Source organism: Amphiprion ocellaris, chromosome 20 (genome assembly GCF_022539595.1).
Source record: "Amphiprion ocellaris isolate individual 3 ecotype Okinawa chromosome 20, ASM2253959v1, whole genome shotgun sequence".
In the NCBI taxonomy this organism is placed as follows: domain Eukaryota; kingdom Metazoa; phylum Chordata; class Actinopteri; family Pomacentridae; genus Amphiprion; species Amphiprion ocellaris.
This window is the reverse complement of record NC_072785.1, coordinates 5,250,178-5,371,174: the sequence shown is the minus strand read 5'-3', so window position 1 is coordinate 5,371,174 and position 120,997 is coordinate 5,250,178. Positions and strand designations below refer to the sequence as shown.

The 120,997-nt window shown below is 40.1% G+C and overlaps 4 protein-coding genes, 18 non-coding genes and 2 pseudogenes across 26 annotated transcripts in view; 3 read left to right on the top strand and 21 right to left on the bottom strand.

Moving 5' to 3' along the window:
• Positions 1-12,447: 12,447 nt before the first annotated feature.
• On the top strand, positions 12,448-16,821 carry LOC111586301 (plasma membrane calcium-transporting ATPase 4-like). The gene is made up of 3 exons (XM_035941878.2): positions 12,448-12,657; positions 14,307-14,413; positions 15,879-16,821. The coding sequence occupies exons 1-3, from the start codon at positions 12,468-12,470 to the stop codon at positions 16,254-16,256; spliced, it is 675 nt and encodes a 224-aa protein (XP_035797771.2). The 5' UTR covers positions 12,448-12,467; the 3' UTR covers positions 16,257-16,821.
• Positions 16,822-22,983: 6,162 nt separating this feature from the next.
• On the top strand, positions 22,984-28,172 carry LOC111586300 (nucleic acid dioxygenase ALKBH1-like; annotated as a pseudogene).
• A 1,227-nt stretch (positions 28,173-29,399) lies between these two features.
• Positions 29,400-29,539, bottom strand: LOC111586320 (U4 spliceosomal RNA). Its single transcript, XR_002747972.1, has one exon. It is a non-coding gene; the product is annotated as a U4 spliceosomal RNA (small nuclear RNA).
• Positions 29,540-30,686: 1,147 nt separating this feature from the next.
• LOC111586308 (U4 spliceosomal RNA) lies at positions 30,687-30,827 on the bottom strand. The gene has a single exon (XR_002747961.2). It is a non-coding gene; the product is annotated as a U4 spliceosomal RNA (small nuclear RNA).
• A 1,147-nt stretch (positions 30,828-31,974) lies between these two features.
• On the bottom strand, positions 31,975-32,115 carry LOC129347827 (U4 spliceosomal RNA). Its single transcript, XR_008600102.1, has one exon. It is a non-coding gene; the product is annotated as a U4 spliceosomal RNA (small nuclear RNA).
• Positions 32,116-33,012: 897 nt separating this feature from the next.
• LOC111586306 (U4 spliceosomal RNA) lies at positions 33,013-33,153 on the bottom strand. Its single transcript, XR_002747959.1, has one exon. It is a non-coding gene; the product is annotated as a U4 spliceosomal RNA (small nuclear RNA).
• A 767-nt stretch (positions 33,154-33,920) lies between these two features.
• Positions 33,921-34,057, bottom strand: LOC111586318 (U4 spliceosomal RNA). Its single transcript, XR_002747971.1, has one exon. It is a non-coding gene; the product is annotated as a U4 spliceosomal RNA (small nuclear RNA).
• Positions 34,058-34,954: 897 nt separating this feature from the next.
• Positions 34,955-35,095, bottom strand: LOC111586313 (U4 spliceosomal RNA). Its single transcript, XR_002747966.1, has one exon. It is a non-coding gene; the product is annotated as a U4 spliceosomal RNA (small nuclear RNA).
• Positions 35,096-35,859: 764 nt separating this feature from the next.
• LOC111586311 (U4 spliceosomal RNA) lies at positions 35,860-36,000 on the bottom strand. Its single transcript, XR_002747964.2, has one exon. It is a non-coding gene; the product is annotated as a U4 spliceosomal RNA (small nuclear RNA).
• An 897-nt stretch (positions 36,001-36,897) lies between these two features.
• Positions 36,898-37,038, bottom strand: LOC129347825 (U4 spliceosomal RNA). Its single transcript, XR_008600100.1, has one exon. It is a non-coding gene; the product is annotated as a U4 spliceosomal RNA (small nuclear RNA).
• Positions 37,039-37,802: 764 nt separating this feature from the next.
• On the bottom strand, positions 37,803-37,943 carry LOC111586305 (U4 spliceosomal RNA). The gene has a single exon (XR_002747958.2). It is a non-coding gene; the product is annotated as a U4 spliceosomal RNA (small nuclear RNA).
• Positions 37,944-38,841: 898 nt separating this feature from the next.
• On the bottom strand, positions 38,842-38,982 carry LOC111586328 (U4 spliceosomal RNA). The gene has a single exon (XR_002747977.1). It is a non-coding gene; the product is annotated as a U4 spliceosomal RNA (small nuclear RNA).
• An 895-nt stretch (positions 38,983-39,877) lies between these two features.
• On the bottom strand, positions 39,878-40,018 carry LOC111586321 (U4 spliceosomal RNA). The gene has a single exon (XR_002747973.2). It is a non-coding gene; the product is annotated as a U4 spliceosomal RNA (small nuclear RNA).
• Positions 40,019-40,785: 767 nt separating this feature from the next.
• Positions 40,786-40,926, bottom strand: LOC111586307 (U4 spliceosomal RNA). The gene has a single exon (XR_002747960.1). It is a non-coding gene; the product is annotated as a U4 spliceosomal RNA (small nuclear RNA).
• A 6,459-nt stretch (positions 40,927-47,385) lies between these two features.
• LOC111586324 (U4 spliceosomal RNA) lies at positions 47,386-47,568 on the bottom strand (annotated as a pseudogene).
• Positions 47,569-48,383: 815 nt separating this feature from the next.
• LOC111586310 (U4 spliceosomal RNA) lies at positions 48,384-48,524 on the bottom strand. Its single transcript, XR_002747963.1, has one exon. It is a non-coding gene; the product is annotated as a U4 spliceosomal RNA (small nuclear RNA).
• A 495-nt stretch (positions 48,525-49,019) lies between these two features.
• Positions 49,020-49,160, bottom strand: LOC111586327 (U4 spliceosomal RNA). Its single transcript, XR_002747976.2, has one exon. It is a non-coding gene; the product is annotated as a U4 spliceosomal RNA (small nuclear RNA).
• Positions 49,161-50,070: 910 nt separating this feature from the next.
• On the bottom strand, positions 50,071-50,211 carry LOC111586326 (U4 spliceosomal RNA). The gene has a single exon (XR_002747975.2). It is a non-coding gene; the product is annotated as a U4 spliceosomal RNA (small nuclear RNA).
• Positions 50,212-51,484: 1,273 nt separating this feature from the next.
• On the bottom strand, positions 51,485-51,625 carry LOC111586317 (U4 spliceosomal RNA). Its single transcript, XR_002747970.1, has one exon. It is a non-coding gene; the product is annotated as a U4 spliceosomal RNA (small nuclear RNA).
• A 911-nt stretch (positions 51,626-52,536) lies between these two features.
• Positions 52,537-52,677, bottom strand: LOC129347826 (U4 spliceosomal RNA). Its single transcript, XR_008600101.1, has one exon. It is a non-coding gene; the product is annotated as a U4 spliceosomal RNA (small nuclear RNA).
• An 891-nt stretch (positions 52,678-53,568) lies between these two features.
• Positions 53,569-53,709, bottom strand: LOC111586309 (U4 spliceosomal RNA). The gene has a single exon (XR_002747962.1). It is a non-coding gene; the product is annotated as a U4 spliceosomal RNA (small nuclear RNA).
• Positions 53,710-54,483: 774 nt separating this feature from the next.
• ldah (lipid droplet associated hydrolase) lies at positions 54,484-67,162 on the bottom strand. Its single transcript, XM_023296007.3, has 7 exons — positions 67,066-67,162; positions 65,193-65,339; positions 64,696-64,830; positions 63,200-63,369; positions 62,764-63,004; positions 59,388-59,470; positions 54,484-57,650 (listed from the first exon to the last, which is right to left on the bottom strand). The coding sequence occupies exons 2-7, from the start codon at positions 65,329-65,331 to the stop codon at positions 57,462-57,464; spliced, it is 957 nt and encodes a 318-aa protein (XP_023151775.1). The 5' UTR covers positions 65,332-65,339; positions 67,066-67,162; the 3' UTR covers positions 54,484-57,461.
• A 2,550-nt stretch (positions 67,163-69,712) lies between these two features.
• Positions 69,713-96,328, bottom strand: apoba (apolipoprotein Ba). The gene is made up of 29 exons (XM_055006226.1): positions 96,217-96,328; positions 95,040-95,081; positions 93,828-93,940; positions 93,577-93,722; positions 92,583-92,730; positions 92,267-92,419; positions 90,532-90,656; positions 90,368-90,444; positions 89,792-90,248; positions 89,524-89,668; positions 89,262-89,408; positions 88,937-89,148; positions 86,527-86,734; positions 86,263-86,433; positions 85,894-86,097; positions 84,651-84,815; positions 84,331-84,536; positions 84,054-84,236; positions 83,747-83,877; positions 82,634-82,844; positions 82,229-82,401; positions 81,960-82,135; positions 80,417-80,538; positions 79,951-80,324; positions 72,108-79,670; positions 71,889-72,000; positions 71,551-71,583; positions 71,240-71,426; positions 69,713-71,104 (listed from the first exon to the last, which is right to left on the bottom strand). The coding sequence occupies exons 1-29, from the start codon at positions 96,269-96,271 to the stop codon at positions 69,935-69,937; spliced, it is 13,209 nt and encodes a 4,402-aa protein (XP_054862201.1). The 5' UTR covers positions 96,272-96,328; the 3' UTR covers positions 69,713-69,934.
• Positions 96,329-102,547: 6,219 nt separating this feature from the next.
• The window catches only part of dglucy (D-glutamate cyclase), an 18,961-nt gene continuing 511 nt past the window's right edge, over positions 102,548-120,997 (top strand). The window contains exons 1-14 of one of the 5 annotated variants that reach the window (XM_023282045.3): positions 102,548-102,701; positions 105,837-105,919; positions 109,988-110,141; positions 112,628-112,714; positions 114,407-114,539; positions 115,124-115,274; positions 115,407-115,529; positions 115,738-115,977; positions 116,599-116,716; positions 117,183-117,325; positions 117,492-117,591; positions 117,826-117,974; positions 119,031-119,150; positions 119,651-119,811. In XM_023282045.3, coding sequence (XP_023137813.2) covers positions 105,844-105,919; positions 109,988-110,141; positions 112,628-112,714; positions 114,407-114,539; positions 115,124-115,274; positions 115,407-115,529; positions 115,738-115,977; positions 116,599-116,716; positions 117,183-117,325; positions 117,492-117,591; positions 117,826-117,974; positions 119,031-119,150; positions 119,651-119,811 — 1,755 coding nt within the window. In that variant the 5' untranslated portion in view covers positions 102,548-102,701; positions 105,837-105,843. Of the gene's footprint in view, positions 102,702-105,836; positions 105,920-107,243; positions 107,457-109,987; positions 110,142-111,052; positions 111,300-112,627; positions 112,715-114,406; positions 114,540-115,123; positions 115,275-115,406; positions 115,530-115,737; positions 115,978-116,598; positions 116,717-117,182; positions 117,326-117,491; positions 117,592-117,825; positions 117,975-119,030; positions 119,151-119,650; positions 119,812-120,997 lie in introns of those variants that run through there. The other 4 variants (XM_023282046.3, XM_023282043.3, XM_055006125.1 and 1 more) reach the window with 4 other exon arrangements.

Sequence of the window (120,997 nt, the reverse complement as noted above, 5' to 3'; positions counted from 1 at the left end):
GGTGTCTGAGGCCCCCTCCTCTGTTCAAAGATGGCCGTTCTAGTTTGACATGAATGGCTTCTTTTACCCCTCTCTCAAACCATCTGTCCTCTCTGGCTAGAATGCGCACCTTGTGGTCATCAAAGGAGTGCCCCTTCTCCTTGAGGTGGAGGTGGACTGCTGAGTCCTGGCCTGTGGTCGTGGCCCTCCTGTGTTGTGCCATGCGCTTGTGTAATGGCTGCTTAGTCTCTCCAATGTACAGGTCAGAGCATTCCTCATTGCACTGCACTGCGTACACCACATTGCTCTGTTTCTCCCTTGGAATTTTGTCCTTGGGATGGACCAGCTTTTGCCTCAGAGTGTTGCTGGGCTTGAAGTGTACTGGGATCTGGTGGGTGTTAAAGATCCTCCTGAGTTTCTCTGAAATTCCTGCCACATAGGGGATGACAATGTTGTTTCTCTTTTTGTGGTCCTTATGAGACCCTAAAACGAGACCCCACCAACACCTACAAACTCAAAGTGGTTAACTGCCTGCAAAAACTGGAGAAAGGTCAGATCATCGACCGGGTCCTGTACTACAAACTCTATCCAGGCGATGCTATCCCTTGCATATATGGGTTGCCAAAAATTCACAAAGAGGGCGCCCCTCTGAGACCAATTGTAAGCAGCATCAACTCTGTGACATACAACATTGCTAAGTATCTTGCCACCATCCTTTCCCCATTGGTGGGGGACACCCCCCACCACATAAGGAACTCGATGGACTTTACAAACAAGGTCAGAAAAATCAGCTTAGACCCTGAGGAAACTATGGTTTCATATGACGTGACTTCGCTTTTTACTTGCATTCCCACTGGAGATGCAATACAGACAGTAAAGAGAAAACTGCTACTTGACAACTCTCTGTCTGAGAGGACCAACCTCTCCCCCGAACAAGTGTGTGACCTCCTTAACCTTTGCCTCAGCACCACTTGTTTCCAGTACAACAACAGTTTCTACAGGCAAAAACACGGCTGTGCCATGGGATCCCCTGTATCCCCCATTGTAGCTAACCTGTACATGGAAGAAATGGAGATTGTGGCACTGAGAACATACAGTGGCCACTCCCCGAGGCACTGGTTCAGATATGTGGATGACACATGGGTCACCATCAGGAAGGGTGAGGTCGAACCTTTCACAGAACACCTCAACTCGGTGGATAAAAACATCAAGTTCACAAGAGAGGATGTCCAAGACAACTGTCTGGCATTTCTAGATTGCGTGGTACGCATTGAAACCAATGGGGAACTCAACATTGGGGTCTACAGAAAACCCACTCACACAGACCAGTACCTCCTGTTTGATTCACACCACCCACTAGAACACAAGTTGGGGGTGATCCGTACCTTAAAGCACAGAGCACAGAACATCCCATCAGAAGCGGATGGAAAAAGAAGGGAACACAAACATATTCACTCTGCTCTTCAAACTTGTGGCTATCCAAACTGGGCTTTTATCAAAACAGCAAAAAAGCGCAGGGAGGATAAGAAAGACGAGGACCACAAAAAGAGAAACAACATTGTCATCCCCTATGTGGCAGGAATTTCAGAGAAACTCAGGAGGATCTTTAACACCCACCAGATCCCAGTACACTTCAAGCCCAGCAACACTCTGAGGCAAAAGCTGGTCCATCCCAAGGACAAAATTCCAAGGGAGAAACAGAGCAATGTGGTGTACGCAGTGCAGTGCAATGAGGAATGCTCTGACCTGTACATTGGAGAGACTAAGCAGCCATTACACAAGCGCATGGCACAACACAGGAGGGCCACGACCACAGGCCAGGACTCAGCAGTCCACCTCCACCTCAAGGAGAAGGGGCACTCCTTTGATGACCACAAGGTGCGCATTCTAGCCAGAGAGGACAGATGGTTTGAGAGAGGGGTAAAAGAAGCCATTCATGTCAAACTAGAACGGCCATCTTTGAACAGAGGAGGGGGCCTCAGACACCACTTATCTCCCACTTACAACGCAGTTCTTAGAGCCCTCCCAAGGAGGTGCAGCCATCTGTCCCACCTGCAGTCAGGTGACCCCCAACCACCCTCCTAGAGGGAGGGGTAACGACCGCCCATCAAAGGCTAACGACTCCTAACGAGTCTGTTGGTTTCGGGTCTTTGTCCACTTGTTTTTGCCACCACCCTCCTGGTGGATAAATATCTGGTACTCCCCACCAGGCTTTCAGAACTGAAGAAGCCTCTTGGATGAGAGGTGAAACGTTTTCGACTCACACGAGGTTAGTCCAGTTGCCATAATTTATGCTTGCTTGAGACGAACATAAAAATACATTGACTGTTTTAAAGCTGACTTGTAAAGCTGTAAAACCTATCTATATAGCAAATAATAAAGTTTAATATTGTACCTCGCTTTCCAACTCCATGTCGGGACCAACTCTGTGAATGTCCCAGTAATATAATTTGTATGCTCCTATTTTGGAGAGGAGGACATGGACTTCTTTTCCTGCCCAAGCGTCCTTAACATCTATCAAAATAAGAAAAGAAGAAAATTATAAAGAAAATTAAATGAGGGGAAAGAAGCAAGTGATATATATTTTGCTATCTTTGCTACCTACCCACCCACACACACACACACACACACCCAAAGACATGAAGAAAGACATAGCGACAGGGAGGAAACAGAGACAGAGAGAGGACATGCGCACAGAAAATCTTACATTTCTCTGCAAGAGTTTGAGTATATGTTGGTGTTTCTGCTGCTGGCTGTAATGGTGGTATGGAATTTGGGTGGACTATGGTTGCTGGGACAGCTGCTGGGGCTGTAGCTGCTGGGGCTGTAGTGGCTGGGGTTGTAGCTGCTGGGGCTGTAGTTGCTGGGGCTGTAGTGGCTGGGGTTGTAGCTGCTGGGGCTGTAGTTGCTGGGGCTGTAGTTGCTGGGGCTGTAGCTGCTGGGGCTGTAGTTGCTGGGGCTGTAGCTGCTGGGGCTGTAGTTGCCGGGGCTGTAGCTGCTGGGGCTGTTGGTTTTAATGGGGATGATGATGCCTGTTGTACCACTGATGCCGTTTTTTTTGTCACACTCCGGTGTGGCACTCTGGCTGTGTCCTCAACGGTCAACTTTAGTTGGTCCATGTTGACTTTGCAGAAAACTGTCCCTTTGTCATCTTGGAGATCGACACTTTTGTCGGTTATCGCCACAATAGTATAAGGGCCCAAAAAGTTGTTTTCCAATTTGCCCCCCTTTCTCTGTTGGCTCCTGATATTCTGTCTCCAAACTCTGTCCCCAACTTTGAAGTTTGATGGTTTGGCTTTTGACTTGACTTTTCCCTTTGTTTTTTCATGTCCCTTGTTGAGATTGTCTCTGACCAGCTCCAAGAGGTCCTGTTGCTGCCGAATGTCCTGTGACAAATCCTCCTGTCCCACTATGTCCTCCACAGAGTTGTCAACCTTTGAAGAACAAGAGATTGTTTGATGTTTGAATCAAAATCTTTTTAGGGTTATATAGCCTACCACAGATCACCACTAAATTTCCTCTGTATGTGCAATGTTTGTAGATTAATATAATAATCCTTGGACAATTGTCATCTAGATATATAAATCTTGGAAGCTGATAGGAAGACAGCGTACCATAATGCATTCACATCAGTCTGATCTGACAGTGTGTACAGAGTGTGAGAGAGAGAAAGACAGGTTAACAAATGGACAAATACAGATTGATTATGTACTTAGACTGACATAGAGACAGATAGGTAGATATATAAACCATAAACCAACCATATAGTGTTCTGGGACTTGTGAAGGGTAACGAGCCTCTCTACCAAACATCAAGAAGTATGGGGAGTATTTGGTGGTCATCTGTTTCTTGGTTCTCAGACCAAACATCACTGCATCCAGATAATCATCCCATGTATCTGGATGCTCACCGACCACTTTGCTCAGGGCTCTGAGAAAATAGGTGATTTTAAAGCACTGATATTCATCACCGTAACAAAAACATGAAACTGACTTTGACTTTGTAATAATATTTCTCCATGTGGCTTGGAAAGCCACACCCTAAAACATGTATACAGACATAATTTAAGTAACAGAGTTTAAAATGTTACAGTTTAATTTAACAGACACTCAAAGTGACATGGATCTGGAATTTACACAACACAAGCAAGGATCATATCAGAAGAGAACAACACAATGTGCCATAAAGCTTTGAGTGTAAGTTACACAGCATGCTATTGTCAACAGAAAATGCACAGAGGCAAATTTAGAGTTATCAATTTATGACTATAACGAAGAACTCACCTCTGGATTGTGCCATTCATTTTTTCTACCAACCCATTTGTTTGAGGGTGATAGGGAGAGCAGAGGCTTCTCTTGATGTGACGGATTTCACACACTTTAGAGTTGATCTACAAGCATAAGTTTTTGTTGACATTTTTGATATGACATTAATAACAACATCCTGTCAAAAAATCAGTTCATACATACGGCTATGCTACAGAAACAGAATGAATCAGCAACAAAATGAGGGGTTACCTGAATCAAAAAATAATAGTTAAAATTATTGGTGACTAATATTTAAGAAAGACAAATTCTGCCAAGCATTTAAATACTTACAGCATTGACAAATTCTTTCCCCTGGTCTGTTAAAATTCTTTTGGGCGATTCAAACTGATGGACAAACTTGATGATGCATTGTGCCACTTCCTTGGCTGTCTTTGATTTCAGGGGGTAAGCCTGTGGCCATTTTGTGAAATAATCGATCATCACACAGATGTATTGATGTCCATTGTTTGTCTCAGTCAGTTTGCCTATTAGATCCATCCCCACCAATTCAAATGGCTGGTAAACCTTTCGTAGCAAAAGATTGTCAAGTTATAGTTTTATTCAACAAATTGCAATAATGTATACTGCTTTTATGTTGATATAGAATAACATTCAACACTAACTACTTGTGATACAAAAAATGCACTCTGTCTTTTTTCTACTGAGAAAAATATTTCTATAGTTTCTATGGATTTAAATATATTTGTGCCTTCTTTGGCTGAACTCACCTTGATAGGAATGAATTCTGTGGGCTTTTTAATAGAGTCACTGCTTGCCTGGCACACTGTACACTGGGAAACCTTATGATGACATATTATGCATGAGTAGCGCTTTTTAAATAAGCACATGTACACTTAATACCATGATGATTTTTTTTTTTATTATCATGGAATTTGAGCAAAATAAAAAAAGAATTTAGGAGAAACCGTTTTTCCATGAACCTATTCCATAGTAATTACATGTGGTTTCAATTTAGGGGTGACTTACCCACTTGCTGATATCCACTGACATCCCTGGCCAATAAAACCTTTTTGAGATAGCATCTCTTGTTTTTGTCTGGCCACAGTGTGCCTCAGTGGGACTTGCATGAAAATCGACAAAGATTTCATTGGCCTCATTAGCTCCACAGACCACTTTGGTTTTCAGGGCTTTTGCAGTACCCTTGTGTCGCCAATAATAAAGCTCCCGTCCTAAATAATGAGAAGAAAAGCAGCAGTATTTCAGAAATTGATACTCTTAAGTGCATGATACATACTGGATGGTATGCGTTATTATATGATACGGTTTAAGATAATGCTTGAAAAAACGCCTTAATGTTAGTCTTACTGCGGAGATTACATAGGTTTTATCTTGCAAAACAAACCATTAGATTTAAATATTATTTGTAAAATATTATGAGACATAGTCACTTCTCAATAAATCATGACATACTAAAACTGCGTCAGATATGATTTTAGACCATTTTATTTTTTACATGTTTATTCTGTCACATTAGCGAAATGGTTATAACGTCATTGGCCTTACCTTCAATCTCATACAGATGAGCCTTTCGTCGAAGTAATAATTTCTCCGTCTTCGTGAAGTTTGGGGGATACTCTTTTTTAACTTTATATTGAACAATGTCTTTGTAATCCGTAGGATTCATTGCTAACTTTTTTTACTTGTCAAAGTCAAGGTTGATAATGCCGATGATGCTGATCCTCGACCTGCTCCAAAATGGTGAAGGCTAACCTTGTGTAATTTGCATAATTGATTGAAGGAATCACGTGTACTACACATGTATGCACCTGAGAAACTTTTCATTACAGTGGAGGGATACATTTTCTGGCAGGCGCAGTGCATGAGGCTGAAATAATTTGTACCCCCCCTATAACTTTAGCTGTGATTAATGAAATTAGTCCTAATTCACAAGTTTTGTTGTGCATGACCACAAATGTCTGCAGAATAAATCACGTGATGTTAGTACATCACCTGAAGAATATAGAGGGGGGTACATTTTCTGGCAGGTCCAGCGAATGAGGCTGAAATAATTTGTACCCCCTTATAACTTTAGCTGTGATTAATGAAATTAGTCCTAATTCACAAGTTTTGTTGTGCATGACCACAAATGTCTGCAGAATAAATCACGTGATGTTAGTACATCACCTGAAGAATATAGACGGGGGTACATTTTCTGGCAGGTCCAGCGAATGAGGCTGAAATAATTTGTACCCCCTTATAACTTTAGCTGTGATTAATGAAATTAGTCCTAATTCACAGGTGTTGCTAAGCCTGTGGAAAGTGAGTTACAGCAACAACTATTGCTGGCAGTGCTGCAGCAAATGCAGTGTGTTAAAATGCTCACAGTGGTGTTGATTTTACTGTATCAGAAGTTGGACAGATTGATCTAAAGAGTGAATTATAGCGCGTTTGAATCTAGTACCCACCCAAAGACTATTGAGCCTACGTTTAGTCAGTAGGGTGATCGCTTACACTTTATTACAAAAAGGAGAAGGAAAAGACATTATTAGGCAGCGCTATCAATATTATTAATTAGGCAACACGCGATGTATAGCAAAAGCATTTATTTAGGTTGAACTGTCATGTGCTAAATTACCAAACATGTTTGACAATCAAAGCGTGATCGTAACAATCCACATTTAGTTTTATTCATAAACTACGCTGATATCTAAACACAGAATTATAGCTCCACACTTCCGAATGCATGCGCGCTCCCGCGGCAGGGGATACACTTTCTGACGGGGGTAACTACTTTGGCACGACACCGGCACTCAGTAAGTCGCTGCCAGTAATATATCCTATGTGTTATTTTATTCATTATACAGTTTTGATGAGTGTGTGATGAGTGTCTGATTTAAATAGTCTCTCAAACTTATTGTATGGCAACTTCTGTCAGATGTACGATACACTTAACTTTGATAAACTTTCATTTTTGTGAACTAGCTACTAGCTAACTACTTGGCATATAGGCTAACACTTATTAGCTCACTGTGTACCGACAGAGACACAGTTAATACTTTGTGTGGTCAGTATTGCTCTTTCTGTTTTTAAAGTTTGTTGATATGATAACAATTTCTAATTTTGTCCAAACTTTTTTAGATAACATGACTTTCAAACTGCCTGGCAACGTTTGAGGTTCAGATAGTTAAACAACAACTTAGACCAACCTACTAATCGGTAAACGGTCGGTTTAGTTGATTCAGTTCCGACAGGACCATTATAGTACGTGCCTTTCTCTGGTCTGCAGTCAACGCCGTCAGCCGTTGAGTACCGACAACTTAACGTTTGTTTTTTTTTTAACGCTAGTACCTGTCTGCATCTGTTGCTAAAGTTGGCATTTCGATGAGATGGGATGTTTTTCCATGTTGTGGAGGTATGCCGAACAGGAGAGTCGCTGTCAGAGATTGCGCAAAGCCTCTTAATATGTGCAAACTTATTAAAATATGTTGAATTTGAGGTGGTTATGAAGGAGGTGGAGAAACAATGACTTCACTGTTTGCTGCATCAAAATGAGAAAATGGCCAGTTGTGATATTTGTTCTTTGCTGTCATTTTCTACCAAATCTTGCACATTTGTGTATTTAGAATTTGAATTTCAGGGAGGATGCAGATAATTAGCTATGCACTGATGTGATGTACACTTAAAGAAAATATTAACGCAACAGTTTGTCTTAATCCTATTGCGTTATGTTCAACCAACAAACTACACTGCCATAGGAGAATCAGCTTTTCCTCTACAACTGAAGGCTCTTTATTTATTGATTGGTGCTTTTTAAGTTGAGAAAATAAGTTGCAGGTTAAATTTTCTATAGTAGATTTTAAGCTTTTTTGTGTTTTTGTTCGATTTTTGCATTGGAACTTTGCATATACCGGACTGCTACAAACATCTGTCTTTGGGCCAACAACAATGTACCTATATGTGGATGTGTTTGTTGGTGCTTTCCATGAAGTTGGGCTGGAACTTGGTTGTTGAAAAGGTCATGTGGACTTCACTCAAAGACATCACAGCACAATTCATCGTATGAACGAGCTTTAAATATCAGAAGAGTCCAAATTTTAACCCGGTAGTTGTAGTTTGATGCTCTGCTGCTGAGATGGAATGACTATCAACAGAGAGCAGTTAATCTGTTTTCATTCAGGTAATTAGACATAGTGTTCACACACACACACACACACACACACACACACACACACACACACACACACACACACACACACACACACACACTCTAGAATAGACAGGGGGGCATTCGTTAGGTCAACTACACTGTCCACTAATGCAGCCACTCAGGAATCCCAGATGCTGTCTGCATTAAACCGTAAAGTTTGTGTTTGTTCACACAGCTATGAAGGTTGGTGCAAACTGAGCTTTTTTCTGCTTTACATGTCACTTGTTTGTGTCACTGCACAGATTCAGTTCTGTTTCCACAAGTTTATCACTCGCTGCAGCATCTCTGTGTGACTGTCAGGTAAAGCTGATAGTGTGTCAAATACGCTCCTAGGACAAAACTGCTGTGAAAGCACTGTCGTGGTTTCTCTTAGACATCGAGGATGTGCAGATGTTGAAGAAAACGTCCGTTGACACTGACTTGCTTAATAATAAGTTTATTATGAAGACGAACAGCATCGATCAGACAGAGAGACTGCCTGGGAGGATTCAGAGCCAATATGAACCTCCCCGAATGATAACCGAAGGTCTCTTTTATATGCTTTGGACAAGTATGAGGTCACAACATCCATTCCATTATCTATACACCGCTTAATCCTCACTAGGGTCGCGGGGGGGGCTGGAGCCTATCCCAGCTGACTCAGGTGAAGGCAGGGGACACCCTAGACAGGTCGCCAGTCTGTCACAGGGCTACATACAGAGACAAACAATCACTCTCACATTCACACCTACGGGCAATTTAGAATGATCAATTAACCTCAGCATATTTTTGGACTGTGAGAGGAAGCCGGAGTACCCGGAGAAAACCCACGCATGCACAGGGAGAACATGCAAACTCCATGCAGAAAGATCCCGGGAAAGCCGGGACGCGAACCAGGGATCTTCTTGCTGCAAGGCGAAAGTGCTAACCACTACACCACTGTGCAGCCCAGGTCACAACATATGTTTCTTATTTAGAAGACATCTGGTCATAGAACAAGACCCTACTGATCAACCCCCTATCATTAAGACACCCAAAGAGCCATTTGGGCCCCTGAGATCAATTATCATTACCTGGACATAACGACTCCCAATCTAATCACAGCAATGACTTCCTTCAGCAGAAGAACACATTCTATTCTGACAAGCAACATATATTTCAGATCAAAGCAACACCTCAGATCTCAAGTCAGACACTACAGTACAAAATGGCAGATGACCCTCCAGGGACTTCGGTTCCACAAGGCAACCATGATGGGGTGACCATGATGGAACTGAGGAACCTAATGGAGCTACGAGGTGAGGAAGCTGTGAACCAGATAAGACACACTTATGGAGATGTGCAGGAAATCTGTCGCTGCCTCAAAACAGGCAGTGGTGGCGCAACGGTTAAGTCTCTGGACTACTGATCAGAAGGTCAGAGGTTCAAACCCCGATGTGGCCACTGTCGGGCCCTTGAGCAAGGCCCTTAACCCTTCCTGCTCCAGGGGTGCTGTACCGTGGCTAACCCTGCGCTCTGAATCCCCCAATTGGGGAGATACGTGAAAATCAGAATTTCCCCTCGTGGGATTGATAAGTTATAATAATAATAATAATAATAATAATAATAATAATAATAATAAAAACATCATCTATACAAGGTAAGACCTGCCCATTTAACCAAACACATATTGCATTTTGTTATATACTTTGTCTTATGTATATAGATAATCATAAGACTAAAAGCTTGAAAGCATTTAGTTCATCGGACTCTTAGTGTGAAAACATTGTGCAGCATTTGTAATTAAACAGAGGACCCTCCTCAGTCAACAGAAATTTGGCTGTAGAAAAAAATGGTACTGAACAAAAAACAGATTGCAGATTGTTTGCAGTTTTAAACAGAGCTCAGCTGTGTTTTCAGTGCTATCAGTACTCTAATTCCTACTTCATGGGTTATGACTGATGGTTTTACACGACACACTTCAGCTTTATTATTATTATTATTATTATTATTATTATTATTATTATTATTATTATTATTATTATTATTATTATTATTATTATTATTATTGTTGTTGTTATTATTCAATTTATTTTAAAAGTGACCATATACAGTATTAAACATAAATGTCGCCATTTGATGTATTGCACCAGAGTTAACTTGAAGCTAATTTCCGTCTGCAGTCCCTTGGCAGATCATGGCTTATGAATCCTGCTGTTGTGAGAATGACAGGAAGAGATCAAAAGCAAAGACGCAGCAGAAACAGTTTGTGTCAAGTTCAACATTATTATGTCAAATGCAACCTATGACAGCTTAACAGCTGATATTGTTATTATTTATGTTTTATTCTTGCTGAGTCACGATAAAAATCACGTCTAGAAATCACTCACTTGGTCATTCAATCAGATCATCTCCGATGTTGATTGGCCAAGCAGACAAAGCAGAAACGTGTCAGTCAGTTCCTCATATGTGATTAAATGCTACAGCACCTGTTCACAATGCTCTAATGTGGATCAGACTGACTGCTCAACCTCCAGTACTCTCAATATCATCGACCAGCTACTCATCCAAACTACTTCACACTCAACACTGACTGCTGTGGGCTACTGAAACTAAAACTCTGTGAGAGGGAGAATTAACACTAACCGTCTCTCTACATGGCTCTGACTATACTGCAGTTTAGTGCTGCACCTGAGAATTATTTTTGATCTTAATTTAACTATTGTTTTTCTTCACTAGTCAATTATTGTAATGACTAATTGATCAATTACTTCAGAGTTATTTTTTTGTTGTTTGATTGATAAAAATCCATTTACATAAGATGAATAGAAGAAATGTTTTAGTCCTCTCATTATTACATCTAATTTCCCTGTCAGTGGTTTGTTATGATATTAACAGCCAGTTTGTCAGATTCCTGATCAGAAAACAACTTAGCCTGTAATTCACTGTATGTCGTATGTCATGTGTTTTTCTGGTCTTCAGATACTTGACTTAAAACTTAAAATGGCTCACTTGATCACTTCAGGAATGCGTAGATAAGATAATCATTAACAAATGTATTTTTTCATCATAATGGGACAAAAATAACTGAAATGATTAACAGCTATACGTTAACAGTAGTTTAAACTTAAACACATACACATAAAAATCAAAGAATCTCTCCTGGATTTATTAGTAGGATGGACCAGTGTGAATTTAGTGGTTGCTAGACTTTAAATGCAGCCAAATGAGGCTCCCTCCGTCACCTCTCTATCAACAAGTATGAGAACCTACAACACCAGCTTCTTCTGTGTAAAAATGCAACAGGCTCTTTCTAGTGTCAGTGTTTTGTTTGTCTGTTCTGGGCTACTGTAGAAAATTGTCCGACTCACCAGATATAGACTGTTGCTCTAAACCTGATTTTAAGGTGGTCGTGAGTGTTTTTAGTCACGTCACTAATGATGATTAGCACGAAGATCTCAGTGGAACTTGTTGTTTAGGCTGTGTGCAGCTCTGCAAGAAGGTCAACAGGGAGAGTGCCAGAGATCATCGTGCTCCATTATCAATATATGGTCAGCTCTTTATGTTTCAGGAGGGAACACGTTTGTTTATGCAACCAAAACTTATCAGGGAGAAAGAAACTAGTATCACCAAGCTGTCATTTTAGTTACATTCAAGCAGCTGACAAATGATGACAATACAAAAATGCCAAACATACAAAAACGACAGCTCTTCAAATGTCCACTTGAGGCTGCAGCTGGAAAGACAGCGACCTTTGATAAAACTGGCCTTGTAGCACATTGTCTAGCTTACAACGATGGGAAAGAGGCATTGTTTATGATTTTACAACGTATATCTCATGAGTTATTGATGTCGGAAGTCCGAATCTGTGAATATCTTGCCAGATTTACCTAACTGTTTAGCAGGTTGAAAATGGTTCAATATCAAAAGAATAATTTGCTCATATCACGTCGACACGTGTTTGATTTGTAAAAGTGTAGAAGCAAAAAAGAATAAAACTAAACTGCTGATGTCTACTCCTCGTCCTGCAGGACTCTCCCTTAAAGGCGGTACAGATGCTGTGGATAAACTTCATCATGGACCCTCTGGCCGCTCTGGCTCTTGCCACCGACCAGCCGACGGAGTCTCTGCTCAAACAAAAATCTTGCGGACGCAACAAAACCCTCATCTCCAGGACCATGATGAAGAACATTCTGGGCCACGCCGTGTACCAGCTTGTCGCTATTTTTATCCTGGTCTTTGCTGGTGAGCTCAGGGGAATCCTCCATCCAAGTTTAGAGACATCTGTGTAATTATAGAAGATCTTAGATTCACTTTGTGGTTCTTTTCTTTCATTACTTCTCAGGTGAGAAATTGTTTAATATTGACTGTGGCCGCAATGCTCCCCTGGACTCCCCGGCATCAGTGCATTACACTATTGTGTTTAATGCATTCATTATGATGCAACTTTTTAATGAAATAAATGCCAGGAAGATACATGGAGAGAGGAGCATATTTGAGAACATGCATAAGAACCTCATGTTCTGCAGCATTGTTCTGGGAACCTTCACCCTGCAGGTAATTAATGATGCTGCCATGTCTGTCTAGACAGACAGAGATATTTTATTTAAGGTCTGTTTACACGTTACATTTCTGAAAAATAAGGAAACTTATGTGCAAAGTATCGTGCAAATTAGGTTGGTAGAAAAATTAAAGTGAGAAATTGTGCTGGTATTTAGACTACAAAAAAAGTATTAAAAAGTCTAAGTAGAGTGTAAAATAGAAATAATGATAAGCGTAACAAAGGAAGCAGGAGAGGAGAAGAACCCAAACAAAAATATTGTTAAACAGACTGTCCTTACCAACCACTATGGTAGCTGATGATGTGCTGTCTACACAGGGCTGATGGTCAGCCTGAAGTCAGGCACCGGATGAAATGACTTTTCACAAATGTTGTCCACATTTTGGTTAAAAATTGTTAGGTTTCCATTTCTGAATTTTGTGGATGTTGTTGGTTTGTACCGGTAACACCCATGGGAGTATTCTGGAGCCACGGGCCCAGTTACAAAACTATATTATGTATTATAATGCGCCTCTGAGCATACATAACTTACAGCTACCCTATTTTACACGGTTTGAAGATGCATGTGAACAGCACTCAGGCTGCAGCTTCAGGACAACGTGTGTTATTGTTGTTGTTAAGATTCAGCAGAGCAGCAGCCTTCAAATACCTTTCTAAAAACTCTGAAGCAAAAGCCCATCCATGAGACATTAAAAATGAAACAAAGAGACAGTTATACATTTGTCTAGTACTTAAAAAAAGGGTGATAAATATTTCAAACCCAGTTTCCATGTGATTCATTTTGATGGTGCAAACTGAACAAAGAATCGCAAAGTGTTTCTTTGAGCCAAAACCAGCAACATCTCTTTAATTTTTAATGAAATCCTTGACCTGCCTGTGGCACCAGTTAGCACTGCAGTTGCACATCTAAGAACAGCTCACAAATACATCAACTATTTCTGAAAACACATCACTGCAGCTTTGAGCAAACGGGGAAATACTGCCTTTGTTGAGGACTACTTTCAGATGCAGATTAACACATACTTGGAGCTGGAGGGAGTGTATGTTGCAGCAGGAAAGTGTGTCTGAGATTGAGCAAAAAATAAATTGTAGTGTATGTGTTCATGGTAATGAAGTAACAGGTCGCTCAGTTTAACACTGTGGCTCATGTATTCAGTTATTTTCAGACAACAGTAAAGCTCTTTCTCAGAGGAACAAGTTGTGTCCAGCTATGGAAAAGCAGATGGTCCGTTTTAGCAGGATCATTGTTAGTTTTGTTGGCAACAAAACAGTATCAAATATCACCAGTCTAATCCTTTCAGACTGTACACTCAGAGTTTCTTTTCGTCCACAGATTATCATTGTCCAGTTTGGAGGGAAGCTGTTCTCCTGCAAGCCTCTCAGCATGGAGCAGTGGGCGTGGTGTTTTTCATCGGTGCAGGGGAGCTGCTGTGGGGACAGGTGAGACCAAAACCACATTTGGTTCTGCTCTGAACAAACAGCCAAACATGAAATAGCAGCATGACTTCTGAGAACAAAATAGTGTGTACTGAGGAGAGGATAAAGAGGTGGATACAAAGACTGAGAACAGTGACAGAAAGACGCTGACAGAGAGAGACTGATCTGAGCTCTGTGGTTTATTTTAGAGGTAAAGCGCCTGTAGTTTCTAACAGACTGAAGGAGGAGGTGACAGAGATATAAAAAGCTGATATGCAGCTGTGCAGGGTGTGTCTCGCTCCTCTATTTAAAGGAGGAGTCAGGGACACTGATCCAAGACACATTTTGTCAATTTCTGTGAATATCTTCTCACAGTGTGCAAACTGCTTGTTCTGTGTGCACTAAAAAAATCTGTACAAGAAACAAAGCGGGTCAGACTGATCTGCACACCATGAATCAGTGCAGCCCAACAATTCTTCAGAATCACAGACTCCACCTTTAATTTATCAATGAAAAAGCAATTATACAAGTACATTAGATGAGTATGTTATTTATATTATAAATATGTGAACATAAAAAGGGAATAAAGCTAATTGCAGTGTGCAGGATTTCTCTCCTTTGAATCCTTTTTCTTTTCTACAATAATTCCAAATTGCCTCCGCTGTACTTCAGTAAACACTGCCTGCAGTTCAGCTGCAAATCTCCCCAAATTTTTGTCATGCAACTGTTGATACCAGCTGAGTTAGAGTCATGACAAAGAGTTGTTTTTTTGGGAATCTCGTCAGAGCAAATGATTTATTATTAGCAAAATTTAAAATGTGAATTGTAAAATAAAGTATTTTCGATAAAATATCACATTGTGAAGTTTAGATTTGGTTAATATTTCTGATGGAACAGCACCAGGATAGCAAAAGGTTGAAAACCTCATGAGTCTTTCTTTTTTTTTTCTTTTTACAGTTTTTAGATGTGATAAATGTGTACTATTTTTGTTTTCTTTCTAAATATAATATGCCTTTTAAACCTGCCTTCAGATATTTGCATGCAGAAGGTCAATACAGTTAAAGAACTCATGCCAGATCCTGTAAAACTAAAATCTGAGTTCCTGATCACAAACTGATTCTTTGTCACTGACTAAGCTGTGACCAACAGGAAAAAATTCTAAGAGTTCCGGTGATTCCACAGAAAGGAGACATCAAGAGAGACTTAGAGGAAAATCAAACCTACTGGACTGATAAAATAAATGCAGCATTGTCTCAGAAACAGTGAATAGAAGAGCAAGTTGTTAAAGATATATTCAGCATGGTGAAACATCTTTCTACAGCTGATGTGCAGAACAGAGAGGAAAAGTCTGTAGAAGCTGTGAGAATGTAAATAATTAAATATCTATAATATGCAGAGCCTCATTATTTTCAGTTTTGTTTAAACTGGAAAATGTACATACTGATTCTTTTTTCAGTTTCTGTTAAACTTGTTTTTCTGTGAACCTCAGGTGATCTCAACCACGCCATCGCCCCACCTGGGGTTCCTGAAAGTGCCCAGTCAGACTGAAAGAGAGAGCGAGGTGCACAGGGAGGAACTGACAGAGGGCGCTGATGGGACGGGGCTGGAGGGAGACCAGGTCCTCTGGCTCAGGGGCCCAAACCGCCGAGGTGACCGGTGGGACAGGCCAGCAACGCCTCCATCTACAGCTGGGGAACGCTTCGCTGGCACCTTCGGGCTACGGGCAGGGAGAGTAGCCGGAGCTGGGCGTGTGTCCGTCCGCCGTAGCGCTGAGGCGGGCCGCTCAGCGGGAGGGGAGGCGGAGGTCCTTGTGCCGACAGCAGTGCCAGGTCTGGTGGTGGGGAGCTCCGTGGGCTCTGGATGGTGATGCCCGTTATGGCAGGTAGCAGACTCAGCTCCGGTACGACGATCCAGGGTCGTGCCAGGGCAGTGGAGGCTCCCAGAACGTCTCCGCACAGCCTCCTCTAGGAGCCTCCGGCGTGAAACAGAGGTCGAGGCCCGGGATGACAGCTGCTGATCCGGGACTGCAACCGGCGGGGACGCCGATTCGGCGGTGTGTACAGCCGTCTCGGTGTCCAGCAGCGGAGGGGGAGCCGCCGGGCCATTGGAGCAGGAAGTCGCTGACACGCCGTTGGCCGCTGGTGCGGAGAAAACTGCTGGCTTTTCTTCAGTCTGTGACAGGGCCATGAAGCGGTTCGAGAGGGAGAGTGGGGGCGAGACGGCTTTGACTGGGGTCTTCTGCCTGCCCCGGATCACTACCTCTGTCCACGATCGCTGGCGGTTGGGTGTAGAGCAGGACGAGGGTCGTGGACAAGCGGGATCCCAGGGTGCCGTGTCCTGGAAGGCCGCAGAGAGAGAGAGGCAATCCTCATGGACTGCTCATGGGCCACCTCCATAGTCCTGGCCAGCAGAGCGTCTTTGTCCCTCAGCTCAGCGGAGAGACGGCGAACATCTTCCAGCAGGTCAGCTATCTTTTCATTCGCCATTCTAAGTTTTGGGTCTTCCCCAGGGTACACAGAGGTAGCCATGTCGCACTGAGCTGTCGCACGGAAGTGACACGGAAGTGACGTAACAGTCACTCCTAAGTCCAAAATACTCAGCAGCAGCCTCTGCTTTGTCAAACCAAGAGTTGTAGTATGACCAGCAGGAGACAATTGATGGCTGCAGTAAATTTGGTGACACTACAGTGAATAAAAGTTAAGTAACAATTAGGGCTGGGGCTTTAACGCGTTAATTCCGATTAATTGCTGCGAAAATAACGCGTTAAAAATAACGCGATTTTTTTGCACCCTCCTCAGTTCCCTCATTTCTGGCACACCGGTAACTCTGATGAACACTCCAGCCCAGTAGGTGGCGGTAATGAACCTAAAGTCTGTCTGTAGCCATGAAGAAGAAGCACAGGAAGTACTGAGTGAAGTCAGGCACTGGTGAACAGTGAAGGAAGACCAGATTGAGCTTGTTGGGCAGAAATTTTCCTTTTAAAAATCTTCCCGATGGCAGCTTGGATAAAAGCCTGGTTGTGTGCAAATTGTACAACAAAGAGTTTTCTGATCACTGCGTCACTTCAAGCCGACGGTATCACCTCAATGTAAAACATGTTGCCGTTAGCACCAGAGCTAACGTTAGCTACGAGTCATGCTAACGGCTAACGGGGTAGCCATCCAATAATAGACCACTTTTCTAGACAGTGCTTGAGTTTACAGAAAGTCTTAAAATGTTGAATAAAATCGCTATAATTGCACTTAGATTTGCAGTAATCTGTGAACGTAGCAGACAGATGAAAAATGCAGATAAATAGAAATGTGTAGAGCCGAAGAATGGGAGTCGGAGGCGGCGTGTTTAACACAGAAGCCCAGGCTTTATTCTCCATAAAACCGGCAAAACAACAACAAACCCATTAACATGTAACACTCTCGTGTAACCCCCTAAACTGTCCCCCATGACGCACAAAGGTTCCCCCCTGCCCTGACCCACTGTCATTGGGTGAATTATGAACTAAATCACCACACGAGCCCCCCCAGAATTCACCCATACACAAAGTCACTGTGGCGAGAGGGTACGATGGGTCGGCCTCTGCGACTCCTTGGAACTGGAGGGGGGGAGTAGGACTGTGCGGAGTCCATCCCAGCAGGAGGTGGGCTGCGGGTGGGGGAAGCCGGAGGGCATCCAGACGTGACAGACACTCTGGGTGGGCGACCTCGACGTGGGGGCCGGGCCAACTAGGGCGGGAGGCTCAAATCCAAGTACGCAGGTTTGACACGAGCCACTGAAACCTGTTCTGGCCTTCCACCAATGTCCACCACAAGATGTTTGGACCCATGTTCCAAGAGACGAAAGGGCCCGTCGTACGGGGACTTAAGGGGGCCACGATGAGCATCATGGCGAATGAACACGTGACTCGCAGAGTGCAGCTCGACCGGCACCCTGGATACGGGTGTGCCGTGTTGAGAAGTGGGCACCGGAGCAAAGGCCCTGGCACAATCCCGTAGTGAGGCACGTTGAGCAGATGCAGACCAGGGAGCCGTTGTGTGAGGCAGGAAGTCCCCGGGGACCCGCAGCGGCTGACCGTACACAAGCTCGGCGGAGGAGGACTGAAGGTCTTCCTTGGGCGCTGTCCTGAGGCCAAGCATGACCCAAGGAAGCTTGTCAGTCCAATTAGCATCAGCCAGGGAGGCCTGAAGTGCAGCTTTCATGGAACGATGGAACCTCTCACAAAGGCCGTTGGCTTGGGGATGGTACGCGGTGGTACGGTGGAGCTTCATCCCTAAACTGTCAGCCATAGCATTCCAGAGTTCAGAAGTGAACTGGGAACCTCGGTCAGAAGAAAGGTCGGCAGGGGTTCCAAAACGGGCAACCCAAGTTCCAATAAAAGCCCGGGCAATGTCCGCAGCAGACGTGGATGTTAGCGGGACCGCCTCTGGCCAGCGGGTGGTCCTGTCCACCATGGTGAGGATGTAGGTGAACCCCTGCGACGGTGGAAGAGGACCGACCAAATCAATGTTGACATGATCAAACCGTCTTTCGGGAACTGAGAACCGTTCCAAGGGAGCCTTCGTGTGTCGGTGCACTTTAGCCCGCTGGCAGGCCACGCATGTGTCCGACCAGGCCTTCACGTCCGTCTTCAGCCCTTGCCAAACGAACTTAGCAGCCACCAGGCGGACCGACGGCTTTCTGCCTGGGTGTGAGAGGTTGTGTACTGCCTCGAACACCGATCGTCTCCAGTTGACAGGAACAACCGGTCGTGGTTGGCCAGTAGAAACATCGCACAGGAGCACCGCGCCCGCATCTCCAAAAGGCAGGTCCTTGAGGTGCAACCCCGTGTTAGAGTCTTTTAGGGCTAGGATGCTGGGATCTGAAGTTTGGTCCTTCGCCATTTGATTGTAGTCGAGGCCCAGCTGAACAGTGCCGACCGAGGCCCTGGAGAGGCAGTCGGCGACAAAGTTGGACTTGCCGGCCAGGTGCTGGATATCCGTGGTGAACTCCGAAATGTACGAAAGCTGCCGTTGTTGGCGAGCAGACCATGGCTCTGTTACTTTGGACATGGCGAATGTCAAAGGCTTGTGGTCCACAAACGCTGTAAACTCCCTGCCCTCAAGCAAGAATCGGAAATGTCAAACAGCGAGCCAGAGCGCTAAAAGCTCCCTGTCAAAGGTGCTGTACTTGCGTTCTCTAGGGGTCAGTTGTCGGCTAAAAAATGCCAGCGGCTGCCAAGCGTCCTCCACCCATTGCTCGTGGACGGCGCCGACTGCATGGTCCGAAGCATCAGTGGTGATGGCGATGGGGGCGGTGGGTGACGGGTGAGCCAAAAGCGTTGCCCGGGCCAGAGCGTCCTTGACCTCCGTGAAAGCCCTATCACTCTCCTCAGACCAAGTGATGGCCTGATTAGGGGATTTACCCTTAAGTGCTTCGTACAAAGGCCGCATGATGTGGGCTGCGCGCGGAATGAAGCGATGGTAAAAGGTCACCATGCCGAGGAACTCTCTGAGAGACCGCACGGACTGTGGGTGTGGAAAGGCGGTCACGGCCTCAACCTTAGACATAAGGGGGTTACACCGTCCTTGGTGACCCTGTGTCCAAGAAAGTCAATGTCTGAACGGCCGAAAACACACTTAGCTGGGTTGATAATTAACTCGTGTTCGCTGAGTCTCGTGAAGAGTGCTCGTAAGTGGGCCAGATGTTCATCTGCGGAGGCGCTTGCTACAAGAATGTCATCCAAGTAGACGAAAATGAAAGGCATGTCCCGGAGGACAGAGTCCATCAGCCGCTGGAATGACTGGGCAGCGTTCTTCAGTCCGAATGGCATGCGCAGGTATTCGAACAGTCCAAAGGGGGTGATGACCGCTGTCTTGGGGACGTCCTCGGGACGCACTGGTACTTGGTGGTAACCTCGCACTAGGTCCACTTTTGAAAAGATCTGCTTACCAGACAAATGTGCTGAAAAGTCCTGGATGTGGGGGACTGGGTAGCGGTCCGGTCTTGTTTTATCGTTGAGGTGACGGTAGTCTCCACACGGCCGCCAACCACCGTTGGGTTTGGGGACGATGTGCAAGGGTGCAGCCCATGGGCTGTCGGAGCGACGAATGATGCCGAGCTGCTCCATGTGTGCGAACTCAGCTTTGGCTGCAGCGAGTTTGACTGGGTTCAGCCGCCGAGCCCTGGCGTATGTTGGGGGGCCCTCAGTTACAATATGGTGCTCTACTCCATGCTTAACTGCCGGTGCTGAAAAGGTAGGCGACATTAAACTAGGAAATCTGGCAAGAAGGGAGAGGTAAATGTCTCCCTCGGACAACAAAGCTGAAAATCCATCATACGCGGCTTCACCGCGGGAGCATGGGAGGGAGGAAAAAGTTAATTCATCGACCAACCGATTGTTCTTAACATCCACGAGGAGACTGTGAGCGCAGAGAAAATCCGCCCCCAGGAGAGGAAATGTAACGTCTGCAGCTACGAATTTCCAATCGAATCGCTGTCCCCCGAAACAAAGTTCAACATGGCGAATGCCGTATGAACGGATGGGCGTGCCATTGGCGGATGCTAACTGTGGTCCGTGTCCTCCCGCAGAGATCTCCTTTCTTGAAGCGGGGATGACGCTCCTCTGGGCGCCGGTGTCGCAGAGAAACTTACGGCCTGAGAGAGAGTCTGCTCGGGTCGCTGACGTTCAGGGCCACTACTGAGCGCCAGCCCCGTCGTTTCCCTCAGGCTTGAAGTTGCAGGGGGGGCGGCACTTTTTGGCCTTGTCCCCGAACCAAAAATGGTAGATGCATAGTCCAGATTTACCGCGTCGGTCAGGTGCCGTAGCGTCCCTCTCAGCCCGCGCTGATTTGATAGGGGCTGAGGGGGTGTAAGCAGGGGCCAGCATGTCCGGGTAAGGCTGTAGGGTGGCCAGGAAAAAACGATCCGCTTCTGCAGCCAGTGCTCGTGGTTCAGTAATGCTGGTGTTGGCCAATGCAGTCTGGACCCGGGGCGGCATGTGGCGCAGGAACATTTCAATGAAGAGGAAATTAGGCTGTTCCTCTCCAAGCAAATTCAGCATTTTCTCCATTAGTTGCGAGGGCTTGCTGTCCCCCAGACCTTGTATAGCAAAAAGCTGGCGGGCTCTCTCTTTGAGGGACAGTTCAAAAGTCTTAAGCAGGTGGGCTTTAAACGCCAGGTATTTGTTCTGGGCCGGTGGATTTGAGATGAAACCCACCAACCTTGAAGTTGTGGAGCTTCCCAGCGCCGCCACTACATGGTAGTATTTCTTCTCATCCTCAACTATTCCACGACAGGCGAAGTGTGCCTCCACGTGAGCGAACCATGCTCTAGCATCACACTCCCAGAACTCCGGCAGTCTCACAAAAACATCGTTATTTGCCATGTTCGCTACGGCCTCGGAAACTTTCTCTAGACCTGAGACGTCGGGGTCACCAGTGTAGAGCCGAAGAATGGGAGTCGGAGGCGGCGTGTTTAACACAGAAGCCCAGGCTTTATTCTCCATAAAACCGGCAAAACAACAACAAACCCATTAACATGTAACACTCTCGTGTAACCCCCTAAACTGTCCCCCATGACGCACAAAGGTTCCCCCCTGCCCTGACCCACTGTCATTGGGTGAATTATGAACTAAATCACCACAAATGAAACATTTTTGTGGTTTAAGTTTTTACTCCGTCGAGGCTCTGCCTCCTTGGAGGAGGAATAACCTAAACAACAAAAATATCTCTTTTAATAACTTAATTACAAAATTTTTGTTTATAAAAAAATTACATTAATAAAAATTGATATTCCTATAAAAAGAACCATCAAAATTACACCGTTTATCAGACCCAGAAAAGATGAAAACAGAATGAATCTCTGGATATTCAACTTTCTGACGCTCCTTCAACTGCTTATGCTGATTTTATGTGCCATACAGTGGAAAAAACAACTAAATTCAGGCTTTAAGTCATCAAAATCACTTTTTTCTACATCTCCCATTTTCAACACGTATATGTCTATTCATTGATTCAACTGTCAACCACAATTTTATTTGAATTGAAAAACTTCACTTATTGTGTCAAATATTGCTATTTGACAAAACTGCAATTAATTGTGATTAATTAATTACAAAGCCTGTAATTAATTAGATTACCTTTTTTAATCGCGTCCCACCACTAGTAATAATATTTGTGTAGTGTCTCTCTTCGCTATTGCAGCAGTTTTGCTATTTGCAGACGGACTCTGTTCACTCGTTGCACAGCCGGCGGCGCATAGACGACGCATCAGTGTTATTTCTGCAGCTGGAAAGACAGCGACTTTTGATAAAACTGGCCTTGTAGCACATTGTCTAGCTTACAACGATGGGAAAGAGGCATTGTTTATGATTTTACAACGTATATCTCATGAGTTATTGATGTCGGAAGTCCGAATCTGTGAATATCTTGCCAGATTTACCTGTTTAGCAGGTTGAAAATGGTTCAATATCAAAAGAATAATTTGCTCATATCACGTCGACACATGTTTGATTTGTGAAAGTGTAGAAGCAAAAAAGAATAAAACTAAACTGCTGATGTCTGCTCCTCGTCCTGCAGGACTCTCCCTTAAAGGCGGTACAGATGCTGTGGATAAACTTCATCATGGACCCTCTGGCCGCTCTGGCTCTTGCCACCGACCAGCCGACGGAGTCTCTGCTCAAACAAAAATCTTGCAGATGCAACAAAACCCTCATCTCCAGGACCATGATGAAGAACATTCTGGGCCACGCCGTGTACCAGCTTGTCGCTATTTTTATCCTGGTCTTTGCTGGTGAGCTCAGGGGAATCCTCTATCCAAGTTTAGAGACATCTGTGTAATTATAGAAGATCTTAGATTCACTTTGTGGTTCTTTTCTTTCATTACTTCTCAGGTGAGAAATTGTTTAATATTGACTGTGGCCGCAATGCTCCCCTGGACTCCCCACCATCAGTGCATTACACTATTGTGTTTAATGCTTTCATTATCATGCCTATCTATGATACCTACTTTTATTGCATTATTTATTGAGTGAGGCATGACCTCCTAGAAGAACTGAAGGTTCTTCTTTTCTGACACTAAACCTTCCTCGTCTCCTTTGTCTTGCTCTTATCTGTGTAAAAAAAAAGACAAATTTTTGCTGCATGAGTCTTGTAATCAGAATTTGCTCAGAGTGCAGTAACATGCTGCCCGTGGGACAAAAGCGGTCCTCCAGAGGGTCCAATCAGGCCCTCAAAGTGTAAAAATTCCAGAGAAGACATTAACTACAGATTGTAAATTAGTAAAACTATAAGTTTAAAATAATTTCTAGACCATGACAAGTTGTTTTGATCATAAAGTAAAATACTAGATTGTTCATTGTTCTTCTGTCGTTTGGTGTCTAATTTTGTAATATTTTGTCTTGTTTTTGTTATTTTTTGTCTTTTTTTGGTCAGATTTTTGTCATTTGTCTCATGTTTTTGTCGTTTGGTTTCTCATTTTTGTCGTTCTGTGTTTCCTCTTTATCTCGCTTGTGTTTTATGTCTTTTTTTTAGCGTTTTGCTCCTTTTTTGTCATTTTTTGTCTTGTTTATGTCCATTTTTTTGTCACTTTGTAACTTTTTTCTAAGTTTTTGTTTTGTTCCATGTTGTTTGTCCTATTTTTTGTCGTTTTGTGTCTGATTTTTGTAATATTTTATCTTGTGTTTGTAGTTTTTTTGTATTTGTTTTGTCTGACTTTTGTTGTTTTGATCATAAATTAAAATTCCAGATAGAAATATTCAGTGACTGAAGTCATCTTGTCAGCCAATATTTTAGTTAATCCACAGGCATTTATGGTTGCACATAGAAATGTAATGTTTCATCCATCAGAAATCATCCAATGACTGAGCAGCCTTGGTGGAGTACTGCTCTGTGAGTGCTTTTCTTGTTTTTTATTGTGTTAGTCCTGGCCAGGATTACATCAAACATGTTGAACAGCATCAAACCTGAATAAATGTTTCCCTGATCCCTGCAGTTCCTAGATTACAGCTGCAGCTCTGCTTCCACTGGTTTTTAGTTGTTCACAGATCTTCATGTGTTCTTTCCCATCTTTCTGAATTCTCCCAACCACATTTTTTAATTCATTTGTCGATTCCTCTCCAAACGGAGCTGTGATGCAGATAGACACCAAAACTGAGAAAGTTGTGGTGTTTAGAGTCGATCACAAGTGTCATCACTTATGTTGTACACTGTAAAATCTGCATTTTTTCATTAATGACTTGTTTATTACGAGCAAGGGACTGACTACTTAGACAAGCGGTGCGTGTTCCAGCCACTCAGTAGAACTAATGATTGATTTTTGTGTGTCCATGTGGAAGATCGTTCCTGCTGATTTAGACTCTGCAGCCGTGAGCGACGTCGAGGCTGCCAGGGCTGGATTATGACCTGTCAGAGACTGGAGAGCCTTCAGCCTGCAGGGCTACCCAGGTAAACATGTCACTGATGGAGAGACTAATACATATTGTCAGTCCAAAATCTGAATCAGTGTTTACTTCAAGAAAGAACTGGACATGGAGTAAAATACAGATGGACGAAAATGAAATAAAGTGTGTCAGAAAGATGTTGTTCCACCAGGATCCTCAGAAACTCTACTAGATGGATAAACACCATCCACCATGACTTCCTTTAATTTGTCACTAAACTCTAAGTCCCAGCATCTGTATTTATTATGGTCTGTCATTGTACATAGTGAGGCTACATAAACAACAATGCATTTGAACTTTTTCTCTTTCTGTTTCTATGTCTTGGTGCTGTTGTGGATTCATCTTTCAGGGTTCATCTTCATCTCTAACCCATTCCTGTCGGGGTCCCAATCCTACTGGGTGAGACAATGTCTGAAGATCTACCCTCAGAAAACAAACATCTGCAATCTGGACATGCACATGTCTCCTTCAGACACCAAGGACTTCTGGGGAAAGAGTGTACATGCTCTCAGGTAAAACTTTATTTCTTTAGAACAAGAAAACTCCAAAACCTCAGCATCTTACAGCGTTTTACTAAACATGAACAGTTTGATTGTTTAGTGTTCAAAAAAGAGCCACAAATTCTTATGTAGTAGCTAATTCCATTACTAACCAGTGGATGGTGCTGCATTAAAAGGGAAGTCCATCTATCAGGTTGCCTTAGTTTCACGTTAGATTTAGTTTCTATGTCTGAGATAGTTTGTTATACAAACAAAAACTGAAGAAATCAGAAACAACACTACATGTTATTTTGTATCACCGTGTCCCATCTATTGAAGCAAAAACAGTCTGCAGGTGTCATCTCTGCACTTTTAAACTTTATTTTTATTTTTATTTTTTCTGTTAAAAAATTTTGCCACCCTTGTATATATTGTAAATAAAGCTGCTGTAACAATGTAAATTTCCCCTGGAGTGGGGAGAAATAAAGAACTTTATCTTTATCTTATCTTATCTTATCTTAAAAATGCAGTGTTCTTTACTGCATCACTTTAGACTGGATAACAGTGTGCTGCTACCCACTACTTGTCTCTATAAGTGTGTATGTTTGCATTTGATCCCCTCCAAAGTTCTCCCACTGGAAAGAAAGAACCAAAGACTCTCCTGGAGAGGCTGCGTTGGGTCACTCTGGGATATCACTACAACTGGGATACGAAGGTAAGAAACATGGTTTATCAACGTATTCACATCTTTTATCACAAAAGTCAAATCATCTCTTCCTTCTCAAATGATTTCAGAATTCTGATAGGATGCAAAATCCTCTCTGGTCTGAGAGAAAAGAGGGAAATAGACTGTAATAGAAAAAACAGACACTAAGTTCTACAGTTTATTACAATCTTTAAAGGTCATTCTTATCCTGTGCAGCACTGCTGCCTGCTGTAAGTTTAGTCTTTGATTCTTCATACACTGTTTGTGTATCAACACTCCAGTAGTTAAAGCTACTAATAAAAGGGTTTCTGACTAATTGTTTCATGTTGAAAGTTTTGCTCAAACATTTAACTGTTGCTGGACCTCTAGTTGTCTGTGAACGAACTGGTAAAAACATCTTGAAAGAGAATTGTGTTAGTTTCATTTCCACAGCCTGATAAAACACAGAATGTGGTCTCCTTGTTTAGCTGCTGTACTGGCCCCTATGTTACCTTTCATTGCTCCGCTCACAGACTTACTCTGCCAACAGCTACACTCCTTTCCCAGCTGACCTCCACTTGCTGTCCCTCCAAGTAACGTTTGCCTGTGGCTTCCCAGGGTTCAACTCAGAGGCTGGAATTCTAAACTACTACCGACCGGATTCTTCTCTGGGGATCCATGTGGATGAATCTGAGCTGGATCACACTCGACCTCTGCTGTCCTTCAGGTGAGAGGAGAGAATAGTCTTAAAGCAAAGCTGGCTTTAGGAAGACATTTTTCTCCACATCTTAGCTTTTAGAATTTGTTTAAATATGTCATCAAGTCAGACTGTTGTTAAATGGAAAATAAAAGCATCCATTGCCTGGTTAACTAGAGAACACTGTAATCCCCTCACTGGGTACTTTGTCGTCTTTTCTGCTAGTTTTGGACAGTCGGCCATCTTCCTCCTGGGAGGCACCTGCAGACAGGATCCCCCTACTGCCATGTACATGCACAGTGGGGACATGATGCTGATGTCGGGACAAAGCCGCCTTCTTTACCACGCCGTCCCACGCATCCTCCCAGCCCCTCAGGGTCACACTACTTTAGAGATGGAAGGCTGCAGCCTGACCTCGTCCCTACAGGGGGATGCTGTGGTGGAGCTGGTGTCTGAGGAGGACTGGGCGCTATGCTCCAGGTACATCCACAACTCCAGGGTGAATGTGACTGTCAGACAGGTGCTGGGGCCTGGGCAGAACTTTCCAGAAACACCCTCTCCTCTCCATAGGACTGATACGGGCCAGACAGATGGACCTCATGACGGAGCAGCAGACCGAGATCATGGAAAGAGGAAAAGAAGCAGCAGTGACTCTGTTGATCCTGTAGAGACATGAAACAAGCTGGTGTGGCTCTTACCTGGAGATGTGATGCTGCAGCGGACATTTAGCAGAGTCTTTCATAGCAGAGATGTTCTAGTGTGTAAGTTCTGCTAAGACCATAAACCCTAAATGTGTCAAATGTCTTTGAGGAAAGCAGTGAAACCAAATCCTTAGCCCTCAGGATGGCAGTGTTGAAGCTGATGTAGAATATTATGTGGACATCCCAAAATTACCAAAACCAATATGTTTCTTAAATGACTGACTCAAATTTGAGGGGAAAAAAGAAAAGATGGAAGAAATGTTTTGTTTAAGAATTCAGCCTTAAATGTGATTTTGGCTTCAATAGCTGTAGAAAGATGAGGGTGTTTGACTGAAGTACAGATCAGTGTATTTACGTCTAGAAGCTGCAGTGACTCTTAACTGTTGTTGTGAACTCTTGAACTTTGAAGCAGAAATGAAAACGTCTTTTAGCTTAAAATGGACACAATGACTGTGTTTATTCAGGTTTTGGACAGTGGTTCTAAACGTACAGACACTGAAATGTTGACTGATGAGTGTGACTTCAAAATAAAAAGAGAATGTTTTTATTGCAAGAAATAAAGACGAAATGAAGGTTAAATAATATATAGAATACCAGAAATGATTTAGTGCCTCACTTCATCTCTCACCTGATATTTTGTTGAACTTTTATTTGTTTCATGTATTTTTGTCTCGTAGGCCACAAGTCACATTAACAAAATACAAACTTGAAAGTGCTCAAGAAGCCAGAGCTTCACTACAAAACAAGATTAATCTGTCAGCACCATGGTAACTGATGCAGAACTAACCTGGTCCGGTGGAGGTTTTGTTCACAGTAACGGATTTAAATCTGCTATAAAAAGAAGAAAATAGTTTTCTGCTAATTATTTATGAGCGATACTAAATAAAATGTTTTATCTGTAAACCTGTTGAACTGTGTGTTACTGAAATCACTGAATGAAGCTGGGCAGTTCTAGTATCGCACACTGTATGCATCACGTTTCCATGGAAACCCAACGTGTATTTAGTTAGTGATGCAGAAATCACATAAATGTATTTGTATGTTTGGTCCTGATTTCCTGTCAGGTTTGTTTACACTGCTGGTAGTGCAGCTGAGAGAACACAGATTAGAAAATGGATTATTCTGTTGAGGAAAATAAATATGTTAACACATAATTATTAGGTGTACATCACCATCCCTGTCATTAACCACTATTATAACAACACTGACTGAAGTAAGAGACAATTTTGTACTAAAGAAGAGTCAAGTAATGTGTTAAATGTCCTCTTTTATCTTAACGCACACAGTCTGAAGCAGAAAATCTGAACTGACTAAGTGTTGATAACCACCTTTAGGATTCCTGTTAACTCTGACTGGGCCTTCAGGCTTTGTTGAGCCGATTTACACAAAGAAAGATATGTGAAACAGGCCTCGGTTGGTATGAAAGAGGGGTGAAGGAGGTCATCTCTGTCAAAATGGAACAACCTTCAGTCCACAGTGAGAGGATCACAACACGTTACCGACCATGCTCACATAACAGCCAGGAGTGATGCAAAGTTAATTTAATCATATGGTCTCACTAAGACTGAGGTCTATTTTCACTCAAGACGAGACGATAAGAAACGTTTAGAATCAGACATTTGCACCAAAACATAACAACAACACACATAAGGCCAGACAGTGAGGACAACTACATTAGTCATGAAAAGATCTGAAACCACCAAGAAGAGCAAACAGATCCAGCACAGATGTGATGCCTTCTAAACTGTCCTTTGTTGTAAAGTGACTAGTAAATTAAATTGAATTGTGGTAATGAATCTGGTTCTTTTAGATAATTTCTTTCAATCATGCTAGATTTTAATCATAGAGTGGCTTGCCAAATTGTTCATACCTCTTGAACTTTTCCACATGTTGTCATGTCACAGGAACAAACTTGTAAAATTATATTTATTTGAGATTTTATGTGACAGACCAACAGAAATGATGCAATAATTGTCAAGTGGAAGGAACAGACACTATCAGAACATTGCTCAGTTACTTTAATACAAAGAGTGAAGCCTTCTCAGAAACTTACAAAAATTACCATAGCTGACTATGTTTCAAGTCATCAAGGCGGGGTATTGGGTGAAGTTTTCAACCAGCAATAATCACGTCTCAGTAAGACTTCACAGACTATGACCTTGCCTCTGCAAAAGGATGCTGAAAAAACACACAAGCTTGGTGTGTACTACAGCCAACACTCTCAACACACATGGTGCACTGATCAGCCTTTGTTGGATGTGCAGTATTTACATGACAATGACTTGGTGATGGTTCATGGAATTGGTCTGTTGACTCCAACTCCGCCTTTTCAGTGCAATGGTCAGTCACACTGGATGAAGAAATCCTAGATTATTTCCAAAAAATATTTTCTGACAGTATATTTTCTAATTTACAATGGGTTGACTCATTTCATCGATGCTTTCCCAGTGTGGCCTGGAGTGTTGATTATATCGAAGACGTTCCTCAGTCAGTCAGAAAGCTCTTTACACTACATGAAATAAATACCAACCAAAACAACGGCAATAAACTCTTATTTTATTGGCAATGAGGAATGTAAAACTCTTGAAGCATGTCAGCAATCTACAGACTACCAGAAAATTATTCCATTTGCTTTAATACAAAGTCTTTCTGTCTTTTGTTTTACAACACTTCTAGTCCTGGAATGCAATAGTTATGTTTATAAAATCCAAGATTCCACTGTGTCAATGCTGAGTTGATTGTACTTAAAATTCCACCAAAGTAAAGAGCAGATGGGGGCTGCACAGTGGCGTAGTGGTTAGCACTTTCGCCTTGCAGCAAGAAGGTCCCTGGTTCGCGTCCCGGCTTTCCCGGGATCTTTCTGCATGGAGTTTGCATGTTCTCCCTGTGCATGCGTGGGTTTTCTCCGGGTACTCCGGCTTCCTCCCACAGTCCAAAAATATGCTGAAGTTAATTGATTATTCTAAATTGCCCGTAGGTGTGAATGTGTGAGTGCTTGTTTGTCTTTGTATGTGGCCCTGCGACAGACTGGCGACCTGTCTAGGGTGTCCCCTGCCTTCGCCCGAGTCAGCTGGGATAGGCTCCAGCACCCCCCGCGACCCTAGTGAGGATTAAGCGGTGTATAGATAATGGATGGATGGATAAAGAGCAGATTTTTTAAAAATATATTAAACCAAAACTGATACAAAACAAAGGCACTCAGGTCTGACAGTATAATTTATAAAAAACAAATGGAAAAACGTCATCTGAGTTCACGACAACCCACACAAAGTAGCATTACACCAGGAACAACTGACTTAATTCATGTTAATACAGAGAGTAAAGTCTCCTCAGAGACTTACAAAAATTGCCATAGCTGATGATGTTTCAAGTCATCAAGGCGGGGTATTGGGTGAAGTTTTCAACCAGCAATAATCACGTCTCAGTAAGACTTCACAGACTATGAAATTGCCTCTGCGAAAGGATGCTGACAAAACACACAAGCTTGGTGTGTACTAGAGCCAACACTCTCAACACACATGGTGCGTTGATCAACCTTTGTTGGATGTACAGTATTTACATGACAATGACTTGGTGATGGTTCATGTAATTGGTCTGTTGACTTCAAATCTGCTTTTTCAGTGCAATGGTCAGTCACACTGGATGAAGAAATCCTAGATTATTTCCAAAAAATATTTTCTGACAGTATATTTTCTAATTTACAATGGGTTGACTCATTTCATCGATGCTTTCCCAGTGTGGCCTGGAGTGTTGATTATATCGAAGATGTTCCTCAGTCAGTCAGAAAGCTCTTTACACTACATGAAATAAATACCAACCAAAACAACGGCAATAAACTCTTATTTTATTGGCAATGAGGAATGTAAAACTCTTGAAGCATGTCAGCAATCTACAGACTACCAGAACATTATTCCATTTGCTTTAATACAAAGTCTTTCTGTCTTTTGTTTTACAACACTTCTAGTCCTGGAATGCAATAGTTATGTTTATAAAATCCAAGATTCCACTGTGTCAATGCTGAGTTGATTGTACTTAAAATTCCACCAAAGTAAAGAGCAGATGGGGGCTGCACAGTGGCGTAGTGGTTAGCACTTTCGCCTTGCAGTAAGAAGGTCCCTGGTTCGCGTCCCGGCTTTCCCGGGATCTTTCTGCATGGAGTTTGCATGTTCTCCCTGTGCATGCGTGGGTTTTCTCCGGGTACTCCGGCTTCCTCCCACAGTCCAAAAATATGCTGAAGTTAATTGATTATTCTAAATTGCCCGTAGGTGTGAATGTGTGAGTGCTTGTTTGTCTTTGTATGTGGCCCTGCGACAGACTGGCGACCTGTCTAGGGTGTCCCCTGCCTTCGCCCGAGTCAGCTGGGATAGGCTCCAGCACCCCCCGTGACCCTAGTGAGGATTAAGCGGTGTATAGATAATGGATGGATGGATAAAGAGCAGATTTTTTAAAAATATATTAAACCAAAACTGATACAAAACAAAGGCACTCAGGTCTGACAGTATAATTTATAAAAAACAAATGGAAAAACGTCATCTGAGTTCACGACAACCCACACAAAGTAGCATTACACCAGGAACAACTGACTTAATTCATGTTAATACAGAGAGTAAAGTCTCCTCAGAGACTTACAAAAATTGCCATAGCTGATGATGTTTCAAGTCATCAAGGCGGGGTATTGGGTGAAGTTTTCAACCAGCAATAATCACGTCTCAGTAAGACTTCACAGACTATGAAATTGCCTCTGCGAAAGGATGCTGACAAAACACACAAGCTTGGTGTGTACTAGAGCCAACACTCTCAACACACATGGTGCTTTGATCAACCGTTGTTGGATGTACAGTATTTACATGACAATGACTTGGTGATGGTTCATGTAATTGGTCTGTTGATTTCAACTCCACCTTTTCAGTGCAATGGTCAGTCACACTGGATGAAGAAATCCTAGATTATTTCCAAAAATTATGTTCTGACAATATATTTTCTACTTTACAATGGTTAGGTTCATTTCATGGAGGTTATCACTGTGTGGACCGGAGTGTTGATAATATAAAAAAGCCATTGCTGACTATATTTCCAGGCATTAAGGTCGGGTACTGGGTGAAGTTTTCAGCCAACAAAACTTCACAGTTTATGAATTTGTCTCTGTGAAATCATGCTGATAAAACACACAATTTTAGAGAGGACTTGATCAAACACTCACCACACAAGTGATGTATTGATGAAACCTTGTTGGATGTCCTGTACTTTCAGGCCAGTGACTTGGTGATGGTTCATGTAACTGATCTGCTGCTTTGAACCACATACTTTCAATTTGATGGTATGCGCAACTGGATGAAGAAGTCCTTGATTATTTCAGTCATCTCTTCTCCAACCCTTCTAGTCCTGAAATACAATGGTTATGTTTATAAAATCCAAGATTCTATTGTGTCAATGCTGAGTTGATTGTATTTAAAATTCCACCAAAGTGAAGAGCAGATTTTATAAAAAGATATTAAACCAAAACTGACACAAAACCAAGGCACTCAGGTCTGACAGTATAATTTATTTTAAAAAAAAATGGAAAAACATCATCTGAGTTCATGACAATCCACAAGAAGTAGCATTACACCAGGAACAACTGACTTAATTCATATAAATACAGAGAGTACAGTCTCCTCAGAGACTTACAAAAATTGCCATAGCTGACTATGTTTCAAGTCATCAAGGCGGGGTATTGGGTGAAGTTTTCAACCAGCAATAATCACGTCTCAGTAAGACTTCACAGACTATGAAATTGCCTCTGCGAAAGGATGCTGACAAAACACACAAGCTTGGTGTGTACTACAGCCAACACTCTCAACACACATGGTGCGTTGATCAACCTTTGTTGGATGTACAGTATTTACATGACAATGACTTGGTGATGGTTCATGTAATTGGTCTGTTGATTTCAGCTCCACCTTTTCAGTGCAATGGTCAGTCACACTGGATGAAGAAATCCTAGATTATTTCCAAAAATTATGTTCTGACAGTATATTTTCTAATTTACAATGGGTTGACTCATTTCATCGATGCTTTCCCAGTGTGGCCTGGAGTGTTGATTATATCGAAGATGTTCCTCAGTCAGTCAGAAAGCTCTTTACACTACATGAAATAAATACCAACCAAAACAACGGCAATAAACTCTTATTTTATTGGCAATGAGGAATGTAAAACTCTTGAAGCATGTCAGCAATCTACAGACTACCAGAACATTATTCCATTTGCTTTAATACAAAGTCTTTCTGTCTTTTGTTTTAAAACACTTCTAGTCCTGGAATGCAATAGTTATGTTTATAAAATCCAAGATTCCACTGTGTCAATGCTGAGTTGATTGTACTTAAAATTCCACCAAAGTAAAGAGCAGATTTTTTAAAAATATATTAAACCAAAACTGATACAAAACAAAGGCACTCAGGTCTGATAGTATAATTTATAAAAAACAAATGGAAAAATGTCATCTGAGTTCACGACAACCCACACAAAGTAGCATTACACCAGGAACAACTGACTTAATTCATGTTAATACAGAGAGTAAAGTCTCCTCAGAGACTTACAAAAATTGCCATAGCTATGTTTCAAGTCATCAAGGCGGGGTATTGGGTGAAGTTTTCAACCAGCAATAATCACGTCTCAGTAAGACTTCACAGACTATGAAATTGCCTCTGCGAAAGGATGCTGACAAAACACACAAGCTTGGTGTGTACTACAGCCAACACTCTCAAACACATGGTGCGTTGATCAACCTTTGTTGGATGTACAGTATTTACATGACAATGACTTGGTGATGGTTCATGTAATTGGTCTGTTGATTTCAACTCCACCTTTTCAGTGCAATGGTCAGTCACACTGGATGAAGAAATCCTAGATTATTTCCAAAAATTATTGTCTGACAATATATTTTCTACTTTACAATGGTTGGGTTCATTTCATGGAGGTTATCACTGTGTGGACCGGAGTGTTGATTATATTAAAAAAAGCCATTGCTGACTATCTTTCCAGGCATTAAGGTAGGGTACTGGGTGAAGTTTTCAGCCAACAAAACTTCACAGTTTATGAATTTGTGTCTGTGAAATGATGGTGATCAAACACACAATTTTAGAGAGGACTTGATCAAACACTCACCACACAAGTGATGTAATGATGAAACCTTGTTGGATGTCCTGTACTTTCAGGCCAGTGACTTGGTGATGGTTCATATCACTGATCTGTTGCTTTGAACCACATATTTTCAATTTGATGGTATGCCCAACTGGATGAAGAAGTCCTTGATTATTTCAGTCATCTCTTCTCCAACCCTTCTAGTCCTGAAATGCAATGGTTATGTTTATAAAATCCAAGATTCCATTGTGTCAATACTGAGTTGATTGTCTATAAAATTCCACCACAGTGAAGAGCAGATTTTCTAAAAAGATATTAAACCAAAACTGATACAAAATAAAGGCACTCAGGTCTGACAGTATAACTTATTAAAAAAAAAAAGGAAAAACATCATATGAGTTTTCAACAATCCACAAGAAGTAGCATTACACCAGGAACAACTGACTTAATTCATATAAATACAGACAGTAAAGTCTCCTCAGAGACTTACAAAAATTGCCATAGCTGACTATGTTTCAAGTCATCAAGGCGGGGTATTGGGTGAAGTTTTCAACCAGCAATAATCACGTCTCAGTAAGACTTCACAGACTATGAACTTGCCTCTGCAAAAGGATGCTGAAAAAACACACAAGCTTGGTGTGTACTAGAGCCAACACTCTCAACACACATGGTGCACTGATCAGCCTTTGTTGGATGTACAGTATTTACATGACAATGACTTGGTGATGGTTCATGTAATTGGTCTGTTGACTCCAACTCCGCCTTTTCAGTGCAATGGTCAGTCACCACTGGATGAAGAAATCCTAGATTATTTCCAAAAATTATTGTCTGACAGTTCATATTCTAGTTTACAATGGGTTGAATCATTTCATTGATGCTTTCCCAGTGTGGCCAAGAGTGTTGCTTATATCGAAGACGTTCCTCAGTCAGTAAGCAAGCTCTTTAAACTACATGAAATAAATACCAACCAAAACGACAATAAACTCTTATTTTATTGGCAATAAGAAATTTAAAACTCCCGAAGCACATCACCAATCTACAAACGACCAAAACATTACAAAATTGGCATTAATACAAAGTCTTTCTGTCTTTTGTTTTACAACACTTCTAGTTCTGGAATGCAATAGTTATGTTTATAAAATCCAAGATTCAACTGTGTCAATGCTGAGTTGATTGTACTTAAAATTCCACCGAAGTAAAGAGCAGATTTTATAAAAAGATCTTAAACCAAAACTGACACAAAACAAAGGCACTCAGGTCTGACAGTATAATTTATTTTAAAAAAAGGAAAAACCTTGTGTGAGTTCACGACAACCCACAAGAAGTAGCATTACGCCAGGAACAACTGACTTAATTCATATTAATACAGAGAGTAAAGTCTCCTCAGAGACTTACAAAAATTGCCATAGCTGACTATGTTTCAAGTCATCAAGGCGGGGTATTGGGTGAAGTTTTCAACCAGCAATAATCACGTCTCAGTAAGACTTCACAGACTATGAAATTGCCTCTGCGAAAGGATGCTGACAAAACACACAAGCTTGGTGTGTACTAGAGCCAACACTCTCAACACACATGGTGTGTTGATCAACCTTTGTTGGATGTGCAGTATTTACATGACAATGACTTGGTGATGGTTCATGTAATTGGTCTGTTGACTCCAACTCCGCCTTTTCAGTGCAATGGTCAGTCACACTGGATGAAGAATTCCTAGATTATTTCCAAAAATTATGTTCTGACAATATATTTTCTACTTTACAATGGTTGGGTTCATTTCATGGAGGTTATCACTGTGTGGACCGGCATGTTGATTATATTAAAAAAAGCCATTGCTGACTATCTTTCCAGGCATTAAGGTAGGGTACTGGGTGAAGTTTTCAGCCAACAAAACTTGACAGTTTATGAATTTGTGTCTGTGAAATGATGGTGATCAAACACACAGTTTTAGAGAGGACTTGATCAAACACTCACCACACAAGTGATGTAATGATGAAACCTTGTTGGATGTCCTGTACTTTCAGGTCAGTGACTTGGTGATGGTTCATATCACTGATCTGTTGCTTTGAACCACATATTTTCAATTTGATGGTATGCCCAACTGGATGAAGAAGTCCTTGATTATTTCAGTCATCTCTTCTCCAACCCTTCTAGTCCTGAAATGCAATGGTTATGTTTATAAAATCCAAGATTCCATTGTGTCAATGCTGAGTTGATTGTATTTAAAATTCCACCAAAGTGAAGAGCAGATTTTATAAAAAGATATTAAACCAAAACTGACACAAAACCAAGGCACTCAGGTCTGACAGTATAACTTATTTAAAAAAAAAGGAAAAACATCATATGAGTTTTCAACAATCCACAAGAAGTAGCATTACACCAGGAACAACTGACTTAATTCATATAAATACAGACAGTAAAGTCTCCTCAGAGACTTACAAAAATTGCCATAGCTGACTATGTTTCAAGTCATCAAGGCGGGGTATTGGGTGAAGTTTTCAACCAGCAATAATCACGTCTCAGTAAGACTTCACAGACTATGAACTTGCCTCTGCAAAAGGATGCTGAAAAAACACACAAGCTTGGTGTGTACGAGAGCCAACACTCTCAACACACATGGTGCACTGATCAGCCTTTGTTGGATGTGCAGTATTTACATGACAATGACTTGGTGATGGTTCATGTAATTGGTCTGTTGACTCCAACTCCACCTTTTCAGTGCAATGGTCAGTCACCACTGGATGAAGAAATCCTAGATTATTTCCAAAAATTATTGTCTGACAGTTCATATTCTAGTTTACAATGGGTTGAATCATTTCATTGATGCTTTCCCAGTGTGGCCAAGAGTGTTGCTTATATCGAAGACGTTCCTCAGTCAGTAAGCAAGCTCTTTAAACTACATGAAATAAATACCAACCAAAACGACAATAAACTCTTATTTTATTGGCAATAAGAAATTTAAAACTCCCGAAGCACATCAGCAATCTACAAACGACCAAAACATTACAAAATTGGCGTTAATACAAAGTCTTTCTGTCTTTTGTTTTACAACACTTCTAGTTCTGGAATGCAATAGTTATGTTTATAAAATCCAAGATTCCACTGTGTCAATGCTGAGTTGATTGTACTTAAAATTCCACCGAAGTAAAGAGCAGATTTTATAAAAAGATCTTAAACCAAAACTGACACAAAACAAAGGCACTCAGGTCTGACAGTATAATTTATTTTAAAAAAAGGAAAAACCTTGTGTGAGTTCACGACAACCCACAAGAAGTAGCATTACGCCAGGAACAACTGACTTAATTCATATTAATACAGAGAGTAAAGTCTCCTCAGAGACTTACAAAAATTGCCATAGCTGACTATGTTTCAAGTCATCAAGGCGGGGTATTGGGTGAAGTTTTCAACCAGCAATAATCACGTCTCAGTAAGACTTCACAGACTATGAAATTGCCTCTGCGAAAGCATGCTGACAAAACACACAAGCTTGGTGTGGACTAGAGCCAACACTCTCAACACACATGGTGTGTTGATCAACCTTTGTTGGATGTGCAGTATTGACATGACAATGACTTGGTGATGGTTCATGTAATTGGTCTGTTGACTCCAACTCCGCCTTTTCAGTGCAATGGTCAGTCACACTGGATGAAGAATTCCTAGATTATTTCCAAAAATTATGTTCTGACAATATATTTTCTACTTTACAATGGTTGGGTTCATTTCATGGAGGTTATCACTGTGTGGACCGGCATGTTGATTATATCAAAAAAAGCCATTGCTGACTATCTTTCCAGGCATTAAGGTAGGGTACTGGGTGAAGTTTTCAGCCAACAAAACTTCACAGTTTATGAATTTGTGTCTGTGAAATGATGGTGATCAAACACACAGTTTTAGAGAGGACTTGATCAAACACTCACCACACAAGTGATGTAATGATGAAACCTTGTTGGATGTCCTGTACTTTCAGGTCAGTGACTTGGTGATGGTTCATATCACTGATCTGTTGCTTTGAACCACATATTTTCAATTTGATGGTATGCCCAACTGGATGAAGAAGTCCTTGATTATTTCAGTCATCTCTTCTCCAACCCTTCTAGTCCTGAAATGCAATGGTTATGTTTATAAAATCCAAGATTCCATTGTGTCAATGCTGAGTTGATTGTATTTAAAATTCCACCAAAGTGAAGAGCAGATTTTATAAAAAGATATTAAACTAAAACTGACACAAAACCAAGGCACTCAGGTCTGACAGTATAATTTATTTTAAAAAAAATGGAAAAACATCATCTGAGTTCATGACAATCCACAAGAAGTAGCATTACACCAGGAACAACTGACTTAATTCATATAAATACAGAGAGTAAAGTCTCCTCAGAGACTTACAAAAATTGCCATAGCTGACTATGTTTCAAGTCATCAAGGCGGGGTATTGGGTGAAGTTTTCAACCAGCAATAATCACGTCTCAGTAAGACTTCACAGACTATGAAATTGCCTCTGCGAAAGGATGCTGACAAAACACACAAGCTTGGTGTGTACTAGAGCCAACACTCTCAACACACATGGTGCGTTGATCAACCTTTGTTGGATGTACAGTATTTACATGACAATGACTTGGTGATGGTTCATGTAATTGGTCTGTTGATTTCAACTCCACCTTTTCAGTGCAATGGTCAGTCACACTGGATGAAGAAATCCTAGATTATTTCCAAAAATTATGTTCTGACAATATATTTTCTACTTTACAATGGTTAGGTTCATTTCATGGAGGTTATCACTGTGTGGACCGGAGTGTTGATAATATAAAAAAGCCATTGCTGACTATCTTTCCAGGCATTAAGGTAGGGTACTGGGTGAAGTTTTCAGCCAACAAAACTTCACAGTTTATGAATTTGTCTCTGTGAAATCATGCTGATAAAACACACAATTTTAGAGAGGACTTGATCAAACACTCACCACACAAGTGATGTATTGATGAAACCTTGTTGGATGTCCTGTACTTTCAGGCCAGTGACTTGGTGATGGTTCATGTAACTGATCTGCTGCTTTGAACCACATACTTTCAATTTGATGGTATGCGCAACTGGATGAAGAAGTCCTTGATTATTTCAGTCATCTCTTCTCCAACCCTTCTAGTCCTGAAATACAATGGTTATGTTTATAAAATCCAAGATTCTATTGTGTCAATGCTGAGTTGATTGTATTTAAAATTCCACCAAAGTGAAGAGCAGATTTTATAAAAAGATATTAAACCAAAACTGACACAAAACCAAGGCACTCAGGTCTGACAGTATAATTTATTTAAAAAAAATGGAAAAACATCATCTGAGTTCATGACAATCCACAAGAAGTAGCATTACACCAGGAACAACTGACTTAATTCATATAAATACAGAGAGTAAAGTCTCCTCAGAGACTTACAAAAATTGCCATAGCTGACTATGTTTCAAGTCATCAAGGCGGGGTATTGGGTGAAGTTTTCAACCAGCAATAATCACGTCTCAGTAAGACTTCACAGACTATGAAATTGCCTCTGCGAAAGGATGCTGACAAAACACACAAGCTTGGTGTGTACTACAGCCAACACTCTCAACACACATGGTGCGTTGATCAACCTTTGTTGGATGTACAGTATTTACATGACAATGACTTGGTGATGGTTCATGTAATTGGTCTGTTGACTTCAAATCTGCTTTTTCAGTGCAATGGTCAGTCACACTGGATGAAGAAATCCTAGATTATTTCCAAAAAATATTTTCTGACAGTATATTTTCTAATTTACAATGGGTTGACTCATTTCATCGATGCTTTCCCAGTGTGGCCTGGAGTGTTGATTATATCGAAGATGTTCCTCAGTCAGTCAGAAAGCTCTTTACACTACATGAAATAAATACCAACCAAAACAACGGCAATAAACTCTTATTTTATTGGCAATGAGGAATGTAAAACTCTTGAAGCATGTCAGCAATCTACAGACTACCAGAACATTATTCCATTTGCTTTAATACAAAGTCTTTCTGTCTTTTGTTTTAAAACACTTCTAGTCCTGGAATGCAATAGTTATGTTTATAAAATCCAAGATTCCACTGTGTCAATGCTGAGTTGATTGTACTTAAAATTCCACCAAAGTAAAGAGCAGATTTTTTAAAAATATATTAAACCAAAACTGATACAAAACAAAGGCACTCAGGTCTGATAGTATAATTTATAAAAAACAAATGGAAAAATGTCATCTGAGTTCACGACAACCCACACAAAGTAGCATTACACCAGGAACAACTGACTTAATTCATGTTAATACAGAGAGTAAAGTCTCCTCAGAGACTTACAAAAATTGCCATAGCTGACTATGTTTCAAGTCATCAAGGCGGGGTATTGGGTGAAGTTTTCAACCAGCAATAATCACGTCTCAGTAAGACTTCACAGACTATGAAATTGCCTCTGCGAAAGGATGCTGACAAAACACACAAGCTTGGTGTGTACTAGAGCCAACACTCTCAACACACATGGTGCACTGATCAACCTTTGTTGGATGTAAAGTATTTACATGACAATGACTTGGTGATGGTTCATGTAATTGGTCTGTTGACTTCAACTCCGCCTTTTCAGTGCTATGGTCAGTCACACTGGATGAAGAATTCCTCGATTATTTCCAAAAATTATGTTATGACAATGTATTTTCTACTTTACAATGGTTGGGTTCATTTCATGGATGCTATCACTGTGTGGACCGGCATGTTGATTATATTTAAAAAAAGCCATAGCTGACTATCTTTCCAGGCATTAAAGTAGGGTACTGGGTGAAATTTTCAACCATCAAAACTTCACAGTTTATGAATTTGTCTCTGTGAAATCATGCTGATAAAACACAATTTTAGAGAGGACTTGATCAAACACTCACCACACAAGTGATGTATTGATGAAACCTTGTTGGATGTCCTGTACTTTCAGGCCAATGACTTGGTGATGGTTCATGTAACTGATCTGCTGCTTTGAACCACATACTTTCAATTTGATGGTATGCCCAACTGGATGAAGAAGTCCTTGATTATTTCAGTCATCTCTTCTCCAACCCTTCTAGTCCTGAAATACAATGGTTATGTTTATAAAATCCAAGATTCTATTGTGTCAATACTGAGTTGATTGTCTATAAAATTCCACCACAGTGAAGAGCAGATTTTATAAAAAGATATTAAACCAAAACTGATACAAAATAAAGGCACTCAGGTCTGACAGTATAATTTATTTAAAAAAAAAAGGAAAAACATCATCTGAGTTCACGACAACCCACAAGAAGTAGCATTACACCAGGAACAACTGACTTAATTCATATTAATACAGACAGTAAAGTCTCCTCAGAGACTTACAAAAATTGCCATAGCTGACTATGTTTCAAGTCATCAAGGCGGGGTATTGGGTGAAGTTTTCTTTTTTTTTGTAATTCTTTATTTTTCTTAAGTGGAGCAGAACATAGAGTACATTATACATACAGTATTTCAATTAGTATCCACTTTTTTTGTTTTGTAAACTAAGATAATAAAATAAAATAGAATATAAAAGAAAAGAGAAAAAAAAAACACAAAGTGCAAAAGCTTAGAACAGATTGAGAGAGATAGAACATTGTGCACAATGAAATTTCAGAAGTAAGAAAACATAACATGAATCACTAAGCTTAATAGTCCAAATAGATCATGCGATCTCAACAAAGTCTGCTTGAATTAATTTTACATGTCTGACCCAGTTTCTCCATAATTTTACAAATAGTTTCTTTTTAAGTCTGATTGAAAATGTTATTGACTCCATGATATATACCTCTTTTACTATATTTGTCCACTCTGATATAGTGGGGGGCTCAGGAAGCAGCCACCGCCTTGTAATGGCTTTTTTAGCTCCTGCTGTCAAAATTAGAAAAAGGTATTTATTTATTGAGCTGTGTAATTTGTTATAGTTTCCCATAAATACTGTGGAAAACTGAAAAGGAAAATTATTTACCCTGAATATGCTGATTAATTCTTTGTGTAAGTCAAGCCAGAAGGACTGTAACTTTGGGCATTCCCAAAAAATATGCCAATGTCCAGCCTCCTGGGCCCCACACCGTCTCCAACAGCAAGCTGAACCTGTACCAAAGTGAGCTGAATGCTTTGGAGTTATAAAAAAGCGCATGAGGCATTTCCAGTTAAATTCTCGCCATTTTTGCGAATTCGAACATTTCCACTGTGATTTACAAATGTCCAACCAGTCTTCATTTGTAATTTGAAAGTGACCTTCGTTCTCCCATTTCTCTTTAATATAATCTGTTGAGTGTGGCTGCTTTGACAAAATCTACCGATGTAAAATCTACCGATCATCCCTTTGATTAGAGTATTTTTATAAGCCTTCAAAAAAATATTCAATACTGGATCGTGTAAATCTGTTTTGGGGACAATATTATGTAAAAAGTAATTTCGCAACTGAAGATATCTAAAAAAGTCAGAATTACAGAGCTGATATTGGTTTTTCAAGCTTTCAAAGTCCTTCATTTGTCCGTTCTGCGTAAGTGAAAAAAAGGTTGTCACACCCTTTGGAATCCAAAGTTTAAAAGAGTTGTCAATTAGGTTTGGTTTGAACCCAGGGTCAAAGGCACACCATTGTATTATCTGCAGTTTGTCATCTAGATTATATTCTCTTTTTATTTTGCCCCATATTTTTAATTGGCTAATTATCCATGGGTTTTGAATTGTGTTGATATATTTATCTAAATTTGTGTAGGCCAAGACAGCCGACATTGGGGGTTCTTTGATTATGGAGAGCTCTATTTCTTTCCATCTAGCATGATAATTTGGTGAACACACATAAACAAGGGGCTTTATTTGGGCAGCATAGAAATATCCTTTTAAGTATGGTAGACCCATGCCCCCCTCTTCTTTTGGGAGTTGTAGTGTTTTATATTTGACCCTGGGTCTTCTGCCTTGCCAGATAAATCTGGAAATAATTTTATCGATTTTTGAAAACTCTTTTTGAGAGATTTCCACAGGAAGTGCTTGGAATAGAAATAAGTACCTTGGGAGAAGGTTCATTTTCACACAGTCAATTCTGTGGCTCAGGCTGAGAAAAGAGACAGAATTCCACCTTCCAATGTCATTTTTAATTCTTGTTAATAAGGGGCCATAGTTTAATTTTGCTGATAGAGAAAGGTCCTTTGGTAAGTGGATACCTAGATACTTCAGGGATTGTTGATTCCATTTAAAGGGAAATTTCTCCACCAATTGTTTTGGTGGGGAATAGTTGAATGTCAAGAGCTGAGTCTTTTGTATGTTTAGTTTGTAACCGGAGTATCATGCCAAAATTATGTAAAATATTCATTAGTTCTGGAAGTGTGTTAGTGGGTTCTGATACATAGACTAAAACATCATCAGCATATAAAGCAGCTTTATGTTCAACTCCGTTTATTTAGATACCCTTAATGCTTTCTGCCTGTCTTAACCATTGTGCAAGTGGTTCTATATATATTGAAAACAGGAGAGGGGAAAGAGGGCAGCCCTGCCTCGAACCTCTTTGCGGTGTAATGGGATCTGACAAATGTCCATTAATTTTAATTTTAGCAGTTGGTTGTGTATATAGTGTACGGATGACTTGAACAAAATTACTATGCACCTCCAGGCGACTCAAAACCTTAAATAAAAAGGCCCAACTCACTGAATCAAAAGCTTTTTCAGCGTCTAGACTCACCAGAAGAGCCTCTAATTTATTTTGTTGAATGTGTTTGAGAATATGTAAGGAGCGCCTAATGTTACCATGAGTTTGCCTCTGCAGAACAAAACCAGTTTGATCGGCATGTATGAGAAATGGGAGTAAATTCTCTAATCTTTTTGCAAGGATGGCTGTAAATAATTTATAATCGACATTTAACACAGAAATAGGTCTATAAGACCCGCATTCTAACTTATCCTTTCCCTCTTTTGGGATAATTGAGATGACTGCTTCTTTCCATGAGGGTGGCATCAATGAATTTTTAAGAACAGAGTTGAAAGTTTTTAAAAGAATTGGTACTAATTCTTTTTGGAATATTTTGTACCAGTCTGAAGGAAATCCATCTGGACCAGGTGTCTTGTTGGCTTTAAGCCTGGAGATGGCGCTGTTAACTTCCTTCTCTGTTATCTCAGCAGTCAACCTGTTATTGTCCTCTATTGATAATTTAGGTAAATTAAGGGAACCAAGAAAGGTCTCTATTTTTAAATCATTTTCTAAAGGTGGTTGTGTATATAAACTTTTATAATATTTTACAAATGCTCCTTGTAATTCCTCTTTATTATAAAGAACATTGCCTGAATCTGGGTCTTTAATTTTATAAATTGTATTATCTGCCCTTTCTTTTTGCAATCGTCTAGCCAAGATTTTTGCTGCTTTGTGTCCGGCCTCATAATATTTTTGCTTTACAAAGACCATTTTCTTTTCGACATCTTGTGTATACATCAAATTTATTTCATTCCGTACTTTCTTAATCTCATTCAATAAATCACGGGACTGTTTATTTTTATGTTGGAGTTCTAAATCTTTTAGTTTCCTGTTCAGGTCTAAACGTCTTAATTGTTTTTTTTTCTTATCAAACGCACACCACGATATTATTTTCCCCCGAACTACTGCTTTCAAAGTATCCCAAACGAAAGAGGAATCCACCTCTCCTGTGTCATTAATTTCCAGAAACTGTATAATGTCATTTCTCACCTGAGCCACAAAACAAGGGTTGTTTAAAGCACTTGTGTTGAGTTTCCATAGAGTGTTATGCCGAGTGTCCTCAATACGTAAAGTGCAAATCACAGGAGCATGGTCAGACAGATCAATAGAACCAATATCACAACTGGTAATCCTGTGGCGATCTCTCTTGAACACAAAAAAATAGTCTATTCGTGAGTATGTGTCGTGTGGGTGTGAGTAGAAGGTATAATCTCGACTTGAAGGGTAAAAATCTCTCCAGAGGTCTAATATACCCAATTCTGTTATTAGATGATTCACCTTCTTATGTATAGCCGTTTTAGTTACATTTTTTGATGTGTCTAGGTCTGGATTAAGATGAATGTTCCAGTCACCCCCACAAATAACTAATCCTGGCGCTCCGACCATTAAGTCAAACACCTTTCTGTAAAAGAAAAAGTCACTCCCGGGTGGCGCGTAAACATTACAAATGGTTATTATTTGATTATTAATCTTTCCCGAGACTAGAATGTATTTTCCTTCCTTATCAGACTGCTCTGAAATATATTCAAATGGTATTTTGTGTGATATTAATACTACAGCACCTCTTCTGCAGCCATTTTTATATGAGGAGTAATACGCTCTAGTATAACCCATTCTTTTAAGCTTCTCATGTTCTGATACAGAGAGGTGCGTCTCCTGTAACAATACAATTTGAGCATCTTCGCGCTTTAACTTTCACAATATTTTACTTCTTTTGACTGGATTAGAGATGCCCTTCACATTAAAAGAGGTTATCTTAATGTCCTGTGTGTTCATGTCTTGATACAAAGTAGAATGTGCACAAAAAAAAATCTCTCCCATAGAACGAGTAATGAACAAAACATTGAAATCAAATAAAAATGAAAAACCGAAATGTCATTCCAAGGTTGAGGCTCAAAAAGGGGAGCCCTGTATGGCCTTAAGATATTTAGGTCCAAATAGGGAAAAAACTCACCTCTAAGAGGGAGGGTCCTAAAAAATGTCATCTCACTAGCTAAATTCCGCCTGAAAGGCTTAACTTTACATAGTCTCGACTTTTTACAATTTGAAGAAATGAAAACGAGAATATTCACATGAGTACCGAAATATACCTTATAACAAATATGCTCATGTTATTAATCCTGACATATTCTTAATGTAAGATCTCACCGGAAAACCAGAGTCCTCAATGTTCAGTGTCTCTTCTAAAAGCCTGCAGCTTTTCTCTGAAACGGGCGCGCTGGCTATCTTGTTGGGGAATCCCTGCCTCTTCGGACCGCTCAGCTCTCTCTCTGCGATGACCTCTCGCCGTGCGCCATGCGGACAGCAGCTGGGTCTCCTCTCGATGTGGCATGGCCGCTGATTTCACCACGGTGACCGGTAGCCCCCGCGCTGCCATATCCCTCGTCGCTTCTGTAGCATTCTGGTACAGGCGTGCGCCATCTTGGTAGAAAACCCTCATTTTCGCCGGGTATGGGGTCTGAAACTTGATACGATTTTCCCGGAGGATTTTCTTGGCTTCTTTGTACTCGTTACGCTTCTTAAGTACTTCGACAGGGAAGTCGTGGTCTACAAAGAAGCGTGTACCGTCACAAAACACCTCTTTCTTCTGCCACGCTCTGCGGAGAACCTCCTCTTTCATGCGATAACTCCCAAATTTCAGCACGATGGATCTGGGCTTAGCCTGGGCGTCTGATTTAGCCGTTAGAGCGCGATGCGCTCTTTCAATTCCAAGTGTCTGGTCGCCAGAAAAGTCGAGCTCATTTTTCAACAGATTGTCCAAAAATTTCACCATATCTGGGCCCTCTTTATTCTCCAAAATGCCATAAATCCGGAGGTTGTCGCGACGGGCGCGGCCTTCCTGGTCAACAAGCTTCGCCTCCAAGTTAGCTTGGCTTTCCATTAGCCTCGTGATTAGCGTGGATGCGGCCTGTAGCACCGTTTCTGTCTCACCGATCCGGCCTTCTGCTTGTTCAATTCTATCGTTGACTCCTTTTAGTTCACGTTTTATGTCAGCATATTGGTCGTTGTTGTCTTTCCTGAACGCTCGGAGTTCTTTCATGATGTTTAGCAGGGTAGGTTCAGCTGTATCACCACTCGTTGCTAACGTTAACTCAGGGGAGCAACTTCGGCTACCAGTGTCCATTTCGTCCTCCATCATGGTTCAGGTTTTCTTAGATAAGCTTCTCGTGATAACCCCACTTTCCATCTTCACAAAATAATCACCAGTCTTTGCCAAAAAGTGTTGTTGGGGGTTATTTATCTAAAAATCCGTCGAGCTCAAATTCCTCACGCAGCCATGCTCTAGCTAGCGGAACCGGAAGTCTGGGTGAAGTTTTCAACCAGCAATAATCACGTCTCAGTAAGACTTCACAGACTATGAAATTGCCTCTGCGAAAGCATGCTGACAAAACACACAAGCTTGGTGTGTACTAGAGCCAACACTCTCAACACACATGGTGAGTTGATCAACCTTTGTTGGATGTACAGTATTTGCATGACAATGACATGGTGATGGTTCATGTAATTGGTCTGTTGACTTCAACTCCGCCTTTTCAGTGCTATGGTCAGTCACACTGGATGAAGAATTCCTAGATTATTTCCAAAAATTATGTTATGAAAATATATTTTCTACTTTACAATGGTTGGGTTAATTTCATGGATGCTATCGCTGTGTGGACCGGCATGTTGATTATATTAAAAAAAAGCCATTGCTGACTATCTTTCCAGACATTAAAGTAGGGTACTGGGTGAAATTTTCAACCATCAAAACTTCACAGTTTATGAATTTGTCTCTGTGAAATCATGCTGATAAAACACAATTTTAGAGAGGACTTGATCAAACACTCACCACACAAGTGATATATTGATGAAACCTTGTTGGATGGTATGCCCAACTGGATGAAGAAGTCCTTGATTATTTCAGTCATCTCTTCTCCAACCCTTCTAGTCCTGGAATGCAATGGTTATGTTTATAAAATCCAAGATTCCATTGTGTCAATACTGAGTTGATTGTCTATAAAATTCCACCACAGTGAAGAGCAGATTTTCTAAAAAGATATTAAACCAAAACTGATACAAAATAAAGGCACTCAGGTCTGACAGTATAATTTATTTTTAAAAAATGGAAAAACGTCATCTGAGTTCACAACAATCCATAAGAAGTATCACTACACCAGCAACAACTGACTTAATTCATATTAATACAGAGAGTACAGTCTCCTCAGAGACTTACAAAAATTGCCATAGCTGACTATGTTTCAAGTCATCAAGGCGGGGCATTGGGTGAAGTTTTCAACCAGCAATAATCACGTCTCAGTAAGACTTCACAGACTATGAAAGTGCCCCTGCGAAAGGATGCTGGAAAAACACACAAGCTTGGTGTGGACTAGAGCCAACACTCTCAACACACATGGTGCGTTGATCAACCTTTGGTGGATGTACAGAATTTACATGACAATGACTTGGTGATGGTTCATGTAATTGGTCTGTTGACTTCAACTCCGCCTTTTCAGTGCTATGGTCAGTCATACTGGATGAAGAAGTCCTTGATTATTTCAGTCATCTCTTCTCCAACCCTTCTAGTCCTGAAATACAATGGTTATGTTTATAAAATCCAAGATTCTATTGTGTCAATACTGAGTTGATTGTCTATAAAATTCCACCACAGTGAAGAGCAGATTTTATAAAAAGATATTAAACCAAAACTGATACAAAATAAAGGCACTCAGGTCTGACAGTATAATTTATTTAAAAAAAAAAGGAAAAACATCATCTGAGTTCACGACAACCCACAAGAAGTATCATTACACCAGCCACAACTGACTTAATTCATATTAATACAGAGAGTACAGTCTCCTCAGAGACTTACAAAAATTGCCATAGCTGACTATGTTTCAAGTCATCAAGGCGGGGCATTGGGTGAAGTTTTCAACCAGCAATAATCACGTCTCAGTAAGACTTCACAGACTATGAAATTGCCTCTGCGAAAGGATGCTGACAAAACACACAAGCTTGGTGTGCACTACAGCCAACACTCTCAACACACATGGTGCGTTGATCAACCTTTGGTGGATGTGCAGTATTTACATGACAATGACTTGGTGATGGTTCATGTAATTGGTCTGTTGACTTCAACTCTGCTTTTTCAGTGCAATGGTCAGTCCACTGGCTGAAGAATTCCTAGATTATTTCCAAAAATTATTGTCTGACAATATATTTTCTACGTTACAATGGTTGGGTTCATTTCATGGAGGTTATCACTGTGTGGACCGGAGTGTTGATTATATAAAAAAAGCCATTGCTGACTATCTTTCCAGGCATTAAGGTAGGGTACTGGGTGAAGTTTTCAGCCAACAAAACTTCACAGTTTATGAATTTGTCTCTGTGAAATCATGCTGATAAAACACACAATTTTAGAGAGGACTTGATCAAACACTCATGATCAAACACTCACCACACAAGTGATATATTGATGAAACCTTGTTGGATGTCCTGTACTTTCAGGCCAGTGAGTTGGTGATGGTTCATGTAACTGATCTGCTGCTTTGAACCACATACTTTCAATTTGATGGTATGCCCAACTGGATGAAGAAGTCCTTAATTATTTCAGTCATCTCTTCTCCAACCCTTCTAGTCCTGAAATACAATGGTTATGTTTATAAAATCCAAGATTCTATTGTGTCAATGCTGAGTTGATTGTATTTAAAATTCCACCAAAGTGAAGAGCAGATTTTATAAAAAGATATTAAACCAAAACTGACACAAAACAAAGGCACTCAGGTCTGACAGTATAATTTATAAAAAAAAAAATGGAAAAACATCATCTGAGTTCATGACAATCCACAAGAAGTAGCATTACACCAGCCACAACTGACTTAATTCATATTAATACAGAGAATACAGTCTCCTCAGAGACTTACAAAAATTGCCATAGCTGACTATGTTTCAAGTCATCAAGGCGGGGTATTGGGTGAAGTTTCCAACCAGCAATAATCACGTCTCAGTAAGACTTCACAGACTATGAAATTGCCTCTGCGAAAGGATGCTGACAAAACACACAAGCTTGGTGTGTACTACAGCCAACACTCTCAACACACATGGTGCGTTGATCAACCTTTGTTGGATGTACAGTATTTACATGACAATGACTTGGTGATGGTTCATGTAATTGGTCTGTTGACTTCAACTCCGCCTTTTCAGTGCTATGGTCAGTCACACTGGATGAAGAAATCCTAGATTATTTCCAAAAATTATGTTCTGACAAGGGGCTGCACAGTGGCGTAGTGGTTAGCACTTTCGCCTTGCAGCAAGAAGGTCCCTGGTTCGCGTCCCGGCTTTCCCGGGATCTTTCTGCATGGAGTTTGCATGTTCTCCCCGTGCATGCGTGGGTTCTCTCCGGGTACTCCGGCTTCCTCCCACAGTCCAAAAATATGCTGAGGTTAATTGATTATTCTAAATTGCCCGTAGGTGTGAATGTGAGAGTGCTTGTTTGTCTTTGTGTGTGGCCCTGCAACAGACTGGCGACCTGTCTAGGGTGTCCCCTGCCTTCGCCCGAGTCAGCTGGGATAGGCTCCAGCCCCCCCCGCGACCCTAGTGAGGATTAAGCGGTGTATAGATAATGGATGGATGTTCTGACAATATATTTTCTACTTTACAATGGTTGGGTTCATTTCATGGATGCTATCACTGTGTGGACCGGCATGTTGGTTATATTTAAAAAAAGCCATTGCTGACTATCTTTCCAGGCATTAAAGTAGGGTACTGGGTGAAATTTTCAACCATCAAAACTTCACAGTTTATGAATTTGTCTCTGTGAAATCATGCTGATAAAACACAATTTTAGAGAGGACTTGATCAAACACTCACCACACAAGTGATGTATTGATGAAACCTTGTTGGATGTCCTGTACTTTCAGGCCAATGACTTGGTGATGGTTCATGTAACTGATCTGCTGCTTTGAACCACATACTTTCAATTTGATGGTATGCCCAACTGGATGAAGAAGTCCTTGATTATTTCAGTCATCTCTTCTCCAACCCTTCTAGCCCTGAAATACAATGGTTATGTTTATAAAATCCAAGATTCTATTGTGTCAATGCTGAGTTGATTGTATATAAAATTCCACCACAGTGAAGAGCAGATTTTCTAAAAAGATATTAAACCAAAAGTGATACAAAACAAAGGAACTCAGGTCTGAAGTATAATATTTTTTTCTTTTAAAAATGGAAAAACGTCATCTGACTTCACGACAATGCACAAGAAGTAGCATTACGCCAGGCACAACTGACTTAATTCATATTAATACAGAGAGTAAAGTCTCCTCAGAAACTAACAAAAATTGCCATAGCTGACTATGTTTCAAGTCATCAAGGCGGGGTATTGGGTGAAGTTTTCAACCAGCAATAATCACGTCTCAGTAAGACTTCACAGACTATGAAATTGCCTCTGCGAAAGGATGCTGACAAAACACACAAGCTTGGTGTGTACTAGAGCCAACACTCTCAACACACATGGTGTGTTGATCAACCTTTGTTGGATGTGCAGTATTTACATGACAATGACTTGGTGATGGTTCATGTAATTGGTCTGTTGACTCCAACTCCGCCTTTTCAGTGCAATGGTCAGTCACACTGGATGAAGAATTCCTAGATTATTTCCAAAAATTATTGTCTGACAATATATTTTCTACTTTACAATGGTTGGGTTCATTTCATGGAGGTTATCACTGTGTGGACCGGAGTGTTGATAATATAAAAAAAGCCATTGCTGACTATCTTTCCAGGCATTAAGGTAGGGTACTGGGTGAAGTTTTCAGCCAACAAAACTTCACAGTTTATGAATTTGTCTCTGTGAAATCATGCTGATGAAACACACAATTTTAGAGAGGACTTGATCAAACACTCATGATCAAACACTCACCACACAAGTGATGTATTGATGAAACCTTGTTGGATGTCCCGTACTTTCAGGCCAATGACTTGGTGATGGTTCATGTAACTGATCTGCTGCTTTGAACCACATACTTTCAATTTGATGGTATGCCCAACTGGATGAAGAAGTCCTTGATTATTTCAGTCATCTCTTCTCCAACCCTTCTAGTCCTGAAATACAATGGTTATGTTTATAAAATCCAAGATTCTATTGTGTCAATGCTGAGTTGATTGTATTTAAAATTCCACCAAAGTGAAGAGCAGATTTTATAAAAAGATATTAAACCAAAACTGACACAAAACAAAGGCACTCAGGTCTGACAGTATAATTTATTTAAAAAAAAATGGAAAAACATCATCTGAGTTCATGACAATCCACAAGAAGTAGCATTACACGAGCCACAACTGACTTAATTCATATTAATACAGAGAGTACAGTCTCCTCAGAGACTTACAAAAATTGCCATAGCTGACTATGTTTCAAGTCATCAAGGCAGGGTATTGGGTGAAGTTTTCAACCAGCAATAATCACGTCTCAGTAAGACTTCACAGACTATGAAATTGCCTCTGCGAAAGAATGCTGACAAAACACACAAGCTTGGTGTGTACTACAGCCAACACTCTCAACACACATGGTGCGTTGATCAACCTTTGTTGGATGTACAGTATTTACATGACAATGACTTGGTGATGGTTCATGTAATTGGTCTGTTGACTTCAACTCCGCCATTTCAGTGCTGTGGTCAGTCACACTGGATGAAGAAATCCTAGATTATTTCCAAAAATTATGTTCTGACAATATATTTTCTACTTTACAATGGTTGGGTTTATTTCATGGATGCTATCACTGTGTGGACCGGCATGTTGATTATATTAAAAAAAAGCCATTGCTGACTATCTTTCCAGGCATTAAAGTAGGGTACTGGGTGAAATTTTCAACCATCAAAACTTCACAGTTTATGAATTTCTCTCTGTGAAATCATGCTGATAAAACACAATTTTAGAGAGGACTTGATCAAACACTCACCACACAAGTGATGTATTGATGAAACCTTGTTGGATGTCCTGTACTTTCAGGCCAATGACTTGGTGATGGTTCATGTAACTGATCTGCTGCTTTGAACCACATACTTTCAATTTGATGGTATGCCCAACTGGATGAAGAAGTCCTTGATTATTTCAGTCATCTCTTCTCCAACCCTTCTAGTCCTGAAATACAATGGTTATGTTTATAAAATCCAAGATTCCACTGTGTCAATGCTGAGTTGATTGTACTTACAATTCCACCGAAGAGCAGATTTTATAAAAAGATATTAAACCAAAACTGATACAAAACCAAGGCACTCAGGTCTGACAGTATAATTTATTTAAAAAAAATGGAAAAACATCATCTGAGTTCACGACAATCCACAAGAAGTAGCATTACACCAGGCACAACTGACTTAATTCATATAAATACAGACACTAAAGTCTCCTCAGAGACTTACAAAAATTGCCATAGCTGACTATGTTTCAAGTCATCAAGGCGGGGTATTGGGTGAAGTTTTCAACCAGCAATAACCACGTCTCAGTAAGACTTCACAGACTATGAAATTGCCTCTGCGAAAGGATGCTGACAAAACACACAAGCTTGGTGTGTACTAGAGCCAACACTCTCAACACACATGGTGTGTTGATCAACCTTTGTTGGATGTGCAGTATTGACATGACAATGACTTGGTGATGGTTCATGTAATTGGTCTGTTGACTCCAACTCCGCCTTTTCAGTGCAATGGTCAGTCACACTGGATGAAGAATTCCTAGATTATTTCCAAAAATTATGTTCTGACAATATATTTTCTACTTTACAATGGTTGGGTTCATTTCATGGAGGTTATCACTGTGTGGACCGGCATGTTGATTATATTAAAAAAAGCCATTGCTGACTATCTTTCCAGGCATTAAGGTAGGGTACTGGGTGAAGTTTTCAGCCAACAAAACTTCACAGTTCATGATTTTGTGTCTGTGAAATGATGCTGATAAAACACACAATTTTAGAGAGGACTTGATCAAACACTCACCACACAATTGATGTATTGATGAAACCTTGTTGGATGTCCTGTACTTTCAGGCCAGTGACTTGGTGATGGTTCATATCACTGATCTGTTGCTTTGAACCACATATTTTCAATTTGATGGTATGCCCAACTGGATGAAGAAGTCCTTGATTATTTCAGTCATCTCTTCTCCAACCCTTCTAGTCCTGAAATGCAATGGTTATATTTATAAAATCCAAGATTCCATTGTGTCAATGCTGAGTTGATTGTATCTAAAATTCCACCAAAGTGAAGAGCAGATTGTACAAAATATATTAAATCAAAAATGAAACAAACAAAGGCACTCAAGTCTGGCAGTATAATTTATTTAAAAAAAAAATACTGGAAAAAACCTTTCATTCATTCAGAAAGACAATGACATATTTGAGGTGTCATCAGGCATCAAGGCCCGTCTGAAGAATCCCATAGATCCATTAAAGGCCTGCTTGCACCGCATGGTCTGTTCTGAATTGAACAACGAGGGGGTGGACCTGTTGCTCCTGGGGCTGGGTCACCATGCTCAGCTACCACAGGAGAATCTTTGCTCATGGCTTTCTCACATGTTGACACCTCTGACAATGTGTTCAGAGAGATAATGGAGAAGAGACAGGATGGTGGAGGTGGATTTGTGTTTCAGAATCCTCTCTTTGTGTTCCAAAACACAAACAAAAGAAACAGAGGCAAAGGATTTGTCCAAGCAGCCATTTGTTGGGAGAGAAGCAGCAGGTGGAGGGAGTGGAGGGAAAAACAGCCCACTGCAGCTGCAAACCTCTTCATTTGAACTTTAAAGATCTGGGTTGGGACGACTGGATCATGTGTAGCTTCCCCCTGCACTCCCCTCAGTAAACTTGTTTAAGAATGGTAAGAACCTTTTGTGCTTTTATTAAAGGGAGTTGAAAGAGTTGTTCACTCAATAGTCACCTGTTTGGAACAGTGAATTGGAACTGGTCACGTCTTCATATCAAAAATCTGCACATTTGGGATTAAATTGTGTCAGAACACTTTCCGTGTTTGAAGACATTCAAAACCAACAAGGTTCTACATGAAAACACTGTTATCTACTATGTATTATTATCTATCTTCTGTCCTTCATCTGGAAAAAGACATGACATCAGACCCTTTCAGTTAAAGTCTGCCGAAATATTAAGACAAATTAGCACCACGTTCAGTCATCACCAATCAGCAGATCATCATCAAAGGTTTGTTCCTTCACCATTGGCTGTTGTGCAACATGGTGGAGCAACGCATTGTGGGATTTTTAGCACAAAGTCAAGTGCTAGCATGGACATTACTTTCATTTGATGATCTAATGCTTGACAGCACCACATGAGCTGTGGTTATTAAAATATAAGACTAATACTGGTTGGGCACTCGTATAGCTCAACGCGTTGAGCGGGTGACCCATGTACAGGGGCTAGTCCCCGACGCAGCTGGCCCGGGTTCGATTCCCGCTCGCGGCCCTTTGCTGCATGTCTTCCCCTGACTCTTCTCCCATTTCCTGTCCCTCTCTCTCACTGCACCTATCCAATAAAGCCGATAAAAGGCCAAAAAAATAACTTTAAAAAAAAAATGGAATGAAAATGGTTTAAAACTGCTTCACTGTCGTCTTTATGAAACAAATGAGCTTCACTTCCTGGTTCTCAGTGGTCTATGTACTTTATGAAGTTACTCTCTCCAGCTGTGCTGTGACTATATGTATCATTCTGTGGGAAAGAAAGCACATCCCATGGAAATGTCCAGATTTGGTTTCAGGACAGGCACCAATGAGAAGAACCTACTTAAGAAGAGCCAATGGGATCTGACATGAAGGCTGCTGTTCTCCCTGCTAGTGGAATGTGTGGTATCATCATGAGCTCCGACACCTTTAGAACAAAGTCCAGGAATGTCCTTCAGCCTGGCAAGAGATTTAACAAGATCTCTGCATCCCTAGAAATACATCATTCTACTAAGACGAAACTCATCTCCAAGCAGTGTAAAGTTCAGTGACTGCTGATTTGTCTGGGACTGGTTGCTGTAGCAGAGTCAGCCAAAGAGCAGAGAGTCTGATGGAAAAACAAGTCCCCAAGAACCACAACACTTCATCACATGATCTACAGGTAGCTGCCGGTGTCACCGTTCTGCTTCTAGAATCACTAAGAGATTTCATAAATTCGATGTGGATAGCTGGTATGTCAAGAAAAAGCCTTTGCTATTCATAAAGAACAGTAGAGCATTCTGCCAGTGGACAGACAAAGAGCAGACCTTTTGGAAAAACAACCTCTGGACACATTAATCAAATATACAGATGTTTGGCCTCAGTAACAGTAAATATATCAGGTGCAGAACAAAGACTATACCAGCGGTGAAGCAAAGTGGTGGAAATGTTTTGGTTTGGGCTGTCAGGGACTGAGAAGCTTGCAGTCATTTGATTTAACTATAAGTTCTGCATATTAAAATAATGTTCTTAAATATAATGTGGGACCATCTGTCTGAAAGTTAAAGTTGGAGGTAAAACTGAATTCAAGCATTTTCTTGTACAAATTTGTCAAAAAACCCTGAGATTTCTGTGGGATGTGATGACTTTTCCACATGACTATACAACCTGTGGCAGCTCTGGTGCCACCAATGGAAAACACTTGTGATCAAAAGTGTCAGGCATAAAAGATGAATTCCCACATTACACATGCTGTTCAAGTCATATAGAACATGAGGGTGAATGAAGTCAGAGGTTCATCTTATTGTACACCTGAGGAAGATAGTTTCCATGTCCCACCATGACCAGGGCTGCAGTAATGCGTTTGGAGTTTTCTGCTTCATCTTTTGGCTCTGATGCTGAATAAACACCTTGATAAGGGATTTGATAAAGCTGATGTGTTGGTCTGACAGAGTTTGATATCATTTCTGTAGCAAAACAGTTCTACATGAGCGCCACTGCCTTATACACATCTACACTACCCATCAAAAGTCTGGGGTCATCCAGACAATTCCATGTTTTCCATGAAAACTCACACTTCTATTCAAGTCAGCCGTTTCCAGCTAGAATAGTCATTTACCACATCAACAACGTCTACACTGGATTTCTGATTAATGTAATCTTCACTGAAAAAAAATGGTTTTCTTTTAAAAATAAGGTCATTTCTAAGTGACTCCAGACTTTTGAAAGGTAGAGTATATAAATTAATATTTAATATCTTTCCAACACATTTCTTTTCGGTCCAGTTAAAATATCTCTGCTGGTAGGTTTTGGTCATCACAGGTTGTGGTCATCAGTGTTCAGGTAGTGGAAGAAATGCAAACAGAAGAATGAGCTCATCTAGTCAGATCTCCTCTGATCCATTCAACCACCATTTTGGCGACGTCTCGTCCTGCATCCAGGACGAAGGCATGGCGGAAGCCATTCTCACACAGTCTGAAGTCTCCGTGAGGGAAGTCCAGTTTGATGTCATGATAGTACTGAACAGGGCACCAGTGGTCTGTAGCTCCGTAGTAAAATATCAGCTGAAAACAAGGACACAGAGTTTAGGCAGATGTGGATTTCTAAATTTATATACAGATGAAGAACATGTCAAAAGTCAACTATTCACTGATAATTCAAGCAAGCATGTGTCTTTTTAAGTACAGTCATGGACGAAATTATTGGCACCCCTAGAATTTTCCAGAAAATACACCATTTCTCCCAGAAATTGTTGCAATTACAAATATTTCTGGTATACACGTGTTTATTTCCTTGATGTGCACTGGAAAAACACAAAAAGCAGTGGAAAAAAGCCAAAATTTACATCATTTTAGACAAAATTCAAAAAATGGGCCGAACAAAATTGTTGGCACCCTTTTAAAACTGTGGGTAAATCATTTTATTTCCAGAATGTGATGCTTGTTTAAACTCACCTATGGCAAGTAACAGGTGCTGGCAATCTAGAAATTACACCTGAAGCCAGTTAGAATGTATAAAAGTTGACTCAACCTTTGTGTTGTATGTCTTTGTGAGTCACACCAAGCATGGAGAAGAGAAAGAAGAGCTGAGAAGTGTCTGAGGACTTAAGGAGCAAAACTGTGGAAAAATATGAACAATCTTAAGGTCACAAGACCATCTCCAGAGATCTTGAAGTTCCTTTGTCCACTGTGTGTAATATAATCAAGAAGTTTAGAACCCCTGGAACTGTGGCTAATCTCCCTGGATGGGGATGGAAGAGAAAAACTGATGAAAGAATGCAACGCAGGATAGTTTGAATGATGGATAAACATCCTCAGTCAGCTTCCACACAAATCCAGGCTGTCCTGCAGACTCAGGGTGTAAAGTGTCAGCTGGGACCATACGTTGTCATCTGAATGAGAAGAAGCGCTATGGCAGAAGACCGAGGAAAACCCTACTGCTGACAAAGAGACATAAAAAAGCCAGACTGGAGTTTGCAAAAATGTACCTGAGTAAGCCTCAGTCCTTCTGGGAGACCTACTTGTGGACAGATGAGACTAAGGTAGAGCTTTTTGGAAAAGCACGTCATTCTACTGTTTACAGAAAACAGAATGAGGCCCACAAAGAAAAGAACACAGTACCTACAGTCAAACATGGTGGAGGTTCACAGATGTTCTGGGGTTGTTTTGCTGACAGTGTGCAAGGAATCATAAAATCTGGAGACTATCAAAATATTTTGGGACACAATGTAGGGCCTAGTATCAGAAAGCTGGGTCTACATCTGAGGACAATGGGCAATGAGTCCGGATCTAAATCCCACTGAACACCAATGGAAAGATCTCAAAATTGCTGTTGCAAGAAGGCACCCCTCAAATCTGAGAGACCTGGAGCAGTTTGCAAAAGAAGAGTGGTCCAAAATTCCATCTGAGAGGAGTAAGAAGCTTTTTGATGGTTTTAGGAAGTGATTGGTTTCAGTTATTTCTTCCAAAGGGTGTGCAACCAGATATTGAGTTGAGGGTGCCAATAATTTTGTCCAGCCCATTTTTTGAGTTTTGTGTAAAATTGTGTCAATTTTGGCTTTTTTCTTCTGCTTTTTTGTGTTGTTCCAATGCGCATCAAGGAAATAAATACACGTATACCAAAAACTTTTGTAATTGCAACAATTTCTGGGATAAATGTTGTATTTTCTGGAAAAATTCCAGGGGTGCCAATAATTTCATCCATGACTGTACTTAAAGACTAGTAGCTGTTAGCTAGCAGTGAACTACAGGCGAGGGCAGAGAAATATTCCAATGTGATCATACAGGTGGGCATTTTCTCACCTTGTCCAGGTTTTTCTTGATAGTTATGTTGTCTCTTTCCAGAACTTTCCTCATCTCCTGACCCCCCATGTACATAGCGTTAGCTACAAGCAGGAACAAAAATCACAGGTTTAATCTTTGCTGTCTGTCACAACTTTCAAAAAAAATAAAGGGTTGAAGATTTTGAAAATGAATAAAGCAGCAACTATCTGCTGATATAAAGTGAATGGCATCTTCAGCAGAGAATAAAGATCCTGCTGTGTGTATTGAAATCTGAGCTTCTATACTGTGCACGTTAGTGGATGTTAGTGCATGTGAGCCCATTCCATTGAAAATATTGACTCTCCCCACTTTTATAAACAGACCATTAGTGACTTACTACACTGTAATGTAAATGCAAAAGTGAAATTCAGAGTGTTCAATTGGTGCCCCAAAACAAAAGCATTTTATTGACCTAACTGGTACGAGCTTGAGTCATTCATAGATTCTACTGCTGTTTGTTGCTCTCCTCTGCTCTTTGTTCATTCTGCTATGTTCACTTCCTCTCCTGTTGTTGAGTCACTTTCACCTGCAGTGTGTAATGGACGAACCAGAGCAGACAAGATAGTTTCTCTTAGGTTGACTTAAACCAGGGGTGTCCAACATGCGGCCCACGGGCCAAAAGCGGCCCTCCTGAGGGTTCAATCCGGCCTTCAAAGTGTAAAAATTCTAGAGAAGACATTAACTGTAGATTGTAAATTAGTAAAACTATAAATTTAAAATAATTTGTAGACCATGACACGTTGTTTTGATCATAAAATAAAATACTAGATTGCTCATTGTTCTTTTGTCATTTTGTGTCTCATTTTTGTAATATTTTGTCTACTTTTTGTTGTTTTTTGTCTGATTTGTCATTTGTCTCATGTTTTTGTCGCTTCATAACTTTTTTGGCTCTTTTTTTGTTGTGTTTTGTGTCGTTTGTCTAATTTTTTTGTCACTTTTTTGTCTAATTTTTTGTCTCATTTCTGTTTTGTGTCGTTTGTCAGATTTTTTGTCATTTTATTTCTCGCTTTTGCCATTTTGTCTTGTTTTTGTCAGTTTGTGTCTCATTTTTTGTAATATTTTGTCCTGTTTTTGTTTTGGTTTTTTTTTGTCTTTTTTTTGTCTGACATTTGTCGTTTGTCTCATGCTTTTGTCATCTGGCTTCTCATTTTTGTCGTTTTGTTTCCTTTTTGTCTCACTTGTGTTTTTTATCTTACTTTAGTCATTTTGTGTTTTGCTTTATTCATTGTTTTGTGTATCTTTTTGAGACTTTGTGTCTTGTTTTGTGTCGTTTGTCCATTTTTTGGTTGATTTGTAACTTTTCTGTCAAATTTTTTGTCTCTGTTTTGTTTTAAGGTTGTTCATATTATTTTGTAAAAAGACAATTTCTTGAATGTGAACATTTTCAATGTACTTTTTTTGCACAAAAACAAAAGAAACATTAGGAGTTGTGGTTATTTACAGGTTATTATGCTGTGATTTTACTGGTCTGGTCCACTGGAGATCAAATTAGGCTGAATGTGGAACCTGGACTAAAATGAGTTCGACACCCCTGACTTAAACAATCACGCTGCAGAATAGATGTTTTCACTCACTACATTATAATTTTTGTGTTGAACTTTGAGCATGCACAGAAATCCCACATCTGAACTGGGTCTGTGAGCTGCTTTGTTTGCAGGACATGTCTGGAGGTTTGTCTTAGTATCAGTCCAGTAGCTGACTGTATAATAAGCTGCTGTCTTTGTATCAGTTTTCTTTGCATATTTAAACTGGTCAAAATGTCCGTGAAAAGCCATTTTTTTTGTGTAAATCTGGCTGCTTGTGTCATCTCCTCTCTCTTTACCACTTCTTTCAACACCACAGCTAAACATCAGCTGACCACGACACACAATATGAAATAACTTCAGTACAACGGGTCACATCATATGTCTGGAGTTCAAGCTGTCTTAGAAGAACTCGTAGTGAACACCGTCACTATCCTTAATAACAGAGGTGATACACCATGTCCCAAAAGTTCATTCTCTTCACTGAACATGTTTGATTGTTTGTCACTAAAATGGGTTCCACCTGGTCAGTCAGGTTCTGTTTGGTTGTTTGTCTGGTCAAACCTTCAGGTCCCAGGACATACATTTCTTGCTTGACCAAAATGCATTAAACTCACAACTAGATGTTGGAAGCGTTGCTACCATGGCCAAGAATAAGGATGGAGAAGCTCCTCTATCACAGTCTGAGATTCATGGACAGGCCTTTGCGCTTCAAAATGCAGGAAAAACTGGTCAGCAGGAAGCTGAAGCCCTTGGAAGAAGTACAGAAGTGGTGGCAAAGATACAACAAAGGAGGATCCTTCAAAGACTCACCTTGCTCAGGACGTCTATCTGGCCTAACTGCCAGAATCAAAGATCTGATGAGAAAGGCTGAGAGTAAAAGACACCAGTCATGCAGACGACTCAGTCAGAGGCTGAAACATCTTGGAGAAGATGTTTCTAAGAGTTCTGAGCATCGTAATTTAACAGAAACATTGGGGCTGAAAGCTTAGAAGAGGAAACGTACCCCATGATTCACCAAACTGCAGAAGGAGAAGAGACTGGCTTTACAAAAAAGAACATAACTCTGACTCCAAAAGACCGGGAGAACTGGATCTTCTCTGATGAACAACCTCTCTACTTATTTCTGACACCCAACAGTCAAAACCACCGTATCTATACAGACAATGGTAAAAACGTACCATCTTCTGAGCTGTGGAATTCAGTGTCCATAGTCTGGTTTGGGGGGATATGTCTGCTTCAGGTCTCTCAGAGCTGCTCATTGGGCCTCAAGGTTCCACTGTTGATGCACAATATTAGACCAACAACATTCTAGAAAAGGATCTACTTCCTGTTATGGCCAGGAGGAAAAAATCGAGGCCTGTAGCTGAATGGAAATGTTTAACAGATGTTCAGAATGGGAATTTATACAAGATGGTGGCCCTGCTCACACTGCCTGTATGACTCAACAATGGTGTTCTGAGCTTCTACCTGCTTTAAGAAGGAATGGAACCCAAACTCCTCTGACCTCAACCCAACTGAGAACTGTTGGGGAATCCTGAACATCTTTACCAGTCCACCACCAACCACCATGAAATAGCTCAACTCTAGAGGGGGAAGACAGAACCATCCACACTGAAGAACCTCATACATTCCATGATAGACTGAAAGTCGTGATCAAAGTGAAAGAGGGAAATACTGGTTATTGAATGAATTGATTATATTGCATATTCAGTCTTTGAGCTTTGTTTATCTGGGGAGAATAAACTTTTGGGACTCGGTGTACAGCACATTGTCAACACAGAGGGAACATTCTAATCATCACAGAAAGTAGAGCAGAAAACACAACCAACCTGCACTGTCTCCACTGAGCAGACCTACAGTCGGCTGGATGACCGACGAGTCCAGAGTGGAGATTCCACCGAGCACCAGTTTGATCAGACCGGCTTTGATATTGTCGGGCAGCAGAGAGAGCAGGAACAGAGGCAGGTAGGCCAGGTAACGCATGTGACACAACACAGGGGTCAAGACCTTCCCCTGAGGAGTCTCAGCCATGCGCTCGATGGTGGGAAACAGCATGACAGCCTTCAGAACCTGCAGTCAAAAACAAAAAGTAGCTTCAGTATTTCATGAGTTCAGTCACCCTACAAACCCTAAACCTTTTAGAAAACAGACAAAGAAGGTGGAAGACACACTGAGAGAAGAAGCTGAAAGTGATGGAAACCTCCTTAATGTAAAACAGAAGATTTGGCTCCTCAAAAATAAAACATGCAATATACAAAAACTAACCTTGAGCTCAGGATTTCTCTTCATCATTTCCAGAATAATGTAGCAACCAATGGAGTGTCCCACTAAAACGAGGCTGGTTTCTTTGGGAACATGTGTCCTGAGGAAGGCCAGCTTGTGTTCAATCTGACCGTTCAAACCAAACACATCATCCTCTTCTGCTGAGGAGGCATCTGCATCAAACAAGAAAACTATCAAAACTCGCAGGGCCGATGTTGGAAACTCATCTCTGCTGTTATTGTAAGGCAAAATGCAATATACACTACTGGTCAAAAGTTTTAGAATGCCCTAGTTTTTCCATTTTTTAATAGAAATTCAAGTAGTTTATGTCCAAGTAAGTAAGCGATGAACTGCCGGAGGATTAAAAAAAAGGTAAGATTACCCAAAACTGAAAAATAATGTACATTTCAGAATTACAGAAAAAGTCCTTTTCCAGAGAACAGAAATGGGTTAACAACTTAAAGCTGTTCTGCAGCAATGGAGGTTGATCAAGCCTTGAAAGTTGGAGCTACCAAATCCTACAGGTGTCCCAACATTTCTAGATTCCTTCCAACCTCCTCTGTCTGCATAAAGTAGTGTTGGAACACACCGTGGAACCCTCCAGAGCATTACTAGAACAGGAAGTACTACAGAAAGTAGCGTGTTGCTGTAAAAATGGGGAGGAAAAGGAAATTACCAATAGAATAGAGACAGACTATCAGAACACTTAAAAATGTAGGTCTTTCCTACAGAGAGGAAGAAAGTCAAGGTGTCAGTGAGTCCAGTTTTCTTCACCATCAAAAGGCGTGATGGTCTGGGGCTGTTCTGATGGATCCAGGGTCGGTTTTTGTACAGAGTGAGAGGAACCCTGAACCTAAACAGCTACCACAGCATTCTGCAGCTCCATGCTGAACCCTCTGGTATGTTCTAGCTGGTCAGGAGTTCATCCTACAGCAGATAATGACCCAAAACATTAGTCCAAGCTCTGCCAGAACCACCTTAGGAACAAAGAACCAGATGGTGAGCTTGGAAACATGGAGTGGCAGCACAGTCTCCAGACTGAAACCCCATGGAGCTGGTTTGGATCAACTGGACAGAAGAGTGAAATCAAAGCAACCTACAAGAACCACACATTGATGGAAACTTCTGCTGAAGAGCTTGAAGAATTTTCTGAAGAATATTTGATTTCTGTTGTGGACAGAACGAGTGTGTTCAGCTGTTCTATCTGCCAAAGGTGGTGCTTTGATGAGTCAAAAGTTTAGAATACATTTTAGTTTCTAAATTGATTTCTTTTTTAACGTCATTGGTTTATTTGTTCTATGCTTTCATTTCAGAGTACAATGAGACATTAACATGTGCCCCCAATAACTGGAATAATTGGGGGTGTTCCAAAACTTTTGACCAGTAGTCTCTGTTAAGTGTGATGAACATTTTATTTCCAGCAAAGCAGCAAGATTATTCATGGTCTCTCTTCCAATGGTTAGCGTGGGAAATGTAAAGGACCTGAGAATGATGCGTACCATCTACCATGTCCATGGAGGTTGGTGGAACACAGTGGCCAGCGTGGCTTACAGCCCACACTGGGTACTGGTATCTAAACATAGCATGAAGTGTTTGCATGAAGGTTCTGTAGAAGCCCACGACACCTGGGTTGCCTGTGTGGAAGATAACCAGAGACCAGCATTCGACCCCTCATAGCAAAAGTGTGGAAAACACAATTTAATTTACAAAAAACACCATTTAAATATGACTTGGAACTAACTCTTTAAATATTTCTGCATAAATATAATGAAACTTGAGCTGCTGTTCCAGTGGTGCACCAGTGGTAAGACCAGAAGATACAGCTGAGTCTGTGTTTTAGTGCTTTAGTTTGTCTGTGGTGAGTGTTTGTAGCCTGCAGCATCAATCCCTATTAAAAGACAATATAAGATAATGTGGTACCTGTCTTTTATGCTATTAAACTCAAGTTTCTGAGTACTGGAATCCAATGCATTACAGGAATGTTAGAAACTATTACCTGGAATGATGAGAAAGAGCACCTTGTGTTCAGAGTGTAGCTGACAGGAGCCAAACTTCAGGACCTCTGTGGCGGCTCCACTACAGTACATGAAGTCCATCTGTGGTTCATCCCTCCTGTCTGTTGCCATGGTTTCCATGTCAGTGGCTTAGAGGAAAGAAGGGAAATAAAAACACACAATAAAATATGATCATTTTACTGATGGAGTCCTGTTTCACGCACTCTGGGATTCCTTCATCCAATAAATGGCATACAGAATACAGACAGTTCCACTAGTGTAATAGAGTAGTGGAATATTACGGTAATGGTGTACTACAGTAATGGTGTATTACAGTAAAATTGTACTACAGTAATGGTGTATTACAGTAGTGGTGTATTAGTAATAGTACATTACAGTAATAGTATATTACAGTAATGGTGTACTACAGTAATAGTGTACTACAGTAATACTACATTACAGTAATAGTATATTACAGTAATGGTGTATTACAGTAGTGGTGTATTACAGTAATAGTACATTACAGTAATAGTATATTACAGTAACGGTGTATTACAGTAGTGGTGTATTACAGTAATAGTACATTACAGTAATAGTATATTACAGTAATGGTGTATTACAGTAGTGGTGTATTACAGTAATAGTACATTACAGTAATAGTATATTACAGTAACGGTGTATTACAGTAAAATTGTACCCCAGTAATGGTGTATTTCAGTAATGGTGTATTACAGTAGTGGTGTATTACAGTAATGGTATATTACAGCAGTGGAGTATTACAGTAATAGTATATTACAGTAATAGTATATTACAGTAATGGTGTATTACAGTAATAGTATATTACAGTAATAGTATATCACAGTAATGGTGTATTACAGTAGTGGTGTATTACAGTAATAGTATATTACAGTAATAGTGTATTACAGTAATAGTATATTACAGTAGTGGTGTATTACAGTAATAGTATATTACAGTAATAGTATATTACAGCAGTGGAGTATTACAGTAATAGTATATTACAGTAATAGTATATTACAGTAGTGGTGTATTACAGTAATAGTATATTACAGTAATAGCATAATACAGCAGTGGAGTATTACAGTAATAGTATATTACAGTAATGGTGTATTACAGTAATAGTATATTACAGTAATAGTATATTTCAGTAATAGTATAATACAGTAGTGGTGTATTACAGTAATAGTATATTACAGTAGTGGAGTATTACAGTAATAGTATATTACAGTAATGGTGTATTACAGTAATAGTATATTACAGCAGTGGAGTATTACAGTAATGGTGTATTACAGTAATAGTATATTACAGTAGTGGAGTATTACAGTAAAGGTGTACTATATGGTGTATTACAGCAGGTTTGAGCTGGTAGTTTATCAGCAGGTACAAAGGTGACACATTTCATCAACGGCAAAAGTCCAAAAGGTCCAAAAGTCATGGTGAACCACACGATGGGTTTTAACAAAACTAATTAGCCAACATGTTCAATTAGTTCAGCAGATAAAACTGAATTAATGCTTATACTCTCTGAAGGCATCGTCTGTGTGTTTGGTGCCACTAATATTTAAACATTAGCTCCTGAAAACAGATAAATTTAAATCACTCCAAACTTTCCACCTGTCTAGTTTCCTCAGCTTCTAACAAAGATCCCCAGAAGGCGGATAAATAAATTAATAAAAAAACAGAGATGTGAGCTGTTCTAGTGTTTGCTCAGTGCAGGATCATGTTTACAGTCTGACAGCAGCTTTAGCATCGATAACAGCATCCACTAATAAAACTAGAATCCAGGGACAGACGGTAGCTTCAGTCCTAGCAGCTGGATTCTATCTAACGAGCACAGAGGCTCCAGACGTCTTTTACCTGCTGATGACGGTGTTCAGGCGAAGATCTGTTCCCCATTCACCTGTCAGCTGGCTCAGTGAGGAAGTCCTGCTGTCTTCTGATTGGTCGACACGACGCCTTTCTTCTTCGTGCTTCTGTGACGTCATCATCCCCCTCACTGCTGCAGTGCTGCCCCCTGTGGATGACGAGGGCAGCTGCATAACACGTCGGCCAAGAGGAGCTTTTTTTTTTTTTTTTGTAGAAATCTTCATTTAAAAAAACAATGCAGTACAGTGCAACACAATGCAATGTGAAGACAATCGCCAGGGGGCTTCAGACATTCAGTTTCAGCACCTCAGAACATTACACTACACAAATATATTAAAAAGAGCACACAGATCAAGAGTCTTAATGGCTTTCATATTAGTGGAATGTCTAATAGTTTTAATATATTGTTTTACTTCATTGTCAAAGACAGAAAGAAGTGGTTTCTGATTAGTGTATCGACATTTGTGGATATGCCATTTGGTTAAATATATAATAAGATTAATGATATAAAATTGTTTTTTTGGCAGATGGATAGTCAGTGAAACCAAACAATATATGTTCAATGCACAAGGAAAAATGTGATTCAATACAAGTAGAAATCAAGTTACAAATATCTTCCCATAATTTGGTGGAGAAGGGGCAAGACCAAAATAAATGAAATACGTCTTCAGGGTGTCCTTCAGGGTGCACTGCACATCTTTGCACTTTTAAACTTTATTTTTATTTTTTCTGTTAAAAATTTTTTTTCACCCTTGTATATATTGTAAATAAAGCTGCTGTAACAATGTAAATTTCCCCTGGAGTGGGGAGAAATAAAGAACTTTATCTTATCTTATCTTATCTTATCTTATCCTTCACAGAAAGAGCAATTTATATCTATGTCTCTTTTGAATCGTTTTAAAAAGACTTTTGATGGGTAAAATCTGTGAATTACTTTAAAAGATACTTCTTTCATATTTATCATATGTCTAGCTGGCAGGTTCCACGTCTTTTTCCAATTAAGGTTATTAATAAAGGTGTTCCAATAAGCTACCACATATGGGACTGATACCACATCTTTCTGAAATAATGAGCATATACGACGATTACTATTGCTTGTTGAGGAGTAAAAAATTTGACCAATTTCAAATTTGGTTGAATCAATGGGTAATAATGTTGGATTCTGTCCTGCTGTACTTTTAAATAACATGGCCAAGAGGAGCTGGAGTTACGCAGTGACCTTCCGTGAATCCTGTGCAATACAAAGTAAAAGAGACCATGGCTCTATACAGCACACGGCATGACGCACGCATGTTAAATACATTCATACATCAACCTGCTGCCTTTTTATGAAGGTCACAGAGGCACAGTCACTGAAGAGGAGACTCTGTTCTACTGGGACTAAAAGGCTTCATGTTGATATGGTAAAAGAAGATGAGATAAATTTAAGGGCACAAGGCCGTTAAGACAGTTAAAAACTAGTAAAAGAACCTTAAAATCGATCCTGAAGGGAACAGGGAGCCAATGTCAGTGACTTTAAAACAATATGCTGGTATAGGGATCACAGCCTTTTGAACGTTTGAAATCAGAAAAGTGAAACAGCAATCCAGGGAGGCCACCCACAGACGGACACCCAACCACAACAGATAAGTGGACAGATGCTGTAACACACATTTTAGTAAATCTTTGAAGCAAATGGATCATCACACTGCACCCTGACCAAGTGGACATCAAACAATCATTGAATTCACGGCAGCATAGGTCTTTTATAGATAACCTGTGGGGTGTGACCAGGCAAGCCAGCACATCTTAAAGAAATATCCATGAACCCTGATGAGCAGAAGATCATACCCCATATATATTAAATAAATAACTGAGTGGAGAGATAGTGGAGACATTACAGAACAGAAACTGGAGCTTTATGGGGCCCTGGGGAGAACAGTTGCCTGTTCTGTTGGGTGAGTAATTGTTGGAAGAATTATACTTAGGTTCATTGTGGTTATCATTGAATGACTGTAAAGGTATCTCTATGCATATGTAAGCACTTCTTGTTGAGAAGTACATGTACATTTTAACTGTAATCTGTATGTACTCACAGTAGAGAACAGGGTTAACGTGTTCCATATGATAAGACAATGCATGTGACACTTTCTCTGACACTATTCTCTGTTAAACATATCTTATGCTGACGTATGATGCCGCCCCTATGTTACATGACTGTTTGAAACTAAATAAAAGATGCAGAGGAGATACGCTCTTCGGAGAAGGAAGGCTGCAGCAGCAGTGCATGCAGTCTCTGTCTCCCCTTGCTGCAAGTAAAAGATCTGAGCTTGTGAGTACTGTCTTTCCTTCCTGTGCTGAGCGTGTGTATTTTCAGGTTTAAACCCAACAGTAATCCAGTCTTGTGCATCAAAACCAAAAACGTAAATATAATATTATTGTGCATTGTCTGTTAGTTACACTTACACATTTATTTTGTACTTTTAGCAGCATGTCAGGAAAATATTGAAAAATATCTCTTATTTTAAACTATTTCGCAAAGAATGTCTCGTCATTTTATTTAAGACAAAATCTCCATTTTCTATTTACACTTTCGTAGAGTTCCAAAGCTTTCAGATCTGCAGATTTAATTAGAAAATGATGAAACACTACACAAAGATATGTGCATTCAGCGTTATTTAATTAAACATCATCAACAACCAGAAACTAACACGAAACACTGGCAAGCTATGATTGTACATATCTTACAGAAGATTAACTTATATTTTTACCTACTAAATGAAGACTCTTTTAAAGTATTTTTTATTTGCATTAAAACAAAGACATATTATTTCACATTCAGTCAGCCATAATAAAATCACTTCATCAACACAGACAGAGTTTACTGCCCGAACTGTTTCGGCCAGTCGCTAAAAGATTTCCAAAGGAAAGGTAAAGGAATTTCAATGTCCGCCTTTTTATTGCTAACTGTAATGTATGGTGCAGTGCTCTGGGACGCCCTCCTCATTAGATCTACACCTTCATGAAGTCCTCCATAGAGATGTATTTGCAGATTACTGATCAACGCCTCAGTATCAGTATATACTCGCTCCATAGTTAAAGCCTTATGCACCTCTTCCATCCTCATTTTGAGAAGGTCTTTGTACTCCGCCACGTGTCTCTTTGCTTCCTCAGTGTGTTGTTTTGAAGACTGTACAATTTTTGCATGAATGGCATGAATTTCAGAAGAAATGTCCACATTTTTATCTTTTAGGTAGGTGATGAAATCCTCTGCCTTTTTAATAATAACCTGGAAAAGATGTGCCACTCTGTTGTGAATCACACTGAGCTCCCTGCTCATGGGATGTCGTAGCTCGTTATATACAGATTTTAGTTTATCCATTACCTCATTTCCATTAACAACAACATCAGTTCTGGGTAAAGTGAACTCAACTTCTCTGATGTACGTAGAAATCTTTACCATGAGGCTGGAAAACCTTTGGATCACCCTGTCAGTCTCTCTCGATACAGACGAACGAGCTTCCTGGAAGATCTCCGGGATGGAGAGTCTCTTCCATTCGGGCACTGAGTGATCTCGATCTCTCAAAAACTGGGTGATTTCATCTAGCAAGGCATTCATTTTATCTTCAATGAGTTTTATCATTTCTCTAGCCTCGTGAACCAGTCTGTCTATGGCATCCTGCACATTCATGGACATCAAGCCGTCCGAAGCCTTCCTATACATGTCTTTCCCTTGGTCAGCAAGGCTGTGGACTAAATCCTGCAGTGTGTCAAAAGACATAGGAACCTCATGGTATCCTCTCTCTATGACATTAGAAACTGTGTTTTTCATCTTCATGCCGGCTCGCTGAATATTAAAGCCAAAGTGGTAGGTGTGATACTTGTTAATGAACTTGAGCACAGCATCTGTCATGGCAGGAATCCTGTACTTGGTGCCCTCAATCACATCATGGAGGAACTCCCAATTCCATGACATCTGGAAAACCAACTTGTCTGAGTTTTTCAGAGAGGCTTTAGCAGTGAGAACATCAGTGTCCTTTTCAGGAGAGGACTGAAGTTGAGGGAAGAAATGGAGAAAAATAATTGTTCAGACAGTACCAAGTTGCACAACAACATAGACTGTCAGTCAGTAAAAATGGTTTGCCGTTAACACAGTGCAAATGAAAGAGGTGAATGATTGTATTACCAGGTAGCGACTGAAGAGTTTTCCATACAGCTGCGTTGGAGACCTCCGCTGAAATTGTAATCCAAGGAAACCAGATGATGGAGAAGACATAGATGCAGTGATGCCATCTTTGCGGGAAGCAAAGCGGAAGTTCCCGTCAACAAATGTCTGGCTGATGATGTCAACATTGAGAGTATGACGAGGTTCCCTTCAGAACAGAAAAACTGCTGTCAGTAGGCATATTTTACAGTATGTATTTTATCAACATATGAGCAAGAACTGCTTTGAGCACTGTGGAAATATGCAAAAATAGAATCAAAATAAACCCTTACACCACATCAGTCAGAGAGGCTTGACGTTTCATTCTGAAAAAAATAAATAAAAATTTTTTATCAGAGTGTGTGAAGATCCATCCTGCTGAATCAAGGGTTAGAAGATCAGCTGTGACTAGACCTCCTACCCAAACACAAGCCAGGTGATACCATTCCTATTTATTTCTTCCTCAGAGCGACTTTAAGAGTTTGTCACATTCAAGAACCAATCATTTCAAACCTAAGAGTATTTTTCATTATAATTTTCATTTTTCTGAAAGATGAAAGATTATCAGAAAGAAACCCAGATTTATGATCTCATCAGAAACTAAACTACATAATACACTGTGTACACGTACCTCAGGTTTTGTGCCAGAACATGTTGCCATTTAACATTTACATCATTGTGAATCAAGTTGCACTTCCCATTTAGATTAATTACTCCATTATCATATCTGATGGTTGCAGTAGCTGAGGAAAAATAAGAAAAAATAAACTATTTTATTGATTGCAAAGTCTTAGATGTAATAATTCAAATAGTGACCTAACAGATAAAGTGGAATGTACACCAGTCTTACCAGAGAGGTCATATTCCAACAAGATCATGGTAGAAGTACAGAGGGAATTCAGCGAAGTTGTCAGATCTGAGCCCTGTTTCTCCAGATTGATAGTTGTTGTCACGTTGTAAATAGGGGAGGAAACCTTCAGAGTGCCACCAAGGGCACCAAAAGCTGGGATAAACAGACTTGAAGGCAGGTGTAGAGCCATTTCAGGGATTTCAATTTTTTGCTCTGGAATGACTATGGTTGGTAGTTCAAAGTTTGTAATCTGGCTTGTGATATCATTTAGACTGAAGGTGCGTTCTCCAACTGTAAATGATTTTGGTAGCGTGAGAGATGAGACTGTGACTTCGTATTGCGGCAACTTGATAGAAAGGAATGACATTTTTTCCTGTAGATACTCAGTGTTAATATTGTAACTGGGAACTGACATTATTGGCAAGCCAGGCAGCTTGATTTCAAATTCCTTGGTGGTGATCACCTTCGGGATGTGGAGATTTTTAGGATCAATTCCAAAGGGTTCCACATGTAAGGTGGTAAATGGAACATCAAAGGCTGGAAATTTGATTTCAGGTGGAAGAGTGATATGATCAGGGACATAAGTGTTTTCAAATCTCATGTCTACTTTGCTTATTGAATCTGGAATTGATTTTACCCAAGAAGGCAGAGCAATGCTTATTTCAGGGACATTAAACGTGACACCATTTTGAAATAATGTAGATGGTATTGTGTAAACATAGCCATCCATGCTCTTCATGTATACAATACTAGAAGAGATTTGAAAGAATTGTAATTTGTTTATATTTGTGACCTGATCAAATTTGAGAACATCCCAGAGGGTCTTCTGATATACAGGAAGCTTAACTGACCTCAGGAATGCTAGATGACCTTCTACAGATCCAGTCAAGTCCATGCGTACCTCAGATTCATCATTGGACATGAGTAAATCACAAACATGGATGAGCGATGCCAGCTGTTCTTTACCATTCCAGGTGAAAGACTGCTTCTCTGAGCTAATAGCAAGCTTGATGCTCTGAGTGACTTCAACGTCACCCAAACTACTTGGCTGACTTGCATCGATGTTCAGTGTAGTCTTCAAGGTTGTTAAAGGAACAAAATCTAGTTCTCCTTTAAAATTTTGTTTTCCATTTGTACTGATAGGTGCAAAATCCACATTGTTAGTACTCGTGTAATCAATTGTTGCAAACATACGGCGCAAGGAAACCTCAAGAGCCAAGTTCTTTTTCAAGTAAAACATGAAGACGTTGTTTGAGCTCCGTTTTTGTTTGGCCTGTTTGTTAATGTTTGAATTCAAGGCTGTTGTGACAGTCGTACGCAGGCCATTGGCATTGAGGTAGAAAGTGGCTCCATTTTCCAGATCTCCAGCAAAATTCCAAATGTCCATCACGGTTATGTCAGACTTCCCTTTGGTAGAGGTCTCCAGTGACACATCAGAAGATAATGCTTCCAGGTCCCAAATCATTTCAAGATTCCCTTTGCCTACAGACTCAATCAGAGGAATGTTCAACGTGTACTTTACTTTTTTCTTAGAAGAAACATTTGGCTTAGTCTTGGTATTTCCAGTGAGTTCATGATTCAGTTCCAGACTGAGGAAAGGTAAACTGATTTTTGCATTGTTGGCTACAGAAGCTTCCATACTTCTTTTGTTGAGGCTAACAGCACATTCATGGTTTGCTTCTATGTTGTTATGCTCCAGGGATACAGTCGTGGCTAATTTTAGTCCTCTCTTCTTTGTCAGACTTGTGGTACCATCAATTTTTACATTCAGTATGTCAAACACAGATGATGAGGAGGTGCTAAACCGAGCAACAATGTCAAACTGATTGTAAAGGCCTGCATTAGTACTTATGGTAATCAAAGGGGATTTGAAGGAGAAGTCACAAGTTATGTTACCCATAGCTGGGATCACAACATTATTCTGAATGTCTGGTAGTGTGAAAGTGGGCAGCTTTATTTCACTTAAAGTGTCTGGAACATGGATGACAGGAAACCTCAAAGATGGCAGCACTAGGGTATAGGATGGCACAGAGAAACCCAGTGCTGGAATTTTGAAGCTCGGTGTACTGACCTCCTTGGGAACAAAGTAGCTAAAGGCTGGCATCTCAGCCCTGAAAGCAGAAACCTCAATGTTCAATACTGGTATTTTGTATCCAGGGACTCTGAAGATTCTAGGAGGAATACCAGAAGTTTCAATTTTGTGTTTTATATACTGTGACTTTGCTTGGTTGTATGAATCTTTTAGAAGGGCAACTACTTTGTCTCTACATTCTTCAAATTGATGTCGGATGATGTTGGCGTTGTCGCTGATTACACTGTAGATTGGTTCCAGGTATAATTCAAACTTGTGAGTATCAGGATTCTTGTGATATTGTAGCTTCAGGTTCATATCAAAGGACTGTTGAGGAGTGGTAAGCAAGGTTTTTAATCCAACATTTTCCCACAGAGAAAAGTCTCTAACCTCTGGGGTTTGCATTTCAAAATAAGGTATGTTTATCTGTGGGACTGAGAGAGGAACAGTCAAAAAGTCTAAATTGGCCTCTCCACTGGCTGAAGAGAGGAGGAAGATGTCCATTTCATTGTTTTCTGCTGTGAAGTTATGGCCATACTTGTATTGATTGAATCTTGCCAAAGCAAACCAACATGCACGCTGTTTCTCAGAGTTTAATACAACGCCATAATCATGCTGGAGATCCACCTTACCAGTGAGTTTGAGGGGGAAGAAGATCTTGGAGTTTAATTTATTCTTAACATCAAGAACAATCTCAAATGGATGGGTCATGAATTCCAACGAGTTAGACATGGATCCAATGAGGTTTCCAGTAAATTCAGCATCATGGGAAGCTGTTAGAGCAACTTTCAAGTCCCCAAAATGAGCCTCTCCATTTACAACCATAACACTCTTCTTGACAGATGGAACTTCAGCTTCACATCTTGCTTCAGCAGTGATATGGCTTAGGATCACTGATTCAGCAGTCAATGTTTGTTTTGCTTTTAAGGCTTTACAGTCTGTTTCTCCTGCAAAAGTTAACTTTGCAGTGTTAAAATCGATGTTAAATTCTGCATTACTTTTGTGCGTACCTTCATCAGAGTAGTCCTGAATAGACCATTTTCCATTACCAATAGTTTCACTGTTCACACTAATTTTGCCAGATTCCATTGTGGCTGCTATAATTTGCTGCATTGATGCCTGACTTGAAGTTTCAATTGATGGGATGTCCAGATTGTGGTTGTAGGTTGTGTCTATGCTTGCATAGATTCCATTCCTTAAAGTAAATGCCATAATACTGATCAATTCTGCTGTGTACATTGGGGTTGTGGCCTTTGTAGTAGTCTTTGCAGAAGCCTCAGCGGAGGAACCAGTCAATGTCAAGGACCCTTCATGATCAATGGAGAAGGCTATATGGTTAGCTTTCATTGTCTCTGTGAACAGCAACTTCTTCATTCTTGGAGCTTCCAACTGAGCAGTGGCTTCAAACGTGTATTCCAGGGGCTCAATTGGTGATTTGGCATGAGAAGTAATGGTGCCTGTAAACTGTGGGCTTTTCAATGTTGTCGTTGAATTTTCAAGTTTCCATGTAGTTTCAAGACTGTATTGTGGGGCGTTAATTTTAAATTCGCCATGAAGTTTGCCAAATACTGGGATACAAACGTCACTGGGGACTCCAGGAGACTTGATCTCTGGAATTGGAAGCATTGTAATTTCAAAGTTGTTCAAACTTAATTTGGGGATGTTGATGGCTGGAAATTTTATCTCGGACAGTGTTATTTCTGGAAACGTAAGATCCGGTAGTTCAGATAAGTACAGAACTTTCAAGTCACCAAAGATGTCTTCTGGGTCAGGTGTTTGGATTTCAAATTCTTTCATGTCATCTATGACTGCAACTATTCTAGCTTTAATCTCATCAAAGTCTATAATAATGGCAGGGACTGTGTACGAGTTGAGAATGGTGAATTCAGGGAGTGAAATCTGAGATGGGATGCTGATATCCTGGAGTTTGTTCAGGTTGATTGTAAATGCTGGAATGACAAGATCAGTGAGAGGAACAGTAAAAGTGGGAACTTCAATCTCAGCACTTTTCAGTCTTTTGAGAAGTCCATCTACAGCTTGCTTTATCTGGTTAATGACGTCATTGCTTTTTGCCACTTCTTGAATCTTCTCCATCAGTCGATCAAACTGTGTAGAAATATAAGCAACTATATTTCTGTAGGATTCACTTGCTCTTTGGAGGTAAATGTATATTTCATCTCTAACATCCATGTCTGAGATCCTTTGCTTCATGTCCTCAAGCATATCCAGTGCTTTCAGTTTAATGTCATTGTAAAAAGTAGTGTCAATTACACGTTTCAGTTTTTTTAGAGCATCAGCTACCTTTGTGTTTTTGAGTTCATCCAGATATGTGAAGATGGAACTTTGGATCTCTCTGAAAAAGTCCCTAACAGCCTCAATTTTTTCCACAATCTCATATGTTTTAATCTGCTCATTGATATATTCTGTTAGTTCAGCAATCTTCTTGTTAGTCTCATCAACAAATGCATCATAGTCAAATTCCTTCATTGACTTGAGCATTGAAGAAATATGTTCGTTGAGGTCATCAATGCTTTTCTTAAAGTCAGTTGCTTTGAGCTGGCTCGTCAAACTGTGCAGAAACTGCATAACTTTATCATAAACAAATTCAAATTTGATCGATTTCAGAGTTTCTACACCTGTTTGCACTGTCTCTTCAATTTTAAATTCCTTCACAAGAGTAACAGCCTGATCCATTAGATCTTTAAATATATCATCAAGATCATATTTTAAAAGCAGATCCTTGAAGTCGGAATACACTGCATTGAGTTTGTCAGGGATTTCATACTCGTCAATCCAGTTGACAATAACATCATTCATAGATTCCAAAACTTTTTTTATCTGTGAGGAGGGAATTTTATATGAGAGCTGCTCAAGATATGCAACCCAATCGATTGAGAGAAGATAGCCCTTTACATCTTGCAAGAACACGTTGATGTCAAAGTTGTCAATGGCTTGTTTTAAATCAGACAGTTTCTCTTTGATTGTTTCCAAGATGCCGTATTTAGAATCTACCTCTCGCAGGAATGCAGCACTGCTGTCCTTCAACTTCTGTAAATTAATCTGTCTGATGATGTCCTCAATGACATCCAGCACTTTGACAAATGATTGCTTAATGTTATATTTTTCATCAAAAGACTGAACCCTATTCCCTATGTGTGAAAGTACATTCGTTATATTGTCAGCAAGTTGCCCTGAGTTGACATACTCTTCAATTTTAAGGATTAGGTCTTTAATTTTGGTAGCAATATCTGTGACAGTATATTCCAAATTGTCTCTGAAATTGTTCATTGCAAGCTCCAAGTCATCCATTGTTACAGCAAACTCATTAAACAAGTAATCGAGTTTTACTTTAACTTGATCGACTTTGTTCTCCAAGTCCATTTCTCGCATGAAATCGCTCACTTGAACTGGTATCTCGTCTAATTTGGCTCTGAAATCAGTGATTAGCTGATTAATATCTAAGTTACGGATGAACTGTTGCAGCGATTCTAAGGCTTGTGCAAGTGTGTTCTTGAGCTTCTCAAAAGCAGCAGGAAAGCTTTCGATGAATGGAATTTCAATAATGTGACAGTCACTGTTCTTGTCATACTTGATGAATCCTGTCATTCTGAATTCTTGTGTTTCAGGTACTGATCTTTTATATCTGCTGAAAACGTCTGTCGACATTACTCCTGAAAACTCAAATCCAGCCTTCTCAGGATGGTTGTAAGTACTAATGGCCTGGTTATAAGTATGGTCGTTCAGTTTAGATTTTACATTCCAGGTCAGATATTGTTCATTTGGAGTCAGAACACCTTCACATTTGTTGTCTAAATTAGTGGAAAACTCCCTTCTTCGAGGTTTATGTGTGGTTGATACCCGGCTGTCATGTGAGTATGCAAGAGCTAGGGGCTCAGCTTTAACCAGCAACTTGCTGTACAGCTGTCCGGTATGCTTTCCATGTAGGTTAATTTCTCCATCACTGTTCACAAGAGCATCAATAGTGAGGCTGAAAGGCAGTGCCATGGTGCGAATGGTGCCGTCAAAGCGCAGAGGTTCAGAATTTATTCTTGCTTCACAGTTTGATGTTGAAGAAAGTCCAGCAACTTCAAGTTCACAGTTGTGACTTAATTGGGCTTCCATTACATTTCCAGATGTGCTACATTTCAGTGTACCAGCCATATTGTCATAGGTGAGTTCATAGGCATGTTTAACATTGTGTTGTTCTCCATATGCTCCTGTCGTACTTCCACTGAGATCCACCTTAATTGGCTCAAGCTTGATGTGGCCTTCATTGTTCAAACTGACATCGTAAAACCTGAGGTCATTTGTCATATCAAATGCCAAAACAAATGGTTTCATATCAACCTTGGTGTCTTGCTTGTAGTAAATGTCTTCACAGATGAAGTTGTTAGTGTTGGAGTGGAGTTTGACTGTCCACAGAGTGAGGGTCAGGGTGTGGCTATTTTCTGTTTTCATTTGCTTAAATGTTCCTTTTGAATTGCCAGTAAGGGTCAGAGTCCCTCTGTTCAGTACAATGTTCAGGTTGTTTGTTGTGGCCGCATCGTATGCATGTCCTGTAAGGTCACCATACATAGAGGCTTCAGCACCTGTGATTTTACTCTTAATAATCAGCTCTCCTCTGCCCTCATCAGCCATCACTTTGGTAGTAGAGTCCATGGATGCTCCATTGTTGTCTATGGCACAACTGAAGAAATTCTCCAGTGTCACAGGACTGCACTGAATGCTGTTGGTTCCACTTGTGGTCAGACCACTTCTTCCAATTCTTACAGTAGCCTTATGCAATCCACGGCCTGTGTCAAAGATGAAGGAACCCTCAGAGTTTAATTCAAGTCCATTTGAATCCAGGGACCCTGTTATAAGTGAGTATGCCCTTTTTGTGTCATCGTCTGCCTGTGACTCAATTCTGACGAGGGCCATTTGGCTGGATACACCAAGCTCAACTTTGTTGTTTAGTGATTTACCCATGGGTGTGGCAACAGCATTGCACTTTAGAATCAGCTGTGCATCTTTATACTTGAGCTCTGCTATATGTTTGAAGATGTCCTTCTGTGCACTGGTTTTGGACACAATATTCAACTCAGAATTTGCATAAACTCCACGGATCATGTTCTGAAATTTGAGGATTGGTGAGTCAAAGAGCAGGGTGGACTCTCCCCTTCCTTCTTGATCTCTTGGACGCAGGTTGTAACTTTGAGTGTAGGAGGTATTAGTGTAGAATGAACCTATTTTAAATAATCCATCCACGGTACCATCTCCTGAGACTTCATCTGAATCTAGAGTGGATGTTGACTGAGCAGAGTAGTAGAGAGAGGCTTGCAAGCCTACTGGACTAGAGGCTTCAAACTTATAATTGGCTCTCGCATTCAATTTGTTTGAAACCCTTAATGTTTCTAAGACACTGAGGCTTGTGTCAACGAGGACATGGCTGAAGGAACTATTCAGAAGATACTTGAGGTTATCGTCAGCTCTTCCTGACATCATTGCGGCTCCTTGAAACAGACAGAGAAAAATTGTATTCATTTGTAGTATATTATCTGTAAAAGCATGAGCAAAGATGTAGATCTGAGCTCCACGCATCATCCTTTCAGATAGAAGCACAATTTCACAAAACAGCATCATTTAAAGAAACTATCAGTAAATGTATACGCAAGTCTTCCAAAGTCTTAAGTCTTGCCTATTTTTCCGAGAAGATAACAAATAGCAAAAAAAAAAACACAATTAAAGCTATGTTCATTAACTTGTAAAAAATATGTTTAAAGATATGTTTACCTTCAAGTTTGTACGAAAGTAAGTTGAAAGGTGATTGACCAATGGCCTTGTACTGAGCAACATAGCTGGGGACATCAACAGTGTTGTTTCCCCCAGAGATTGAGCCCTCCCAGCTGTAGAAGTTGCTGCTGACCTTGGTGGATGCTTCAGCCAGACCAAGGAGAGGAACAGTGAAATCCAAAGAAGGTGGTATAATGAATGATGGTAGTGGATAATTGTTGGCTGGGATATAGAGGCCTATCTCTGGCAAATCTATGACGGGCGTAGACAGAGTTTTTGGGAAGTTTAATTCCTCTGACTTTTTGCCCCCATGTGGAAGAGGAACCGAGATGGCCAACCTATCCTTGTTGAACTGGTACCGGAACAAACTTTCACTGTAGATGTAGAACGCAGCATATCAGATGAAATGTTCCCATCAACAGCTGAAAGCAAATGAAGTTTCTAGAGCTCAGTTTTAAACACTTACGATTGCAGAAACAGTTTGTCAGGAAGGGATGGCAAGGTGAGATCTGAGACGCTCCTTTTACTTCGCAGGTTTGCCAGATAGGGCATGCTTGCTGTCAGTTTGTCCAGCCATATATTCCCTGCCTTCAGAGGGACATGAAGAAAATTACATCTCATTTTATACAAAACTGAAAAGCATAAAAGAGTTCAGGGTATGAGCCTCTGTCAAAGCTGTGCAACACCTTTTTTTTTTTTTTAAAGTTATCTTTTGGCCTTTTTGGATAGGGACAGTGTAGAGACTGACAGGAATGTAGGGAGGAGAGTGGGGGGAAGCCATGCAGTAACGGGCCAGAATCGAACCCAGGCCACTGCGTTGGGGACTAGTCCCTGTTCATGGGTCGCCTGCTCAACCAGTTGAGCTATCTGGGTGCCCCATAGCCAAGCAACACTTTAAAGTGCAAGTGAAGAGAAAAAGCAATGTGCTCAACTGTGCTCTGTTATGAACAGAAGATGCATGAGAGGAGGCAGTCCTGACTAGTGCTGTGTGTTGTGGAAAGAAGTCTAAAGATGCATTGTTTGTATATACAGCTGCTATGTGAGGGAGCTATAGTATATTTAATGAGATTGTGCCCAGACCCAAAAGGTTGAGGTGTAAACATTAAGTAATTCCACTTAGTGGAATCGGTTGACTGTTAGGAGCATAGACAAAGTTTAAAAATGATATTTCTTCACATGCAAATGAATACATGCTGTCACCTCTGTCACAGACTTGAAAGTTTGTCTCTTTCATTTATGGATCAGCCACAGTTTAGGGGTCAACGAAGTCCACAGCTAGCATCAGGGTGAGTTTTACACAGTAGTTGCTTTATATCGTTGTAGGAAGCAAAGCAGAGACAAAGCTTCGAAAGGTTAGCTTTGAATTTTCTCCTTTAGGTAGAAAAAACTGTTCTTCAGACTTCCAGCTTCAGACAAAGTTGACAATTGACACAGCTGATTAGCAAAGACTAAATCTCTGCTGGTCTTGGGGCCCTTTGACTGTTCTGCCATGAAGACATTCCTCAGGTTGTTTCTCTGAGTGTGTGCTTCCAAATGATTGCATTTATGACAATGATGCTGGTGGTAGTTTCCATTCCACTCCTGGTTTTGAGCAAATTGGTATTAATTTACAGTCAACAAAAGTATACATACACCTGAGAAGAGCATATGTATATCATGGCAGAGTTTCCAATGACTCAAACTGGGCTTAGAATTAAATGAAAAGAAAAATGACTACTGTTTTTGTTTAAGTTGTGTTGTGGGCACTGCAGATGGTCTAGAAGAAAGAGAAATATGTGTAATACAAAGATATTCTATGATTTAGTTACCTGTCCCCCAACAGTCGACACAGTTTAAGTACTTCTTTAAATTTGGTACACAAAATTAAGTGGTTTCATTATCCACAAACCTGCCAGTGCCTCCTTAAAGATTCCACCAATATGTTTTAGTCCATAAAATATTATTATAAATAAGAGACCAGTTGGACAGAAATGCCTTCTTTAGATTAATAGATATGTAAAAAACACTACCTCGATGCCTTTGGTGACTATGTGACGCAGTTTCATGTCAGTCTTTGTGACTCTCTGGTCCAGGATTTCATCAATAAGCTGTTGGAACTTCCTGTGATGATCCTCCAGGTTTGGTATCATTTTCTGTACATCTGAATTGAGATCTGTTTTCACTTCCACCTCAAATTTGTCATTATCTGTGAAAAGAAAATCCAAACGCACCCTCAAATATACAAATGACGAATGTTCTCAATCTCTTCTCAGCATCATAGACATTCATGACTACTTACCGTATTTTAGGGAGGTTTTATGTTGGTAGGTTGTCTCAGGGAGGCGGATCACTGTTTCCAAGTCCAGAAGCACATCCTCATCCTTCTTCAGGTTTGCAGTGACAGATGCATCAGTTTTCAGAGAAGGAATGCCCATTTCCAGCTGCAACATGGCATCTCTCATCATATCAAGTCTACATATAACAGAAGGACACGTCGTTTGATAAGACTGCAACTTGATTTGTTAATTACTTTGATTTTCCAGGATGCTTCTCATCCACTCATTCTAAACGAAAAACAGATTGTCTCAAAAAAACAGGCAGCACTTCTTAAATGGGTGGTCAGTAGCGGTATCTATCATCAGAAACGACTGATGATTGTTTACAAAAAGAAACTTGTAGGTATTTTCTGCAGTGCAACATGTACCTCGTGCGTCCAACCAGAGTCAGCTGTGGGATGTTCTTATTGGTGACGTCGATGGTGATACCTCGCATCTTTGTTCCATCAGTATCACCGTTAGTGACGGCCAGTTTGATGCCTGCTTCCACGTCATAGTCAGGAATGACGACGTCAGTGGACAAAGTGTTTTTATTGCGGTTGTATTTCAGTGCTGCTGTGGCTTCGACTGAATCTTCACCTGGAAACAGGAGAAATTCAACACATTAGCAACTGTTGATCACCTGGCACAGTGGCAGCCGGTGGCTTCAGGATCTTTCCAGACATCTGCAGAAATTTGCAGGTTAAACATGATGTGATCAAAATGTTTGCTGACTGGTCCTGTTGTACTTGAACGCAGCAGGTGAGAGCACCGACTGTCATCAACCAGGATTACGTGACATTCTGCAATCCACACACGGACCTGTGTTAAACATGGTTTTCTGGTCACTGTTGGGGCGCATCAGAACTTTCACCAAGAGCTGAGACCAAATATCAAATTCTGCCCAAGATGAGGATCATTACACTCATGGTGCTGTTATTTGGCCACAGCACTTGCGAGATTTGGCTCCCAACAGCTTCTTGCTCTTCCCCAAAGTGTAATTTGACCTCAGGGGTCACTGTTTGGATGCAATAGAAGAGATTCAGCACACATTGCAAAGGGTTCTTGACATGCTTACAGAATGGGGCCAGAATGGAAACAGAATGAGAGTATTCCAAGCTTGACAGGAGCACCAGCAATGGTGTAGTACTGCATAAGGTGACTACTTCACAACGACATTTAAATCAGGTACAGTCCTTGTTTTAATAGGTGCAGTTTTGGAATCTTTTTATTGCACCTTGTACTTAATTTTATTGTAAAAGAATTTAGTGATAAGTATAAGTCTAACCTTTAGACATACATTCACTCTGGACCATTTCAGCTGAAGTTCCTAATTATACTGTAGCTGTAGTGACTGTTAAGAGAAGGGTCAATGTTTTGTATTGATATTTGTGAGCTCTGTAACTGCTGAATGTGGATGTAGTTTTCCAGGCTGCTGGACCAGCTCATACTAAATTCATTCACTCAAACACACACACAAACTTTAAATCTTTCAACGTTACCTTCTGCCCTCAGGGTGAGCTTCAGAGTTTCTACTTTATGACGTCCCTTTTTACCCTCTCTGAGTGTTTCATCAGTGATGGTGGCGGTGTACTCTGAAACCTTCCCTGTAGGCTGGATTTCCATCGCAAACCTGAGAAAATGACACGTTATCAACATCTGTTGATCTGTTAGCTTTCAGGGAAAAATCATGACTAGGATAATATCAGCTGATAACAGCAACTATTTACAAATTAGACTCCCAAGGAGACACTAATTATATTTTTTATAATTATATATAAAAAATTTTCTGAAGTAGCTTCCTGTTACTTGGTTTCTCCAGTCAGAGGGTAATATGGGGCCTGGTCCATGGATGTAGCATTGGAATAACGCCATGTTGTGCAGAGGTTCAGACCAGTGAACAGCGGCTGGCAGTTCGTTGAGTCAGTGCGGTCCTCCACCAGGGATGGCACTATTTTTGTTTGACCAGACGAGATGGACAGCAGCTTGTTGCTGAGTTTGAAACAGAGAGAGCAGTGAGACACACCAGCATGATGCTAGCAACCACTGAAAGCATTTCACATCATCTGAAAGAGGTGACACTGACCTAATGCTGAACAGCTGAGTGTTGGAAGTAGGAGCAGGAATGGACAGTTTAATCTGGTTTTTGTTGATGCTGACTTTGGCATTGAGAGAACTCTCATGGTACATGTTTGTGTGCATCTCAATCCCTGCGTCCACATAGTCTGGAATGTGCACACCCATCTGGGTGATGAATTCCAGCCCAACTGAAGGCATGAAGGACAAATCCGTCTGCAATGAGAAGGAAACAGCAGAGCAGCTGTAAACAGTCGTTTCCAGGGAACATACTTGTACATTTATGATTTAATTTTACATGAAACTTAAGTTGAAGAGCAGCTGTCTCACCATTGCTGAAGGAACCAGGCCTCCTTTGGCTCCAGGTGCAAACACACCAGCCAGAGAGAATTTTAGAGGGAAGCCAGAGGCAGTGGGTAAAGCGAATGCATTCTCCATGAAGATATAGTGGGCAAAGACTTCATTTTCAGTGCTAGACATCAATGCATTGAAGGCCTTTTGGAGATAAAAACAGGTATCATGAAAAAAAAATCATAGCTAGTGGCGTCATAGTCCACTATCAAATGTCACTTTAAATAGCTGTAAAATTAGAACAAGAAAAATATATACTACAGAAAAGTCTTATAATGCGTGCAGCACTTCGATCAGCTTTGTTTGGTTTAAAATGTGCTATGTAAACAAAAAAAACTTGATTTGAAAAGATTGCAGGTTTGTAATGTAATGCTATCTGTGTTTAACCCATAGACTGTATATAAAAGATTCAGGTATGAACAGTAAATGCAACACAGAAGCATTCTTTCTAACAGGCAGCAGTGTTAAGAAGCTAGCTTCAAGACTTTTTGAATACAGCATGATGTTCATTTTGGAACTTCTGGTTCACTGTGGAGTAAAACAGATAATAAAGCAGGTTTTGCTTTAGCAGAGACTATCTTGTCATTGATGGTTTGGAACCAAACTGGGCGCACTGTTCTCGAGTTCTCAGTCAGGTCCACCCCTTGTTTGTTTCAAAATGACCAGTTTGGCACCAAAAGTCAAACTCAAGTCTTCAAACAGTCCACAGACTAATGGATAACATCACTGTGGCTGCTATGATTCATCATAGACTCAGTCTGTCCATCAGTCTTGTCTAGACTCAAATATTTCAGCAGCTGTTAGATGAATTGTTGTTATTTTATATAGATATCTATGGTCCTCATTTCATATCTTTAAAATGCAGTGTCTTTGCTTTGCAAGTCATCATCAGGTCAAAATTTCAGTCAATATTTTGGTTTATGACCTAATAGCTGCCAATTTAATGACATACCCAGTTGTTTCTGTGACACTTTGTGTTTAGCACTAAGTTAATGCTAAGTGCTAAGTTAAGATGCTGAACAAAACAAACATTAACTACATCATGCTTAGTTAACCTGGCCAACATTTAGATTTCAAGTTTGTTTGTTGTTGTTGGGTTTTGTTTTTTGTTTTTTGTTTTTTGCGATTCTGAGGAATACTCTGTGGGTATTTTTGTATGACAGAAAAATGTTTTTCTGTCATTAATATTGCAACGCTCATGTGAAGAAACAGAAGATCTGACCGAGCCAGGCAGAATCCTGATGAAGATGTGGAAGTACATGAACAGAGTCTCGGCCAGTTTTCTCATTTCAGTGGTCTTCATGTATCCGATCTCATTTCCCAGAAGCCGAAGATAGGCAGTGGCTTCAGGTGTTGGAGAAAAACGCAGATCATTCATAAGCCTCTGGAAACTCTCTGTGATAGCTTTCAGATGATCTTGTGGAGCCTGAAAAGATATTACCAGTGAGTGTTTTAGTCAGTGTGTATATGGAATGAAGCTGCCATACTGATTAGGATTCATTACTTTGCAACCTTGGTGACGAGGTAGATGTAGAAAGACAAGGTTGTATTCATAAACAGTCATATAAAGTGTGTCCAAGAATCTTTTCACCTGTCTCTTCTTTCTGTCTTGTTGAGGGGCAGTTCTATCCAGAACATCTCTGAGCATCTGGGCAGTGTCTCCTGCCATGTACAGTGCTCTGGAGATGGATTCAGGAAAGAAACCTTTTTCTCCAAAAAGAGCATCAATTGTTGGTTCAAATCCCGTCCCTTCAACACCAACCTTGAAATGGGAGATTTTAAATCTTTGAAGCTCTTTGCACATCTGATTTGTGTGATTATGCCAAATATTAAGAACATTCTATTGAAATCATACCTCAAAAATGTCATAGTTGTAGTCAAAAGCCTTCAGAGTGGTCTCCAGCATCATCTCCTTAGGTAGAGTGTCCCTGTCATCGAAGATCATGTTGCTCTGGATTGAGCCTAAGGGGGAGTTGATTTTGTAGTTGCGTGACATGCCATCAAAGACCTTGTTTGGAGGTGAGAGCTCGTCCTTTAAGGCCAAGTCAATGTACTCCCTGAGTCTTGAGTAAAGAGAATAAATAACATTTTAGTGAGATAATGTCATTTCAAAACAGCAGGACTGATATTTTCACATAACCCTCGTGTCAAAATTGACCTGGGTTTAAAGTTTGAAAATGTGTGTGTGTGTGTGTGTGTGGGGGGGGGGGGGGGGGAATTTCACAGGGAAACTTCTGATGTTCACATTTTTAACATTTTTGGGAAATCTTTCAACATTTTTTGGTGGAAAAAATAAATGTTAAAAGTGTTTCTTAAGAACATTCACAAAAAATCAACCAAAATCCACTGGATTTTGGTTGATTTTTTGTGAATGTTCTTAAAGAAAATATTAGAAGTTTTACTGATATATATGGAATCACTTTAGATATTTTTAGAATTTTTTGGAACATTTTTACAAATGTTTTGAAAATATTTACAAGAATTTTCTTGCCAAATCTGGGGGATTTTTTTTAAAATAAAACTTTTAAGGGAATTTTTTAAGGAATTATTTGAATTTTCTTCCTGAAGGTTTTGCAAATTTTCAGAAATTTTGGAATTTTTTTTCTGAATTTTTGGATTTTTTTTTCAGACAAGGAAACAATATTTTTTGGTGCCTGTAAATGAGGACAACAGGAGTTGCAGGCAAAGGGTTTCTGTCCCTTGTCCATTTTCCATGTACCATACAATTTAGAAACACTCCTTTAACTTTAATTAATCCCTTCCAGGCATTAATAATTAAATCAATATTAAAGTCTTTCAAATTTTAATACTATTATTCAAATGTAAAAACTCAATGTTACGTTGAACTGAATGTGAGGTCGGTTTCATGAAACATTCAAAGAGGCTAAATATGTCTAATATGTTGTAAAATTTCAGTATATAAACGACCTGGAAGTGGCTGTAACTTTGCACATATAATGACAACATATGGACCCATATGCACACCAGTTTATGTGCTCCTATCAATGAGTCCAAAATGGTCCATGACCATCCATCCATCCATCCATCCATCCATCCATCCATCCATCCATCCATCCATATTTGCTTACATGAACTTTCTGGGGCACCAATACCAGCTTTGTTTAAACATTTTGCAATTTTTTCAATTTTCAAAGGCCAATAGTTAAAAGTCTCTCCTGGAGCCACTGTGTGTCTCACCAAATGTAATGGTGGGATTTATATTTCTGAAGATACTGAAGCCTTTAAATGGCTTCCCAGGTAAGACGTTTTTTAATGGGGGAAAATGCAAAAAAAACTCAGATCTGAAAACACATAAAATTCTCAAAATGCAGTCAAAATATTTTATAGAACTTGTTTCATATAACAAATGAGTAAACTTTGAACTATATCTGAGACAGGACAGTCAGACAAAGACACACTGATTGATTTTTAGCACCACTGGAGGCAGAAGCAACTCACAGAACAGTTTGTAAAGTTGTAATAATGCTACGGTGAACAGGCCATGTTCATCTGGACGCCTGAAAATGCAGTGTTCACTGTTCACTTCATTCTGATCTCAGCCAGTTTCTATACAATAAAATTACTGGCTGCTCAGCTACACTATAAAAAATGTTTGTACATTTTGTGGTGAAAAACTGTCAAACCATGACGGTAAAAATCTGCAAATTCTAAAATAGTTTGATCCAGTTTATGTAACACTGAATCACCGTAAATAGGTTAATCAGGAGAAAAGTGTGTTTTCTAAAGAGGCTAGAAAAATACATTTCCCGACTCCTGCAGTTTTTAATGGAAAAATTAATATGTAGAATAATACTGTAATTTTTTCCCAGTTAAATAAACATGTTGTGCTGATAATGAAAATGCTGTAATATTTATAGTATGTTACACAAACTTTATTTTATATAGTATTTTCATGTAAATTTTCATAATTTTAAAGGTTAACATTACTTTTTTTTACAGTAAAATACGGAATGAAGCATGTTTTTAACCCTAAAATCAACAATATCAATACATTTCTTTACCGTAAATGTAGAAAATGTTTTACCGTAATTTTACGGCAGCATTCTGGTGACCACAGCTGCTGGAATTTTACTCTAAAAACATTTTTTTTTATTGGCTTTGTCTTCTGTGGTTTGGTGTATATGGTGTTACCATAAACAAAATAAGATTTGCATGAAAGATTTTTAATTATTTTTCTATAAAGTAGACATTTGAAGCCATGAATTAGGCTGACCTGTATAAATAAATGCCAGCTGGCTACTCACTCATGCATTTGTGGCTCATCAGAGTTGCGGATGTTGTTCAGATGGGAGATCACAAAGCTCCTGAGCTGCTCATTTCTCTCATTCTCCAGACTGTTGACAACGTTTCTAACAAGTGTATAGTCCGGGGTCTTCATCAGAATGAGGTAAGCTGCTAAGCGTTTTTCAACGGGGCTCTGAGTGTCCTGGTAAACCTCCATGAGAACGTTTCTGATCTGTGGGCAACCAAAGGATATGGTCTCAGTCGTCCTGTAATTACAGCATGCTCTGATATAGAAATATGATGTGCATACTGTATGTTTGCATGCATGTGTGTGAGCTACTGTACCTCATCATTAATGTCCATCAGTCTGAAGGCCCGTATGGCTGCCTTCTGATTTGACAGTGGAATGTCTGTTTTCTGAGCGCACCGCAAAATAGAGGAAATCAGGTCTGGGCTGGCAGCTTGCATGGCTTGACCCATGACACCAACAACCTGGAAATTAGAAAACAGGCTTTAACCTGGGCCCTGAAACCCTGAGAGAGGTTTCATGACAAGAGCAGACACATCAGTGAAGCCTAAACTATGCAGGGAGCTCGCATGATCGTACCCTCAGGACAAGGAAGGAAGTCTCTGCAGGGTCAGGAGGAAATTCTGAGTCATAATCTTGGATTTCCAATGAGCAGTCATTTAAGAGTGTCTCCATGAATTTTGACACATCTGTGACCACTGGAGTAACCGCTCCTTCATGGAACCTGTACACAAGAGAGAGACATAATCAGATGCTGTGATTAGCATAAAGAAAGCGTTGTTCAACTTACATCAGCTGACCATAACAAAGCATTAAAGACATCCATGACGCTGCCTCTTTTACTTACTTCTTGACTGTGTTTGCCAGAGCGTACATGATTGCCTTGCTCTGTTTATACTGAGCCATGCTGAGCATATCTCGGACACGTGCTGCGTCAGGGTTAGCCTGGAGGCTCAGCCCGTAGACGAGAGCGTCCACTTCCAGGGACACCCCGTCAATGGTCCTAATAACCTGGAGGATGGCGCTGGTGCACTCTGGGGTTCCACACTGGATCAGGGCCTGCCAGGTGAGCCAGCCCGATATTTCTCGCATCTCAGGGACCGTCTGGCTGAGGGTCTCGTTCCTCAGGACACGTAAGCCGGACACCAGTTTATGGAAAAGGCTGGTCCTCTTCTGACCCTGGTCTGTGCCTGGCAAAGCTGCAAGGTCCCGAAAGGTGCTCAGAACAGCATCCTTTGTTTGGACCGGTGCTTTATCCTCAGGGTCTTCAAAGTGCAGTGGTGTGCTCTGGCTGGGGTTCACATCTGTGTGCACACATGTTTGACATTAATTTAGCATTTTCCAGTAAAACCAGATACATGACCGGAGAATCGGATGTGAAGTAAAGCTATACAGGACACGTTTTACTGACACAATCACTCACCAAATATTCTGTTGTTGATTCTCTTGGAACTTTGAAAGCTCAGATCTTGGGTTAACACAGATGATATTCCATTATCTCTGCAAGATACATTAAAAGATGAGCCATAACAACGCGCTATATATGTAGATATATATTTAGAAATATGTACTCATTTTCTAACTTACACGTGAGAAAAGGGCAGGTAGATATGTTGTTCTGTGCACATGGCTGTGGTGATGTGCCTTCCCCTGTTATCAAACTGATAGTTGCATTTCTGAGTGCTGGTTATCAGCTTAGACATGGGGCTGTGCTGGAGACAAAAAATCATAATGCTTATTTGTGTTTGTAATGCACTATGACTGCACCATTAAGAGAATCTTTAAATCAACAAAGCAAAGCATTTTTGCAGCAACAATAAGTGGCAGTTCACCAGTCGTGGGAACCAGTTATTTTTCATTTCACATAGACGCTAAATACCTTTCTGATGTATTCATCATAATGTAACAGCAGAGCAGCAGGTGAACTAAGGGAACAACATAACCCACTGCAGAAACGGTGATGTCAGGACTTTACCTTAGTGATCTCATACTCCAGGGCAGATAATCTTCCAACCCAGCTGTACTCAGTAGTCATTACTATGTTATTACAGTAATATCTAGTAATCCACCAACCACAAGGTTATCAGTTTAGTCCCTGACTCCTGCATGCTGTTGGTGTGTTGGTGTGTGACTACACAAACAACACAAACACATTGTAAAACCATTTGGAATCTTAGGTTTAAACAGTGCTACATAGGTGGGGATCATTTACTATTACATTAAGAGTTGTTTTCCACTGCAGCAGCTTTAAAGGATAACTGAAACCTTTGTGTGTTCTGACTGCAGGAACTGACTGTAGGCCCTCTTTCAGAGCTGTTTTTATGGAAGGAAAAAGTACCTCTTGGGTAGATACATACTTACTAGTAAAACCAAAAGGGCGATGGTGATGCTGCAGCTTTTTAGTCCTGTGTCTTTCAGTTTAGTGTGTTTTATTCTTGATGCCAAACGTTCTAATTATTGATGATTTAAATGTTTTTTATTCTACTTTTTTTGATTATCTTGGAGGAGTGAGAAGAGGAAATGGAGTGGACATGACCGTTGCTGCCATTGCTAAGTGGAGTTCTACCTGCGGAGCAACAGAGCCAGCCAGATATAGTTTACTCCTAGCAGAAGCTCCTGATCTTGCTGTGCTCTCAATAACTGCTGGAATGAGACATGATACTCCAGAAAAAATTCTACAGAAGAGACATAGAGGGAGATGAACTGAAGTAAAAGGAAGAGGAGGAAGGGAGAGATAGTTTGGAGAGAGGTTGATAGACCGGCTCTTCCATCTGTTATCATGGAAATGTTCGCTCTGTGGTAATAAGATGGAGGAGCTGGAGACACTCGTCAGGAGACAAAGACTCTAGCATGAAAATCAGCATCATGTTTTACATGGAAACATGGCTGAAATACTGCATTACCAAGATAAACCCCAGAGTCAAAGGCTTCTGAACTGATAGAGTGCAAATACTGTTTAGTTCAACCTTCTGCTATCTCAGTGGTTTCGTCTAGTAGCAGTCTTCTCCTCTCTAACATCCCCATCAAGAATGTGACATTCACTATACAGGTTAACAAAAAAAACCCTCCATCCTTCATTTTCCTATATGTTAATAGAACTGAAGTTACGTCCAGTAACTACTGTTTGTTGTTGTTTGGGCACATTGTTGGATCCTACAGTGGAAACAGAAAGACTGAAATGGTTGATTATGGGGTTGTTGACTGTAAAAATCTGTCTTATTACATGAATTCTAAGTACTAGTATTTGTTTGGCTTCAGACTTAGCTGGTGATAAGCACTCTTTCCACAACTGGACATGAATAAAGAGGACCGCAGTGCCCACCAGTTTTTGCAGCAGGGCCAGGGGGCTGTTGGATAGATCCCTGCTGTAGAACTGGTCACATTGAGATAGATCTCTGGACAGGGTCACTTCTGTGGCAATATCCTTCCGAGCATTCTCCACGTAATCTGTTAAACAGTGGCCATGCACTGTGCTCTGGAAGAGAATAAAATAAACATTCAGAGGCTTAGCCCATCAACATTAGCTTTAAAACACAGCAGCCAAAGAAATGTATTGTCTTTCTTCTTCTGGAGTTGCTCTGTTAATATCTCTACTGCATTTTTAGGGGAGCCTGTTCAGGTTGTGAAAGGATACGAACCATGAAGCTGCTTTGTCCATCCTCCAGGATTGGCACCATGAGAGCAGAAATGATTCCTCTCTTGATGTTGAGGATGTTGACCGGCTCATCATTCTCAGGGTAAAGCTCTACATTAGTGACTTCCTCCACACTGAACTTAAGAGCATTCCTGGATGAACACACAACAACAGACCATTAGTGACATTTTGCAGTGAACATGTTGAACCATTCTAACTCCACAATATTACAGCTTTATATTGTGCAGTACAGAGGATTTTTACAGTGTCTGAAGTTTGAACACAGTCACAGGTGAGCTGCTGTGATCCGGCATCATGTGAGGCAGAGGTTTTATAGATCTGCACATTCTGAAGGAAGCTGTGGTCGAGAGTTACGTCTGAGTCATTTTAAAGCAATAGGAGCTCAGTCAGACCACAGATGTATACAGTATAGGGTTGTTTGTGTTCCTCAAAATTAATAATAATCCTTAAAATTAATAATAATCCTCTTGGGCTAAGATGCTGTGAGGCAGCAGAAACAAACTGCATGATGTTCACATAAGGTCATGTTTTAAGCTTTTAACATGTTGGTAAACAGCTGCTTGTTTACTTGTTTACATATCCAGGGGCAACATCATCATCCTTTTGCAGCGGTGCTTCTGTTAGTGCAACATTCAGTTGTTGGTCTCTCTTTGTTCATCAGCTCACCTATAGATACAGCTGTCTACTGGGCTTTTATTTTTCATTTATTTGTGTTGCTGGGGAATTACTGTGTACAGTCCAGTGTGTATTAGTGCTTGTTCACTGAAGACAGCTGCCTTCATCCCCACTCACAGCTTTGTGTTGCTTTCACTTCGTCACATGATAGATTGTTTAGTATAAAAACAGAGATCATGTTGGCTGTAGAGACTGTTGTGAGTCCAAACTCTGTTCCATGCCTGGCAGCCCTGGTGTAAAAACACCTTCCACACTTCTGGTTTAAATTTGAGTTGTGCATGTAAAGAATGTTTTCCACTAACTTTTCCATGGCAGCCTGGAACGCCTCGGAGCCAGGGGACTGCTTGTAGACCGGCTGGCCCTGGGGATCCATGATAGACACCTCACTGAGTACACAGCCTCTGGTATGCATGATGAACCTGCAGATCTGTGGGACTTCGATCTCAACCTAAAGACATGTGACAGCAGACACATGGTCAGCAGAGACACAGTGAGGGGGTTCAGATAAGAGCATTCTGTTGTCAAATAAACCAGGAAAGAAACAGTCCTGTACCTGACAGGAGACTTTCGGGCCATTTCTCAGGTTGGCAGTGCCCACCACACCGTTCCGGCTCTCTGCCATATACTGATACACATATTTCTTATAGGCCTTGAATCTGGATGCCACTGCAGAAAGATAATATCAGTGGTTATATTGACTCATACTGACCCTCTTTCATCTGTGTTCCTTAAAGTACAAAGCTCCAGGTGCTGATCAATGATGGTATCATTTCAAGCCAATTAAAGATAAGCTCCTGTTCACATCTATCCATCAGAGTTTGAACCCTGCAGCAGCAAATTAATGCAGCAGCTATTGTTCTAAATCCTAAACAGCACAGAACAAGAGTTCATGAGCCTCTGCTGCTATCTCCAGAAAACAGGTCATATGTTTATCAGGTTAGCATCCACCATTGATCTGTTAGTAGGCCAAAGTGTCTGTTTGTACCGACCCTCTGCACACACAGCTCAGCTTTTTCTAGTTACACAAAAACCTGAGGGGGAGAGTCCAGAGTTTTTCAAATGATCACCGTTTAAAGAACTAAAATATTTATAGTCTTTGCATTTTTTTCCCCCTTAAACCCTCCTGTTGTCCTAATTTACGGGCACCAAAAAGTATTGTTTCCTTGTCTGAAAAAAAATCCAAATATTCAGAAAAAAAAATCCACAAATTTCTGAAAATTTGCAAAACCTTCAGGAAGAAAATTCCAATAATTCCTTAAAAATTTCCCTTAAAAGTTTTATTTAAAAAAAAAAAAAAAAACATATTTGGCAAGAAAATTCTTGTAAATATTTTCAAAAAAATGAGTAAAAATCTTCCAAAAAATCCTAAAAATATCTAAAATGATTACATATATATATCAGTAAAACTTCTAAAATTTTCTTTAAGAACATTCTTAAAAAAATCTACCAAAATCCAGCGAAATTCGCAACATTTTTAACATTTATTTTTTCCACCAAAAAATGTTCAAAGATTTCCCAAAAATGTTGAAAATGTGGACATCAGAAGTTTCACTGTGATTTTTTTTTTTCCACATTTTTAAACTTTAAAACGGGTAAATTTTGACCCGCAGGACGACACGACGGTTAAAATAGCCAAAATATGAATGCAAACAGCCTGACAGCAGTCTTCAGTGAGAGATCTTCATGCTGCCAGATTTGTAGATTTGGAAACAGACATTTAATTGAATTTAATGTGAAGGTAACTGATGAGTGAATAAGAACTTACGCAGGCATGTTGAAGTTTGTTCATTATTGTCATTGCTGTCCTCTGTAAAACAAACAAAAAAAGAGTGAAGGATAAAATAAATCAATACAGAATGTTGAATATAATGACAAAATGAAAAATAGTCTACTGCCCTGGGAAGGAAAGTTAGATAGAGTATATTTCAGGTGTCATTTGTTTCACTTTAAAGCACCAGCATGAACAATCTAAACACACTGACCAAAATGACATGAATGTGATTTTACACACTTCCCCACTATCCATCCATCCATCCATCCATCCATCCATCCATCCATCCATCCAGCATCCATCCATCCATCCATCATCCATCCATCCATCAATGGATCCATCCATCCATCCATGTATCCATCAATGGATCCATCCGTCCATCCATCCATCCATCCATGCATCCATCCTTAGCTAAACCAGTTTTATCATAGAGGATCTTAGGGTGGAGTCTGTTCCTGCTAACACTGGGAAAGAGGTGGGGTAACGTATTTTATATGTATTATAAATGGTATCATGGTAATTTTATGAGCTTCAGTAAAAACCAACTGGACGTCGCTTTGAGGATCTAGAAGATGTTTCGCCCCTCACCCAAGAGGCCTCCTTAGTTCTGACTGATGAAGAGTCACAGCATGGAGCAAAATCTGTCTCTATATTATCTGTTTGAGCAAAATGACAGTCTGTGTGGAATTATGTGAGCCACAAACAACAAACGTGCAGATTGTTTTTATCTTTGCAATTATTTTTGAAGGTTTATAGGTTTTGTTTTGTGTTTAAGGATTACACATTAAAACACAGTGTGTGGCAAATAATGAGACAAATTTGGTCCACCAACACCGCTGAGTCTCCCTATAAGTCAGTTAGAACTGAATAATTGTCTTGGATGACAGGAAAAATATCTCCAAGGCTCTAAAAGATAAGTCCAATTGCTTTTTAGTGAAACTCTGAGGATTATGGGCTACACATTTGCCCCAGTACATCACATTAACCCACAAACAGAACACATTTCCAGATTGTAAAGCATAGATATAAACAAGGAAACTAAAATTCCACTTTCAGTTTTAGAGTCCTGGTATCGTGCATGCTGGATCTCTATCACTGTCATGCTGACACACAGAAATAATTATCATTAATGTTATAGAGTTAGGGTTAAAGAAAAAGGTTTCCCACTTACGAGCCAATGTGTAGCTGCTCAGCAGCAGCAACAGGCACAGCTGGCTGTAACCCATTATGGGCTAAAGAAAAGGGTTTCCTCCGTGTTCGTCAGGCCTCAGTCCGCACTAAAACAGCAGCAGCTAAACTCAGATCTTTTATAAAGTCCCTCTCCTCCTGCTCACTGACATCACACATCAAAGCCTGAGAGGTCATTTCAAAGTTCAAACTCTAACTAAACCAAAGGTTATTGTTGGGTAAGTACCGGTAGCTTCAAGGTGATGATTTCTATTTGTCTCCAGTCAACAGTTTTAACCATCCATTAGAATTAAAGTTAGATTAACATTTTAGGAAAGTCTTTAGTCAGACTGTGGAACTATAACATCCAACTTTATGTTTTGGTCAGCAACTCATGGAACATTAAAATCATAATGGATATAGAGAGACTACTGAAGACAGACTGATTCATTCTCTTAAGATCTCTTTACAGTCTTAAAATGTGATAATATTAGCTTTAATGCTCTTCTTAAAGCTTTACTCGCTTGGATCCACACTGCAGTGGCCGTAAAGTTGGAAACATTTGTAAATTTCTCTACCAGTAGTTTAACCTTGTTAATGTATTGATAGTTTCCATACCCAGATGTGGTAATTACTCTAATGTTGATCCTGACAATGTTGTAATGTCATAAAAAAAATACCATAGAACGAAATGAGGTGATCAACAAGAAAAGCAATCAGAGAAAGAAGCCGATGACAACCTGCTGTTACTAAAAGCAGATTTAATTGGAAGTAGTATTGTGTACTCACCCTTTGACTGTGAATCAGCTGGGATCGACTCCAGACCCTCCTGACCCTGTACAGGATACAGTGCTGTATAAAATACATGGTCTCTTGTAGATACAGTGATATAGGATAATGACATAATATATAATAATACTACAAGTATGTGGCACTACAGAAAATATTTACACTGACTGGGCTCGGACTTAGAAACATTCTTTGGGGAAATTATTCATTTTACTTCTGCAAATAAAACCTTATTCCAGTCTTTTATTGTTGTCTTTTGCTTGTGCCATCCACAGTAGCGTTCAGAAGTTTGGGGTCACCCAGACAATTCCACGTTTTCCATGAAAACTCCCACTTTGATTCATGTGCTAACATAACAACAACATAATAATAATTATGAATTAATAATAAACTATTAATTAATTCATAAAAACATCACAACAATAAAAAGAAAAGGGAGCCAATAGTGGGTGATGTGGAAAGAGCTGATGAACTAAACCTGTTCTTCAACAAATTTGACACTGTAGACACACCTACATCCACTGCTGCTCCTCCTTCTTCTCCTCAACAAATGGAAATCCCACTATAGCTTCTTCTTCTCCTCCTCCGTCTCCTACACATGTCTCCACAGCTGCAGCCACTTCCCTTCTAGCACCTGTACCCTTCTCTGTCACAGAGACAGGGGTGATGTTGGAGCTTCAGACACTTTGCTCTGGGAAGGCAGCTGGTCCAGATGGTGTGTGTCCAAGGCTGCTTAAAGACTGTGCTGCACAACTGGTCAACCTCTCCACAGGATCTTCAACCTGAGTCTACAGCTGGGGCAGGTGCCTGCTCTATGGAAAACATCCTGTATTGTACCAGTACCAAAAATCAAATGTCCGGCTTAACTAAATGACTACAGACCTATTGCCCTTACCTCACACATCATGAAATCTCTGGAGCGGTTGATTGTACGCCTACTGAGGCTTGAGGTCAAAGACAAACTCGATTCCTTGCAGTTTGCAAACAAAGAACACATTGGAGTGGATGATGCCATCGTCTTCATGCTTCACCGTGCCCTGTCTCATCTGGAGGAACCTGGAGTTTATGTGAGGATCATGTTCTTTGATTTTGAACGCATTCAACTCCATCCAACCCAGCATACTCAAAGACAAGCTCACAGAGATGGGAGTGGATCCTTCCTGTGTTTCTTGGATCATAGATCACCTGACAGGAAGGCCACAGATTGTCAGGCTGGGGAACTGTGTTTCTGGGACATTAATGAGCAGTACTGGGGCTCCACAAGGAACAGTCCTGGCTCCATTCCTGTTCACACTGCATACATATGACTTCAAATACAGCACTGAGTCCTGCCACATGCAGAAATACTCTGATGACACCACTATCATGGCATGTATCGGAAATGGACATGAAGCTGAATACAGGGATCTGATAAGTGCCTTCAGTGACTGGAGTCACAAAAACTGCCTGCTACTCAACGCCTCAAAGACAAAGGAAATGATCATAGATTCCTGCAGATCCAACCCCCTCTTCAGCCAGTGAACACTTGTTGCGTGGACATCGAGGTGGTGACATCGTATAAATATTTAGATGTCCACCTTGATAATAAGTTGGACTCGTCTTAAAATGTAGACTTCATCTACAAAAAGGACCAGAGCCGACTTTTTTGCCTCAGAAGACTTCGATCATTAGACATCTGCAGTAAGATGCTGCAGATGTTTTATCAGTCTGTGGTAGCAAGTGTCCTGTTTTATGCTACAGTCTGCTGGGGAGGCAGTATAAAAAACAAGGATGCAAGGCGTCTGAACAAGCTGATTAAAAAAGCTGGCTCTGTGGTTGGAATCAGATTGAACTCATTGGAGGATGAGGTGGAGAGGATGAGGTGGAGATACAGCCACTGAGCAAGATGGAGGCCATTCTGACAAACATGGATCATCCACTTCATATCTGCCTCAATGAGCAATGAAACATGGGTGGACGGCTCCTATCCCTGCGCTGCAGGACAGAAAGATTCAGAAAATCCTTCTTACCATCAGCAATTACACTATTTCATTCTAAAGTAAACAGAAGAGACCAGACAATTGAATTTCCCTTCGGGGATTAATAAAGTTATTGTATTGTATTGTATTGTATAACTGCACAAGGGTTTTCTAATCATCAATTAGCCTTTCAACACCATTAGCTAACACAATGTAGCATTAGAACACAGGAGTGATGGTTGCTGGAAATGTTCCTCTGTACCCCTATGGAGATATTCCATTAAAAATCAGCTGTTTCCAGCTAGAATAGTCATTTACCACATTAACAATGTCTACACTGGATTTATCATTCATTTAATGTGATCTGCATTGAAAAAACTGCTTTTCTTTTAGTAATAAGGACATTTCTAAGTGACCCCAAACTTTTGAACAGCAGTGATTCAGATACATCATTGCCTATTTCTATAATCAAACTATTTAATGTCTCCTATTTATGGTGTTATATTCTGGGAATGTTGCTATCAGACCTGCAGTTTTGGCAACTAGTGGAGACCAGAGACAGAATGATATTCTAAGTCTTATCAATGTCCTGTCAACAGCCATTGAACCCACTGAACTGAAGCTGCTGCCCCAGAGTGACTGACTGGCAGCTAATCAGCATCTTTATCTATCTGATTAATGCTGAGGATTTTCTACTCATAAAACCATTACCTATTCAACAGCTATAATGTGTCTATATTCTCAGATCTTACTATCTCAGATATTACACCACTGCATTACTTAAACCTATGCTGCACAATAACAAAGAGGTGCTCCATATGTTGTTAATCTCACAATTCAATGTACTTTCTACTGCAACAATGCAAAACATGAGTTAAATAATTATGTGATTATTACTATTTTTAGGTCTTCAGTTACCAGCAATATTAGCTGTAACTGTCAACGCATTATAGGTTTTATAGAAACAAACTAAGAATGAAGAATAAACACGTTACCATTTTCAAAAAAGAGAAAATGTACAGAGCATGGTGTGTAGGAGAAACAAAACAGTGAAACCACATTGTGCTCATGCACCAGTTGTACTATGCTGCTGCTTTAATGTCCCAGTCTGCTCACGTTGTTTGCTCCTATACATGTGGGTCACCGTGACGACTGACCGCACTAACAGAATAAATAGGTCACAAAGTGCAACCAGGGTCAATGTGGGATATTTTAAAGTACAAACGGAATTAAAAGATAAGAAGAAAGTAGGCAGGCTAAAATACAGAAAGAGGTTACCTTCATCAGGATACATTTTATGAGTTCATTCGTTCAGATATTATATTATATTATATTATATTATATTATATTATATTATATTATATTATATTATATTATATTATATTATATTATATTATATTATATTATATTATATTATATTATATTATATTATATTATTGTGATTATTATTAATGATTTTTTAAAACTTTTTATTTTACTATTCCATTTTTCTTTACCTCACCTGTTAATTGTTTATTTTTATTACTTAAAAAAATTTCCTTTGCCTTTTTAATACTATTCAATTCATTCATTGTTTTGGTGCCAGGGGAACTGGAACTGGAAACATGTTAAAAACAGCCCAAAATTTGTTAAATCTTGTCCCAAATGACTGAAAAGAAGCTCCAGATAACCCTGAACAAGTCCCAAGAAACTCAAAGTTTGTTAAAAATGGTTCAGTTTGAATTAAAAATTGCCAAGAATGACTCAATTTATGTCCACAATAACATGTAAAACAAGTTGAAATTACTTCAAAATTACTTGAAATCTGTTCAAATCTACACAAAATTTCCCAAAACATGCTGAAAATGGTACAAAATGGCTCAAAATATGTCCAAAATTTGTTAAATTTTGTCGTAAATGACCCAAAAGAAATCCCAAATAACCCTAAAAAGTCCCAGAAAAATTCAAAATTTGTTCAAAATGATTGAATTTGTCCAAAAAAATTTAAAATTGCCAATAATGACTCAAAATCTGTCTAAAATAACTTGTAAAACATGTTGAAATTTGTCCAAAACTACTTTAATTGTGGTAAATGCAGTCACCATGACCTGCTCCCACTGTTTATTCCAACACGACCAATCTGCTATTATATCTCATCGTCTATGCTTCACTGTTTACAGAAATGGTTATGTTAGGCTGTGGTTGTGTTTTATTTTCCCCATTTTTCAGTGAATGTAGCAATAACTGTGCTGAGAGTCAAAGAATTCCTTGTGTTTCTCCTGATTAAACTTCCCAAAGCAGATCCCTAGAAATCAAAGGCAACAAAGGTTAAAGGGCAGCCTGTCGACTACACAACATCTGGATCAGAGGGACTAACACCATAAAAAACAAAGGATTACTCATTTAAAATATTTACTTTGCACATTTTCCTTCCCCCCTCATTAGACAGCATCTGTAGGGTACTGTCACATGCTTCACAAACCCACTGGATTCTCATGTGTACTCTAGTTGTACATTAAAAGAACGGGCTGTGATCAAAGGTAAACAAAAAACCAAGATCCACAACCAAGAGTCAAAAAGTCAAATATGGGAATTCAATATTGACATTCATGTCCTGCTCATTTGTGCTGCTTAAAGCTTGTAGTTAATATATTACACTTGTTTTCCAGAATGACCGACCTCATAATGCAGTTACTAGACACCAAGCAGCTTCCTTTTATGTTAGAAAGTGCAACAGTTCAATATACACTTCAATGTACACTCTTTACATTTCAGTTCTACATACAGATTCAAGATTCAAGACCTTTATTTATCAGAAATACAATTATACATGGTATAATGCGCAGTGAAATGTATTATGCACCTGTTCCAGACCGAAACAATAAGAATAAAGATATACAAGAAATAAATATGTATATATAGATGTGTATATCCATATGTATATGTATGTATGTATGTATGTATGTATGTATGTATGTATGTATGTATGTATGTATTTATATATATAGTACTGTATTTTTACAATATAGTTAAAATATAGTAAAAAATACAGTAAAAATAGTACAAATACAGTAAAAATATAGTAAAAATACAGTAAAACCATAGTAAAAAAATACAGTAAAATATGGTAAAAATATAGTAAAACATAAAAATACAGTAAAAAATATAGTAGAAATACAGCAAAAATCTAGCAGAAATTCAATAAAAATATAGTAAGAATACAGTAAAATATATTGTAAAAATACAGTAAAAATATAATAAAATGTACTAAAAATACAATGAAAAATATAGTTTAAATATAGCAAAATATACACAACTGTAGAAATCGTAAACTCACTTCTGACTTGATGTACACCACCGTTCAAAAGTTTGGGATCACTCAGGCAATTCCATGTTATCCGTGAAAATTCACACTTTCATCCATGTGAAAACATAACTGCACAAAAGGGTTTGAAAGCTTCGAGAGCATTTTATGATAACATTTTTTATTTTTAAGAGAGTTCTCCTGTACCTCTGCATGTCTTGCCTGCATCACCGCTTTGTCAGAGTGGATAACCCAAAAACAAACCAGACGTTTCGGCTAACAGAGGGCAGTGTGAAGCTTTTATTTTGAAGGCGGACGCTGCACGGCTCCGTGAACTCTTCCGTGTGTCGCTCGGAGGTTTCATCTGTGATCCTCTCAGATGCCAACACTCCTGAAAGTCTGGAATAACTGTCTGGTAGGAATGAACACAGTCAGCAGCGGTAAACGTACATAAACCAGGTAAAAAGCATGGAGTGACGGTTCCGGTGTTTAGCGAGCTGCTCTGGAGGAAACAAACGTCGTGACTCGAAGTGAAAACGCTCTTCAGTGTTTACTGATACAGATATGGATGTTTGAGCTAACTGACCTCACCACCTGTTATCTAGAAGAAACGTTTAGAAATCTTCAGGGTTTTGACGGGCTGTCTTTTAAAGAAACTGCTCCTGAATAACCGTAGCACCTCAATGTGTCCTCGATACACTGTGCGTGTGCGCATGCATGTGAAGCTAACTGGCAATAAACCAGCAGAGCTTTGCTTCTCCATTTTCTTTTACTAACGACCCCATAGATGACAGAAGGTGTAACAGGCATCCCATCATGAACACTACCAGTCAAAGGTTTGGACACAGCTTCTCATTTCATGGTTTTTCTTTATTTTCATGACTATTTCCATTGTAGATTCTCACTGAAGGCAGTGAAATTATGAATGAACACCCATGGAATTATGTCCAAAAAAACTTGGAAAACAGGTTGAAATTAGTCCAAAATGAATGATTCAAATGATTCGAAGTCTGTTCAAAACTACTCAAAATTTCCCAAAACATGTTAAAAAAATGGTACAAAATGACTCAAAATATGTCCAAAATTTGTTAAATCTTGTCGTAAACGACCCAAAGGAAGTCCCAAAAAATCTCAGAATTTTTTCAAAATGATTGAATTTGTCCAAACGAATTAAAAAGTGCCAATAATGACTCAAAATCTGTCCGATATAACTTGTAAAACAAGTTGAAATTTGTCCAAAACTACTTTAATTGTAGTAAATGACTTGAAATTTTTCTATAATTAATTGAAAATTGTGTTGAGTGACTTGAAATGTGTCCTAAATTACTCAGAAATCATCTAACCTGACTCACATGTTATCCATTATGAATAAAGAGTTTTCCACAATGACTTGAAACTTGTTAAAAATGTCTCAAAACTTCCCACAACATGTTAAAAATGGTCCAAAAACATGCTCAATCTTGTCCCAAACGACTCGAAAGAAGTCCCAGATAGCCCTGAACAAGTCCCAAGAAAGTCAAAGTTTGTTCAAAATGATTCAGTTTGAATTAAAAATTGCCAATAATGACTCTAAATATGTCCAAAATAACCTGTAAAACAAGCTGGAATTAGTCCAAAATGACTTGAAATTTCCCAAAACATGTCAAAAATGGTGCAAAATGACTCAAAATCTGTCCAAAATGTGTTAAATCTTGTCGCAAATGGCCCAAAAGAAGTCCCAAATAACCCTGAACAGGTCCCAAAAAAAATCGAGATTTGTTCAAAATGATTGAATTTGTCCAAATTAATTAAAGTTTGCCAATAATGACTAAAAATCTGTGCAAAATAACTTGTACAACAAGTTAAAATTTGTCCAAAACTACTTTAATTGTCGTAAATGACTTGAAATGTTTCTGTAATGAATTGAAACTTGTGGTCAGTGACTGGAAATGTGTCCTAAATTACTCAAAAATCATTTAAACTGACTCAAACTTCATCCATTATGAGTAAATATTTGTCCACAATGACTGAAAACCTGTTCAAAACTACTCAGAACATCTCAAAACATGTTTAAAATGGTCCAAAATTAGTTTAATCTTGTCCCAAACGACTCAAAACAGTTGATGTAGAGATGTGTCTGCTGCTAGAACTCTGGGTGGCATTTATATGGGCTCTAACGGTGTTGGGCCACTATGTGCCATCAGATTGATTCTCCAAATCTTTGGAACTCTCAGTTGAGTTGAGATCTGATGACTGAAAGCTTTAACATTTGATTCACATCATTTTCATACCCATCACTAAAGACAATCTCTCATTCAGTGGGTAGGGTTATTGTAGTCCTCCCATCAGGACAGACACGTCTCCTCCAGGATAAAGCTGATCACTCAGATCAACTTTGTATTGATTTGCAGTGACTCTGTCCTCTATTGGGACAACGGAACCCAAACCATGTCAACAAATACCCCCAACAGCATTACAGAGCCACTGGATCCTCTTACTGGATCAGTGCTTCATATTTCTTCTTGTCACCATGTGACAGGAAACAGTGTTTGTTGCCTTTTAAATGCTCCCTCTGAAAAATAAAATACATTTTAAATCTAAATTGGGTTGAAGGAATTTAAACTCTAATTAAATTAGAAATGAGAAACAAATAGTCCAAAGTCTACTTTCTGAATAAGCTGCCAGTTATGTAGAAGAACCAGATCAACATCAGCACTTTGAGCAATCATGTCTTCCTCCTCAAGAAGGCTGCTTTCACTGAGTGATCAGTGGTTTAAATCCAGGAAGTAAAAGTGCTTCAAGGTTCATCTCATCGCTAGAAAGGCCTTCTAGGAAACAAAATAGTAATTTTTTCGCTGCAGCAGAAAGCTTTGAAAGTAACAACTGTTTGTCCTGAAATGACGCAGTTGAATGGATAAATTTGCTTTGGCCAGAGGGACAAGAAGAAGAACACATTCTCATTGTCCTTCTACTCTCCAGTGGACTGGAGCTGCTGTTGTGACACCCTGTAGCTGTAAATAGCTGGAGATCTACAATGCTATTATTAACTGACCTGACGTCACCAGCCCATTCTATAGAACAGTACTATCATTCTGATATAGATGGAAAAAGGCTCTGGATTGTTTGTATTCTTTGAACTTATTACTGTCGGACGCAGGGTTAAGCAAAGGTTTTGCCTCCCTGAAAACAGTGACAGATTGGAGGGTTTTGGTGGAACATTTGCATGCAGGAAGACAGCACTGTGATTAAAATGGATAGTTCACTGCAAAACACTGGCAGGGTTGCCTCACTGCATGATCTAAATCCTCAGCATTATTTGACGTTTACAGGGTTGGTTGCTGCATGAAGGTTGTTGTTTTCCAGTAGTGAAAAAAACTAACACACAGGTATGAAGGACCAAAGGAAGGACAAAAATGACTGAAATGAGAGAAATCTAACCTGTGTCCTACATCTGGGGAGTCAGAATAGTTGTCAGCAAAGTGCAGTTAGTGCAGCTGGTTGAGAGGTAGCAAAGAGGGGCACAACATACACAATTCCTCAGACATAGATTCACTGTAAGCCAAAATCTGATTTAAAGAAATGATTTTGAGAACAATATCTGTGTCTGCTGTTTAGGTGAAGCATGCTGTCTGCTGTGAGAGCCGCCAGACGGTCCCTCAGATACTTCAGATGCATCTCTAACTCTGCAATGGACAAAGGTGAGACACTAATATAGTACATTGTACAGTGCTGTAAAAAAATATTTGCCCCCCTTCTCTTTTTTACTTATTTGTCACGCATAAATGTTTCAGACCATTTTAATGTAAGACAAAGATAACCCAAAAAAACACAAAATGCAGTTTTTAGATGATGATTTTATTTATTGAAGGAAAAATGCCACCTTGCTCTATGTGAAAAAGTAATTCCCCCCTTAGCTACCAATCTACCAAATGACAAATTCATTTGGCAGTTGGGTTCAGTTTCACCATCCACACTCTCTAAACATCACTAAACAGAACCTGTCTTCATTGTAAAGAAGCCAAAGGGTCTCAAAAAGCAGCACATGATGCCACGTTCTAAAGAGTTTCAAGAACAGATGAGAAACAAAGCCACTGACATTCATCAGTCCGGAGGGTTACAAAGCAATTTCTAAGGCACTGGGACTCCAGAGAACCACACTGAGAGACATTATTCCCCAGTGGAGAAACATGGAACAGTGGTACTTTTCATGTTTAAGTTGGACAACCCTTTGGTCAAATGTCCTGATCAATAAAGTGAGTTAACCTGATTAAACTTGAGTTTTTAAAGCTAAAGTTGAGTGTAAAAAAAAAAGGAGTGATTATCAGCTTTCATTTAAAGGTTCCCACATCAACGTCATTTTATTTTTTTCAGAATTGGTTGTGTTGATTTTCTTGTCTTTCACCAAACAGAACTTCAATCAGTGACAGAAATTTCAAAGTCTCACCCCAACCAAGTCTGGAACCAGTTCAAATTTTTGGCCCTGTAACAGCCGTCAACTGCAGATCGCTGTTTTCCAGGTCAAGAAAAACTATTTTAAACATGATATTATATATTTAGTGATGGTAGTGGGTTGTGTTCTTTATGCAATCATTGATATTCATTTGTTAACCTACTTTTGCACATAGGGATAAAAAAGAATTAGTATTAAAAGTGCTCTTTGTAATAAATGGGAAGTAAACAATAAGAATTTAAAGCTTTTCTCCAAAACATCACATTTCCCTCCACTGTTTATTCTGTCCATGGATCAACTCATGTCTCTCTTTAACACTCTTTCAGCTCCACAGATATTCCTCTCTGTCAGGGGTTCTCCATTCTTTTCTCTTTTCTGTTCCAGCCTTTCAAAGATTAACCACATCTAACTCCTCTCCACCAAACATTAACTGTAATGAAAAAGATAAGAGAAGACTAGAATGTTTGATGAAGTTAAATCATCTCCTCCCTTTCCACTACAATCAACTGTTCCTGTAGCTGGACTGAAAACACACCTGGCTGTAAACTGCACTGACAGGACCTCCTCTGTATTTGGGGCTGCCTCAGGAATGAGTTAAAATCTGGAGATTAACCACAGAAACCACTTTGTCCACTGACAAGACGACAGTAATCCCAGTTAAAGTAGGAGTGTGTGTTCTGAGATGCAGCATTCAGGTAGTTTAGATTGTCTGAGTCCTGCTGAGTTGAGGCTGTTAATCAGGCAGAAGGACTCCAGGATAAGAACCACGACAGGATTAGCTGATGGTAAGAACCAGTTTATCACCTTCAGTGCTTTAGTGTGACACTGGAACTCCACACCTGCAATATGAGATCATTTAAAACCCTAAACTTCATGCTGAAAAGTTGATCAATTTCTATTCAAATTTGAATTATCTCTAAATGGCAGGTTTGCATCAGTCTAGAAGTTATGCATGCACCAAACATTTATCAGCTTGTGAAAGAAAAACTTCTTTTTAAAAATTGACCAGTTCAGCTGACATTTTTTAGGATACTACATTATTGGTTAAATTTGACGTGACTGAACAATGTTCTGATTTAATCACGGGATTTAAACACAATGTTATAAACACTGATAACTGGTATAATGTGAGAGTTGGAAAGACTGTGATGATAATTTAGCAGGGGTTATCCCAGAGACACCCACCCCAGTAATGGACTATATAAGATAAACTATTCATGAGTACATTTATAAAGTCTGTGTTATGTTTTTTTATATGCTTATTATTTATGGATTATTTCACAGTTTGATTTTCCACCCAGTTAGGTGAACACTACAGAAACTGCCTCCAAGCGCTCTGACATGAGTATGGAGGTTGAAAATTGCCAAATAATTAATAAATACTTACCTTATACTTTAAAAAATGTGGACAGTGTGGCCTTTAGAAACCCCTTCTGTACCCAACCAATCCCTGAGTAGACTGTAGCTGGCCAGATAGGAACTCATGCGGTGTGTTGTGGTTTCTGTAGTCTAGTGGTGGTAACGTTTGCTTCAAATGTGAAAAGTTCCCGATCTGAAACCATGCATAATTGTACATGTTTTCTCTGAACTGGTAAATCATATTCCAGTGAAGCAGTGAAGTAGACTGAAGCTGAACAAAAGCAGAAGGAGACCAGGAACATGACCAATATCTCTGTTTGTTTTAATCTGTCTTGGTGAATTGACAACTGACTTTGCAAAAGCCATGATATACTTCACTACATCCCTGCCACACGGAACTTCTCTGGTCTCCTTTCATTGTTTAATTTTGGATTGGATCTTTTTTTTTGCTCCATTATTGCTTAATAGAGATGGACCTCAAAGTTAGTTCAGTCAGAGTCCCAGCTGCTAATTTGTGCCTGAATCATTAATGATGTATTTTTCCACACACCCAAAACTCGTCCACTATTAATCAGGCTGTTAATTCGTGTGACCTGACCTGACTTGTTTGCTAATTAAGGCCAGTGTTGTGGGTCGCTTTTGTTATGTTTGCCCTAGTTAAACAAATCAAACTGCTCAGTCAAATAAATCAAACAAAGTAAACAGCATCACAAACTGTGTCTGACAAGAAACAAAGTTTAAAATATGTCTGGTGGTGATAATGACTGCTGGATGTCACACCAGATAGTTATCTAGTGCTGGATTAGCAATGTCTCATTTAGCCCCACTGACTGACAATTTGAGATGTTTCATGGAGACTAGTCATGTGATCGACTTAAAATTGTAATATAGAAGGTCCTCGGTTTACGACTGGTTACGTGGAACTAGCTGACGAGCAGAGTGGATGAATACATCGTCATGTGGCGCTATCAGACGGCTTTGTTTCCATTCTCCAGTTGTATGCCACCTTGGATTGTGCTACATTCACTAACTTTTTGCGCTTCATTATGGATCCCAAGCATAAGTCAGACTCCTCTGATGCTTGCAAGAAAAGGAAAGCCGTCTCCATGGAAGTGAAAGTAGATAACCTTTGCAACAGTGCAACATATTCAGATTTCTTCTTGTAAAATGATTCATACATGCATGAAAGTTGTTGGTATTCATGACTTTTATGAAGAACTGATCTTATCGTGATGCAGTGAATGACTTTGTTTACATTTTTGCGGGAGTTCCGACTTACGGCGAAAATTGACTTACGTCGATCTGTAGGAACGGAACTCTGATGTAAGTCGAGGACTTCCTATATATTGTACCTGAAAGTATAATGATTTCTGATGCTGTAGGCTACTTACATACAGCAGCTGCTAACTACCTTTCTGCAACTGATGTGGCAGTTCTCTAGATTATATATGTAAGAAAAGACAGACCTATCTGTTGGTCTTTTATGAACTACAAAAAGGCAACTCTCTCCTTATTTTGTCAGTCATCACACATGATGGAAAGTGATGTTTCTGTTTTGACAAGAAAATTTTTTGACCAAAAAGCACATCAGTCAGTCAACAACCCACATTTCAGTGTTTGTAGTGTGGCTCCGTCCATTTGGACTGATCCAGACACAGCAGTCTCTAAAGATGGCCTTTTTGCTCTACTGGAGGCTGTAAATCAATCAGTGTGTTGCAGTTTTTCAGCTGTCTTCAAACTGAGTAGCACCTGATACACCTGGAGAATCCCTTTTTATATTTTAAAATATTTCTTGTAAGAAGAAGAAAAGTCTGTTGTGTGTGTAGCTGAACTGGCTCCTCCATGCACTAATAGTAATAGATAATAATAGTAGAAAAAAAATGGGATATTAACTGTTGTGTTGAAACTTATGTTTTGTTTTGTTTCTTTTATTGTTAACATGATGTGTGTTTTTCAGGATACCAGCAGGCAAATGTGGTCGTCCTGCCCAATCATCTAGCAGATGACTTTGAAGCCTTCTGTCGCAGTAATCCCGCCCCCTTGCCGCTCCTTTATCGCAGCCAATCAGGAGAGACTTCCTGTCCACCTCTGGCTAAACATGCTGACATAAGGTAACACACACATTCAACACACACTCAGCTAGACATTTCAGGTCGCTGTTTTCTTTTTCCTTGTCTCAATATGACACAACAGAAATATAACTGACCACAATCCAGGATGTCTAAGCCTCTGTACAATTAATTATTTCTTGAAGCACAAAGGTAAATCTGCTTCTTGAAACTCCTCTAATGATTCGCAGCAACGGTTAGAATGATTCACCTCTGTCCAGACAAATGTCAGCAGGTTTCATATTAACTGAGCTGCAGTTTGCTTTTATGACTTCTCTCTCCGTCTTGGTGAAGCTGCTGTACTGATGAGCCACACTCTTCTCTCCAACAGCAGATCTGATCCTGTTTTAATCAATCAGTTGATCCACACAAGTCGAGTAATGACTGATGTTTTAATGTCGATACGCATGTAAATACAAGTTTTAAAATATTCCTCAACTTGAAGTTGATTTTCGAGAATTTTCTGTGAATAACTACACTAATTGTATGTTTGTCTGCAAGCACTTCAAAAAAGGAGAAAGGATCAAAACCAGAATTACGTGAATAAAATACTAGTCATGAAAAGAACTTCAATGAGAATGAAGAGGAGACAGAGTTACAGAGAATAAGGAATAAAAGACAGACCTGAGCTACATCAAGCTGTTCTGAGTGCAGCAGGTGTTATTGATTATGAATTATTTTAATTTCCTGTATAGGTCTGTAGATAAATCTGTGTTGTACTCACTTTATGTTGAAGTTATTGATATTCTTAGATATATTTATTTGTAGAATAAAAGTTTGTTCATGTTTCACTGCCCGTCCAAAAAAGAAATCACACACACTAGTATTTCATTGGAACACCTTTAGCTTTGAAAATGGCACACATTCACCATCGCATTGTTTCAGTAAGCTTCTGCAAATTTATTTCTGTCCAGAGAGGCATTCATTTTTCACCAAGATCTTGTATTGATGATGGGAGAGTCGGACGGCTGCATGAAATCTTCTCCAGAACATCACAAAGGTTCTCAGTGGGGCTGAGATCTGGACTCTGTGGAGGACAATCCATCTCCTGCTCCCTGATCCCCTCATTCTCAATGTGACCCCATGAATCCTGGCATCATCATCTTGGAACATGAAGAAAAGCTCCACTGATGGAAAGACCTGGTCCTTCAGTATCTTCAGGTAGTCAGCTAACCTCATTCTTTGGGAACATAACGTTGGTGAACCTGACCAACCCCAGATCATAACTCTAACCCCCACAGGCTGGTAGTTACTAGACATGATGAGGGCATCACTTCATCTGCCTCTCTTCTTACCCTGATGCCCCCATCACTCAGGAACAGGGTAAATCTGGAGTCATCAGACCACATTTGTTCTTGGAAGATGATGGTTCTCCACTATCCTTCAGGTTTTAATAAAGCGTTGGACGGTTCTTAACCTGATTTTAGTAGTTTCATCTCCTTAGTTGTTTTCTTTGCTTGATGCAGGCCAATAATTTGACCCTTCTGAGACAGATCAACATCCTTTCCATGACCACAGGATATGTCTTCCACCATGGTTGTATAAGGAATGAGAAGCTCCTCCCTGCATCAGTTAGGGTTAAAGAAGTTGTTTCATCACTGCAGTAATTATCCAGTGGAAGGATCTTACCTGTTTGCTGAGTTAAATCCAGGTGGAGACTTTTTTTGGACAGGCAGTGTATTTTCTCAACTATGAACTGCTTTGTAGATTCTGTATATTTATATATATTTATGCTATTTTTTACGTGCCCTTTCCTGTAAAATGTGAACCTGATAAACCACCACAGTGACTTGATAATTTTCGTGCAGTATTAGATATGGCCTGGCATCCATCCTGTGGTTTGTGTACCGTCACAACAGCATGTCAACAATCTGGGACAAAAAGTGTTTTCTGGTAGGAGCAGCTCAGCAGCTCAGAGACTTTCAGAGTCTTATAGTCTGACCTCGACCACAGATGATCGCTAAAGCAGCTTTTAAAATGCTTTTCAAACCTGTCATCTTATATATTCTCAAAATGTGATTTTAAAGTACAGAAAGCAGTGACAGACGTGATTGCTTTCAGAGTAAACGAGGAATTTGAAATTGAACCGCAGAAATGAGTTTATAAATTCAATCCTTAATATTTTGTAGTCAGTTGTTCATTGAAAATAAAACAATTTATTCAGAAGTTAACCTTTAACCGCACCACTACTTCCACAGAAGGTTCCATACCACTACCAATATTAATGTGTGTTTTAGTGACTTTGGGATCATATCTGAATAGAGAAATGTTGCTTCATTTTTAAGTACAGTCAGATTAAACCTCTGAATATGATGAGTGACTATATTTAGTAAAAATCATTCTGTATGTATGATATTAACTCTGGTAGTACAAAGTCACTGATATTTTCTTTGTACCTAACTCACCTGTGCCTCTATTGAACCTTAATTTCTCAACAAATCTCAGCAGAACTCAGTAATGTGATGAGTTTGTGTTTTCTGTGTCTGTAGGACGGATATCTCTCAGTATTGTGTGTATGAGGAGGGTTGCTTGGTGAAAACTGTGTCCAGTCTGCAGAATTACGGGAGACAACCAAGGTATTTAGACAGACAGACACACAGACAGACACACAGACAGGCAGAAACACAGACAGACACACAGACAGACACACAGACAGACAGACACAGACAGACAGACAGACAGACAGACAGACAGGCAGAAACACAGACAGACACACAGACAGGCAGAAACACAGACAGACAGACAGGCAGACAGACACACAGACAGACACACAGACAGACACACAGACAGGCAGAAACACAGACAGACACACAGACAGACACACAGACAGACAGACACACAGACACACAGACAGACACACAGACAGACAGAAGCAGCTTGATGCAGTTCTTACAGAGAAACTTCGTATGGAGATCAGTCACAACAACTCAATAGATATAGATGTATCTTCATAGCCTACAGTTATATTCTTTTCCTGGATTAACTCCAAACAGGTGATAAAATGCAGCAAACTCTACCAATAATTTAGAATGGATAAAGAGTCTGAATATTTTAGTGAAATAATGCATTTATTATTGAGTGAATTCTTAAAAGAACTACCAAAGACTGCAACAGAAGTTTCCAGTTATCTTGGAACATACAGTTTGGGCTGTATGGAAGCAGGTCTTGTAAAAATGTGTTCTGTAGCTCAGATGAAAATAGTCAAGTCCTGGAACTTGGCATTACATTTCTGATCATGTGATACTTTTGAGATCTTGGGCCCTTTATAACCAAATTTAACTGAACTTGAAGTGAGGTTTACAGTTTATTTGTTGGTTCTCCAGCTGAAAGTTTTGCCTCCAAATGATGAGTTGTTTTAATCAGATTTTCTTCGTGGCATGGCCCTCTACCTTCTCAGGAGCAACCAGGATTGACTACAGCTGCTGACTCCTTTCAGCCAAATTATATCAGGGCCCGTTTGATCCATTCGGTAGACTCGGTACAGGTCGGAAAAAAACAAATCATTGTCTTGAACAAGTCAGGAAAGTCACTTGAAGCCATTTCAAAGCAACTACGGATGCTGAAGTCAACTGTACAAAGAATTGCTGGTCAGTATTAAGTCCACCTGAGAGACAGTTGGTTATGATGGTTAAGAGTCAACCAATAATCTCCAAAAAGCAGGTCCACAGTCAGGTGTGTTTTCCTTCTCCATGGGCTGAGAGGTTTCTATGCAACAACAAAGTCTTTCCTCTAGAAGCAGCAGAAAGCTCAACTGAAGTTTGCAATTAAACACATGAAACAAATCCTGAACAATTTGACCCCAATGAACAGAAACATGTTAGGAGAAAAGAAGGTGAGGCCTTTAACCCCAAGGATACCAAAAATACTGTCAGGCATGGTGGTGGCGGTATCATGCTCTGAGACTTTGTTGCCAGTGGAACTGATGCTTCACACAAAGTGAATGGAAGAATGAAGATGAAACTGCAGGTTCTGCTTTAGTGCTGAACTTAGTTTCTTAATAGTATTTATTTTCATTCTACTACTTTATTTTTTCACCTACTGATTGTTTATGATTATTTTTATACTTTACTAATTATATTTTTTTAAATCACTGTTTTGCTTTTATTACTATTTTTAATGCTGTTTGATGTCAAATACTGAATCATTCATGATTAATGCATCACACAGTTCCAACAGCAGCTTCTTTTATTAATCATGCAGCATTAATTACTGGGGACTTGACTCTGTGATTCTACCAGTCTGACTTTAACTTGTTCTTCTGCTTCCAGTGCTGCATCAGGTCCGTGGTCAGACATGGTGTGTTTCTATCTGGGCTGCAGTTTTGGCTTCGAAGGCAAACTGAAGAAAGCTGGAGTCCCTGTCAGGAATGTGGAACAAGGCAGAAACATCAGCATGTACAGGGTGCATATAGTTCAGAGGTCTAAAGGTCCTGAAGGTTCAGCAGTTTGAAACACAATTCCAAAACTTACATCCTTATATGATCATCAGAACTCTGCTGTTTTTGTTATGATCAGCTAACTGATGGATTATTTTAGCTTTAGTTCACACGACAGCAGTGAGTGTGAACACAACCGTGAAAGTGAGTTCATGCAACAAGACTTTGTCTGAAGAAGGAATCTAAAGATGTATGTTTCCAGTTCTTTTACCATTGATTGTACAGTGGTTGGTTTTCAGAGGTTAGATTAGTTGTGAATCAGAGTGGACTGCTCCACAGAAACACCTCTCATCTGAAGGAAAGTGCTCCCTCATGGAGACCTTAGAAGTCATCCTTTGAGCTGACTAGACAGACATGGCAGGAATAAAAATGTTAGAACTTGTAGTTTTACCAGTTGGCAGTAGGAATGTCTGTTTGATGGATCAGTAGTTTGAGGTGAACCGTCTATATTTACAGTCCACACAGTGAAGTCTGGGTCTGCAGAACCTGGTTTATGTCTTTGGTTTTATGGTCTTTTATGGACTAATGTTTGTCTGTGTGTGTCGTCTAGACTGCAGTCGGCTGTTTTCCTGCAGGAAAGTTCAGCTGCCCTCTAGTGGTCACAATGCGTCCTATTCCAGCTGCTCTGCTGGATGCAGCAGTGGAGGTCACTCATCTCAACCCACTTGCACATGGAGCTCCTGTCCACATAGGAGACCCAGGTACACACACACACACACACACACACACACACACACACACACACACACACACTATGTACAGGATAATAAGCTGAACTGTGTAGAAATCTTGGCATACACTTGATGAATGTGTGTTTGTTGTTGGTTGTGCAGCTTTTCTGGGCATACAGGACCTGTCCAGACCAGACTATGGAGAGCAGGTAGAGCTGCAGCCTGGTGATGTCCCAGTGTTCTGGGCCTGTGGAGTGACTGCTATAGAGGCAATACTCAGCAGCAGTGAGTGGATATGATTGGCTACAGCTTTATTTACTTCATAACCATCATTACAACTACATAGTTATCAGAAGTGATCTTTATGTCGGGGCTGTTTTTAACTGTTGAGACGTCAAGACTCAAGTCGAACCCTTTCTGCAGTTTTTAACATGTTCATAAGAATGAAAAAGAATCAAAATGTGTGAACAAACATCATGTTGTGTGTTTTCAGAGCCTCGTTTGGCATTCAGTCACTCACCAGGCTGCATGTTCCTGACTGACATCCCAGACACTCCTTCCTCTCCCCTAACTCCCCCTTCTGACAGTCTGGAGCCTCAACACACCAAAGCTCATCCTGAGCAGACCCCGCTCTGCTTCCAGGTATCCCACAATCCCTTGCTGTACAGCCTGGCATCTCAGGCAGCAGTGGCAAAGATCAGACAGTTGGAGACGGTTATTGGAGAGGACCCAGGTAAACATACGCACAAAGAGATTTCATCTATTGGAGGCCAGAGTTGAGACAACTGAAGCCAAACAGTGAAGATTCTGACAGTTAAAGCAGAAAAAATAGCCAAAGTATTTAGACATGGTATGTGTGGTCAGACCAGAGGTGTCAAACATGTGGCCCGCGGGCCAAAAGCGGCCCTCCAGAGGGTCCAATCCGGCCCCAAAATGTTAAAATTCCAGAGAAGACATTAACTGCAGATTGTAAATTAGTTTAAAATAATTTCTAGACCATGACAAGTTGTTTTGATCATGAAGTAAAATACTAGATTGTTCATTGTTCTTTTGTCGTTTTGTGTCTCATTGTCATATTTTGTCTTGTTTTTGTTGTTTTTTGCCTTTTTTGTCTGACTTTTAGCGCTTGTCTCTCATTTTTGTCATTTTTTGTCCCTTTTTGTCTCGCTTGTGTTTCTTGTCTCATGTTTGTCATTTTGTGTTTTGCCTTATTCATTATTTTGTGTATCATTTTTGTCGTTTTGTTCCATGCTTTTGTAATTTTTTTGTCTCATTTGTTGATTTTTTTGTCGCTTTGTAACTTTTTGGTCTAATTTCTGGAGGTAGATGTGAGTTTGTTGCTTTCTGTCACCAGGTGAACGAGGGATCAGAGCTTTATTTGTTCAGGATGAACTTCTGCGCTCCTGTCTGGCTCTCTCACACTCCTCCTCTGTTGCCATAACAACCGGTTTCCCTACACACTACATGCACAGGTACCTGTACACGCTACTGTCACCTGACACACAGGTGGACTTCCACTGTCTGTGGGTCTCACTGTTGTCTTGGAGTTCTTCTAGCAGCACATTATTCCAACCTCCATCTATTCTAGCGGTCTGCAGCTCAGCTCACAGCACTGGAACTCAGAGTGACCACGTCAGTTATTCACTGATCTGCTGGTTCTCCACTTCTGTAGCGTGTTCCTCCCATACAGCACACACTTTATTAACTACAACTAGAGGCCTTAGCTGGAAGCTGTTGATGAGTGTAAGATCTGTGATGAGCAGAAGCAGAGAATAAACGATGGCTGACATGGATTGATGGTGTAACCAGCCCTGTACAAAGAGGAAACAGACTCTGAAGCTCAGCTCAGACAGGAAGCAATGCCGTGGTTTTAGATTCAGATCATTCCACTCAAGATGTTGCTCCAGATTACTGTTAGGTTTTGTGTTTGCCCTTCAGCCCTCCGGATGAGACGGATGGACCGCCTGGAGCCATCGCCATGGCGACCATGCTGCTGTCTCTGGGTAAAAAGGTGACGATGCTGACGGACAGGAGAGCCGTGGAGATGAACCAGGCCATCATCGATGAAGCAGTGAGGAACGGTAGGACAGAGTTTTAATCCTGTCAACCTTAAAGTGAAGCTTCCTCCACAATCTGTCCACACAAAACTCCACCTGCCCTTCATTAGTTCACTGAGAAGAAGTGAGTCTTTAGCTTTTGAAGAGGAGACCACTAACAATGAAACTTACTCCATGATGTCACCCTCAGGAGTGCTGAAAGCTGCAATCCCATTGGTCACTTTTGAGGATAGCGGTCCAGACGCTGCGCTGCACTTCTTGTGTCACCATGGAGACGCTAGCAAGCCCAGGTTATCTGTTTTGTAATAAACGTGATCATTAGGGTTGAATGTATTGATCCTGCTGCTGATATTTAATCACCTCAGAGGAAAGAATCTCAGACAATGAACAGAACATCATTTCTCACATGTCTGAAATACTGCTACAGAATGCTGTGATTGTATAAAAAACCTGATTTTAGCCTCGTGCTGTATTTCCCAGCTTCAGCAGTGCAAATGGACTGTAGTTTTGATGCTGTTTACCAGGTACGACCACCTGGTGGCGATAGAGCGCAGTGGACGGGCTTCAGATGGAAATTACTACAACATGAGAGGAATAAACATCAAACATCTGGTGGATCCCATTGATAACCTGTTTATTGCTGCCAAGGACATCCCAGGAATTACTACCACAGGTAGACAGCACTCGCACTGAGTTTTTATTCTGCTTATTGGGATCCAGTTCAGGGTTACAACTGGGAGCATTAACAGACCGTTATTATAAACCGACCAGACCTTTTTCCGAGTCAGAAAACTTTATTTGCATCCTTCAGACATTTTGTAGTTTGATGCAAAACAGAAATAACCGTCAGTATGAAATTATTCACCAGTCTACTGCTGTCACAGAATAATATTTGAATTAATGACACATCTCTTAAATTATTGCTCTGTATGTTCTGTTCAACGGATAAATCAACATAATGATCAAACAAAAATACCAAACATGTAGTAATAAGACAAAAAATCAATCAGGGCTCCAGAGGAACTTTTCACGTTGGCTGCACTGCTGGTAATTTAGATGGATCCCACATTTTTCTTTAGAAATAATATATTTAAAGCATTACCTTGTTTTGTTAGATGCAGTACACATTGGTAATAATTAACACACTGAATGATTTAAGCGTAATCTGGAATAAAGGAGCAGATAAATGTTTTGTCCACGTAACCTGCTGATTTTCATCAGGATTATCTGAGATTTAGAGTTCACAGAATCCATCTTTTTTGGCTATTTTATATATAGTGCTACATTTTATTCTCATTTCTGACTCTTTCCTGCTTTGGTTTGTTGCTGTCTGGCACCAAAATGCTGCTTTTCTGGCTGCACACCTGTCAGGACACAGGACATGTTATTTTTTGGAGACATTCTGCCTTTTAACTTGCAGCTTAGAAAGTGTAACCCACGGTTCTTTTATTGTGAAAGTTTTCCACTGCATCTGGACATGAACTTTATTTTGCCTCAGTAATGTGCTCCTGCTACATCCTACATGGAATAAGTTCAGACTTCTTTAAAATGTGTTTTAAGCTGAATGACAGGAGAAATAGCTGCACCTTTTTACCAGCTTTCATATGTTCTCCCTCCACATGTTAAAGCTGCTACTGTCTCAGTGGGTTCTTCTTGTTGGGATGAGAACATGCCTGGTGTTCACCGTACTGTTGCTTTATGGAAGCTGCTCTTCTCTCCGTTACTGCAGGAATCGGTGATGGTGGTAATGAGCTGGGGATGGGTAAAGTGAAGGACAAGGTGATAAACCTGATGCCCAAAGGGAGTCTGATAGCCTGTGATGTTCCGGCTGACTTTGCCATTACTGCTGGTATGGATCTCCACTCCCCCATTCATTCAGCTGTACAGAGTAAACACACATGTTCTAGTGCTGCTGCAGTCATGGCTTCACACGCACAACAGAAATGACACCAATGATGTCTCCTGCAGGTAGAGATACATGACCTACATACACAGATCAACACACAATCATACACAGAATGTCAACAAATACACAAACACATCCAGGAGAGAAATGAAAGTGTCATGCCTGACCTCTCTGTACATCCTCTATGTGTCCTGAGTCATTCTGTTCATATGAGCCTTTAGACATATTAGTGGAAATGGAGACTTCAAAAGAGGAAATCCTCAGGAATTACCACACACAGCTTTCTGTGTCAGTCCTCATTCCTAGATAAGAAGTCCACAGTCATGAGCCAAACTCTGGCAGTGTCTCTGTTTCTAAAATCCTTCTGACCGTATTTCAGTTCTCTTGATTAAATCTTGATTCTAGAAGGAACTCAGGAATGTTTTGGTCCCGTGTTGCTGCAGGGGTGTCTAACTGGGGAGGTTATGCTGTGGCCTGTGGACTCTACCTGCTCCACACCTGCCCTTCACACCAGCGCTACCTGAAGAAAGGACTGGGACTGGAACCAGTGACCCCCCAAGACCAGCTGCAGGACTGGACTGCTAACCTGCCGTCAGTGGACAAGGTACCGGATAAACGCTTCTCCACTCTCTCTTCTCAGGATGCTGTCTCTCTGAACCCTCTTAGTAAATGATCCATGATGGGGTGAGCCAGTAGTTCAGACATCAGGGTGCTCACCATGTGGGTGCACATCCTGTCAACAATGATTCTGGTTCAGTTCCCAGCAGCCAGACACCTGCTGTCATTCACAAAAAACGCCTTAAAAATCATTTTAACCCTCCTGTTGTCTTCATTTACAGGCACCAAAAAATATTGTTTCCTTGTCTGAAAAAGATCAAAAATTCACCAAAACAATCCCCTGAATTTGGAAAGAAAATTCTTGTAAATATTTTCAAATAATGAGTAAAAATCTTCCCAAAAAAAAGTATTTAAAGTGATTACATATATATCAGTAAAGCTTGTAATATTTTCTTTAAGAACATTCACATAAAAATCGACCAGAATCCGGCTGATTTTTTTTGTGAATGTTTTTAAGAAACATTTTTAACATTCCTTTTTTTTCCATCAAAAAATGTTTAGAAATTTCCCAAAAATGTTGAAAATGTGGATGTCAGAAGTTTCACTGTGAAAATATATATTTTTTTCCCACTTTTTCAAACTTTAAACTGGGTCAGTTTGACCAGCAGGACGACACGAGGGTTAAATGAAGAAAATAAAAACCAAAATTCAAGCAGGAACAGGATGCATGAAGACGGAGAGACTTCCATATGTTCTCTGTCTGTTCACAGTTTGAGACCAGGATTCTACAGACCAGTGAACACTAGTGTGTCTGCTCCACAGGACAAACAGAAAGTAAAAAGGAAAACAGTTCCATGCAAACGATATCAGCGTCTGAGCAGAATTCAGACGCATCAAATTGATTTTACCCACAAAAACAGACTAAATAAATGATTCATCCGACTGCCTTTTCCAAGCAAAACCGAGGAACTTAAAACAGCTGAACAATATTTGTGGATCACATGGTTGTGTTTTAGTGTGGAAAGTGTTGCCTTGAGTGACCCCACACAAAGCTGTCATGTGACCCTGCATTTATCCTCAGCCCTGCACTGGTTCAGCCTCGTTCAGCTCAATGTTTCAGCTTTCCAGAGCCAAGCAACCTGTTTTCCATCAGCAGGCAGAGTTTCTACAGTAATGCTCTGATAAACTCCCTGTAGGGATGACTTACGGCTCAGCAGGTGAACAAAGTGGAG

Bases quoted from the DNA above. Each gene is read 5' to 3' on its own strand.
- ldah (XM_023296007.3), bottom strand. From the start codon at position 65,331: ATGGAAACCATGGCAACAGACAGGAGGGATGAACCACAGATGGACTTC. The intron at 64,831-65,192 runs GTAATAGTTTCT...TCTTCCACACAG, and splicing joins GCTCTTTCTCATCATTCCAG to GCAACCCAGGTGTCGTGGGC. The intron at 63,370-64,695 runs GTACGCATCATT...TGTTTGATGCAG, and splicing joins CTCCATGGACATGGTAGATG to ATGCCTCCTCAGCAGAAGAG.
- apoba (XM_055006226.1), bottom strand. From the start codon at position 96,271: ATGGGTTACAGCCAGCTGTGCCTGTTGCTGCTGCTGAGCAGCTACACA. The intron at 93,723-93,827 runs GTACAGGACTGT...ACATGTCTTTAG, and splicing joins GCCCGAAAGTCTCCTGTCAG to GTTGAGATCGAAGTCCCACA. The intron at 79,671-79,950 runs GTAAACATATCT...GTCTGTTTCAAG, and splicing joins ACTTTCGTACAAACTTGAAG to GAGCCGCAATGATGTCAGGA.
- LOC111586301 (XM_035941878.2), top strand. From the start codon at position 12,468: ATGCTGTGGATAAACTTCATCATGGACCCTCTGGCCGCTCTGGCTCTT. The intron at 12,658-14,306 runs GTGAGCTCAGGG...TTTCGTCCACAG, and splicing joins TTTTATCCTGGTCTTTGCTG to ATTATCATTGTCCAGTTTGG. The intron at 14,414-15,878 runs GTGAGACCAAAA...TGTGAACCTCAG, and splicing joins GGGAGCTGCTGTGGGGACAG to GTGATCTCAACCACGCCATC.